The sequence below is a fragment of the Microcaecilia unicolor genome, chromosome 14, assembly GCF_901765095.1.
Source record: "Microcaecilia unicolor chromosome 14, aMicUni1.1, whole genome shotgun sequence".
Taxonomy (NCBI): Eukaryota; Metazoa; Chordata; class Amphibia; order Gymnophiona; family Siphonopidae; genus Microcaecilia; species Microcaecilia unicolor.
In genome coordinates this window covers 20,650,007-20,761,155 of record NC_044044.1, presented here as the reverse complement: position 1 = coordinate 20,761,155, position 111,149 = coordinate 20,650,007, and the positions used below count along the sequence as shown (strand labels likewise).

General features: G+C 46.6%; 5 protein-coding genes across 8 annotated transcripts in view; 2 read left to right on the top strand and 3 right to left on the bottom strand.

The window, feature by feature from the left end:
• Positions 1 to 3,647: 3,647 nt before the first annotated feature.
• On the bottom strand, positions 3,648 to 19,272 carry GPC2 (glypican 2). Its single transcript, XM_030187675.1, has 10 exons — positions 19,017 to 19,272; positions 17,559 to 17,717; positions 16,369 to 16,679; positions 15,575 to 15,655; positions 8,463 to 8,628; positions 8,169 to 8,299; positions 7,619 to 7,759; positions 5,448 to 5,584; positions 4,457 to 4,632; positions 3,648 to 4,228 (listed from the first exon to the last, which is right to left on the bottom strand). The coding sequence occupies exons 1-10, from the start codon at positions 19,177 to 19,179 to the stop codon at positions 4,002 to 4,004; spliced, it is 1,692 nt and encodes a 563-aa protein (XP_030043535.1). The 5' UTR covers positions 19,180 to 19,272; the 3' UTR covers positions 3,648 to 4,001.
• A 6,887-nt stretch (positions 19,273 to 26,159) lies between these two features.
• On the top strand, positions 26,160 to 73,239 carry STAG3 (stromal antigen 3). Of its 2 annotated transcripts, none has more exons than XM_030187197.1 (33): positions 26,160 to 26,344; positions 26,599 to 26,707; positions 26,838 to 26,981; positions 27,101 to 27,197; positions 27,323 to 27,399; positions 28,166 to 28,370; positions 28,457 to 28,608; positions 31,710 to 31,783; positions 32,266 to 32,389; positions 33,909 to 34,007; positions 34,114 to 34,193; positions 34,271 to 34,378; positions 35,873 to 35,978; positions 36,236 to 36,353; positions 41,991 to 42,094; positions 42,331 to 42,423; positions 42,536 to 42,625; positions 42,875 to 43,075; positions 44,677 to 44,747; positions 48,120 to 48,207; positions 48,515 to 48,595; positions 48,786 to 48,878; positions 49,120 to 49,282; positions 50,060 to 50,193; positions 50,651 to 50,752; positions 51,100 to 51,248; positions 52,185 to 52,313; positions 54,323 to 54,516; positions 54,690 to 54,894; positions 56,953 to 57,159; positions 57,624 to 57,711; positions 59,180 to 59,254; positions 73,162 to 73,239. In XM_030187197.1, the coding sequence occupies exons 1-33, from the start codon at positions 26,160 to 26,162 to the stop codon at positions 73,222 to 73,224; spliced, it is 4,008 nt and encodes a 1,335-aa protein (XP_030043057.1). In that variant the 3' UTR covers positions 73,225 to 73,239. The 2 variants fall into 2 exon arrangements, with proteins under 2 accessions (XP_030043057.1, XP_030043058.1); XM_030187198.1 differs by lacking the exon at positions 73,162 to 73,239 and adding an exon at positions 59,422 to 59,779.
• AP4M1 (adaptor related protein complex 4 subunit mu 1) lies at positions 62,669 to 84,695 on the bottom strand. 3 transcript variants are annotated; one of them, XM_030187202.1, is made up of 16 exons: positions 84,627 to 84,695; positions 83,901 to 83,964; positions 83,642 to 83,727; positions 83,355 to 83,461; positions 82,131 to 82,227; positions 75,484 to 75,594; positions 75,260 to 75,340; positions 74,914 to 74,976; positions 73,226 to 73,292; positions 71,397 to 71,450; positions 71,206 to 71,312; positions 69,171 to 69,262; positions 68,856 to 68,903; positions 67,370 to 67,420; positions 65,321 to 65,438; positions 62,669 to 63,180 (listed from the first exon to the last, which is right to left on the bottom strand). In XM_030187202.1, exons 2-16 carry the CDS (start codon positions 83,956 to 83,958, stop codon positions 62,989 to 62,991), a joined length of 1,332 nt encoding a protein of 443 aa, XP_030043062.1. In that variant the 5' UTR covers positions 83,959 to 83,964; positions 84,627 to 84,695; the 3' UTR covers positions 62,669 to 62,988. The 3 variants fall into 3 exon arrangements, with proteins under 3 accessions (XP_030043062.1, XP_030043059.1, XP_030043061.1); XM_030187199.1 differs by lacking the exon at positions 84,627 to 84,695 and adding an exon at positions 84,445 to 84,496; XM_030187201.1 differs by lacking the exon at positions 84,627 to 84,695 and adding an exon at positions 84,231 to 84,308.
• A 372-nt stretch (positions 84,696 to 85,067) lies between these two features.
• On the top strand, positions 85,068 to 107,108 carry MCM7 (minichromosome maintenance complex component 7). The gene is made up of 16 exons (XM_030186985.1): positions 85,068 to 85,098; positions 89,257 to 89,336; positions 89,647 to 89,811; positions 89,999 to 90,123; positions 90,216 to 90,396; positions 95,014 to 95,151; positions 95,628 to 95,777; positions 96,242 to 96,356; positions 96,473 to 96,604; positions 96,698 to 96,781; positions 97,390 to 97,601; positions 97,697 to 97,878; positions 97,963 to 98,046; positions 98,133 to 98,301; positions 106,283 to 106,392; positions 106,528 to 107,108. The coding sequence occupies exons 1-16, from the start codon at positions 85,068 to 85,070 to the stop codon at positions 106,733 to 106,735; spliced, it is 2,166 nt and encodes a 721-aa protein (XP_030042845.1). The 3' UTR covers positions 106,736 to 107,108.
• Positions 107,109 to 109,857: 2,749 nt separating this feature from the next.
• Positions 109,858 to 111,149, bottom strand: part of COPS6 (COP9 signalosome subunit 6) — a 14,519-nt gene continuing 13,227 nt past the window's right edge. The window contains exons 8-10 of the mRNA XM_030186986.1: positions 110,753 to 110,845; positions 110,574 to 110,674; positions 109,858 to 110,373 (exon numbers count right to left, since the gene is read on the bottom strand). Coding sequence (XP_030042846.1) covers positions 110,233 to 110,373; positions 110,574 to 110,674; positions 110,753 to 110,845 — 335 coding nt within the window. The 3' untranslated portion in view covers positions 109,858 to 110,232. The remainder of the gene's footprint in view (positions 110,374 to 110,573; positions 110,675 to 110,752; positions 110,846 to 111,149) is intronic.

Here is a 111,149-nt window from a genome sequence, read left to right as displayed (position 1 = left end):
TTCTAAGTTTCTCTATTCAGATGCTCAAGTTGGGTTTGACTGTTTAGCACAGGCTTCAGTGTAGGGTTTTCACCAGTGCCTTAGGTTAATTTTGGTTAAATAGAATATATTATGGTGTTCACTGTTAGCTATACCTAATTTTGGATTGAACGACTGTACTCTCGGGCTGTTCCTATGTAACTGTTGAAAATGCCAATATAAAAATCGTAAAATTCAAAAAAGATTCTTTTTTTTTTTTTAACAGAATTCTAAAAGAAGTACTCGTGTTAGTCCAGTCATGGTGTAACGAAACTGACAAAGGCAGGTAACACCTTATAAGCTCAAAACTGGCCCACTGCAGTCCCTTGAGGGCCTGGAGAGGTCTGGTCCCTCTTAAAATGCTTGACTGGAAGAGGAACTTAGGGATTGAGAAGACAAAAAAAAACGTCTGTTCGGGGGGGGGGGGGGGGAGAGGAAAATGAGAGACCAATAATGTTCTTCACAGCTGTAGCGAAAACGGGAAGCGCAAAGAGATTCATATTTGGAAAACAGAAGGAAGAAGTCTTCCACCGAACTTTCCGGAACACATGTCCATGCGTAGAGCACAGGTGGCTCAAAACAAAAAAAACCTTTGATGTCTATTGAAAACGTGATGTAGGCAGAACAGGTAGAGGACAGGCAGAATTATCTGGAAAGGTGGTGAGGGGAGTGAGAGGGTTAGATGACAAAAAGTCCAAAGCCAGGAGGTAAAAGCTTGATTCTTCTTCCAAGCCTTTAAGGGAAGAGGCAACTAACTGGCTAGTCACACACACACACACACACACACACACAAGGCTTAACACCAGTTTACCTGCTGTAGCAGGATTTGTTTTCCCACACGTAGCTGAAATAATTTTCCTGCACTTTTTCCGACTCCACAAGTAATTTTTCCCAAAGTAAATCACCCTTGTTATCTATCTAAACTCTTTGTTACTCTTATCTTATCTGTCTGCATGCGCCACCTCGCCTCTGTTTTCTCTAAAAATGTTTTATTGTGTATTGTGTTGACAGTGTAAATAGCACACTATGCCAGAATGGGTATTGCTACTTGAATATTTTACTGATATAATTGCTTACTGTCTTTGTCTTGGTTATTCTTGCTGTACAGCACCAGGTGAATCTCTTTAAAAAGGTAGTAAATATTATCCTAATAGACATGACATAAGACATAAGCATCGCCACACCGGGACAGACCAAAGGTCCATCTAGCCCAGCACCCTGTCTCCGACAGTGGCCAATCCAGGACACAATCACCTGAAAAGGTCCACGGAGCAAAGCATTTTGTACTGCTTGTCCCAGGAATAGTGGATTTTTCCCTACGTCCATTTAATAACATTCTATGGCCTTTTCCTTCAGGAAGCCGTCCAAACCTTTTTTAAACTCTGCTAAGCTAACTGCCTTAACCACATTCTCTGGCAACGAATTCCAGAGTCGAATTGCGCGCTGAGTAAAGAAAAATTTTCTCTTATTTGTTTTAAACTTACTGCACTCCAGCTTCATTGCATGCCCCCTTGTCCTAATATTTTTGGAAAGCGTAAAGAGACGTCCTCCTGAAGACTCGCAGCAATCAGATGATCTTCTTGCCCGTGCAGCGCCTTCACACAGAGGGGAGGCGCTGCGCAGGCCCGGTAAGGCGTAGGGGGGGTCCGGTGGAGGGGGGGAGCAGCGGCGACGACCTCAGGGGGGCAGGGCACAGGGGCGGAGGATGGCGGGAGGCGGAGCTGTGGGAGGAGAAAGAGTCAGGAAGGGAGGGGGGCCGGGGCTGCTAAATTTCCTGACAAGCGCCTTTGCCCCCTCCCACTCCTTTTTTTAATTTTTGGTTTGATTTTATATTTTAAGCAGGGGGAAGCGGGGAGCCACGTGTTTGTGTGGGCTATTTATATTTTCAAACGTGCCAGCTTGGATTTTTATGCTGCAGGGAGAAGCGGGGAGCAGTGTCTGTATGACAGCTCAGGCCTTAACGACAGGTCTGACTTCATGTTAAATATATCGCGGTAACTGATTCGGTGCAATCGTCGGTATGGTTAGTGCATTCCGAATTGTCTACATTATAATTGGAAGTGACTCGTTTGCATTCCGTTTTCGTTAGCTGCTAGCGTCGTCGGAAAATGGCCTTTAATGCATGCTAGGGTTGAAAAGTTCTTCGTTAAAGGGTCGTTAAAGTTTAGTGCATCTGGGCCTCAGTGAATCCAAGGATCCTTCTCTGCTGACATCTGCTGTGGGAATCTCAACAGTGCCCTGGCAGTCTCGGACTAGTCAGACCTGCTCGACTCAACCACTTGACTCTAGTTTCCATGCATCTCGGCTAACCTGTTTCTCCAGGAATCTTTCAAAGCCAAGGTGGGCGACGTTTCTCCACAAGGAAGTCCACAACTGCAAATCCCAGCAGGCACGAAGCCGACCTGCAAAGATGCACCTGAGAGATGGGAGGCCACACCAGCCGTGACCCAGAGATACTGTGGATCTCATGCCTCATGCATGCAGCTGCAGAATCGCACTAACATCCAGAAGTAAATCCAGAGGTGACAGCCTGCCCTCCTATAGTGAAACTACCTTATCAATTTTCAGTGGACAGTATGCACAGGCACTCTCCTCCCCCTTCCCCCCCCCTCAAAAAAAGTATCTGAATGAGAAATAAGCCTAGCTTAACCTGCCTTCCCCCCCCCCCCCCCCCCCCCCCCGAGAGAGGAGAAAGGGGACAGAGGCTCAGCGATCCTGGGAGAGAGATCCCCGCTCCTCCACAGCTCATAAACCCCTCAACCCTTCCATCTCCACAAAGCTGACACACAGAGGCAGATCAAAAGCAATAAATTAATTGGTTTATTGTATACCATATATTAAAAAAAATTCAGGGAGGCCAAACAGCCAGGTATCAAAAAATTAAAAAGGGGAAGGCAGTTGGGGGGGGAGGGAGGACACAGGCAGGTTCACAGGAGAGAGGTCAGACAACTTATATGATGATCCGTCCCAAGGAAGACCGAAATCCAGTCTCCATAACCAGGGACCACGATGAAGAGAGGGGGGGGGGGGGGGGAATAGGAAACTCCTGAATTAACACCCCCCCCCCCCCCCCCCCGATTAGGAAAGTGGTTAATGAAGGTCTGTGAGCCAAGAAAACTCTGCATAACCTTTGTAACACCAGGGAACTTTTTCTGGAGATAGCAGCAGCTTTTGAAAGCACACAGAAGAATGACCCCCTAAATCCTCCGCCCAGCCCCCATGACTGTGTTTTTGGAAGACACAAAAGGAGAGGAAAGAAAAGCCCCTCCCCCAATCCTTCATTTTCCACCACCAGAGCACAGCAAACGCACACATAGTCTCCCACACGGTGTCCCTTTGCTAACACTCAGATACCTGGATTCACTGGTACCGAAATACTTTACTGTTGCCCAGGGCCAAGGTGCTCTCAGCACAGGACGCTAGGTCCCCTCCTCAATATCCCTCTTTCAAAGATCCCTTCACTGCTCAGCTGCACCCCCCCCCCCTCCTTCCCAGCCCCTCATCCCTCAATCCCCCAAAAGTAATAATCCCAGTAATCATTCCCTATTTACCCCCCCTCCGGCCTGCACTTCCACTTTTTTCATAGCTCCCCCCCCCCCACTTGCTCCTTCAACCCCTCCATTCTTCACCTTAAAATCCTTCTCTAGTCCCTCAGCTGCACTCGTATCCTTCTTCACCCCTCAGAGACACTCCCTTGCCTGTCTGCTGCATTCCTCTCCCCCTCTCTGACAAAGGTGGGAGAACATCCCTTGTGGAAATTTTTTGGATTAAAAAAAAAAAAAGGATAAAAACATCTTCCACGAAGGGAAGAAACAAAAACTTTCAATGTTTTAGACTGATCATCAACTCCGTTGGAAAGACTGGCTTACGTCCATAGACCCTGCTGCTGGAAAAGGGTCCACTAGCTCACACGTGGGACCCTGTTAATGACGGGCCAGCTTGGGCGTGACAGTCAGTAGGTGTGTCTGAGACAGCTCCAGGTGTTACCGACAGTGCAGCACCAGGAGGAGTCCGGACAGCAGGAGCCAGGAGCTAGCCTGCCTGCTGGGCCCAGCGCTGTTCCGCCCACTCTGGTTCTGCTTGCTGCCCTTGCTGGGTCGGTCCTTCCGTGGAATGCGGCCCTCGCCTGGTCTAGAGCCAGTATTGGTTCCCGAAGGCCAGTCCTCACTGTACCTCTCGCCCCCACCGGATGCTCCGCTGCCGTCCTCAACTGAGGAAAGACAAAAAAAAGCAACCAATCATCAGCACTCAGACCCACCAATCACAGGCCAGTGATCTGCCCACCAGTGCTAACCCTGAGCCAGTTCTACCAATCGCAGGCCAATTATCCGCCCACCAACATTAATCCTGAGCCAGACCCACCAATTGTAGGGGCACAGAGCCAGAGGAATGCAGCTGTTTAGAGCTGTGCCTGGTGTCCAGGACAAGTAACACTCACAGGCATCCTGGAAATCCACATCATTGCCACTGAAGGCACCACGGAGCCGGTTGGTGGTTACTCTGAGCTGCATGATGAGTTGTCGCGTTCTCAGCTCTGGCCGGGCGATGTCAACCTCCACCTCTGGGTTGTTGATCTGATTTACCAAGCCATCCCTAGTCACATCTGGAAGGTACCTGAAGAGCAAGCAGGGAGCTGTATTATAATGCAGACCTAACTGCTAGTGCCCCCATATGGCATTCTTACTCCTCCTGAACTGTCATGTCTTCCTACCTCCTCATTTTAGCCTCTCTTTTCCTTACCATCTAAAGTCTGGCCACCTCCCCTCCTCCTCTGTGCTCCCTTACAGTTGAGATGGCTGTTTTCCTTCTTAGTTTATCCTCCTTCCCTCCACCAGCCTCCCTCCCAAAAGCTCTCCTCCAGCAACCTCTCCCCCTACCTTCCAGTCCAGACTATTCTTGCACCCATGGTCTCTCCTTCCTCTTTCTGTATCTTTCTCCCAGGCTTGACCAGCCGTCCTTCAAAGGCCTCTCCTTCACATCCACAGGCCTGGCCATCCCCCTTCCACAGTCTCTCCTCCACCATCTCCAACCATCCTGGCTCTGGCTAGCTGCCCTACCTCCCATAGTCTCCTCTCCCTCTGAACATCCATTGACCTCCCTGCCCCGGTTGCCCATCTGTCTGAGTCCGGCAGACCTCCCTCCCACAGTCTCCCCTCCCTCCAAGTCCCGGCTGACCTCCCTCCCACAGTCTCCCCTCCCTAAAGAGGAGTAGACTAATGGTTAGTGAAGTAGCCCGAGGACCAGGGAAATACCCACTGCAATTCCTTGTGACTCTGGGCAAGTCATTTAACCTTCCATTGCCCCAGATACAAAATAAATACTTGTATATAATATTGTAACCAGGGAAAGGTGGTATATCAAATCTCATCCCCTTTCCCTCTGAGTCCCGGCTGACCTCCCTCCCACAGTCTCCCCTCTCCAAGCCTCACCTCCCTCGGGCCTGCCCATTCCAGCACTTCTCTTCATTGGTCACATCTGCCGCCACCTTGTCATCACTGCAGAGCGTGTGGGGGAGCATCACCCAGAAACTCTTCATCAGCCTCAGTTTCTCCTTTACATCTTTCACCTGCAGAGACAGGAACAGAAACCACAGCTTATAACAGCAGTTCTCAACGCTCAGCCAGTCAGGTTTTCAGGTATCCACAATGAATATGCATGAGGCAGATTTGCATATGAGGGAAAAACCATCCAAAGGGTGCTTCAAGTGAAAATCCTGGGGGTCTGGATGGATGTAAACTTATCTACAGAGGCACAAGCATCTGCTCTGATTAAACTATCAGACTGGGAGCTAAGGGTAATTTGGCAGCTTCACCCATGTTTGTAATGATAGGGAAAGGGAAATGGGACTTGATATACTGCCTTTCTGCAACTACATTCAAAGTGGTTTACATATATTCAGGTACTTATTTGTACCAGGGACAATGGAGAGTTAAGTGACTTGCCCAGAGTCACAAGGAGCTGCAGTGGGAATTGAACTCAGTTCTCCAGGAACAAAGTCCACTAGGCTACTCCTCGCAGTGGCTCAAGCATGATGGACTCGCAGCTGGCATAAGCTCCTCTGAAGCAACTAGTTCAAAACATGGTGGCCAAGATGGCAACAGGAAAGAAGAGGCAAGATTGTATCAACCCATTCTTCTACCTTGTTGAGATGGTCAAGTGTTGGAGAAGAGAGTTGATACACTGTAAAACGCCAAATGCTCTCAGTGGCTAATCCATTAAGATGGAAAGCTTTACCTGAAATGATTTACAAGTGTGAAGCTGAAAACCTGTTGTTTTTTTTTAAAGGAAGGCCTGTCATGGGGTGGGTGAGTGAAAATAGCCAGTGAAATAGGTTAACATCACTGCAAGGTAAATTTATGGATTGTCTCAGGTCAATTGACAGAGATGATGCTTCAACTTCTATAGGCCAGAAGTCGACCGATATCACCAGCAGTCATACCCAAATATTTTTATTTATTGTAACATTTGTATCCCACATGATCCCAAACAGAGTTCAGGTTCAATGTGGCTGACAATCCCTAGAGGGCTCACAATCTTGGTTTTTGTACCTGAGGCAATAGAGGGTTAAGTGACTTGCCCAGGGTCACCAGGAGCTGCAGTAGGAATCGAACCCAGGTCTGCTGCACTAACCATTAGGCCACTCCTCCACTCAATGAATATTCCACTATATCTTTTTTGAGATGCAGCGACCAGAATTGAACACAATATTCGAGGTGCGGTCGCACCATGGAGCGATACAAAGGCATATGTTGATGTATTTTCTAAATGTATCCTTGAGCATGATTTTGAGCATCACTAAAAATGCCGACTCAGGATGGAGGTGGTTTAGACTGATCGTTACACCGTGACTCACATTCGTAGAAGCTGTTTACTCTCACAGTCAGGACCGTTGCAAGGTATCAGATGCCCCAGGCCAGTGATTCTCATACTTTTTTCTATGGTGGAACCCCTAAAATATTTTCAATACAAAGAACCCACTCACCCGCCTCCCCCCCTCCCATCCACAAGGAGCACCCTTTCTCCTAGAACCATACGTAGGCCACCCACCCGCCTCCTCGGCCTAACGTATAGTTGATGGGCAAGAACGAACCCCAGTCCCTCCTGCCCATACCGGCTCCACTGACAAAATGGCTGCCCAGACCTCCTGTGGCAGTTCCTTGGAACTCGGTTTGGGAATCACTGCCCTAGGCAAACCTTCAGCCTTGCACACCCTCTCTCCCCCCTCAGTTATCTATAAGGACCCTTGCCCCCCCACCCCCGCTGATTAAAACTCAAAAATCACGACTATCCCTGTCAACTGTAGATACGAACATCACACTTTAAAATATTCGGCTTTGTTTTGTATGTACATCTGTAATGAAGACACATTCCAAAAAAGCGCTGTTCACGGTGTTCTGAACTCCTTTTTGCCACTGTTTTTCAAGAACATTTCATCTGTTATAAGGGCAAATTAAAAAGGCTGAAAGGCTGTACTTATTACAAGGAATTTAAGTGCCTCATATCCACAGTCCCTGGACTCTCTCAGCAGCTAAGGGTGTACCCCAGTCATTCATTACAGAACCTCTCAAACCCTGACCTCCCAGAGATGAGCTGCACCCACCAGGCGGTCCAGGTTTGTCCCAGCGGCTGTGGTGGGTTTCTCATCAGGGGAGTAAGTCCTGAATCGTCGCTTTGTCTCATCCCGAGCTGCCCGTTTGGTGCGGCCAGGGGCTGGGCGGGGGTTTCCACAACCCTGAAAAACCTACAGCAAAAGAGAGAGGTCAGCTGCTAGAAACAGGAACAGACTTGAACAGAGAGGCCTACCCATCACACCAGAGAGAGAGAGAGAGAGAGACAGACATGAGAGGGAGAGAAAGAGAGAGAGAGGGAGACAGACAGGAGAGGGAGAGAAAGAGAGAGCGAGAGAGACAGACAGACAGGAGTGGGAGAGAAAGAGAAGAGACAGACACACAGACGGGAGAGAGAGAGAGAGACAGACAGAAGAGTGAGAGACAGACAGACAGACAGGAGAGGGAGAGAGAGAGAGAGAAACAGACAGACAGGAGAGAGAGAGAGAGAAACAGACAGACAGACAGGAGAGGGAGAGAGAGAAACAGACAGACAGCGATGCCATCACTTTTCAGCCGATCACCCCCTTCCCCATCCTTCACCTTGGTGGACATCTGTACACTGTTCTCCTGCAGGTACATGATACCCTCTGAAATTTTCACACCAATAGAGTCCGCGGCAAGTTCAAAATTAAAGGGACCCTCCAACCGCTCAGCAACTTGTACAAGAGCATCTGATGTAGGAGAAAAGAGACTTCAACAGTTACAGCTGTGAGTAAGTGGGGGGGGGGGGGGGGCTGAGGGGGGTTCCTGTGACTGACATTCACAGCTATGGGAAATTCCCTTGCCAAGCACACATGCTCCTCAATGCCCGCAGATGCAAGAGCCAGTACGCACCAATAAACTGGTTCCACTCCGAGTCCAGGTCAGCCTGGTTAGCGAGGCACCCTTTCATCACGTTCAGGCAGAAGCCATTGCAAGGTTTGAGACTTGGCATCCCGCGACACAAGGGGCAATAGGTCATTCTCATCACTGCCCGCAAGCACTCAGCAGAAGGGCTGATCTGTGACAGGCAGACACACAGAAGGTACCACTTAATACCTGCCACGGAGTGGCAGAGAGATCAACACAGAAAGGCAATAGCATTTGACAGTCAGGTTCTGGCATGGATTAAGCGAAACCATGTCCCACTGCATAAAACCACATCTAACCACAACGCAGTGACATGAGAGACCACACCCTGCCCACCCCCCCACCCCTGCACTATCATACCCAGACCACACCCCCTGTCACAAAACCACACCTCACTAAGAAACACTGAAACAGGGCTGGTGTGATATTTATCCAAGGCAGGAATCTAGGACTTCAGCTTCATGACCAGTTTTCCAGGATTAAGCATATTTCTTTGATCATAATGATGGGTTTTGGTCAACTGTGAATCACCGTGAAGGGAGATTTGGATTTTAGCTCACACCTTTCTTACTTGTAGCTCAAGGTGAATTACATTCAGATACAGTAGGTATTTTCCTGTTGCTAGGAGGCTTTAAGTTTGTACCTGAGGCAACAGAGAGTTCAGTAACTTGGCCAAGATCAAAAGAACTGCAGGATTAGAACCTGGTTTCTCTGGTTCTGGGTCCATTAGGCTATTCCTCCACTCCAATTTTGGTCGTATTTGCCACAGACAGACACTACACGGGTAACCCAGTCTCTGCATTTTTTCTTGGGGGGGGGGGGGGGGGGTTCTTTGCCTTTGTTTTTTTTTTTTTTTATTGAATTTCAGAATGAAACAGTTAAAACAAACATAATTAGCTCAGGATGACCTGTGGCTCTTCGATACAATGAAGCAGGGGCATAGCCAGACACCCAATTTTGGGTGGGTCTGGGCCCAAGATGGGTGGGCAGAAGAACCCTATCCCACAGGTGATTTCGTCTCTCCTTCTCTCGCCTGCATGCCACATGGTCTCTCAAACAGCCTCCCTCTCCCGCATACCTTTTAAACAGCAGATTTTCACCGGCAGCGAGCAGCAACTAATACACACTGCTCATGTTGGCCCCACAGCCTTCCCACTGATGCAACTTCCTGTTTCCGCACAGGCGGGAATACGCCAGAGGGAAGGCTGTGGGGTCAGTGCGAGCAGTACGTATCAGTCGCTGCTTGCTGCAGGCGAAGATCTGCTATTTACAAAGTATGCAGGAGGGGCAGATGTTTATTTCATTTATTTGTTACGTTTGTATCCCACATTTTCCCACCTCTTTGCAGGCTCAATGTGGCTTACATAGTACCGTAAACGGCGTTAACCGATTCCGGTATGAACAAATACAAGGTATAAGTTTTCAGCTGGTGGGACTTGGGGATCCCTGCCAGCCACATCATAGGTGTGCTGCTACTGGGTGGGCCCGAGTTCAAAGTGGTTGGGCCTGGGCCCACCCAGGGCTACGCCACTGCAATGAAGCGTATGTATGAAAAAGGATGTGACTTGTGCTGGTGCCAACGTGGCGAAAGGGGCAGTTTCCAACATATTTGGTGGTCTGTCCTAAAGGAATCCTGTTCAGAAGGAATAGATCCTCAGAAGCTTAGCGGAGATTGGGTGGCAGAGCTGGTGGGGAGAGGTGGGGCTAGTGATGGGCAGACTTCTACGGTCTGTGCCCTGAAAATGGCAGATACTTTTTTGTGTTACCTGGCCTTGATTTGTAACACATATGAGTTTATCTTGTTGGGCAGACTGGATGGACCGTGCAGGTCTTTCTCTGACGTCATCTACTATCTTAACTGATTACAAACTATGTATTCCTTAGGTACATAAGCACCGCCATACTGGGAAAAGACCAAGGGTCCATCAAGCCCAGCATGCTGTCTCCGACAGCGGCCAATCCAGACTTCAAGAACCAGGCAACCCCCCCCCCCCCCCCAAAAAAAAAAAAATTAATAATGTTCAATGGATTTTTTCCCTCAGGAATCTGCCCAAACCCCCTTTAAATTCCGTAAGGCCAGCTGCTGTCTTGATTAACAGCATTACGAAGGAACAGAATACTATAAAATTTACAAACATTTTGGTATGGTACATGGCAGAGGTGTAGCCAGCCCTCCGATTTGGGGAGGGGCCCTCAGATGGCCTGAGGGGGCAGAGTATTCACTCAACCCCCTCCCCCTGGAGTGTTAAAAACACCACCTTTGCTGGCGGGGATGCTGAAGTTCCGCCAGTCAAAGAAATTCCCTTCTGTGTCACTCCCCTCCTCCTCACACTGCTTTGGAAGTCGGCGGGGTGCCTCCAGCCCCTATTAGGCTACTACTACTACTATTTAGCATTTCTATAGCGCTACAAGGCATACGCAGCGCTGTACAAACATAGAAGAAAGACAGTCCCTGCTCAAAGAGCTTACAATCTAATAGACAAAAAAATAAATAAAGTAATCAAATCAATTAATGTGAACGGGAAGGAAGAGAGGAGGGTAGGTGGAGGCGAGTGGTTACAAGTGGTTACGAGTCAAAAGCAATGTTAAAGAGGTGGGTTTTCAGTCTAGATTTAAAGGTGGCCAAGGATGGGGCAAGACGTAGGGGCTCAGGAAGTTTATTCCAGGCGTAGGGTGCAGCGAGACAGAAGGCGCGAAGTCTGGAGTTGGCAGTAGTGGAGAAGGGAACAGATAAGAAGGATTTATCCATGGAGCGGAGTGCACGGGAAGGGGTGTAGGGAAGGACGAGTGTGGAGAGATACTGGGGAGCAGCAGAGTGAGTACATTTATAGGTTAGTAGAAGAAGTTTGAACAGGATGCGAAAACGGATAGGGAGCCAGTGAAGGGTCTTGAGGAGAGGGGTAGTATGAGTAAAGCGACCCTGGCGGAAGATGAGACGGGCAGCAGAGTTTTGAACTGACTGGAGAGGGGAGAGGTGACTAAGTGGGAGGCCAGCAAGAAGCAGATTGCAGTAGTCTAAACGAGAGGTGACAAGGGTGTGGATGAGGGTTTTGGTAGAGTGCTCGGAAAGAAAGGGGCGGATTTTACGGATGTTGTAAAGAAAGAAACGACAGGTCTTGGCGGTCTGCTGGATATGAGCAGAGAAGGAGAGAGAAGAGTCAAAGGCTGTTAGGTAATGTTAAGACGTATGACACGTGTTTAAATGTTTTCGTTAGTTGCCAGTTATCCAGAGAGTTAAGGTTAAGTTACTAAAATTAACTCATTGTGCTTACTAGAGTGGAGGTGTAACCTTGTGGTTAATGCAACGGACTTTGATCCTGGAGAACTGGGTTTGATTCCCACTACAGCTCCTTGCCCCTGGTACTTGTAAACTGCTCTGAATGCAGTTGCAAAAACCACTGAAAGGCAATATATCAAGCAGGGCTGTAGCTAGGTGGGGCCACAGGGGCATGGGCCTCGCAGATTTAGCCCTGGCTTCCCTGCTTTCACCCCCCCCCACCCCCGCCGTCAGGTACCTTTGCTGGTGGGGGTCCCCAACTCCCGCCAGCCAAAGTGCTCTTCAGCGCCGGTCTCCGGCGCGTTACTGATCTGGATTCTGTTTTTGTGAGTCTCGACGTCCTGCATGTAGGAACGTGCAGGACTTCAGGACTCACAGAAACAGAATCCAGATCAGCGAACGCGCTGGACTCGGAGGAGACCGGCTCTGAAGGGAACTTCGGCTGGCGGGAGTTGGGGACCCCCGCCAGCAAAGGTACCTGGCGGTGGCGGGTTGCCAGCAGTGGGGGGGGGGGGGGGTTGAAAGGGATGGGGGCTAAAATGTGCCCCCTCACCTTGGGCTCTGGACCCCCCTCCCGCCGAAGTCTGGCTACGCCCCTGATATCAAGTCGTCCCATTTCCCCTTCCCCTTATTAGTTGACAGCCAACTTATTTAAGATTCCATGGTGATGTCATATTTGCTTGGTCTGGTTTTAAAAATCATTACAGGATATTGCTGGTATTATCCTCTTTCAGTTCATCTATGCAGGAGTGGTTTAAAAACAGAAAGAGCTTTTTGTTGGCTTTTATATTCCTAAATGTAGAAGTTTAATGAAATTTTTGAGTCTAATTGTATGCACTCAGCCCTAGTAAATTAGCACAGGGCCAACTCAGAAACCTTGCTTTCAACATTAGATGATTCAGTTTTGGCCTCCTTTCCTACAATTTAGGAGGAATAAAAACATGAAATCATGGCTATTTACACAGGTCCATATTCCTAAGCACATGGTTTTCAGTTACAGGAGCAGCAGAGGACTGCTCCAAGATGTTTACATTGTAAGAGGGCACGCTGGAAATTTAAATCAGAACAGGAAGTTCGGGGTGAGGGGAGAATCTGGGATGAAAGGTTTGGTACGCCTTGGCATTTGAAGCAAGAGCAGTTTATGATCTCAGCAACCATGTGGATTGTTTTATGCTAGAACGAAAGTTATTTTGAGAACAACTTATCATCGTACTAATTCTATTTGACTGCTCAGGAAAATTAACTGTCTGTTATGGCAGATTTTAACCCAGACAGATATTTGACTGCAGGGCCGGCGCATCACAATAAGAGAAGTGAACATGGCAGCAGATACACGTATAGTTTAAGTCCCCGTCAGCTTTTGCCCGACTGAGTCACACATAAGGGTCAGTGAACTGCTCGGTTCAACCAGGGTTTCAGAGGAATGATTACGGGGGGGGGGGGGGCAAACCACATTTAACCCTCTGGTATTTACATAACCCTAAAAATGTAAACATTTGACTTTAGGAGCCCTCCTCCTTCACTGGCTGTAATCTTCTGAAATACTGTGCCTTTATGTGTATGGGCCCGCTACACAGGTGAGTTGCAAAATCTGACACTTGCACATACAAAATATGGGATTCTTCCTATATGAAGAGGAGAGTGGTAGCCGTGTTAGTCCACTCTTAAGGTTATCAATAGAAATCAAACAAAATAAAACATGGAAAAGAAAATAAGATGATACCTTTTTTATTGGACATAACTTAATACATTTCTTGATTAGGTTTCGAAGGTCGCACCTTCTTCCTCATGAGGAAAGGGAATTGGGACTTGATATACTGCCTTTCTGTGGTTTTTGCAACTACATTCAAAGCGGTTTACATATATTCAGGTACTATTTTGTACCAGGGGCAATTGAGGGTTAAGTGACTTGCCCAGAGTCACAAGGAGCTGCAGTGGGAATTGAACTCAGTTCCCCAGGATCAAAGTCCACTGCACTAACCACTAGGCCACTCCTCCACTCAAGAGGTTAGGGCTCTTCAGCCTGGAAAAGAGATGGGTGAGGGGGGGATATGATTGAGATCTACAAAATCCTGAGTGGTGTAGAACGGATAGAAGTGAATCGATTTTTCACTCAACAAGTACAAAGACCAAGGGACACTCGATGAAATTACATGGAAATACTTTTAAAACAAATAGGAGGAAATATTTTTCACTGAAAGAATAGTTAAGTTCTGGAACTTGTTGCCGGAGGATGTGGTAACAGTAGTTAGCATATCTTGGTTTAAAAAAGGTTTGGACAAGTTCCTGGAGGAAAAGTCCATAATCTGTTATTGAGATGGACATGGGGGAAGCCACTGCTTGCCCTGGGATTGGTAGCATGGAATGTTGCTACTGTTTGGGATTCTGGAATCTTGCTATTATTTGGGTTTCTGCCATGTACTTGTGACCTGGATTGGCCACTACTGGAAGCAGGACACTGGTGCTAGATGGACCATTGGTCTGACCCAGTATGGCTTTTCTTATGTTCTTATGATACCCAGTGATGCAACTTTTTCGTATACATATTTTTACAAAATGCTTGTGCCCACTGCACATTTAGGGACATGTATGTGTACTTCTCATGGACCTAAATGTATCTTATAAAAGGATCCATGTTCAGCGAGCTTTTTGTAATGTAGCCAGAAAAGTGTGAGCTTTCTGACCCGAATGTCCCTTTTCCACTCAAGACTTTCTGTGCACAGTAGGGCTTTGAGCATCCCACAAAATATCAAATCAATACAAGTGGTATCAATCAATTTATATTGCTAATGGCTCAAATCTTCAATATGCCTAAAACATATGGAGAATAAAAGATCTCAGAAAAACACCAACGCTAGTGTATAAACCTCAAAACCACTTGCAGCTCAGTTTCATCCAGTCACAGGTCCAAAAAAAAAAAACAACCCTCTGTATCCTAACAAATTTTGAAGAAACATAGCCACCAACACCTTGATCTTCATGAATCAAAGAAAAAAAAAAAAGATGAACTAAGGAAAATAAAAACAAGCCACCAAAATGTGATCACACACAATACAAGATAACACTTATCTGCAATCTTCAAACATACAGACTAAAGCTTCTCCTGCAACTTATATCCCATGTGGATGCAAGAGAGGTTTTAGTTTCCAAGTTTGGAGATAAGTGTTATTTTGTATTGAATATGATCTTGTTGGCTTGGCTTTTTTTTTTTATTTTGCTTTATCTTTTTGTTTTAGTTCATGAAGATGTATTTATTAAGGCTGTTTCTTCAAAGCTTGTTGGAATATGGAGTTTTTTTGACCTGTGAATGAATGAAGCTGACCCACCAGTGCCTTTGAGGATTTACAGTGTTATTGGTGCTTGAGGTCTTTCTTTTTTTTTTTTTTGTCCATGTTTTAGGCATATTGAGAATTTGAGCCATAACAATATATATCAACCGATGCAGCATGAATTATTTTGATATTTTGTGACTGAATAGCTGTCATTTTCTTTAATGTTTGGCAGTGGCTTTAAATGTGCCCTAAAATTTAACAGAAAGAGGGAATATGAGTATCTTATGATAAAGCTATTTCCATTCAGTATGTATAATCATTTAAGATAATCAATGTAGATATATTTAAAAAATAAAACATAGCAACATAACAGTAAGATCATTGCCCCCTCCAGACTGGTCTAACTTAAGTTTACTTTCCCTCTATGCACCCCCCCCCCCCCCCCATCTACAGTGCTGATGTGACAGAATTGCTTCCCTCCCTGCTACCTCACCAGATGCACCAGTCACCACTCTGAGATTTAGAGCTGCCATGGATCAACGCCCCACCTTGGTAGCTTTAGTTATGACATCACGTCCTGTGGCAAGACCCTGCATAAATGCTCGTGCTGCAATGAGTGCCCTGGTCACCTGGGAACAGAGGGGAGAGGGGAAACACAACATTACTGCATCAACACTAAGGTGGTAATTCTGTAAACTGGCACCTCCATTTTGGCAGGGAGTGCCAATTCTATAACGACATCAGGACGCCCTGATGCCGTTATAGAATAATCGAACAAGCCCGCATTGGTGCGCCAAAAAGAAGGCGTGCCCGCTTATGCCATGTGAATGGTAGGCATGGAGGGCATGCCTAGACCTGTCAATTTGGGCATCTGATAGTATTCTATAAGATGCGCATGTTGACGGATGACACTCCCACGTCCCGACCTTACTCCTTCCACTTGTATGCGCACTTTTCAATTCTGTGCTATGCCACTGCTGTGGCACCAATTTTGCATTTACGTACGTCAGACGTGCCTAAATGGAGATATACCTTATGTAGAATTTCCCTCCACAGCATTTGCCCTCCAGATTGTCACAGTCCTACAGACTTTTTGTAGAGACATGTCTGTCCTCCACTAGGGGAGAGAGGAGGACAACTGAGAATAACGTAGTATACCGTTATGTCAGCAACACAATAAAATTTACACACCACCCCCTTACAATGCTTTGCCGTCCTCAACAAGTCAGTGCAATGCTGCCCCCAGTATCTGAGGTCCTTTTTTTTTTTCATTATTATAGCAGTGTCCATTGCACAGGGGCATTGTGCATGTTCTCCCCACCCTCATTATCTTGGGGTTCACCTGTATCCTAAGCTTGCGTGGCACGTCTCCGAATGGCCGCAGCTGCTCCGCATGCTTGCTCACACACTCCAAGTATTCTTCAGGGAAGTAATACTGCGGGTTCAAGAGCCCAAAGATGCGCTCCAACAGACGGCCCCAGAAGTCCGCCAGCGCCTCCTCCAGGTGCACGCGCCCACCCTGGTAGTATCGGTGCAGCTCCCGGAAGAGCTCCTGGAAAAGCTGAGCATTCTGCATGTACAGTCTCCCGTACGTCTGCGTGAACATCTGGATCAGCAGCTTCTCCGACATGTGAATCAGTTCCCGGAAGAATTCTGGGGAGGGAGGGGCAGGGATGGAGACGAGGAGAGCGAGGGGAATAGTCCAGAGATGACAGAGAGGAAGGCAAGGCCCAGGAATAGAGAGAGAATGGTTAGAAAGAGGAAAGGGTAAAAGTGGTGAAGGGAGAGACTCACAACATGGAGAAGAACAAGTTAACACAGTGTAAAGCTGTTCCAAATCTTCTGACCTCTTTCATTTGAGCAGTGGCCGCTCCTCCCCTAACTCTAAATGCCCCTTTCGCAGGGTAAATACAAAGGGTATTGGATACTCTAGGTGAACCTTCAGCCTTGCACCCCTCCCCCCCCCCATTAACTTTCTGTGGCTGGCAGGATCTATTATTGTGATTTGACTGCCACTGCTCTTTGTCAGCCCCCACATAGCTGCTGTCCTAGGTGACTGACCACCTGGTCTGCCTGATGGTTACGCCAACCCTACTCTTTCGTACGGCATGACCCTGTTAGCGGCACATTAATAACTTCATCTTGCAATCAGAGCAGAAGCATTCACGTGGCAGCTAAGTCTATGAATTCTACTGCCTTCAGGGTCATAACCACTGACCTGTCTCAGGACCAGCTTTGAATGCCTACAAGGACATGAGAAGAGGCACAACCTCACCTCCCTGAAAACACCATGTCCTGTGCCCTCTTCTCGTGAGCCATGAGAGTCCTTTCATTATTTCAATTGCCGTATGCCCCCTCGACCAGTGGTGAAAAGTCCACTGATGTGGTGTGACTACCTTCTTCCCCAGTTAGTAGTGAAGGAATACTGTCTCACTGCTGTAGGATCACTTCTCCCCTCCCTCCCCTGCCCAGTCCCATTCTCACTCCTGTCCCTGCCTGCCTGCTGTCCCTTCCCCTCGGCTCCTGTCTTACCATCGAACTTGCGGTGCCGGGCGGTAAAGGTGCTGAGCAGGAAGGAGCTACTGTCCTCCACCAGGCTCTGGAACTCAGCCTGACTCTGTCGGCTCAGCCGCTGCTCCGTCTCGCTGGCGCAGCACGTATAGTCCTGGGGGCAGATGCGCAGGTGCTCACCTGGGGGAGAGAGGAGGAACGGGGTTACAATCGAGGGGGGAAGGAGTTATAGCTGCCCCCTCCCCAAGACAGTGGACACTGGTGCAGAAGGTTTGGGGGTGGTGCTGAGAGTATCCCACTCCCTCACAAAGGTTCTAAACCTGAACCCCCCTCCCCCGGATATCCCTTATGGTAACCAAAGCCCTTCACTGGGGGGGGGGGGGGGGGGCTGTGCTGTGGTGGCACAGAGAGAGTGCGGACAAGAGGGGGCTAAGGGATCATTCCATCATCTGTTCACAAACTGCATCCAAGTGTCCCAATGTAGAGAGGCAGAAATGACACAAAGAAACAAAGGAACAGTAGAGATCTTGAACAGGAAACCAGTACTCTGCAAAAACCCCGTGACCCCAAGAGCCCCCACTCTTACACCCCACAGTATTAGGGGTCCAGGAGCTGGGGTCATGGGTGAGACCAGTATTAAGGGGGTAGAGGACAATTTTCCAAAAAAAGCCTGGGCTTGTTGGGTTCTAGAGTCACACAGTACAGCTATGGCTGGTACAGTGACGTAGGGGTGAGCGCACATACCTGACAGAAAAATTGGGGGGGGGGGGGGAAGAGGGGAGGGCCATGTGCAGAAGTTTGGAGATAGCACTTGAGGTGCAGTACTAGTATTTAGGAATAATATTTAGAAGGGCAGTAGTTAGGGGTCAACAGCCTATAGGAGTGAGAGAGTATGGGGTACTCTTTAGCAGTAGGGGCAGTGCTTAACAGTAGGGTATTATATAAGGGAATGTGCAGTATGGAGGAGCATATTTAGGGGCGGGGCATTGTTTAGGGATAAGCACAGGGGAGCAGGTTTAGGGGTGGAGGATTGTTAGGGATAGCAGTGTATACAGAAATGGGAGAGTATGTTTAGAGATTGGGGGTGGTGCTTAGGGGGGGTTGGAGACTGTATATAGGTGGATGTCCGGGTATTGTTTAGGAATGGGGATACAAGTGCAGGGATAGCATTTAATGGCTGGGGACTATATGTAGGAGCAGCTTTAGTGATTGGGTGTATTGTTTAGGAGCAAGGAGCCTGTTTTAGAGGTCGGGGCATTGTTTCCTAGTGGGGATAGTAACAGGTTTAAGGGTTGGAGTTGCCTTTAGGATTGGGGGCAGTGTTTAGGGATCGGGCTATTGTTTAAAAGTGAGAGCAGAATACAAGAGACTGGAGTATTGTTTAGGACTAGGGGACGGGATACAGGCGCATGCCTAAGGATCGGGGGTATTGTGTAGGAGAGTGGAAGCGTGTTCTGGCCTCCGGGGCAGGGCACTTACCCGAGATGAGAGTGGGGGGCAGCAGGCTGAGGCTGAACCCCCGGGAGCTCAGGACGTGGCGGGTGTCGGCGCAGCTCCGGCCACGGCTCTCCGGAGAGGAGAAGTAGCGCTGGGGCAGCAGGAAGAGCAGGAGGACAGGGAGGGGGCGCAGCGGCAGGGCCATGCCCGGTCCCAGGTTCGGATCCAGCAGGCACCGGAGGCAGCTTAGCTGACTCGCACTCACACACACTGGGAGGCAGCGAGCGAGGAGCCGGCAGACAATGGGAGCCCGGAGCGGGGAGGGCGGCGTCCGCCGGGTCCTACTGCTAACACCACTCATCATGATATAAACAGTTTATTACACACCGCCCCCGCTCACTTTCTCATCTTGGGGATGGGAGTGAGATATCTGACTCATACTGTATACACATAGCGAGACCCCTCTGCACACGTACACACTCACTGATACCTACTCACCATCATTATGTAAATCTATATCCCAACAACTCACTGCTGGATAAAATCACAAGGGGGTGATTATATATTCAAATTATCACCTCCCCTCTATTCACGTGGCTAAAATTACAAGGGAAATATATATATACACACACACTGTCTGTTCCCCCCTCCTCTCGCTCCATGTGCTGAATAAAATCAGAAGGGTGCTGGATACGCACACGGACCCCCCCCCCCCCCCCTTCTGAGATTATATAAATACAGTCCCTCCCCGCCCCCCACCCCCAACAAGCGGCCAATATTGCAAGGGGAAAATAGACCACTTATGCTACACCCACCTCTCTCTCCCAATGCAGGGGACTATATGCACGCTAAGACCCCACTCCACTGTGCTAGATAAAATTTCAAGGGAAAGACTCCCTTGAAACTATATCCAGGACGGTGGGGTGTAATATTGGGCTTGGCCAGGGTTGGGAGGACTTGGGAGGGGAAAGATTTATATACACACTGGCATCCAATCAGCGCTTGATAATACGCTGGCTCCTCCCCAGACCTGGACAAATTCGAAGGCTAGAGCGGGACCTGTGAGCAGTCCCGCCCCTTGTACCATTTCATTGGTGAGAGGAGGAGAAGGGGCGGGGCGATTCCAGGCCCCGCTTGAGTGTGGCTCTCTGGGGTGAGGCCTGAGTGAGGAGGAGCTGAGTGGAAGCGCAGGTACAGCAGCGGCTGGGGAGAGGGAGAGACTTGTTTTGGATAGTGGAGTGGAGTGGGGGATTGCTTAAATCACTTGGCCCTCCATTATCCCAGGTACAAAATAAGTACCTGCCTATACTCTTTGATTGTAACCACAGAAAGGCAGTATATCAAATCCCATCCCTTATCCCTTCTAAGTGGGGTGGAGAGAAGTGGGGGGGGGCTGTTGAAGATGGGCAGTGGGGTGGAGAGAGGGGGGCTGTTGAAGATGGGCAGTGGGGTGGAGAGAAGGGGGGCTGTTGGGGAGGTGAAGTGGCTTGTGAATGATGGGGTGGAGAAAGGGGGGGCTGTTGAAGATGGGCAGTGGGGTGGAGAGAGGGGGGCTGTTGAAGATGGGCAGTGGGGTGGAGAGAAGGGGGGCTGTTGGGGAGGTGAAGTGGCTTGTGAATGATGGGGTGGAGAAAGGGGGGGCTGTTGAAGATGGGCAGTGGGGTGGAGAGAGGGGGGCTGTTGAAGATGGGCAGTGGGGTGGAGAGAAGGGGGGCTGTTGGGGAGGTGAAGTGGCTTGTGAATGATGGGGTGGAGAAGGGGGGGCTGTTGAAGATGGGCAGTGGGGTGGAGAGAGGGGGGCTGTTGAAGATGGGCAGTGGGGTGGAGAGAAGGGGGGCTGTTGGGGAGGTGAAGTGGCTTGTGAATGATGGGGTGGAGAAAGGGGGGGGCTGTTGAAGATGGGTAGTGGGGTGGAGAGAGGGGGGGCTCTTGGGGAGGTAAAGTGGCTTGTGAATGATGGGGTGGAGAAGGGGGGGCTGTTGGGGAGGTAAAGTGGCTTGTGAATGATGGGGTGGAGAAAGGGGGGGCTGTTGAAGATGGGTAGTGGGGTGGAGAGTAGGGGCTGTTGGGTAGGGAGAGGTGAAGTGGTTTCTGGATAGTGGGGAGGAGAGGGGGTTGTTTCTGGACTGGAGTGTAGAGAGAGGAAGCGAAAAGAAGTGGGACTGTAGCTATACAGTAGGAGGAAAGAGAGAGAAGGAGGGCTGATGGTGGCTAGTGTGGTAGGGAGTCTGTTGCAGGATAGGGTGGAGAAGGATTCTGTTTGGAGAAATAGAAAGAGGGGGCTGGGTAAGGGGTGGAGAGGAGCTGCCGAGGCTGCTGGGTGGGTGGTGGAGAGAGACTGTTGCTGGATAGTGGTAGTGAGGGGAGAGTACGGGGATATAGGCCATTGGGTTGGGGCTATGATGGGAGAGGGAAGTAGTATGTAAAAACATGGGTTTATTTATGTTCTACTCACTTAGTGCCAGATATAGCAGATATATTTTTTCCCTGTGTTGTCTATGGGAAAAATGCTTAGGAAATCAGGCCCACGGTATGTGGAGGCTTTATGTATCCCTGTGAATGTGAGCCTGTGTCTGATTGTTTAATGTTACTTACTGTTGAACAGGGCCTTATCCTTCAGCACCTGTCACCAAATACCCATGACTGGGGCATGTAGTGGCAAGCTGCCCCTTTCGGAGACGCCTTAACAAGTAGAAGGAAGGGGATCCCCTCTTCACTGGAGGATCTTCAGGTGGGAGCCCTCTGCTCTCAGATTAAAGGACCACAACCTTGCCCCCCCCCCCCTCATCTGGTCCACTGGGCCTCTTTGAAATGTTTGCACCAAGGCCCAGAATTTAGGGGAAAAGTTTGGGGTGTATATACACAATGACATGATTCTCACCCTTTCTCGCTGCTGGCTGTTATCGGGGGAGATGTAGCATCACTACTAGTGGTTTCCAGATGGAGTCACAGGGTTGTTTCCTCTCCCCCGGACAGACGACTCCGTGATCTGTGCCCTGTGGTGGTGGTCAATATGAGGCCTGTGAGCCAGTGAATTTTCACAGGCCCTGTTCCCTCCTCCTGTAAAACTGGAAACCCACTAAAAGTGATAACTGTCAATGACTGTCTGAGACCCTAAGTCCATGGGCTGGCTGCTGCCTCACCCACTCTGGATAACTGGGGGGGGGGGGGGGGGGGGGGGGGGGGGGGGAGAGCAGGAAGTGGATGAGGAAAGGATGTTTTGTTTTCATTATCATCATCTAGGATCCTGTAAATGTTTAAGTGTTCAAATAGTCATATCAGATAGAAGTCCTGGAACACTGATTTATCACTCTTGGCACCTCACCAGGGCTTCCCTTCTCGATCCCACTGTTAGAGGGGGTGCATATAGGCACATTACAAAAAAAAAACTGGTTGTCCCCCATTTCCCTCTTGCTGCTGAATCGGCAGATAGAAATGACGACATATGCACTCTGTCGTCTCTCTACATCCTACCTCAGTGCTGCGTATTCTCAGAGAAGATATTGTATGCATTATACCAAATGACAGCGGGGGTGGGGAGAGGGATGGATGGATGTGAAAGTGCTGGTCAGACTTTAGGATCTGTAAAGTGCTCAGGCAGTGTTCTCTCTCTCTCTCCCCCCTCCCCATCACCCCAGGAGACTGTAATGGCTTTTCTATGTACATCTGCTGTTAGAAGGGCAGCTGTAATTTATTCTGTCACTGAAGGCAGGAGGAGAACTTTTGCTGGGTAGTGGGGACAAGAGGATGGTGGAAGATGAGACCCAGCAAGACCCAGGGGACTTTTATGCAGACATCAGAACCATGCAACCGGGAGACAAATTAGTTCAGAAAATAAAGTGGATTTTACTTCCTTTAATAAGGGAGGGAAGTCATGAGAGGCAGAGCACAGGATAGGCTACAAGTGAGTGACCCGTTGTGAAATGAGTGATGGGTTTTTGGTGGTACTGTGAATGACACTTTAATGCTGTGACAGTGAGGGGTGAGTGACGCAGCAAGTGATGGCTTTTCAGCTTGTGGTACTGTGAGTGATTTGAAGGCTCGCTTTTTCTGTAACAAAAGTTCTTTTTCAGGCCCAACACACTGATTCAATTTGAAAAGCTTCACGTCGGAAGACTTTGAGATCCGTTCATTAAAAAGACTCCTGGTGCAGGCCTTTGGGCCGAAACACAGCGTTGTGTCGAGTCTTTGATCAATAAATCTTCCCAAGCATCAATATTGCCCTTCTTGTCTCTGGAGCCCGTGGTCCTTTGCCCACTATTCTCCTCTTTATTTGTTCACTCCTTTGGGACCATAGAGTTCTCCTCCTAGGCAGGTTTCTGCTGAAAAGAAATACTGAAAACACATTTCTTTGAAAAAGTCCTTCTCTGTTCAATTAGACCCTGGTGGCCTCTTCGGGATCCAGTAGCCGAGCAGTCTTCCTCTTCCATGCTCCCTTTTTTTTTCCTCCATTCCTTTAAAGTACATAAGTATCGCCATGCTGGGACAGACTAAGGGTCCATCGAGCCCAGCACCCTGTCACCGACAGCGGCCAAAAGAACAAGCAATTTGTCCCGCCCATCCTAGAAATACTGTATTATTCCCTCGTCCATTCAATAACATTCTATGGCTTTTTCCTCCAGGAAGCCGTCCAACCCTTTTATGAAGTCCGCTAAGCTAACCACCTTAACCACCTTTTCCGGCAGCGAATTCCAGAGTTTAACTACACGTTGAGTGAAGAAACATTTTGTCAGATTCGTTAAAAATTTTTTTTTTTTTACCACACTGCAGCTTCATCGCATACCCCCTTGTCCTAGTATTTTTGGAAAATGTAAACAGACCCGTTCCATTCCACTGATTATCTTATAGACCTCTATCATATCTCCCTTCAGCTGCCTTTTCTCCAAGCTGAAGAGCCCCAGCCTCTTCAGCATATCCTGATAGGGAAGCCGTCCCATCCTCTGTATCATCCTTGTCACCCTTCTCTGCACCTTTTCCAATTCCACTATGTCTTTTTTGAGGTGCGGCGACCAGAACTGAACACAATACTCGAGGTGCGGTCACACCATGGGCGATACAATGGCAGAATAATATCCTTATTTTTGTTTTCAATCCCTTTCCTAATGATACCCAACATTCTATTTGCTTTCCTAGCCACAGCAGCACATTGAGCAGAAGTTTTCAACATATCATCAACGACGACACCTAGATCTCTTTCTCGGTCCGTGACTCCCAACGCTGAACCTTGCATGACGTAGTTATAGTTTGGGTTCTTTGGTGTTCTTTTCCTGTTAATTTAAATAAACACTGTACATCGCTTTGTTATCTCTCTGAGGAAAAGTTATTAATCAAGTTTTAATAAATCAAAACTACTTGCATGACTGCCTTAAGATCAATGTGATTTAGAGCTGGCCAGGCTTGTTCGACCCACTGTAATTTACAACTAGGTTTTCTAACCACAGAGGTCATCTGCGTTTCCAGTGAAAACGCAGAATCGGCTACTGTCCTGAAACTGTGAACCTGACTTAGGACATTTATTGACCATTTTACTAAGCTTCGGTAAGCCCAACGCGGGCTTACCGCTTGCTATTTGGAAACTACTGCCGGGCTACCGCAGCAAATCATGGGTGTATATTTTGGGATGTCCTCTAAAGAAGGTCCATGACGTAGACGTGCTGTGTCACTCCGATGAGTCAACTTCCAAGACAGGGTTTGACTATAGAGCCTGGGAAGAGCAATGAAGATCTTCATTGGTGGGGAACTGAGGTGGAAAGCCCGGGTGGGTGCAAAGAATCTGTGGCTCTAGGGGAGCGAGAGGCGTAATCTGGGCTGGGCGTAAAGGATCCTTTTAGATGTGGAAGAGTGAAGATCGAAGGCTGGGATGGATACAGAAGATTCCCAGTAATGGGAAAGCAAAGAGCCAACCCTGAAACGGGCACAGATTAGTTCTCAGTAATGGAGCGGCAAAAGGTAAAGTTTAGGATGGGTACGAAGGATCCTTAATAATAGGAAAATGAGGGGTAAAGCCTGGGTCAGTGGTTGACAGAGCAAGGGGTAAAGCCCCCAACGCAAAAAGGTTTTTAAATAAACATCCAATGGGCCAGAAACGATGCATGTTGGGGGGCAGGCACTACGGCAGGGCTTCTGGAGGATCGCGATGGTGGCACCGGATTGGCGCATTGTTCTTCTTTTATGAATATGATTTTATGTAAACTGCTTTGAACAAACACTTTTTGTTGGTATATGTGGTATACGAGCATTAGATAATATTTAACCATCCTTCTGACCTCATGTGTGCACCTTTCGTTAAATTAGTCGCCTTATTTTCTAACTCCTCTTACTCTCTTACCTATCTCATAGGTTCCATCTTTGCTTTTACCCTTCACTATCAATTAAAATGTTCTATTACGTATTGTGTTGACATTGTAAGTAGTAACTATACCATACTTTGTTTTGTTATTGATTATTTTGACTGCTGTAATTGTTTATTGCTTATGTTTGATTTATTCTTACGGTACACCGCCTTCAAGAAGGCGGCAAATAAATCCTAATAAATACATTTAAATAAAGAAAAGACACTTCTCTACTGTATAACAAGGGAGAACGGGCAGAGACGGGATCAATTCTACCATTGTTCTGTACCAAAAAGAAAATTATTGTGTAAGTTTCCTTGAATGTCCTGAAATAAGTTATTGCCTTATATAATTTTTTTTTGGTTTAACTTTATATATTTCTTTACTTTTTTTTTTTAAATAATTCAATCTTTATTAAATTTAACATATAACAGCATGATAAAAGAAATATTGCCATATCAAACTTATCACTCTAGAAAACTGGCACAAAAAGAAGCCAAAAACAGACAGCAACAACAACAACATCCTCTCAACATAGCATCCATAATTCCCTAAATGTAGAGAAACAAATGTAGTGGCATAACAGGACCCTCAGAAGAAAATAAAAGAAAAACCCAGACCGTTCCAGATTAATGGACAGAAAGGTCTTTCAGTTAACCCTGTGGAAATCGTGAGGTAGGACGTTGTACGGTAGGAGCTGGTTGAACGTTCTAGAAGAGAGCTTGGTTCTTTGACACCGCATCTGATCTAGCAGATAGTGCTGGTGTTCAGTGTCTTGGGTCTGTGATTGATGTGCAGTGCTGACCGCCTCGTAACCAGCGTCTTTTGGATATCTACAGGAGAAAACGACAAGATGCCAACCCTAAGGTCCTCCCGCCTCACGAAGGAGGGCTCGTCGTCATCTCCCATGCGCTCGGAGCTGCCTGCGGCCTTCTTGCCAGAGGCTGGGTCCCACAGTGCTCCCGGGAGCTCCACGTCCTCCATCATCATGGGGGATGAAGTGGAGTTGCTCCTGGGCTCAGAATCGCCCGGCATCAAGTGAGTGTGGGTTTGACCTGCAAAATGCATTCGGGGGGGAGGACAGGAGTGGTGTTCGGTAATCCCCACAGAGCAGGAAGGGGGATATGAATTGAAGCTTCCATGAAAAGAGAGAAACGTTGCCGCAGTTACTATCGGTGAGATTTCCCCACAGTTTAGGAAACCAATGGGGGACCATTCTGGCCTCACTTGGGAACCCCAGATATCTGGGTGAGTTATTACCTCATTGCTGGTGACTTGTTCTGATTCTGTAGGTGTGGCAGCAATGGGAGTGAGTCCCAGTCTGACGTTGGCAGTGATTTTGAAGACACTTTAAAGAAAAGCACCAAGAGACCAGCGAAGATGGCGGAGAGGAGAGCCCCGGTAAGACACCTGCACAAATCTGTCCTCCATCCCTCTCTTTTCGTGGTTTTTGAGACTGCATCAGTCTCGCTTTGACCTTTTTTGCAGGGCCTTGTTCCAAGTATCGGAGCTTTTTTGTGCTTTGCTCTAGGCTCCCAAACGACCCCGAAAAGCAGAAGGAAAGGAGAGAAGCCGAAAAGGGCCGTCAAAAGTAGCCAGCATCACCCAGCCAGCCAGTGATCCAGGATTCAGCAACCTCTTTGAAGCGGTTAAAACGTCAAAGAGCTCCATGCAGGTGAGGGTATCACATCCGTAGACGTCTCTAATGTCCCAGTCTCAGAGTCATGCAGGTAACACAGGGTCTCTCCTCCCTTCTCCCTTTGACTCTTCCCTCCCCACACCTGTGGCTGACAGTCTCTTGTGGATGATTGGCTGGAGAGCTATAAAGTGGACCGGGAGGAGGGGCTTCTGGAGCTGATCAATTTCTTCCTCCGGTCCTGTGGATGCAGAGGTGAGAAGTCCAGCGTCTCTCCTGGGTCTCAGTCCCAGTGATTTGTTCTCTTGTATCTTTCTGTGGCCAGTGAGGCAGGGGCAACGGGAACACGAGTGGGTCTCATTTGCGTTTTTCCGTGGCAGGAGTGGTGACTCAGGAGATGCTGCAGAAGCTGCACAACGCCGAGATCATTCATAAGATGACAGAAGAGTTTGATGAGGTACTTGAGTCCTTCTGTATGTCTCACCACACAATAGTACTGCTGGGCCCCCATGATCCCCCTCTCTCCTCTCCTCAGCCTTTCTCTTCTCCCCTAGTTATTTGGAGTTAGCTGACACCTCTTTCAGTAGTAGCTCAAGATGAGTTAAGTTCAGATGCAGTAGGTTTTTTTTCCTGTCCGTAGAGGGCTCTGACAAAGGAGAGTTAAGTGATTTGCCCAAGATCACAAAGTAAGGCAGCAGGGTTTGAACCGGGCTTCCCTGGTGTCAGAACAGTGCTATAACCACTAGACTGCTCCCATAGCCACCGAGGGGAGGGGGCATGGGGGACAAAATTCCCCGGGCCGGGGTCTCTCTCTCCTTGGTCAGGACCTGAGTGACCACGGCCCGACAGGAGCAGGAGAGAGAAAACTCCGGCGCCCTGGCCGGGCCCCCCCTTGGAGGCTGGGGAGGACCCGGAGGAGCACCTCCAGTGCTGCTCTTCTGCCCAGCTGAGAGGAAAAGCAGCTGCAGGACCTGGGGCAGGCAATCGGTGGAAGAGCAGCGCTGGAGGAACACGTTTTCTGCTGGCGGGGCTTCGGGATAATTGGATTGTGTGTGGGGGGGGGGGGGGCGACAGCAATCCAGGGGCCGGAGGCTCTGCCCCGGGCCCGGTTCAGTCTCTCAGCAGCCCTGACTGCTCCTCCACTCTACCCTGTTATGAATATTTCATATTAGGCTCCACTTGTTCCTTCATGGACTTTCCCAGCTCTCTGTTTTCTGTGGCAGGACACACCCGACTACCCCCTGTCTATGAGCAGCCCGCCCTGGAAGAAGTTTCGTCAGAGCTTCTGTGAATTCATTGCGGCCCTGGTGCGACAGTGCCAGTACAACATTGTGTACGACGAGTTCCTGATGGACAACCTGGTCTCGTTGCTCACGGGGCTTTCCGACTCGCAGGTTCGAGCCTTCCGCCACACCAGCACCCTTGCAGGTAAGAAGCGTCACATACTCCCAGGAGGCAGACGAGGACAAGCACTGCCAGAAGCTTACGCTTCTTTTCCCGATCTCTCTGTGTAGCCATGAAACTGATGACGGCTCTGGTCGGCATCGCTTTGAACCTCAGTCTCTACAAGGACAATAACCAGAGGCAGTACGAAGCGGAGAGAAGCAAAGCGCTGGGGAAAAGAGCCACCGAGCGCCTGGAGGTGTTAATAGGCCAGCGCAGAGAGGTGAGGGAAGAGGGTGGTGGTGGGGGAAGGAGTGATGGAGGTACAAAATGGAGCAGGAGAGAAAAGAAAAGTGATGAGGTGGACCAGGAAGAGGGAAATAAGTGACGAGAGAGCAGAAGAAGGCAGGCTGGGGAGGGGGAGGGTTTAGAACATAGGAATAGCCATATTGGGTCAGACCGATTAGAAACAGGGTAGTAGGCTAGATGGACCAACACTGTCAGAATACCAAATATTCCAGGGATAAGTAGTGGCTTTCCTCCTGTCTGTCTTAAGAGCAGATTATGGACTTTTCCTCCAGGAACTTGTCCATAATCTGCTATTAAAATAGATTATGGACTTTTCCTCCAGGAACTTGTCCAAACCTTTTTTTTTAAACCCAGATACACTAACTGCTGTTATCACATCCTCCAGCATCGAGTTCTAGAATTTAACTATTTGTTGAGTGAAAAAATATTTCCTCCTGTTAAAAGTAATACCACGTAACTTCCTTCAGCGTCCCCTAGTCTTTGTGTTTTTTCTCAAAGAGCAAAAAAAAAATTTGATTTACGTTTAACCATTCTACACCACTCAGGATTTTGTAGACCATAATCATATCCCCCCTCAGCCGTCTCTTTCCAAGCTGAAGAGCCCTTACCTCTTTAGCCTTTCCTCGCATGAGAGGAGTTCCATCCCCTTCATCATTTTGGTCAACCTTCTTTGGACTTTTTATAATTCCGCTATATCTTTTTTGAGACAGGGCAACCAGAATTGCACCCAGTACTCAAGGTGAGGTTGTACCATGGAGCGGATACTGTGGCATTATAATAACCTTTGTTTTATTTTCTGTCGCAAAAATCCGAGGGAACGGTACAGTATAGGGGGGTGTAGTGCTTCAGTGTGCGAAGGAAGAGCGGGACTTGGGGGTGATTGTGTCTGATGACCTTAAAGCTTTCAAACAGGTAGAAAAAGCGACGGTCAAAGCCAGAAGGATGCTTGGGTGCATAAAGAGAGGCATGACCAGCAGGAAAAAGGAGGTGATAGTGCCGTTGTATAAGTCTCTGGTGAGGCCTCATTTGGAGTACTGCGTGCAGTTCTGGAGACCGCACCTACGGAAAGATCTAAACAGGATGGAGTCGGTCCAGAGGGCGGCTACGAAATTAGTAAGCGGTCTTGAATGCAAAAATGATAGGGACAGGCTTATGAACCTCAACATGTATACGCTGGGGGAAAGGACATGATAGAAACATTTAAATATCTCAAGGGCATTTATGTACAGGAAGAGAGCCTTTTTCAAATGAGGGAGAGCTCTGGAATGAGGGGGGGGGGGGCTTAGTAACCTAAAGTATTATTTCACAGAAAGGATGGTGGAGGCGTGGAATGGCCTCACGGTGGAGGTGGTGGAGTCGAGGACTGTTCCAGAATTTAAAAAGGCATGAGATAAGCATGTGGGATCGCTTAGGAACAGGAAGAATTAGGGGTTACAGAGGATGGGCAGACTGGATGGGTCATGTGGCCTTTATTTGCCGTCGTGTTTCTATGTCCCTTTCCTAATCATTCGTACCATTCTGTTTGCTTTTTTGGCCACTGAACACTTTTGGTACATTTACCCTGTCCACCACTGAGAAGCAGGATGAACAGTCCCACATGAGTGACATTATCACACCGCACCGCATACAGAGAATGTCAGCTTATGGGATGGATGACCTAGATCACTGGTTCTCAACCAGTGTGTCCCCAACAGGTGGGAGGTGTGTCACAAAAAATCTGCTGTAGACAGCAAGCCTGTGTTTCCTTTACAACCATCAGTGCCTGCAAGCTGAGAAGACCACAGATCTTGAGTATCAGGTTCTTGAAATCCCTGTAACTGGTCCCTATTTCTTCGTCCCCGCTACCTCCAATAATAACTGCTGCCTCCAGCCCCATCTGAAAATGTTGCAGGTCTTCTGCCCATGGATTCAGTTTGCTATATAGTCTCGAGTAGCACATTTGCAGGTTTTTGTGTTGTTTCACAGTATTTGGCAGTGGAGGGATTTTGCGTTGCTGTTACTGAGGTGACACTAGAATTTTAATATAGATTTTTGTTGTATGTCAAGTGAGAAATCTGGGGCTGATGTTTTGCATACATCTCTTTGATATGGGGTAGGCAAATTCATATGAAACGTATAGTTAAACCATGAAGTATTTAGACATGCTTTGTTCAGCTGTGAATTTTAGTGTTCGGTGTGTCGCGTTGTTATGGGATTTGTCATGTAACTATACGTCTTTGTGTTTTGTGAGTGTTTGTTCTGGGGCCTGTGACTGCAGCCCTTAGCACATCCTGTTCACTGTAGCCAGAAGCCTGAAAATGGTTTTATCTGCAAACTAGTACAAACCAGTTTTAGCTGTACATTTAAGAATAACTGTAGGTAAAACGTGGTAATGACCAGACACCAACTACCAAGGTGACTGTTGTTAGGTTTTGTGAGTTTACTAATGTTTGCGTGAGACATAGTTAGTCCTTTCCAAGGTTTGGTTCTTCCTTGCTCATGCTGACCAACCAGTATTAGATATATATTTTTTTTTTTTTGCATCGCTCAAGACTAACCAGTAAACCAAAAAAATATTTTTTGCATCGCTCAACACTCCTGAGGCAGGCCTGTGGCCGAAACACAGTACTGTGTCCAGTCTACAATAAAGTTTACTCCTTTATATACCATCATAGTGTCAGCGTCCTGAAGTCATTGGTCTATTTCCCACTTTGTTTTTCTGTATTACTAATGTTTGCTACAGATACCAGCTCCCGTTGTAGTGAGTAATAAAACCTCCCTTTTCCTGTCTTTTGGTCGCTGTCTGACTTTTTTTTTCTTCCTGAGAATAGCATAAGCCACGCAGCATTACAGCGTATATTAACGTTGTCTGTCAGGTGTGTCACAACAGAAGAAAGGTTGAGAACCATTGGCCTAGATTATACTTTTGCACACCCACAGTACACGCTGCACCAGCTGCTATCAGCAAAGCTAAGTTCATGCAGAGCAAAGATGTGATTTGAAGGGGAGGCGAGAGGGTGTGGGCCTGTTAATCTTGCTGTCCATGGGGAGCATCAGTTACAGGTGAGCAGCTTTGCTGTCTATATTTTGTTGTAGTTCCAGGAGCACCAAGAAGAGATTGAAAACATGATGAACACCTTGTTCAAGGGGGTTTTCGTACACCGCTACAGGTGAGTGAGACATAGCAGGGACTATCACTTCTCAGCCTGAGTGCCACAGAGTCTGGGGTAGATATTCAGAGGGTCGGGAGGGGATTTTCAGTGGCACTTAACCGGGAAGTGCCATTCAATAGATTCTTTGACCACTTTGGCACTGTTCGGTTAGTACTGGCTAATACAAAAAGCAGTCCAATCTTTGCCTGGTTAGGTATGCCGATATGGCATTGAATATCAGCCGGCACATGCATAACTTCCAGCTCTGCCAAGGACCCGGATATTCAAGCTGGGTCTAATTCAGCCCTTGGCTGTTGAAGGTTTTAAAATTGCTGGAATGAATATTTGCCCAGTCTGTACAAGGCTAAGAGGGCTGGGGAGAGAGAAGGAGGTCTTTGCATATTGGTATGATCGAAGGGGGCTAGGGAAGTTTTCGTCAGCATTTACTGATTCTCTGTGTGCGGAGGAGGAGTTCAGACTCTGTGGTTTGGGTTTTACAGAGACTCGATCCCAGAGATCCGAGCCCTTTGCATGGAGGAGATTGGCATATGGATGAAGAGCTATTCCGCCTCTTTCCTTAATGATAGCTACTTGAAGTACATTGGCTGGACTCTTCATGATAAGGTACAGACGGAGGAGTCATGCGACTTAGGGGGTGTGAGGGGAGGGCGAGAGAAACTCAAGAGCTCAAGCTTCACTACAAAGGGGCAGGGTTTGGGGTGGGGCCCAGGGCTGGTTTCTCGTATCCTTCCTTTGCAGGCCCCAGGGCATGTTTGATTCTCCACGGACAAGCGAGATCTGTCAGCAACATATGGGTGATGTCATGCGACGGCACCAAAACACAGACTTTGCTCTCCTAGAGTTCAGAAAAATCTAGACGGTTTTTCTGAGCACGTGTGAGATCTCCCACCTTCATGCCCTGCACTAGACCTCCAGCCTTTCAAGCTCTCCATTACAACATCTTGTTCTCACTTGTGGAGGAGTAACCTAGTGGTCAGTGCAGTGGACTTTGATCCCGGGGAACTGAGTTCGATTCCCACTGCAGCTCCTTGTGACTCTGGGCAAGTCACTTAACCCTCCATTGCCTCAGATACAAAATTAGATTGTGAGCCCCTGAGAGACAGAAAAATCCTTTAAATAATAATGTAAAAAAAAAAAAAAAGAAGTGTGATAGAGGTATATAAAATAATGAGTGGAGTGGAACAGGTGGATGTGAAACGTCTGTTCACACTTTCCAAAATGCTAGGACTAGGGGGCATGCGATGAAACTACAGTGTAAATTTAAAACAAATCGGAGAAAAGTTTTCTTCACCCAACGCGTAATTAAACTCTGGAATTCGTTGCCGGAGAATGTGGTGAAGGCAGTTAGCTTGGCAGAGTTTAAAAGGGGGTTAGACGGTTTCCTAAAGGACAAGTCCATAAACCTCTACTAAATGGACTTGGGAAAAATCCACAATTCCGGGAATAACATGTATAGAATGTTTGTACGTTTGGGAAGCTCGCCAGGTGCCCTTGGCCTGGATTGGCCGCTGTCGTGGACAGGATGCTGGGCTCGATGGACCCTTGGTCTTTTCCCAGTGTGGCATTACTTATGTACTTACGTACTTAAATTAGTAAGTCATTCAAATTTGAAGCCTGTGTCTCCTGCTGGTCTAAGCAATAGTGATGGATGAAGGTATGAAAAGACAACCAAGTTGACGCTCAACAAATTTTGCCTGTCCAAGTGTCTTGGAGATTGGCTATAGCTGTTGCTGTCTGTCTAAGCAGGTGGCCTTGTGCTTTATCCATAAGGCTATTCCTTACGCTAGCCGATGACAAAAGGATCGGTTCCCTGGGTTATTAGGATTGTGCCCATGCTCAGAAAAACCTAGGCTTTTCTAGGAGAGCAAAGTCCAAGATAATCAAGTTTATTGAAATGTAATATACCGCCCATCAAGCATTGTCTTCTGGGCGGTTTACATCAATAAAAGGGAATCAGAAAATACAATCACAAATAGAACATAAATAAAAGTAAGCTAAGGTGCAATAGCAACAAGACCAGATTTGATTCCCTAAGATGATGTAACCCATATGTGGCTGACTTGTCCTGCTGTCCACGGAGAACCCCTAGTACAGGTAAATAACCTTGCTGTCTTCTCTGCAGCACGGGGATGTTCGATTGAAGTGTCTGAAGAGCCTGCAGGGACTATACTGCCACAAGGAAATGGCAGCGAAGCTAGAACTTTTTACCGGGCGTTTTAAGGTGAGATTACTCCAGCCTACCTCTTGACCTGCAAGGAGACTGGTTGGGGAAGAAGTTGGCCACCATAACTGGAGTTTCATTCTGGGCACCTCCGCTCTTATCTTAGGACAGGATGGTTGCCATGGTGCTGGATAAAGAGAACGAGGTGTCCGTGGAAGCCGTTAAACTGCTGACGCTTATCCTGCAGTGAGTAGAAGGGGTGGGACAGGGCTCGTTTTTGCCCCTGGGCCCTCGGCCTGGATCTGATTTGGCTGTTTCCACAGGAACATGGAAGATGTGCTGAACACTGAGGACTGCGAGAACGTCTATCCCCTAGTATATGCCTCGAGCCGTGCTGTTGCCTCTGCTGCCGGAGAGTTCCTCTACCTAAAGTGAGTTCTCAGTATCTTCCTCCCCCCACCAGCCTTGCATTTGGAAAATTAAATTACGTTTTCTGAGTTTGTCCTTCTATGCTTGAGCTTGTTGTGTGGTCACCAAGTGCAGCTAAATGTTCATCGGTGCCATGGAGAAGTTTTAACAATTATTGGAGACTGTCTGAAGGAGTTCAGTGCCTCGATTTTCTCCCAGAGTGTTAAAAGCATTAGGGTTCCTTAGACAATGTGTGCAGGGGATGGGAGCCTGTGGGCATATGGTCTCCTGTCCTTTCCACATGGTTCAAAACAAGTCGGATGCATATGTTTATTCTCCCTCTTTCTGCCTTCATGTTCTACGGTCTGAGCTCATTGCTCCAATAGAACAGCTACACAGCCCAACTGTCTTGTCGTCGTCATCCTCCCTCCCTCCTATCTACCACAGAAGCTAAATGGCTCAGTCGTTTGCACACACATGTGACTTCCGTTTTCCCAGTGGCTGCATGCTGCACATCGCCCGTGTTGTTTTAAATTGCGTTTCTGCACTTTGAAGCCCAAGATCCTCCTTCTCCCTCTTCAATGGACAGAAATATCAGATTGGGGCCACAGGGCAGCACGATGTGGCAGAGGACAGTGGAGACGGGCACAGTTGCCCCTTTTGCCCCATCTTCCTTCTCATGTGCTGGCACTCGGAACTGATGGATGGGAAAACTGGTCCCGCATCATTACTGCTGCTGGTCATTTAACAATGCCTGCCTCTAGAAGGTAGCAGCCTTGTGCTTAGGCCGGGGGTGGGCAACCACGGTCCTTGAGGGCCTGTATTTTCAAGATTTCCCCAACGAATATGCATGAGCATAGGAGCCAAGTTTTCAAAATGATTACGAGTGCTAAATCCAATGGAAATTACTGTTCCCTGGACACACTGAAGGAGTTTTCTCAGTACGGGGGGTGGGGGGGGGGGTGCTGAAGCACCCACAAAGTTGGCACGTATGTGCATGAGATCTGTTTGCATACAATGGAAGTAGTTCATGCAGATCAATCTCGTTCGTATTCGTCATGGAAATCTTGAAAAACATGACTAGGTTGTGTCCCTCAAGCTGTGGTTGCCCACCCCTGGCTTAGGCTGACCTCATTTCCTGTATTAGAGAGGAAGGAAGTTGATTGGAGGGGGGGGTGGGGTGCTATGTGACTCATGTCATTTATATTCTCCGTCAACAAGTAGGATCGATGTAGCCACACTATCCGTGACGTCATCAGATTTTCTCAAACAGGGACCTTCTTTGCTCTGCCAAAGTTCAGAAACCCCTGGAAGAATTTCCTAGGCATGCGGGGTGGGGGGGGGGGGGGTCCCCTATCTGTCTACTCTGTTCTGACAGACTGAATATTTCCTTCTCAAGTTATTTAAAAAAAGAAAGAGAGAAAAATAAACTTTGTATTTACGTAATCCAAGGAGTGTGGCAAACGGAACATTAAAATTAATTACTTAAACTCAAATTTTGGCAATTATGACCATAGGCTGTTTGAATTGGATGGTAGAACAGCGGCAGGCAAGGAGAGGGGTCATCGCAGCCCTGGTGGGTCCTTTCATCGACTATTGGTGGCATTCTTTATCGAGAGTGAGGTAAGCAAGACAGATAGGGAAGAATCCCCACCTTATGTATGGGGAGTATAGTCCGTTGTAATATACCATGTTCTTCTTTCGCTATGCAGAAGGCATAAGAGGCAGTGAAAGAGGGACAAGGGTGTTGTATGTCCCCATATGTGTAAACCTGTCTCCCCTTTCACTGCTTGTGTGTCCCGTCCTGTTCTCCTGATACAATGAACCCATGTGTAGGTGTGTAATTGGCTCACAGTCCTTCCGTCTTTCCTGTTTCCCAGCTGCATGAGCATGCAGCCTACTTGGTGGACAGCCTGTGGGACTGGACAGGGCCACTTCTGAAGGACTGGGAGGGGATGACTGACCTCTTGTTGGAGGAAGCCACTGACGGACAGGAAGGTAAGTCAGGAATTGTAGAATCACTGTCTTTTCCTCTTTTCTTTACCCCATTCTCTCCTCTTCTGCCTCCCAAGAGATTCCCAACTCTTCTTTAAGAGAAGCATGGGCAGAGAGACACATGCTGGTAGCCTATTACTAAAGATTTTAAAGTAAGTGGGTGGTCCTGGGATTGGGGTTAAAGTGGTGGTGGGAGGGGGGGGAAATGGGTTAGTTGGTCAGCTGATGATCAGTACGAAGCACCTCCACTTAAGTGCCGAAATTTAGGAAACAAATGTCTGTTTTACCGAAAATGTGCTGAACTTGGCCAGATTTTGACTAGCCAAGTCGGGCAGTATGGTGCTTCTTTGAAAATTGACTCCTTGGTCACAACCAACACTCTGAAGTATTTGTCAATAAGCTAGTTGAGGACACACTGAATCTGGCATTGTACAGATTGTGGTGGAATCACTAGTGTAATGCTCGGGGTCGACCTGGTGTCTAGTGATTGACGCATATTATAGTTTAGTGTAAACACTAGATCCCCTACCTAACTGTACTGCCTGGAGTAAGGGTCTTAGTTATTAGAAGGGACAAGTTAAAGAAAATGAATGATTTTTAAAGGAAGCCTTGTTAGCAGTAGGGGATTCAGAGGAAGTCTGAGTCGGTATTCACAGTCAAAGGAAAGACTGATAGACCAAAAATAGTAGGGGAAGAAGACAAAGGAATTACAAGGTGGAGACTATGAAATCAGCACAGGAGTTTGGACACCATGTGACTTGATCTCACCAAGAACCGTATGCTGCTGAACCAGGAAGAAATAGCTACTCTTTTATTGAAATTTACATTTCTATAAACCAAGCATCCGCTTGTTCAGAAAATGCAGATGCGGAATGTCCTCCCAAACCACTTGAAAGCAATTAACGAAATAACAGACTTTCGCAAATCGTTGAAAACCTATCTATTCACCAAGGCTTACCACGAGAATCCATTAACTACAACACATCAACACCCCTCCCTCAATTTGATCGTCTTCTTTCTGCAACTGCTTGAGTAGATCGACTATTAGCCTTGTTGTTATTGATATCTTTGTACCACCAAATGTATCTCTGTTCCCTGAAATGGTGATGCCATTACAGGTTTTTGTAAGCCACGTTGAGCCTGCAAATAGGTGGGAAAATCTGGGATACAAGTGCAATAAATAAATAAATAAAATAAATAAGAGAAGAAAAAATTACACATCCAGTAAGAATAAATGTCACTTAACTCCAGTCCTCAATTTTAAGGGCAGACCAAGTAGAGGAACAAATTCCAAGAGAAAGAAAAAAGCTGGTAAACAATACCAAGCTCTAATACAGAAGATACTTCCTATTATGCGGCATCTTCTGCCCCATGTATGGGAGAAGAGGTCCTATTGCCTCTATAGTGCATTTTTTTCCAGCAAAAAAAGGTGTCGTACTCAAATGTCAGCCACCTTTCAGGGGTGGGGTGATCACTGAGGGACCCTCCCCACAATAGCCAGACCCCCTGCAACCAGTCACAGAATCCATGACAAGGCAGAATTGGTGTGTAGAGCCTGAGATCTTTCATTAAAACTTGGGGACCATGAGTCAATTTTAGCAGTTAATGGAAAAGGTGCCGGTACTCAGTACCCCCAAGTAGCCCCTCAAGAAAAGCCCTTCCTCTATCCATAATTCCTCTAGAAGAAACAAAAACAGAGAGCTGCTGAAAAAAAATTTTTAAACATATTTTTGTGATCTATACTTAATCACACATTTGCAGGGAAAAAAAACAACGCTCCCAATCGCAAAACTGCAGGTCTCAATAGAAGAAGTTGTTTCCTTTTCCTTTGTGCTTTATGTGAAACATCTGTGAATATACGAATTTTAAAATTCAAAAAGTTTTAATCTCTGTTTTTGAAATAAAGACTTAGAACCGTCTTTATCTGAAATTAAAGCAAAGGTAACCAAAAGAGGAGTGGCTGGTTAGGCCACCTCTGAATGTGAAGTTTCTAGTAAAGCTGAAACATAGAAATAACTTCTGAGCATCTCACAGAACAGTCTGGAAATTGTGAGTTATGTTTGTTGAGCAGCAGATGGAGACAAAGAGAAAAAAAAGTATTTCTTTGTGATTTGCTCCTAAAGGGATCATAAGGCCATGAACCACCAGTGCCTGTGATTTGTCAAGCCCTGCCATAGGTAATATTACTATTACATGCAGATGGTTTTACTGAACAAACTTATTTGAATTCTTTGAAATGACCAGTAGAATAATTCAGGGGGAGGGTGCAGCAGATATGGCTTATCCAGATTTCAGTAAAGTCTATGGTGCTGTTTTACATGGAAGACTGGTGAGCAATCTAATTATAAACTGGGAGAGATGTCAGTTGAGTGAAAGAGCAGTGGTCAACGGTCCATGCTGATGAAAGGAAAGTGACCAGTGGGGGTGCCACAAGGATCCATACTAGGTCCAGTTCTCTTCGTTGTCTATATCTTGCTTCTTAGGTTAAATTTATATTTCACCTTCCTTGAACAAAGTTCAATCCAATAAGTTTATGGCACACGTAATACAATAAAAGAAATAAAAACCTTTAAAAAAATCCAGTTCTCTATAGAATGATTCAGGTTATTAGAAATCTGTGTTAACAATTCAGAGAGCATTCTCATAAGCATACTGAGATATCTGGAAGTAATATACATATAAAGTGATGCTCGTTGAGCCACATCCTCCTCCTCCTCCTGCTGCCTGGTGTCAGATTGTTAATTTGAACCATGTGGCTGTACGGTGTCCCATGTGGTTCAAATTAGCAGCTGCTTTCTTCCCCCTTGCAGAGGATTATCAGATACAGAAAGCTGGGGTTATGTAGAACAGGAATGAGAGCAGTTGCTGCAGGGTGGAAAGATGATGACTATCAGTAGTGCTACTTATTTCTATAGGGCTACTAGACGTACATAGCACTGTACATAAAGAGACAGGCCCTGCTCTACAATGCTCATTATTCAGACTACTACTACTTATCATTTCTATAGCGCTACTAGACGTACGCAGCGCTGTACACTGGACATGAAGAGACAGTCCCTGCTCTACAGAGCTTACAATCTAATTAGGACAGACAAACAGGACAAATAAGGGATAAGGACAAAGAGTAGCAAGATTCCGGAATCCCAAAGACTACTATTTATTTCTGTAGTGCTAGAAGACGTACTCAGCGCTGTACACTGGACATGAAGAGACAGTCCGTGCTCGACAGAGCTTACAGTCTAATTAGGACAGACAAACAGGACAAATCAGGGATAAGGACAAAGAGTAGCAAGATTCTGTGCAGAATCCCAAAGAGTAGCAAGATTCCGGAATCCCACAGTAGCAAGATTCTGTGCGGAATCCCAAAGACTACTACTATTACTACTTATCATTTCTGTAGCGCTAGTAGATGTACGCAGCGCTGTACACTGGACATGAAGAGAAAGTCCCTGCTTGACAGAGCTTACAATCTAATTAGGACAGACAGGACAAATAAGGAATAAGGGAATTACTAAGGTGGAAATGATAAAACATGGGTACTGAACAAATGAGTAAGGGTTAGGAGTTAAAAGCAGCCTCAAAAAGGTGCGTTGTTAGACTAGATTTGAAGACGGCCAGAGATGGAGCTTGGCGTATCAACTTAAGGAGTCTGTTCAGTCGTGTGGCATAGCAAAATGGAAAAAATGAAGTCTGGAGTTGGCAATGGAGAAGGGTACAGATAGTGACTTACCTGATGAGGGAAAGATAAGACAGGAAAGTTAATGAGGAACTGTAGAATATGGGCACAGCCATGAGCCTTAAGACCAGGGCCTAAAAGAATAAACAGGTAACCAGCCTGTGTGACTTTAGAAACTTATGAGATGCTGAAGACACCCTTTGTTCTGGGAAAAGAGAAGTACCAAAAGGGTGCAGACATTTTAGAGAAAAAAGAAGTCATAAAAACCTCATAAACAAGATAACGTGGTTTAACAACCTAAGGGGAATAACATAAGGGAAATAGATCCTGGGAAAAAGAGAACTGTATGGACCTCTGTGGAAAGTACCCAGTAAAAGTGGAAAATAATTTGCAGAAGTAAATGAATTGTTAGCTTGTCAATTTTAGTATATAAGCAGCTTGATCAGAGTATTACTTTGGAGAAACGAGGGTGGCGAACACTTTTGGGTAGTAGTTCCATTCTCCCATTGAGAAAATCATTGATTGTATCTGTATGGTGTAGGTAGTAAAAATTACTTTTCTCAAACATGGCCTTCCTAGTCTTTTTATCATCCCAAATTGTAGGTGGCTGGTACATAGGAATTTGGGGTGGTGGTAAAAACACTAGACTAATTAAAAACAGAACTTTAGAATGAATGCATTTGTAGAGCAGTAAGAAAAGTTTGAACAGTACGTGGAAATAGATAGAAAACCAATGACGTGACTTGAGAAGAAGGGTTTGCAAGTGTAGGGACACTGACGGAAGATAAGTTATGCAGCAGAAATTTTGAACAAATAGAAGGGGAGAGAGATGGTTCAGTGGGTGAGCTGTGAGGAACAGGGTGCTGTGAGAGGTGAGGAGTATGGATGTGGGCTGTGGTAATGTGTTCAGAAAAGAAGGGACAGATTTTGGTGATGATATAGAGAAAGAAATGGCTGAGCGTTCTTTCTGGACAAGAGAGCAAGCTGAGGGGTTTTATGAGGGAAAAGGAAGAGAAAGCAGCTGCAGGGTTTTCCCTTTGCAGAATTTTGCATTGCGCAGTTAATTTCTTCGCATTCCTAAGTCTATCCTCATGTTCTCCCAACTTGGCAACAGGACAACTGGAGGCACCTCTGATTTTGCCGCCTTCTTCCCCGTCGTTCTTTCTTCAAAGAGCCATCAACTATTTCAATTCGGCACGCAACAAAGGGGCCAGTCGTGCTCCTTCGGCCACACGCTAGTGGCCAAGTGCCATGGAGATGGGGGTCCTTTTTTTTTTTTTTTTTTTAAAGATGCTTGCACAGTGAGTGACATCACCAACGGGCAACATTCATGCAGCAGGACCCTGGAATTAACTACTCCTTCCCCGTCACTCCTCTGTCAGCCCATTCGGTGCAATAGCTGGAATTCGGGTACGATTTCTCCCTTGATTTTCTAAACCTTTTTTAAATCCATCTTTCTTACCTGCCTTGACTGCTGCTGCTTGTAACAGATTCCACAGCTACAATAAGTGAAAAAGAAATGCTTTCTCTAGTTTATTTTAAATGTGCTGTTACTAAAAAAAGCATTTTGCATAGAGTGTGATATGGAAGGGGGGTCACCTTCTGAAGAACGTAAGGCCCTAAATGGCATGTGGGTAAATACGTTTTTCACTGAGAAGGTGGTGGATGCATGGAACAGACTTCCAGTTAATGTGTTTAAGAAATATCGGAATTCAAGCGTGCCTGGATAGATGCAAAGGGACACAGAAAACCACAAATGAAGTAGGATTTGTGAAAGCATGGGTAGGCAGGTGGAAATGGACAATCTGGGTGACCCTGCTCTATCTTCCCTGTTTTCCTGGAATAATTGCATCTTAGGAATAGCAATATACTGAAAGAAATGTGTTCTAAAGTGGCTGGAGGTCATAATAATTGTATGTTCTAGTACCAGGGAAAGATCCCTCTGTCTGCGTGTCTCTCTGCAGGTCTGGGGGATAGACAGGAGAGCGCGCTGACAGAGATTATGGTGGCCAGTATGAGGCAGGCAATTGAAGGTCACCCACCAGTTGGAAGAGTCGCTGGGAAAAAGGTACAAGTTCTACCCTTGAGGGAGGTGGCTGTGGTCTCCTTCGGTTCTGCTGGGCTGTTTACTCTCTCTGTTTTAGACTTTTCCCCTCTGTGGATCTACAGCATCATTGCTTTACAGTACTGTGGATGAGGAGAAGCTGTTTAGTCTTGGAAAAGGCAGGGGAGCAATGATGATTTGGGGGAGGGGGAGAGATTGTTACCTCTGTTTAATTCCTTCCATTTATCTGTATGGTCCAGGCATCCACCGCAAAGGAGAGGAAAGTGCAGACTGAAGACAAAATGAGGCTTACTCGGCATATGATCTTAGTGCTCCCACAGCTGTTAGGCAAAGTAAGGACTTCCTGCCCTTCCTTGGGGTGGGCGAGATAGTCCAGGGTCCTTTCTCCTGCAAATCTCCAGGACAGGTGATACACATAGAGCTGAACCTGGTTTTGCTGTCTAGTTTTCTGCAGATGCCGAGAAGGTGACTGCTCTGCTGCGAGTCCCCCATTTCCTGGAGCTGGAAACTTATTGCACAGGTCGCCTGGAGAAAGTAAGCAGACTGTATTCCAATAAAGACCTATTTTATTTTATTTTTTTGCACCAGTAGTATTTTATTGGGGTTTATCAGTTAAAACCTAACATCGGAAGCTCTAATTATATAGCATCTGATGTTAAACTTACATACTTCTGATCGCTTCATTTTGATTACAGTCTAAATAATGAGCCTAAGAAAACACACACAAAAATCAGACAAATGTCTTCTGTCTTTCTGGCACCCCATCCTGGCCTATCTCGGCAGTACCTAGACCTCCTGTTACGACAAGTCTGCGAGATTGTGGAGAAGCACACGGAGCTGGACGTGCTGGAGGCCTGTGCCCGGGTTCTCTACATCCTGTGTCGAGAAGAGCATGCCTTCTACAACCGTGCAGACATCGTCCGCAGTCAGCTTCTTGACCATCTGGTAGACAAGTTCCTGCAGGAAGTGGAGGAGTTAATGCAGGTATGCAGCAGGAGAGACTGAAGAAAAAATTATGCCTTACCTGATCATTTTCTTTCCTTTAGTCACAGTGGATGAATCCAGTGGGGTATGTCCATCTACCAACAGGTGGAGAAGTTTAAGTTGCCTAAGGTAGATGTTCCGGTGGCCTTACTGCCTAAAAAGACTACCCTTCCGATGGAAGGTGGCATAGCACTGAAGGATGTCCAAGATAGGAAGCTGGAATCATCTTTAAAACTGTCCTTTGAAGTTGTGGCTCTCTGTCTCCAGGCAACCGTTTTGCTGCTGTTATGCGGCTAGAGCCTGCCGTAGCTGGGTCCAGCAAGTGGCAGATGTCAACTCTGTTTCTGAGCCTCATGTGTCTTTTAGTTTCCTGCTATGGAGATGGGATTGGCATATCTGGCTGACTCTTTGTACGATCTTATCAGAGGTTCAGCCAAGCAGATGTCCTTGGCAGTTGCCACTAGACGCTTGTTACGGTCACCAGAGCATCCACCTTAGGCAACTTAAACTTTTCCAATTCCCCCTAAGAACAGGATAGAAGCAAGACGTCGCTTTCGTCAGTCTGAGACCTGAGTAGCCCATCGCGCAGAGATTAACTCCTGCATAGCCTCGTGGACCGGAGAAGCTTCTTTGTACTTGGCCATATTCAGATTAGATGAAGACGGTTTTTGTCAGGAGACAAAATATTCAGCACCTGCAGAGCTTTAGTGATTAAAGAGGGCAGTTCCTCCCTATGAAATACATGGACAGCCGTGGGATTAGCTGCCTCAACCTGCAAAATTTCACCTTCCTCCAGTTCCTCAGGTAAAACAGAAGGCTCAGAAGCCGTGGAAACACCCCCTACAGTGGGGTAGGCGAAGGAGGAGAGAACAATTCTGGCTCAGAAACCACATTCGTGGTCTCCTCTTGGAAAGGGGGTCTGATTAGCAGAGACTGAGAAGCATGAACAGACCTAGAACAGGAGCGAGACCTTTTTATAAGATATGCATAACAAAGACCCCTGTGAATAAGCTGGAGCCCCAGAATAAAGAGACAGGAGAGAGAGAGAGAGAACTGGACCCTGAAGAAGGAACGGGAGCATTCATCCAGAAGAACAGCATCACGGGAGTCCAAGATGGCTGTGGTTGCAGAGGGGAAGGGAGAGACCTGTTCAGAGTGCGGCAAAGTGTGGGGGGGGGGGAGGAAAGGGACCTGGCACCACCAGGTGTACCCCTAGATCAGGCACCAAGCAACCTAAACGCCCCCAAGCTCGACTGGACCAGGCAAACCTAGAACAGGAGCAATAGCTGAAGATGAGACCAGGAGCTTGCAAGGGCCTGTCTTCTGCCTGCTGGAAATAGAGAACTCGCTGATTAACCAAGGAGCATACTGTCCTATATGTGGCACTCTTCAGTGTTCTCTGTCTCCACCTGCTGGTAGATGAAACCCACAAGTCTCTGGATTTGCTACTGATGACGACAAGGAAGGAGAATATTCTGGGGACTGTGGGAAGAAAGAAGGAGGTGTACTGTCTGCGACCATACATCTTTAAACAGGAATACTGCTCTTGTGTGATTCTAATGTTTTGTTTCTGGGGGCTGGGGTGTTTTCAACTATTACAGACCAACGATCCAGATGAAGATGAGGTTTATAACACGTCTGCTAGCTTGAAGCGGATTTCTGTGTTGCACAAGTGAGTCACTCTGGGAAGCTGGGATTGGTGTTGACTGGGACAAAGCAGTGTTACCTAATGGATGAGGTGGTGGAGAGGTCAGTTTTCCAGTGCCCCCCTCTCCATGTTATATGTTTCTTGAAACTTCTTGAACTCTTTTTCCGTCTTTGTCTTGGGTATGCAGTAGAGAAGGGGCAGTAGGAAACTAAATAGGGCAACAAAAACAGAAAAATATTCCACTAGTACAATTTTAAACTATTCAGATAATACAACACAGTGAGTCCAGAATGCATGAGTTATGCCAGCCAGCCAGCAGATGGAGACAGAGACTAAGAGCACTGTGCAGCTACAGCTCACCGGTATTCTCAGTCTCAAGTACTTCATGCAGCTTAGGGTTTATCATTTTATCAATTTATTTATTTACTATCGTTACTTCTTATATAGCAAATCAGAATGGTTTACATCTTTAAAATATAAATGACATATAATCATATCTTAAAAATACAAATAAAAAAATACAACCGTATTCTAACATAAAAGAAATCCATTTATGATAGGACAGTTTTAACAAAACTTCCATACCAGAGAAAGCAAACCAATTACATATATCACTCATATATAGCACACTCAAATAATACCTTAACATAATATATTCCCTGTTCAAATAAACCATATTTCATTTCCTGAGTGGTTCTCCCCAAATAAATGACACTGAATTTCCCTTTATAAACAGCACTAGGTATCTAAAGCTATTTGAAAGAAATACGTTTTTAAAGCTTTACGAAAGAGCATCAATGATTCTTCTACCCTAATATATTTTGGGAGAGAATTCCACAATGATGGTGATAAGAAAAAGAAGGCTGAAGCTCGCGTTGATTCCCACCTCGCTCTTCTTGAAGGTGGTGGGATTACCAACCTATTATCAGTAAGTCAACGTAAAGTTCGTGACGGTGTGTATGGAATAGTTAAATTCGCAAGATATGATGGTGTGGATAGATATAACGCTTTGTATGTAAGGATGAGAACCTTAAAAGAAATTCTCAGGTGAATCAGAGTCCAATGTAGTTGACGTAATAAAGGCGTAGCCTTATCATACCTTGAAGCTCTACAAATTATACGAGCAGCTGTATTTTGAATAGTTTGTAAGCGTTTCAAGTTAAATTTTTGTAATGGCCGCATAGCAGATGTTACAATAATCGAGGCGTGTCATAATGTATGCATAGGCCAAAATACGCAATGAGTTATTATCTATTGTATTTATAATAGAGCGTAATTGCCTTAGATGATAAAAAGATTTTTTTTTACTACCGCTGATATCTGATCATTAAACGATAGAGCTGAATCTGTGATTACACCTAAAGTATTTGACAGATTGTACCGGGACAATTGGCCTGTCAAACAACGTAGGAATTAAAGTCGGTATTGAACTATGACCTGTTATCCAACAAGCTATTGTCTTTTTTCAGGATTTAGTAGTAGTTTATGCTCAAAAAGCCAGCTGGTTGGGATTGTGAATTTAATTATGGGCCCCCAATTGAACTTAGGTGGACAAAGAAGTATCTAGGGCATCAACACTTCGGGGATAACTGGAGGAGTCCAGGTCTGTCCCCTGCAGTGTCAGCCAGACAGTGTTTGAGTTGAATAGACTCCCTTTCTCTAAAAAAATAAATAAACAGAACAAACAGATAAAGAAATAGAAGAAAACGTTTTTGGTTAATTTGTAAGAAGGCCTTAAATGTCCTGATTTGAAGGCTGTGGAGGAGTTTTTATAGACAGAAGTAGAGGTTCACAGAGTTTCATTTTCGGCTTCAGTGCCGAAATTCCAATTCAGTGCATTTTTGGCTGAAACTGAAACCACCTCCTGACCAAAAGTACTGACTTCCTACCATCACTAGGCCCTTCTTGGGCCTACCTTAGAAGCCCTGGTGGTGTAGTAGCCTAACTGGGGCAGGAGTGATCCCCAGTCGCTCTTGCCCCTGCAGTCTCCACTGTCCGAATGACTGCCAAGACCTTCAGAGGCTTAGGGTTGCCGGACGAGAATAGAGGCTAATGGTCTATCAACTGATTGGAGACCTGAGTAATCAGGAGGGCGCAGGAGGCCTTTTAACCCTTGGTTTAGGGGAAGGCAGTCTGTCCAAATCTTCTCTGACAATGCTACAGGCAGTACAAAGAGTCAAGGAGTGGCCAGGGAAATTACCAGGCTATTTTGCTGGGAGAACAAATCTTCAAGGTGTGTTGGTGACATAACAGGAACCAAGAATGTGCAAGCGGATTTTTTGAGCAGACATGTTGGACCCAGTGGAATTATTAAGAGCGGCCTTTGCTATGTTCACAGGTGGGGGGTCTTTGTGATGGACTTGATGGCATCTGGTTGGAAAGGCAAAGTTTCTCAGTATCTCAGTTGAAGGAAAGAGCTGGGATTGTCAGACCTAGATGCTATACTTCAGAAGTGGCCTCAAGCAGACATGTTCTACATCTTTCCATGTTGCAGAGTATGGTGTCTTATCCTGGGTTGGTGATCCTTGTAGCACCGGATCAGCTGAGGTGTCTGTGGTATGCAGACATGATTCAGTTTTAGATAGAAGAGAACCTAAAACTGCCTTGAACGATGCAAGGTTCCACATTAGGAATTGCTCCCAGGGAAAAAAATTTAGTTTGTGTTCACTGCATGAAGTAGGCAGCTCTTTCAGTTTTCCCCAAGGTACCGTTTTAGTAGTCTGGAACCCTGAGTTCTCTTTTGTATCTTGGTATAGGGAATACTTCCTTTGGATAGTCAACATTGACTTTGTTACATGAATACTAGTGAGCTGTAGCTACATGGTGCCTCTTAGGCCTCTGTCTCCATCTGTTGGCTGACAGGCGTAACCCATGTGTTCTGGACTCATCTGGTTGGATGCAAGGAAAGAAAATTAGCTGGTCAGACCCAAATGTTTGCATAAGTTTGCTTGAAATGGGCTTTCAATCTTCAGGATATGGAAAAAGTTCTAATTTTTCATCTACTAAAGATGAAAAATGATGTTAGGAGGTTTGATCTATGATTGAATACCCGTGCAAAGCAAAGTTGTTATCTTGTTACATTAAATGGGGTTTGGAGGGTTTTTTTCCTCTCTTATGTTTTCTTGGTTATGTTTTTTCTGCCTGAATGAAATTTAAATTGTTGGTTTTATCTTTCCCTCTCTCTTCAAGGAAAGCTTTATTTCAGTCAGGGAAGGAATTTTCAGTGGTACCTTCCTTCCTTCCTATAACCATGTACGTAGAGCAGTTGTGCTTCAGCCCAGCTTGCCACATATCTGTGCCTTTTTTTTTTCTCCTTGTTGGGATATATCTGACTAGCTGTGGTTTTGCCATCGGGCCTCTGTGTGTTTGTCTCACTCACACTCTCTGTTATGGCAGTGCTCATGATATGACGAGATGGGAGCTCTTCGACCCCTGCTGCCGCCTCCTGAGAAAGGGGATCGACACAGGAGAGATCCCCAAACAAGTAACCCAGACACTTTCTGCTTCTCAAAACAAGTGGAAGAAGTAGTCACGAGGGGGGAAACTGGGCTGGGGCATAGAGAGATTGAGAGATTGCTGTTGGGATTGGGAAGGAGGAGGAATGGGAGGCATGGTTGTGGGGTTGAAGGGGACCAGGGGTCTGTGGCATGCGGGAGACATTGTGGTGGAGCAGGAGCATTTGTAGAACAGTGGTGGACAGCACGGGGTTGGGAGACGATGTGCTGAAACTGAAGGGGTTGCAGGACAATGGGACACGGTGGTGACGGCAGGTCTCTTCTTTGTGCGTGCAGATCATGATGCCAGCTCTCACATGTGCTTATTTCTTCATCCTGTGGAAATTGGCCCAAGTCTCCAGCTCCATGCCAAGCCAGGTAGGAGGGGAGAAGATCCTATCCAGAGAATACATTTAATACCATAAGATTGCTAATACGGAATAATATTACACTAGCAATTCTGCAGTCATCGTAGGTCCTGGGATCAAGACTAGAGCACCTCCCTTGATCCTTAAGTATGTTCTTGGTCCTATCTTACATTTCAGCCGTATCCTAATTTCCTTCCTAGGAGCAGCTCAGTGTCCTGAAGCAGCAACAGAACTCCTTTGCTGACCTATGCCAGAGCTGCCTGACTGATATGGACTTGGGAGTGAGGGAACAGGTGAGACATCCAGCAGATAGAGAACACATATCAGAAGGAACTGGAGATGGGAGCTGTGATTGCAAAGGGAAGGACAAGGGCAGTGCGTACAGTGGAACAGAAACAGGGGCTGTATGTGTTGGGAGAGTGTATTGGGAGTGGGATAGAGAGACTGCAGCCCCCTCATAGAATGTCAAAGGTGTGGTTGGGGGGAGAGGGGAGACTGACTGTTTCACAGATGTGTTGGATCTCGCCCTTATAGGCTTTTGTACTGCTGAGCGACTTGCTGGTGATTTTCAGTTACCAGATCACAAAGAGCGGCCGGGGCTTCCTGCTGAGCTTGGTGCTGAAGCCTGAACCACCACTGCAGGCTGAGCTTGCTAGCTTCCTCATGGATCATATCTTCATCGAGCTGCAAAATGACGGTACTGCTAAGGAGTAACAGGACAGGAGTCACAGAGTTATTCCAGTCCCTTGAATGAGACAGAATGTAGGATCACAGGGCCAATAAATATTTGAGCTCAAAGGTCCTCACTCTCCAGAAGCTCGGGGGCAGGGGTCGCAGTAGCAAGGTATGATGGGATGTCCATGGTTCTTAGGATGGTGTCTTGGTCTCATGTCCATCCACCAGAGACCTATATCTTTGTACTGAGCAGCACATTTTAGTTCGCTCGTGCACTGTGAAGGAGCCATCCTTGAGCAATGGTAGACCAAACGTTATTGCATGGTTTGCCTCTTGCCACAGTCACAGGTCTTAAGTCTGATAGAGAAACCCCCATTTTCCCTTATTAGCCCTAGACCAACTGGAGTATGAAGGTGAGTTTGGAGCTTCCAGGTGGTTCATTCCATCTTCATCTCTGCAGATGAGCTCCAACAGTTGTTCCGATACCCATTCTGATCCCAGCAGCAAGAATCTCCAGCCAAATCTCCTAGCAGATAGTCACAGCTGTTGTTTGAATTGCTTCTGTAGTCATGAGGAAGTTCCTGCATGACTCCAGGCATGTTTTGCCATGGTTTAACTGTACTTAGGGTGTCTGGTGTCCCCCGTTTGCCCTCTCCTCTGTGATTGGCTAGCCATGACTCTTTGAACAACTAGTAGCACCATTTCAGCAACTACATAACGCACTGTTGAGATTAGTTGACTTAGGAGTCCCTGGTTCTCGGAGTGATACGTTGAATATTTTTCACTTACTTCCTGGCAGGTGAGGAAGATGAGGTGATGAAAATTGAGGCACTGCACAAGAGAAGGAACTTGCTGGCTGGATACTGCAAACTCATTATATACAACATCCTAGACCTCAACTCTGCCACCGACATCTTCAAACACTATGTGAAAGTGAGGGCTGCCCTTCCAAGCAATATGTAACAGGGTGTGCTGGGGATAGGGTTACCATATTTTGTCACCCCCCCCCCCCCCTCCCCTTACCTTACTACTGCCCTGGTGGTCTAGTGACCTCTTCGGGGCAGGAAAGAGCCCCCTCTTCCCTGCCCCGAAGAGATCACTGGACCACCAGGGCAGTAGTAGGTAAGGGGAGGGGAGGCTAGCAATCTGCCTGTTTGTCCGGATGTCTGGACAAACGGGCAGATTGGCAAAACCCGGTTATGTCCTCAAAAAGAGGGCATGTCCGGGTAAATCCGGACATATGGTAACCCTAGCTGGGGAGGAGGGAGAGAAAACCACCCTACGTTTCCCTGGATGGCAAAGTAAAATAGAGGTCTGCAGCTACCGCACCTCATTCTGTGCCTCCAGCGCAGATGCATACCTCTCTAATCTGTGCATATTTCATTTCCAGTACTACAATGATTACGGTGACATCATTAAGGAGACTCTGAGTCGAGCAAGGCAGATCGATAAGGTGCAATGTGCCAGAACCCTGCTTCTCAGTCTGCAGCAGGTAAACCATGCATGTCTGCCATGCAAGGGTTACTTTTTGCCTGTTCTTGGAGCCTGGAACCTTAGCAGTGATGTCACAATTTGCTACTGGGGACTGGGACTTCAGCAGTGATGATTGTGATGTCACTTCCTGCTTCATCAGACTTGTATTACTTGATGTCACTTACTGTGTGGTTGCATCTGTTTGCTGCGATATGGGTTTTGTTTGTAATTCACTTCCTGTTTAATCATCATTCTGCAAAGGATGTAACATTTCAAATGATTCTACTTCCTGCCCGACTTCGGATGTGTGGTTGCTATATTGGCGATATCATTTACTGTCTTTACACTGCTTTTGTTCTTGGGCAGCTTTACTCTGAGCTGGAGCAGGACGTGGGTCCTTTTTCTGCCCGTACTGCACCGGAATTTATAGAGGTCAGAGACTTAGCCCGGCGCTTCTCTCTCATGTTTGGACCAGACCTGCTGAAGAGCCGTGAACCAGTTGTCATGTTGCACAAGTAAGAAGCATTCATGGCTGGACACTTAGGACACTGGATCTTGAGCACAATAAGAGAGTGAATGGGGCCTTATCTAGGGTTACCATAGTGTCCGGTTTTATTATTATTATTATTGGTTACATTTGTATCCCACATTTTCCCACATATTTGCAGGCTCAATGTGGCTTACATAATACCGTGAAGGCATTCGCCAAATTCGGTACGGGATAGGTACAAAATGTTGTATTGGGATAGGGAAGATAAGATTCAATCAAGTTGGGTTGAGGTAAAATTCATTAATGTCCAATACGATCTTTAATAGTGAAGTCTTGCAGGGTTGAGTCATTTAAGTCATTTTTGAGGACATGGCTGGACAACCGGGCGGGTTTTGTCAGCCTGCCCGTTTGTCCGAATTTATGGACAAACGGGCAGGCCTAGTGGAGTCCTATCCTAGTCCCCTCCCCTTACCTTACTCTACTGCCCTGGTGGTCTAGTGACCTCCTTCGGGGCAGGAAAGAGCCCCCTCTTTCCTGCCCAGAGTGCTGCCCTGCATACTGTTCCCCTTGCTGAGAGTCCCGGCGCAGGTTCAAAATGGCCGTGTCAACTCTCGGCGGCCATTTTGAATTGGCGCCGGGACCGTTGGCAAGGGGAACAGTATGCAGGGCAGCGCTCCGGGCAGGAAAGAGGGGGCTCTTTCCTGCCCCAAAGAGGTCACTAGACCACCAGGGCACTAGAGTAAGGGGAGGGGAGAATAAGACACACTTAAGGGGGGGTGGGGTTATAGGTGATGGGGGCGGGGCATGTGTCCTTTTTGGGGTGAGCAAATATGGTAACCCTAGGCCTTATCCTCTCCTAGCATCACACTAAAGGTTGCCAAATCTCCTGTATTAAAGCATGTGAGAGCTGTACACCACCATCCCATAAAAAGCAGACATCTTCCATTTTTGTATTTTACAGGGATGGCATAAAGTTTGCGTTCGGCATTGCAGCTCCTCGTGATCCTGAGGTAATTCCCCAGAACTTGGCTTTCCTGGATGTCCTTTGTGAATTCTCAGCCAAACTACTGAAACAGGACAAAAAGCTACTGTAAGTATACAGAGCACACAGCTTATTGAGGTAGGCAGTAAGGATGAGGTAGGAATGGGAAAGCTTGGAGTTGTGAACATAGGATTTTAGTCACAAAGGAACAGATGTAAGAGATTTTTTTTCCTTTAATCCTCCAGACTATTCCGGAACTTGCAGTTACGTCCATTGACCAGCAGGTGGAGATAGAAAAATACAGAACTGTGCTGTGTTCTATAAAACCTGTGTGCATCTCCAACAATTCAGTATTTACATGGCCAAAAATGCTGTGACCCATGTATGTCAAGGCGGGGTCTCACATTGCTCCCCTCTCTCTCCCTCCCATCTTACCTGTGGATCAAACATTGCTCCCTCTCTTTCTCCCTTCCCTCTAGCATTTCCCAAACCCAATCCCCCCCCCCCCCCCCACCCTTCCCATAGCCCACAGCTTCACACATTTCAACATTGGTCAGAACAGGCCACTTCCTTCCTTCTGGCTTTCAACTTTAATGTTATCTCAGGGTATATTCCCCACTTGAAATGGTAGCGTAATCTTAACTCCGATCCCGAAAAATAGTCACATTACTACTAATACTATTTAGCATTTCTATAGCACTACAAGGTGTACGCAGCGCTGCACAAACATAGAAGAAAGACAGTCCCTGCTTAAAGAGCTATGTAATAAAAGTGAGCCAAGTATAGGACAATCAAGCCATTGTGACATCACTGATGAGGTTGGCTCTTATTGGTGGCCTGAGGCATTATGACATCACAATATCACCTCTGATTACAAGAGACTACTACTACTACTACTATTTAGCATTTCTATAGCGCTACAAGGCGTACGCAGCGCTGCACAAACATAGAAAAAAGACAGTCCCTGCTTAAAGAGCTTACAATCTAATTAGTGTTAGTATTGTTTCCAGCTACAGATCTATTAGTCAATAAAGTTTCTTACCAAATTACCAAACTCTGGAACTCAAGATTACCCAAGTATATCAGACACTCAGTCAATTATGTGTCATTTAGAAGTTTACTTAAAACCCACTTTTTTAGATCTATGCTCAGCTAATATGAAAAAAAATAAATGTTGTATTCTTGTATTAATATTAATTGTCTTGTAATGCTTCTTCTTAATTTGTTATGTAAGCCACATTGAACCTCAGCTTTTCTTGGGAAAATGCTCAGCACAAACTTTCAACCAACCAGATCATATACAGATTTTAAACAATCACTACTAGTTATTTTTATCACTCCTCCGTCTTGATTGCCTACCTTCTACAAACCTCTTCTCTTTAATTTGAACACTGTACAAGCTCACCCTGACTTAAGAGTTCTTACCACACCAGGGACATATATAACACTGGTTCTGGAATAGTGGGAAGGATTAATGGTAAGAAAACAGACTAGTCCAGAACTTGGGGGGATGTTAAAAAGCAATCCTCGCCATAATGTGGCATCTTGCCTGGCTGCTATGTCTATTCTGTAATGCTTAGAAAAAGTACGAAGAGTACAAATATCAGACAGCAAAACTGAACTTGAATGAGCTCAAGAAGCTGCGGCTCATCTTGTGGAATGAGCCTTTAAAATTGAAGAGGGCTGATGACTCGCCAAAAGATAAGCCAACACTGTCGTTTCTTTTAGCCGGTTAGAAATTGTACGTTTAGGAACAGTCTGTACTGTCATTGACTTTCCAAACAAAACAAAAAAAAAAGATTGCAGCCAGTTGACTTAACTGAACCAGGAGTTGTTCTGTGAGACTAATCTAGAAGCTGCAGAGCACTCCACTTCCACCTGCTGGAGATAGAAAAATACTGAATTGTTGGAGCTGCATACAGGTCTTCTAGAGCACAGCACAATTCTGTATTCTCTGTCTCCACCTGCTGGTCAATGGACATAACCTGCAAGGTCTGGACTAATCTGGAGGACACTAAGAAAGTGAGAAATTGACTAGTAACATTTGTACAAGGCCATCTCTAACAGATGTGAATATTATCTTGAGAAGTGTCTAATTCTATTACTTCTCATTCCAGCCTCAGGTATCTGAAGACGTGCAGTGACCAACTCTCCCCAGACCAGCGAGATAAGGCCTGTACTTTGCTACAGGCATACCGCCGGTCCCTGGGTGCCGAGGAAGATACAGGTGTTTCTATTCTCAGTAAAGCTAGCAGTAGAGAGTCTGTGACTCATCCTGAGAAGAGGCCTGCCAAGAAGAGAAGGCTAGATAGTAGGAAAACATTTTTTTTTCTATGTCTCTGTGTGCTATTATTACATTCTTTCCCTTCTCTTTCTTCCTGCAGCCTGCACTTCCTATGTTCACTTTCACGTTTCCCTTCCTGCGTGCAGGAAAGGGTTTATGATGTTTCAGAAGCCCTGGTCGGGGTTTTTTTTTTTTTCCAGCCACTTCCCTGAGTGAAGACACGAGTTGGCTGAAGCATGATGAGAGTCTGCAGCTGAGCAGTCGATTAACTACCCCTCCCTTCACCTCCACTGTACTGAAGGAATCCAGGAAACAGGTGCCAAGAGAACAGAGTGTGCAGGAAGAAGAAGGGGAGGAGGAAGAACAGGAATCAGAGAAAGGGTCTGAATCAGAGTTTGCCCCCAGGTAATGTTCCAGGAGAGAGATGAAATGACCTAAGTATGGGGAAGCCCTCAAGACATGTTTAAACTAGAACATAAGATCTGCCATATTGGGTCAGATTAGTAGTCCATCGAGCCCAGCATCCTAAAAGATACAATCCTCCTTGTTCATACTTGTGGATTTCCAAAGTCTACCTGGCTAAAAATGGAGTATGGACTTCTACTCCAGGAAATTGTCCAACCCCTTTTTAAAACCATATCCTTGATCAACAAATTCCACAGCTTAATTGTGCATTGCATGAAAATAACTCTACGATGCCAGAGATCCCATGAAGATTTCTAACGATGAGCATCGGAACAGCCTAATATCAAAGGGCATGAAATTAAATGAGTCGGGGAAAGGAAAGTTGCTTACCTGTAAAGGGTGTTCTCCATAGACTGCAAGGGAATGCGGACACACTAGTTGATGACTTCACTGACAGAGCCAAGATGCCAAAGCTCTTCCCTAGCTTATACATCAGTACATAAGCACCGCCATACTGGGAAAGGACCAAGGGTCCATCAAGCCCAGCATCCTGTCTCCGACAGTGGCCAATCCAGGCTTCAAGAACCCGGCAAACCCCCCCCCCACCCAAAAATATTAATAATGTTCAATGGACTTTTCCCTCAGGAATCTGTCCAAACCCCCTTTAAATTCCATAAGGTCAGCTGCTGTCACTACATTCTCCGGCAACGAGTTCCAGAGTCCAACTACACGCTGACTAAAGAAATTCTTTCTCCTATTTGTTTTAAATCTACCATATTCTAGCTTCATCTTGTGTCCCCTGGTTTTGTTGTTGTTTGAAAGTGTAAACAAACGCTTCATCTGTCCGCTCTACTCCGCTCATTATCTTGTAGACTTCTATCATATCACCCCTCAGCCGCCTTTTCTCCAAGCTGAAGAGCCCTAACCTTCTCAGCCTTTCCTCATAGTGAAGTTGTTCCATTCCCTTTATCATTTTCGTCGCCCTTCTCTAATTCCTTTATATCTTTTTTGAGATGCGGTGACCAGAATTGGACACAATATTCTAGGTGCGGTCGCACCATGGAGCGATACAACGGCATTATAACTTTGAGCTTGGGTCAAGATGTAGTGTAGCTGGTGTCATAACTAATCTGCCTGCATCTCCCCTACTTGTCTGCGGAGAAAGCAACATTGCTTACCTGTAAGGGTGTTCTCCATAGACAGCAGGGGAAGGCAGCCACACTATCCCATCCAGCATCCCATGGACATTTCTTTTCTCCTTTTTCCACGTGTTTCAGCCGTCCGGTGGAGGAAGAGCTGGAGCTCTTGGCTTTGAGAGTGGTTCTTGTTCTCCATCCTTGTGGATCCTTAAGTCGCTGTAGACAGAGTGGTCTCGCTAAGAATCATAGACAGATTCTAAAGAATCATCAGTAGGAACAGAGGGTCTCAACAGGCATAGTGGAGCGAGTTGTGATAGGAAGTTGGGAGACAGAAGTGGGAGAAGCTTCCATAGCGAGAAAATCAGCTAAAGAATTATTTCCCTCTTGTACCCAAGAGCGAACATGCTGAGGTGCACGAACCCATCAAATAGCAGTGGGGAGGTCACGGGAGTGACGGTCAGCTAAAGCAGAAAGAATAAGATCCCATGTATGAGGAGAGTGAGTGGAAGGAACTACACAAGTAGCTGGGGCACTGTCGTGTGGGGGAAGGGAAACGGAAGGGTTGTATGTGTGTGTGTGTGTGTGGTTGTGAGTCCCGCTGATAGAGAGGGGAGAGCTGCTGCAGGCTGAGATGCGTAGATTAGCTTGACTGACCCAGCATGGGAAGCTCCATGTATGCTTGCGTTCAAACTTCTAGGGAGAGCTCTGACACGTTAACTCCATCGGTGACATCACCAACAAGTGTACCCAAGTCTTCCCTGCTTTTCTGTGGAGAATAAAAAAAGACAATGCAGTAACTGGGTCACTGTGAGAGAGGAGCTAAGACCTGGGCTGTAAAAAAAATGGTGGGTTTTATGGTTAAATATGACAGCTGCCTCTCGTGGCTTCGTTGATTTTGTTGCCCTGGCCTTTCTTCTAGTCCATCCTGGATTGGTTCCCACCGTCTGCGGGAAGATCGGAGGCTTCAGCCTGCTACACCTGTGGGCAAGTCTCACCGCCTGCAAGAAGATCGGAGGCTTCAGCCTGCCACACCAGCAGGTGACTCTCGCCGTCTGCCAGATTGGAGGCTTCAGTCCACGACATCAGCTGGCGGCTCTAGACAGAACATCAACAGTGAGCTACAGCGGTGCGTATGTTGAGAGCTTCACCAAGGCCTGACAGAGTGACTAGCACAAAGTCATAGGGGTTGATATGCAGCAGAACCTCGAGTAGGAACAGCTTCTACTCAGAAGGCCCACTAATATGGTCCATACCTAGATTTTCAGCCTCATTATCCCATTGGACTACCTTAGCGCTATCTAGCTAGTGCTAGGGAGGTCCAGTGCTGGAGTTGGGAAATACCTGACTAGCAGCGAAATTCAGGCAACCGTTATGCATGTACCAATCTGAATATCGCTGGTACCTAGATAAATACTGACAGTCACTTTAAACCTGGTTATTCCATTTCAGTATCCATGTATGGCCTGGCGCGGAATATGAGGTGATAAACAGCATTCAGCATTGTTTTTCAAACACTGGCCGCTGGGGGCTTAACATTGACTGGCATATAACGCTGCTTCGTGTCCACATTTTTTTTTCCAACACCTGTAGGCTGAGGTTGATGGAAGAAGAGGAGGAGGGCGATGAGGATGAACCAGTGATCAAAGAAAATGAATCAAGTGAAGAATCTGAGGACTCGGTAAGTTAAAAAAAAAAAAAAAAAAAAAAATACAGTCCCCTATTTCCTATTCCATGTGGACAGGAGAAGTCTAACTTATTTATAAATAGTCACAGAGCCTCATAGATCGGGCTTTGATTATGTAAAGTGACTTTGGCATGAGTATGGTATCACAGCAGGAACTGGATCAGTGCAGTAGCGTCTTTGCCAAGAAAAGATGTCATGGATTAGAAAAGATGATTGTGGGGCCCCGCTGGAGAGAGTAGACACATTAAAAGAGATTGCTGCATTGATGAGATTTCTAGAAGAAAATGTCATAGGAGTGTCACCTTGGCAGGGCCACCGAGGGGGGGGGGGGGGGGGGGGGGGGGGGGGCAAAATTCCCCAGGCCCGGGACTCCAAGGAGAGCCCAGCGCTGGGATCTCTCTCCCTCTTATGCTCCCAGGCCACTGGTGCCACAGTCCCCCGTCTCCACCTACCTACCCTCAGCTCCCTTCTGTCTGCCATCTGACCACCTTCATTTAAAAAAAAAAAAACAAAAAAAAAAAAAGTCAGCACACCACCTTCTGTGTGAAAGCGGCAGATCGCCGTGGCTGTACTTCCCTCACTGTGTCCCGCCCTCCTCTGATGTAACTTCCTACTTCCGCGAGGGCGGGCACAGTGAGGGAAGGCCCGCCCTCGGCAATCTGCCGCTTTCACACAGAAGGCGCTGCGCTGCCGATTGAGATTTTTTTTTTTTTTTTTTTTTAAATGAAGGTGGTCGGATGGCAGACGGGAAGGTAGGTGGAGACTGGGGACTGCGGTGCTGGTGGCCTGGGTGCGGGAGAGGGAGGCGACAGCAGTAGCGATTTGGGGGCAGGGGCGATCCTTGGGTGGGGGGGGCAGCTCAGTCTTTCGGTGGCCCTGCACCTTGGTGCCATGCTGCAGATGGAAGATCTCATAGGCATTGCAAGAATAATGTCGGAGAAAGTTTTGGAGTTTTAGATGTTGTCCTTCATGGAGCCCTTCCTCGTGATGTCTCAGCAGAAGGATGTCAGAAGTCAGTCGTTCTTAGTCTACACCTGCTGGATGCCAGATGATCACCCAATATAACATCAGAAACACTCCCCCAATTTGCGAGCAATAGGTCCAGTATGGCTCCGTTCACGTGAATTCCATTACCAACTGCTGGATCAGCTCTCCTTACTTTTAGATTACCCTACAAGAGGGATGCCCCAATCAACATCCAGTATACTGAAATCATCTATTAGTTGTAGTCCAGTCTGGACACCACCAAAGACGGAACAAGCAGTACCAAATTCTTAAGACTGCAAATATTTAATTGAAGTATTTACTATAAGTCCAAGCTCCGTCAAAAGTCTCCAACTCGGACTACCGCTGTGAACTTTTTGAATTACACTAAGAGAGAGAAAGAGGGTAGAGGAAGTCAGATAGGGGAGTTGATATGGTTGACCTTCACTCACCCAACTTGTTTCTGTTTCATTGGCAGATCATGGTCCGCAGACGGCAACTCCACCCGAAGCACCACCCAGACCTCTTTGACTCCGCCGCCCTGGGCAGTGATGTGAGTTAACAATGCCTTGTGGAATTCTAGGGGTAAGGAGATCCAGACCCGTTAGGTTGGGGGGCACTGTAGTGGGAAAGAGGGCGAGTGTTGGGGGGGGGGGGGGGGTAGGTAAACAGTTTGGATGGCCGCTTTGGACTGAAATGCTTCCTATCCCTATCCCTCAGGAGGACTTCGCAGACTAACAAAGGGTTAGGGTTGCAGGAGGAGGCCCTGCCTGCAGGTGGTGCTTCGTTTGAAAAAGAGGATTCAAAATGGAAAGAGAAGTCGTGCAATCCTTACCAATAAGAAATAAGTATCCACGACCACTGAGAAAGTTTACCCGAGTTGAACGTTCCAACCTGTTGCAGTGTTTTTTTTGCTTCGTTTTACTAAGGCCTCTATTAACTAATGTTTAGTGTGCGATGACGACGTTATCGCATGTTATCTGCTGCAGAGCCCGTTTATGCAACGAGCGTTGTGGCGATGTTGTTCTTGCAGTCAGAGGTGATAACTAGGGACCTTTGTGTTTTACACATCATTAGGTTATAAGGTAATTCTGTTGTTGAAATTTCAATAAAAATATGTAAAAAGTAAGAGAAAAAGAAAAGAGGATGAAGTTTTTAAATTAAAAAAAAACCAAAAACCCCACTCCCTGACCTCTGCCACTGAAGCTCAATCAGCAGGGGAAATAAATTTGCTACTGTCCCCAAGCGCAGTGGTTGTGGAGTCCATAAAACTTGGGCAAGACGGGGGACCCTACTACAGCAGAGCTTCTGAAACTGGGGGTTGAGACCCCAGTAGTCATAAAACCCACGTTTGGGATCACGACCAGGGGTGAGCCCCTCTATAGGTGCACCATTGTTCTGAACATCTGGGGGTGGGGAGTGACACAATTTTATTTGGTCATGGGGGGGGGGGGGGGTCACAGCCGGAAATCAAATCGACACTGTAATCTGTATACAGTGAAGACAGCACATGCAAAAAATCTCTCATGAATATTCATTGTGGGTATCCTGAAAACCTGACTGGCTGGGGTGCCTCCAGGACCAGGTTTGGGAACCACTGATTTGGTTTCAACATTTTTTTATTGATGCTATATCAAAAGAGGTACCAACAAACCCTCATAAACAAGGATAAACATAGTACAAAATCAAACCTGCCAGGGAAATACGGCGAATATATCTTATCATCAACAGTTTAACATTTTCCTTCCCGTCCATTCCCATAGTCCGCCCACCCCCTTCAACCCTTTAAACATCTAGTTGGAATGTTACACGTAACAACACTGTCGACCTCTTCAGTCTGTCCAAACGATCACATGGTCTGACAACAAAAAGACAGAATCAGTACAACCACCTCTGTCCTGCATTGCAGGAGATCCTTCAGCTGCGTAGCTCTGAGACCGAGCAGGAGACTTTGTTTCTTGTAGCCTCCTGTTCTCCAGCTAGACCATTATTGCGGATCAGCAATGTTCGAGATGATTCCCCAAAGAGCAAACAACATTTTCACTGGGACCATACAGCAAAATTTGACCCCGAATGGGGCCCCCACAATTCCCCCACCCTCAATGAGTCCCCCCCCCCCCCTCCTACTTCCCCCCTTGGGAACCACTGATTTAAACGTTACTAAATATTTCTTCCCTTCAGTTCCTTATAAAGAGCATTTTTAATCACTGCGTAGATACTGCACGAACGTTACGCCAGCCAAGTATAAACCCGTCGCATTCACTCCAGTAACCTCCCCAACTTTTCCATCCCACTTTTCAAGGCTAAAATCAGGTCACAAACAGACTGATGGACACAATCTCCCCATGTTATAAATAAGCCCCTGATAACATACAAAAAAAAAAAGGGGGGGGGGAAGCAGGCACCTCCAGCGGCAGCACGATTTTGGGGACCAGACCACAATAACAAAGTATTGCTTTAAATTTTGTTTGCGCTCCTGGTTTTCTGTTACTTTTCAAGGTCCCAGCTGCTGCTGACATTCGCAGATTTAAATGAACTCATCACACACACCCAAAACAGTAGACACCATTACTAAGTCTCTAATCCAGAGAAAAATGTTGTTAATTACAGCTTACTTCACTTACAGTTAAAGGCAACGGAAAAACACTTGAAAATAAAAGCACTTTCCTCTCGCTCAGGGGCTCTCAAGCCAGTCCTCGGGTCGCACCAATCAAGTCTGTTTTTTAAGAGATCCGCAACAAATATGCATGAGATCAATTTGCATGCATCAATCTTTGAATACAGAAATATTTCCTTGCATTACCCCTTCCCAAGTATACATAATTAGACCGTTAAGTCTGTCCCTATATGTTTTATGACAAAGTCCACTGTCCATTTTTAGTAGTGTTTCTGGACTGATTTCACCCTGTTTGGGATTTTACTGTCACCTGTTTGGTCACCTTAAAGATCATCAAATACAGTCAACCCCCCCCCCCAGGTCCTGCTCTTCTTTAATGCACAGAACTGCTACTGATCATTGCTATCGCACTAATAGATTACTCAGCTGTACACATTATATGTGGGTACTTTCCTCTATCCCGAGAAAGCTCACCATCTAAGTTTATTTTTTGTATCTGGGGCAATAAAGGGTTAAGTGACTTGCCCAGGGTCAGGAGGAGCTACAGTGGGATTCAAACCCAGGTTGCCAGGATCAAAGCCTGCTGCACTCACCTTCTTTACTGCACCGCTTCCTTGGGTTTTTGCAACCCAAATGCATGACCCCGCGTGTTTTGTTTTTTTATAGCATTACATCTTAGATGCCAACCTCCACCCAATCTCTCAAACTTAGCTAGATGCCTCTTAAAGTTCCTCCATCTTCCAGGGTGTTTACCCTGTTGCAGATTTTGGTATCACCCGTAAAAAAAAAAGGGCAAATTTTGACCAATAACCTTCCACCATAACACCGATAATGGCCTTAAATTTCAGAGTAAAGGCCGTTTACCAGTAAGTACCCTTCGGTGCTCCCGATAAATCAGTTTCCAACCCGTTCAGTCTCTTTACAGCCCTTCCCAGTGTTGCTATTCCTACCTCATCCCAGTCTGGGCAACAGACCGTGAGAGCTGCTGCTATTGTGAATCCTTTTTTCTGTAACGGATCCCAATTCTTGTCCTTTCAACAACAGCTCACTTAGGGCTGTTCTGCAAATTGACTTTAACGCTTTGTGGGGAAGGTTGTATTTGAATAGACTACGTTTAAATCAACAGCCCATTGGGTTGGGGCCATTGCAGTGAATGTTAAGGGTGATACCCAGAGAACGGCTGCAAGAGCGACGCCTGGTGTAGACCGACTGCTCCTACAAATAGGGAGTGGGGGGGGGGGGGGGAACCAGTTGTGGAAATAGCCCCAAATCTTTGCAAATGAAGGCCTCTGGGGCCAGGATCCAAGTACTGGTCTCACTTGAAAGAAACAAAAATGAAGACTTACTGGCTCATAAATAAATTCTTTGTTCAAGTAAAGCAGGGTACAGGGGTCACATGAGGAAGGTTCCAAAGTCAATAACCAACGTCAAAAAATCCAATGATCAGGTAGGGAACATTTCCCTTAATCTCCACCTTTTATTTTTCCTCAAAAGCCTTATGGCTCAAATGCTTCAGCCCTTTTCCCCTGAATATACGTCTGCATTAGTCCAGAGAGGAAATTTGACCCAGTGTGCCACCAGTCATCGGAGTCCTCCGTGAGAAGGACGTTCCATCTGATGCTTTCAGCATTTCTCTCCGTCTTCTGGGAGAAGGGGGGAGGGGAGCGTCATCAAATGCGGATGGTGTAGGAGTCGCTGTGTGTGACGTAGCGGACCCAGCGGTGTGGTGCTGATGGCTGTACGGTTGGGAATCTCAGAAAGCGGATCTGAAGTCCGGAGCAGGTATGCATGGGCAACTCGAAGGACATACTGACGGGTCCGGTCTCTAGAAGTGCCGCGCTCCCGAGGTGGGGGATCTCCAGCTGCAGAGAAGAAGGAACAAGAGAAAGCATAAGATCACATAGCTACAGGGAGAGGAATCAAAGTTTAGGTTAAATGTGTGAAATTATCCACCAAAGACACAGGTCTGAGATGGATAAATCACAGAGGAATTGTGGAGTCAAGGTAGAGTCGGGCTGGTAGGCTAGAGACCAGGACTAACAGAAAAATCGGGGCTGAATTATGGAGCACAGTGACTGTTCCCTGCTCTGCTTCAAGCTCATGCCCTCCTCTTCCCTGCAGCCTACCTGGAAGGGAAGGGCTGGAGCCAAACATTCTGCTGCTCTGAAATCTGAAAAGAAGGGTGTGAAACTACCCCCTCCCTCCCCCACACTAACCCCAGCTTTACCTCAGGGTTGAAAAGGGCCACCAAAGCCTCTAGTGGTAACACCTAGGTCTTGGTGGCCATTTTCAGCCTGGAAGGACACTGCTCTTGAACCACTAGACTCCCAGAGACCCCACCCCACACGTGGGGTCGGAGGGTGCTTGGGCAGCCTGTTGGTGAAGTGAGAGGGGGTGATTGTGCGGACCTAAACATTGGGACTTACAGCTGCCACTAGAGCGGGTGTAAATTCCCAATGTTGTGAAAATAGGGATATTTTAGCCCACTCCCTCTCCCCACCCTTGCGACAAACTAGCTCGGTACTTCCACTGAATCTTCAAGACAAATAATGGCCACGTATTTTCACGGGATTTACATGTGTGAATGATGTTTGTTTGTCCAGTAATTGTACGTCCCATGGGTACAGATTCAGCTGCAGAGCCTGCAAGTTAAATTTTTTTAATATATGCAGGAACAGTTTAGTGCAAATGACACTCACGGAGTGGTATGATAGTTCTGTTACTCCATTTTAAACATTAATAAAGGAGCTATCGCTTTTCTTTTTAAAAACCCATACAGTGTACACTGATGATGGCTGGAAGGTCCGAAGCCAAGTTTAAACCCATCACATTCACCCCAGTAACCGCCCCAGTTTTTCCAGGCAATCTGGTCACTGGTCTGTCCGCTAAAATGAGATCACAGCCGGATGGACACAATCTCCCTATGTTGTAAATCAACTGTTAATAACACCACCTTCAACTGTGGGATAATTTTTGGACCAGACCAATGCAAAAAGTATTGCTTTCAATTTCATTGTATTTTGTTTAACATTTAGCTCTCTGTTTGTGCAAAGAAAGCACATTTGATAGCGAACATACCTTGAACAATAACTCGGGGCTTCCTTCAAGACTGGGTAGGGAGGTGTGGTAGCCGTGTTAGTCCACTTTTAAAGGTAATCAATAGAAATAAAACACGGAAAAGAAAATAAGATGATACCTTTTTTATTGGACATAACTTAATACATTTCTTGATTAGCTTTCGAAGGTTTGACCTTCGTCAGATCGGAAATAAATGTTGGTAGATGACAGTATATATGAGTGAAACATCAAAGCATTTCGGTGAGAGTTGAACAGGATGGGGGTGGATAGGTGAGAGACAGGAAGAGTCGGGTGGATGAGGGACAGGGAGATATGCATGGAGACAGGGTTATTTCTGATCTGACAAAGAAGGGCAACCTTCGAAAGCTAATCAAGAAATGAATTAAGTTATGTCCAATAAAAAAGGTATCATTTTCTTGTCCATGTTTTATTTTATTTCTATTGATTACTTTCAAGACTGGGTAAAGCAAAGTTACTTTACCTGTACCATGTGTTCTCTGAGGACAGCAGACCAAGTATTTGGATGACTTCCCCCCATCTGTTGAGAATACAACGGCCTGCTTGTCCTCATAGAATGTCAGGTATTAAACCATATGCTTATAAAAACGAGACAGGTTAAACAATTCATAGCTTTGTCACTACCCTACACTAAAAAAAAAAAAAAGTTAATAAAAACGGAAAGAAACTAGCTTATAATTTTAACTCCTTATATGAAACACACAAAAGTTTAAAAGTGAGATCAATTGCAGGGCAACGTCCAATCAATAATTTACCAAATGATTTGCAACAAATAATGAGAGCCTTCGATCAGGCCAAAATCTTAATCATGTCAACATGCGCCGAATGGAGAAAAGGATCAACGGATCTGAATGGCTCTTAAATGAGCAGTATAAAACTGTAATTAAAAAAAAAAAAAATAAATACCTTGAAAAGGGCAGAGAGCTGGGAGCCACCAGCCATGCGAGGGATGACCCACTGCACAGATCTGGTGCTTGGCTGGAGTTCGGCCACCTGATCCGGGCTGCTCAGCTCTTGAGACAGACTTGAATCATAGAGAGAGAAAAATTAAAAGGGGAAATGGGACTTGATATACCGCCTTTGAGGGTTTTTTTTTTTTTTTTTTTTTTTTGCAACTACATTCAAAGCGGTTTACATCTATTTATTTAATACATTTATACCCCACATTTTCCCGCTAGTTGCAGGCTCAATGTGGCTTACACAAATCTGTAGGAAGGCTACAGAACAGAAAAGTACAATTAAACAGTGTAAAAGTAAGATAGTAAACATCATTTAAACAACAATACATAGAAGATAATAAAGATAATTAGTGTCATAAGTACATAAGTAGTGCCATACTGGGAAAGACCAAAGGTCCATCTAGCCCAGCATCCTGTCACCGACAGTGGCCAATCCAGGTCAAGGGCACCTGGCACGCTCCCCAAACGTAAAAACATTCCAGACAAGTTATACCTAAAAATGCGGAATTTTTCCAAGTCCATTTAATAGCGGTCTATGGACTTGTCCTTTAGGAATCTATCTAACCCCTTTTTAAACTCCGTCAAGCTAACCGCCCGTACCACGTTCTCCGGCAACGAATTCCAGAGTCTAATTACACGTTGGGTGAAGAAAAATTTTCTCCGATTCGTTTTAAATTTACCACACTGTAGCTTCAACTCATGCCCTCTAGTCCTAGTATTTTTGGATAGCGTGAACAGTCGCTTCACATCCACCCGATCTATTCCACTCATTATTTTATACACTTCTATCATATCTCCCCTCAGCCGTCTCTTCTCCAAGCTGAAAAGCCCTAGCCTTCTCAGCCTCTCTTCATAGGAAAGTCGTCCCATCCCCACTATCATTTTCGTCGCCCTTCGCTGTACCTTTCCAATTCTACTATATCTTTTTTGAGATACGGAGACCAGTACTGAACACAATACTCCAGGTGCGGTCGCACCATGGAGCGATACAACGGCATTATAACATCCGCACACCTGGACTCCATACCCTTCCTAATAACACCCAACATTCTATTCGCTTTCCTAGCCGCAGCAGCACACTGAGCATGAATCTTGTTGAACTGAGAGTTAATCAGAATTAGGTTGAACCTGGAGAATAAGCCTTCTTGAACAGGACGGACTTCAATAATTTTCTGAAATGTAAGTAGTTCTGGGTAGATTTAACTGATTTGGGTAGAGCATTCCACATTCGTGTGCCTATGAATGTAAAGTATTCAGGTACTTATTTTGTACCTTGGGCAATGGAGGGTTAAGTGACTTGCCCAGAGTCACAAGGAGCTGCAGTGGGAGTCAAACTCAGTTCCCCAGGATCAAAGTCCGCTCCACTAACCACTAGGCTACTCCTCCACTGGAGCTGATACTGTGATGTCATAATGCCTCATTCCACCAATGCCTGAGCCAACCTCATCAGTGATGTCACAATGGCTTGATTGCCCAATACTTGGCTCACTTCTGATATTGTGATGTCATAAGGGAAAGGGAAATGGGACTTGATATACCGCCTTTCTGAGGTTTTTGCAACTACATTCAAAGCGGTTTACATATATTCAGGTACTTATTTTGTACCAGGGGCAATGGAGGCTTAAGTGACTTGCCCAGAGTCACAAAGAGCTGCAGTGGGAGTCGAACTCAGTTCCCCAGGATCAAAGTCCGCTCCACTAACCACTAGGCTACTCCTCCACTCGGAAGGGGGTGTACACACCTGGGGGAGGATTGGTGCTGAAGACGTGGTATTATTATGACTTGCAGCTCTGCCCAACTTTCTTCAGCCCTGTCGGTGAGTTAAACTGCCCCCGTACAATCACTTTTCCGCCCCAGTAATGTCTGCAGCTCTTTTGTAAGGTATTAATTCTAAAATATTTTCTGGATACAGTTCCAGACCTGCCCTCACTCATGCGAGCACCGTTAGTGTAGGGCTGCCCCCCTGTTCACCGTCCAGCTGAAGAAACGTTCTCACCTGATCACGCCTTTGGGGACAGGAAGGTGAAGGTGCACATTTACAGCTTGGCTAGAAAAAAAAAAAAGAAATAAAGTTAAGGAATGTGGCTGTTGCTGCATGTATTATTAATAATAATATAACACGTAACATAGTAGATGACAGCAGAAAATGACCTGCACGGTCCATCCAGTCTGCCCAACAAGATAAACTCATATGTGCTACTTTTTGTGTATATCTTGATTTGTACCTGTGCTCTTCAGGGCACACACCGTATAAGTCTGCCCAGCATTATCCCCGCCTCCCAACCACCAGCCCCTCCTCCCACCACTGGCTCAGACCGTATAAGTCTGGCCAGCCCTATCCCTGCCTCCCAACCACCAGCTCTGGCACAGACTGTATAAGTCTGCCCAGCACTATCCCTGCCTCCCAACCACCAGCTCTGGCACAGACTGTATAAGTCTGCCCAGCACTATCCCTGCCTCCCAACCACCAGCCCCGCCTCCCACCACCGGCTCTGGCACAGACTGTATAAGTCTGCCCAGCACTATCCCCGCCTCCCACCACCAGCTCTGGCACAGACTGTACAAGTCTGCCCAGCACTATCCCTGCCTCCCAACCACCAGCCCCACCTCCCACCACCGGCTCTGGCACAGACTGTATAAGTCTGCCCAGCACTATCCCTGCCTCCCAACCACCAGCCCCGCCTCCCACCACCGGCTCTGGCACAGACCGTCTAATAAAACTTTATAACCCACTATACATGCATGACTATAAGCAGGGAACAAGCCGCATACAAAGTATAAAAGGGCAAAACAAAATTTATTTCTTTACTCGACAAACTAAAAGTTACTATATTACTCTAACAATACAGCAGTTTCGATTTGTGTAGTATAAAATAATATCATACATCAAGGGAACCAAAGCCCCAAAAGAATGATTTTTTTTAAAGCTTTTTTAAACTGGTCCATATTCTGTATTAAATGAATTTCAATGGACAGCGCATTCCATAATTGTGGACCTTTGAATATAAAAAATAGATCTGCATTCTTCCAAATAAACCTGGTAAAATGAAGGCACATCAAGTAGCTGTTTCTGAGATGATCTCAGAGAACGAGCAGGTTGATAGCATCTTGGAATGGCACTAAGAGTTGGTGAGATATTATTAGTTGCATTTTTATCCCACATTTTCCCACCTATTTGCAGGCTCAATGTGGCTTACATAGTACCGTGAGGTGATCGCCTTTACGGTATGACAAATACAGAGTGATATTATGGTATAATAAAGTGCATGTGTGACAGACACATAAAGGGAATATTACCATTTAAGATTTTAAAAACTGCGTGTTCCTTTGAAAACTTGGATTGTCAATGCTTTCAGCTGAAAATGGGGGGCTGTAGCTGTGTGCAGGGTAACAAAATCTGGCAACTGGCCACTGCATCTACCACCTCATGAACAAGCTCAGAAAAATATATAATATAGCGTCCTTCTGCTGGCTGTACTCACTTTTTGGGTGACAGGTCACACCTCAACTTCAGGTAAATTCTGAGCCGGCTAAAGAGGAGGGAAGGGGAAAGACGACATGAATGTTACGACCCCAGCAAAACGTCAGCATAACATAGCATTCCAGGTAGTTCACTGCACAAGACAGAGACCCTTGACCTGTGCTACAGCCTCCGACATCACTGGACTGTGAATGTCTGTCTTGGGAGGTTAACTCCTCCTGTCTCGGCTACATTCTCCAAAATCTCTCGAGATTCCTCTTCCTTCAACCCAACCCCTTGCTTGCCCAATGGTATGGGAAAGGCCTTTGCTACATACTTGCTGCCCGAATCCCTCTCAACTGTAGGAAAGAGATGGAACGGAAGTGCGGAGGGAATGTCATCCGAGACCTGATACTGCATGAGCGTCAACTGCAAGAGAACAGAATAAATCAGGTTTTGGAGATGACTCCTGTTGAATTGATACCGTGTACTAGATAGGATTTGTGTTCCCACACCTGCTAAAATTTTCAGGGCCCTGCTGCTTCTTTGTAACTGCACAACTTGGCCAGATTCTCTGTGTGTACACATACATATGCAATCATCTGCCATACCAAACACGGTTAGCTTAGCAGGGTTTAAAAAAGGTCTGGATGGCTTCCTAAAGGAAAAGTCCATAGACCATTATTAAATTGGCTTGGGGAAAATCCACTGCTATTTCTGGGATAAGCAGCATAAAATGTATTGAACTTCTTTGGGATCTTGCCAGGTATTTGTGACCTGGATTGGCCACTGTTGGAAACAGGATGCTAGGCTTAATGGGCCTTTGGTCTGTCCCAGTGTGGCAATACTTATGTACTCATGGCTGATGCCACAACAGTTGTGATTTGCTGTACTGTGAATGCAACATGTCTAGTAGCCTCACAAGTCCTCAGAAAAGGGAGCAATGTAAATGCCTGCCACTTCCCTGACTGACGGACGGCCTGGACATCTTGCAGTTAGCACAGCCGCAACAGTAACCAAAAAGGCATCGTTCTACTGGTAGTCCGTGTAGGTTATACTTCTTCATGATTCAATACTGCCATCACAAAACAGGCCAGGCGGCAGTTTACCACCATGCCAACCCCACAAAGACAACTGTATATAATGGAACATAATAACCACACCACCAGTAATTCATACAAAGCAGAATATGATTTTAACAGTGCAGTCCAGGCCTATGGCTTTGCGGAGGTGAACTTCAAACCACAGAGGGAAATGAGGGGCGAGTTCCAGAGTCACCCCAGAAAGTAGTACTACTAGGAATCATTTCTATAACACTGCTAGATGTACGTAGCACTATACACATTACGTGCAGGTACTTTCTCTGTCCCTAGTGTATATTCCTTCCTATGGTAGGCCTGTTACTAAGGCCTGTACTTTGCTCAGTTTGGTTCTCACAAGTTGGCCTAACAAGTTAGCATCTTTGTAACATACAGTGCTTTTCTCAGGACTGAGGAATGACACGTCAGTGATAACACTTGGCTGGAGCTGAGAACATGTTTTTTTTATATAATGTGGATATAACCTTGGGACGTGCTAAGAGACAGACTGACGATACACAGTGAGCCTAAGATGTCCAGAATGTTTCATTTGTGGGGAAAGATAGAGAGAGAGGATACAAGGGTATTGTTCTATGCCCTGTGACTAACTACACGCTGTGCACGCAGAACTGATAGCTAATTAGCCAATGGCCACCGACTGTCCACGTGAACCCACATCAGGAGAGAGTGATATAATACAGGAATATCCATATATGGCATACGCTACTTCCTGATTCTAGTTTAGGAGAAATCACATGATTTATGAGAAATGAAACTTACTAAGGCTATAAATGTAATGGTTGGGACAGTGTGAGCTGAGCAGTTTTTGTTATATAGTGATTGCATTTGGCTTTGCTGTCTGACAACCTGCTCCAGAGAGAGAACAATTATTTTGTATATTGGCTCTGTGAGATACCAATAAAGATAATTACTGGTTGTTGCCTAACTGAGTGAGTCTAAGTTTTCTCTCTTATTTTTCAGCCTATGAGGCTGAAGTGTTTCCCCTCCCTGTGGGGGCTAAGGGATTATGAAAACACACTAGAGGGCTCACAATCTAAGTTTTGTACCTGGGGCAATGGAGGATTAAGTGATTTAAACAGTTAGAGCTGGGAGCTGAAAACCTGGGTTCAATTCCTACTTCAGCTCTTTGTGACCCCCCCCAAGTACAAACCTTACGCTGCGAGCCCACTAGGGACATAAAAAGTGCCAATATCTGGTAAGTTGGTACCACAGAAAGGCAGTATATCAAATCCATGACTCTACCCTCCCTTCCAAGACGCTCCGCCCCCTCACCTCTCCCTGTGAGGGGTTAACCTTCAAAATCCGGTGACTTTCAAACTCATCTAGTTTCACCGACTCATGGAAGCGGCATTCATCGATCCTTACGGCTGCGCCATATCCTGAGGCGAGAAGATGAGAAAGGATGGGGAACAGACCTGTACCGGGCTGGGCACAACCTCAGCTGATGATGTGGTTTCACTCACCTCTCAGCTCAGACTTTCCGATGCACAGCTCTTCAGTGAGTCCGATGCGCATCTCTGTTTAGGCCAAGGAAGAGAGAGAAATGATTTTAGCCAGTCTGAAATACTGCTGCTAAACGCAATGCCCTGAGCACCTTGCTAAGTTTTGATATGGTGGGAAAATGAGACAACTTAAAATATTACACGTAGAACCTTGGGATCTCAGTCAGTTCCGCTTCATACCATCTCCAGAGACCAGAAACGGTTTTGTGAGATTTTCAAAGGGAACATACCCCTGAGAACTTTTTAAAATTTATTTTCTTATATACCACCTGAAAGCCCGGGGGGGGGGGGGGGGTTTCATGGGTTGCAGCCTACCACATCCTAGGCTGTACGTCAAATTCTTCTGTATTTCTCTGTTATTAATTAGTTTTTTTTCCTATCAAGATTTGTAGTTCCTCTCCATTTCAGTTAAAGGTAGTATAGTAAGCTGGGAATTAAATAAATACAGTGCGTATTCTTCTGTCACTGGAGGACTCACAGTCTGAGCCAATAGAGGGTTAAGTGACTTGCCCAAGATCACAAGGAGCACAGTGGGATTTGAACCAGGCTCTCCTGGGCCTCAGCCTGCTGCTCTAACCATTAAGCCAATTCCCCCTTCAATCACCTGTGTGCACAGGACACAGCACCTGAGGTCTGCAACCCCCTGGCACTCATTTTAGCTCTTCTTAACATCTTTTATGCGGAGGAGAAAGGGCCAGATCTATGTCCTACAGTGGTCCTAGAGGATCAGACTAAAGAATGACGCGGGGACAGGGACAGAGCCAAACTTTGTCCTTGTCTCATTTTCTGTTTTGAAGCCTGTTAATGAACTGGACTGTTATTTATGTCTGAGTGATGCCTACAAAGATATTTAGATTTTTTGGGGAAAACAAGCAAACATACTGGCCACAGCTAGCAAAATTTGCATGGGGGATCCTGTACATCCTGCTACCAGCACATCTTCTAAGAAGACAACTTCTATTCCAGGAAGGACTGTGGAAGACAGGAGAGCTAGATTGAATCCTGAGATTGTTGATGACTTCTTATTCATCTACAGATTAAATAAATTGTCACAGTGCTTCTTAGGGCATATTTCTTCCCTCTAGGGCATACAGAACGGGTTGTATTTTATACTCCTGGACATTTTAACAGTGTGAATTAGGATTCCTTGGTGTAGTAGAAATCACCTATTGATGGGGTTGGAAGGGTAGAGGTTGGTGGTGGGAAGGAGGGTTATTATAGCTCATTGTTATTATTGTTCTCTATTTGTAATTTATACACAACAGTTGCACAGCATATTGTTCCTTTTTATACTTTAATAAAAAGATTTAAATATAAAATCAATTGTTCGAGGCTTCTGTAGACGAGAACAGAACCCATGGGGATGGGGACATGTCCCCGTGTCATTCTCTAGATCAGACATCTATCCAAGCCACTGTTCCATCTTCAGAAAGGAAGAATAATCAGACACCTGTCCTTCTGGGCCGTCATGACAGACAGCCTCACGCTGTAAAGAACTGTTGCTCAAGCCAGTCTGGTTTTCAGGATATCCACACTGAATCTACATGAGATAGATTTGAAGTAAGCTCTTTGAGCAGGGACTGTCTATGGTGTACAGCGCTGTGTATGCCTTGTAGCGCTATAGAAATGATAAGTAGTAGTAATTCAAAAGAAGTACTGCATGCAAACGTATCTCAAGCACATTCAGGTGTGGATATCCTGAAAACCAAATCTGTTGGAATTCTAGAACCGGTTTGAGGAACGTGGGTTCAAAGGACATTTCCGCAGCACATGGAGGTTCTACAACTAACCAGGGCAGTTTTGGAAAAAGTTCTTGAGACGAAGCTCTCCCTGAATATCGGCTTTCATCAGTGAGCCCTGAGGAAGAAACAGGTGAGATATTAGTTTTGTTATCATAATGTTTTTTGATAGAATGGGAGGGTGGGGGTAAGGGAAGGAGGAAAAAAAATTGTAATAACTCTAATAGCATCAAGAAATAAAACATTTCTCAGGAGCCTCGTGCTAACCTATAACTTTTATCTTATCCTTGTGTGTCCTTCTGTCTGTCCTTCCCTTCTCCTTTTTGGTCCTGTCTGTTTGTCCTGATTTAGATTGTAAGCTCTTTTGAGCAGGGACTCTGTCTTCTTCATGTTCAGTTGTAAAGCGCTGCGTACGACTGGTAGCGCTATAGAAGTGATTTATAGTAGCAGTAACCTCCTATTGTATCTCAGCTTCTTGCCTGTGCACTCTCGACTATAAGCTCTGTATGAAGCAGGCTCCTATGTGCATCTGTACAGTGCTGGGTACTTTTCTGTCCCCTGTGCAGAAGCACCAAGCTGTAAACTGCTTATAGGGACTGCCACAAGTATGAAAGCACCCATGGCAGGCCCCAAGTATAGTGAGCTTGCCTGTTCCACCCCAAGACAAACGGAGGGTTAAGCGGCTTATCCAAGCATACAAGGAGCTGCTGTGGGATTAGAACCAGGGCCTTCTGGTTCCCAGTCCTGCTGCTCTAACCACTAGGCTGCGCACTTCGAGTAACGCTATAGAAATGATTCGTACTAATAGTGGAACACAAAGGCTTTGCATAGACTACAGCCATTTTCCATCCAAATGCTTGAGCGTGCCCAGAAGAAAAGGACAGCTGATGCCTGAAATGTCGTTAGTCTTAGATCAGGCTTCCCAAATATCTGTAAGGGACAGTGGGCCTCCAAACGTTATTATTGTTTTTTAATTCTATTTATTTTTTTTATTGATATTTGTGGTTTGTGTATGTCATACTCTGTACTAGCCTTTGAGCCCGTTAAAACGGGCTATTATAGGAAGGGGGTGTTGAAAGGCCCCCCCCCCCCCCCCCGAGCCGTCACCACCCACCTTCCACCCGGCCGGGCCCTCGCTCCGCTATTGAAACAGCGAGGGTCCGGGAACGCAGCACTGAGCTGCCGACGTCGGCCTTCGTTCTTCTTCTCTGCCTGTCCCGCCCTCGTGTGACGTAACGTCGTCGAGGGCGGGAGTCGGGACAGAGGCAGAGAAGAAGAAGGAAGGGCGATGTCGGCAGCTCAGCAGAGCTCAGTGCTGCGTTCCCGGACCCTCGCTGTTTCAATAGTGGAGCGAGGGCCCGACCGGGTAGAAGGTGGGTGGCGGCGGCGACTCTGGTGGGAGGAGCGTTAGACGGCGGTGTCTCTCCCTCAGAAATGCACAGTACAGACCCTCTCTGTTCCGCCTCCCGTCATCACGTATTGACGCGGGGGCGGGGCAGAGAAGGTCTCTACTGCGCATTTGCGAGTGAGTACGACACTCGCCTTTTATATATATTGATTGTTCGAATATTTTTACTGCTGTAATTGTCTATTGCTTATGTTTGACTTATTCTTGCTGTACACTGCCTTGAGTGAATTCCTTCAAAAAAGGCCGTAAATAAATCCTAATTAATAATAATGAGCTCTAGCCATTAGTGCCCCGCCCCACTCCTTTCCACAACCAACAGGAAGATACTTACATTGGATCCAATCACCACCATCAGCCTCTCGATCACATCCAGAAAAATCTCATTCTTCAGCCCCTGAAAAGAATGAAATGGGCATGGGGATCCGAACCTGATAAAGCTGGAGGTGCAAGAGCAGGTGTTTTCAGCCCAGTCCCTGAGACACACCAAGCCAGCCAGGTTTTCTGGATACCCACAATGACTATACACAAGACACATGTTCATGCACTGCCTCTACTGTATGCAAATCTATCTCATAGTCATTGTGGGTATCTTGAAATCCAGACTGGCTTGGTGTGTCCCAAGGATGGGGTTGAGAACACCTGTGCTAGAGAACGGTGGGGGCTGGGAGCTGTCATACCTGCTCATGACGGGAGGAAAGGACAGGCCGGCTAGCAGCGGTGCTGGGAGCCACTTTGCTCTGCTGAGTTTCAGCTCCAAACTAAATCATAAAAGGGAGGAAAACAGACAAGACCCTCAATACCAGAGAATGAATTTCTCCCAGACTCTCTGCCTTGCTTATAACTCTTGAGCCTCCCTCCCCCCAAACTAAGCCTCTGCCAACCCTTTGAACTCTAGGCTCACCAGCCCTACGCTGCTGAGGTCGAACAGGCTAAAAGGTTTGGTTATCACAGCTTCCGTCTGAATAAAGTTCTTCAAGATATCTGTGGATGTAGTCTGAATGTATCCGTAATCCTGTGCAACAGAAAAAGAAAGAGAGAGCATATGACAACCTCTGGACACTGCACATCTGGAGTTTTCCATGCACCTCATTGTTAATGGAAACCAAAAGTCCCTCACTTGCTTTATTCTTCAAGGCAGGTTCCATCAACACAAAATATCATCTCAAATCATAACACCCACCAAAATGAGGCAAAGGCTTGTCAGTCTGTCAGAAAAAAATTGAAAAATCTTTTTCACCACTGCTAAAGCGCTCCATTGTGGTGGACCTGGTGTAGCCGAAAAGCTGATAGAGAAAAGAAGGAGAATGAAGAGAAAATTCCAGTACTATGCGATGAGGGGAGATGCCACAGCCTCAGGAGATGAAACATGCTGTAATTCCTTACATATAAACCCAAACTGAGCCCAAGCACTACCACTCCCAAACTTACCACTTCTAGGCAAGATCACTAAAAATAAAACTGCACTATCAGATTCCTGCTGAACTCAAATAGCCTAAACCCCGTTCCAGTTGGGCTTCAGACCTTACATAAGTAATGCCAGACTGGGAAAAGACCAAGGGTCCATCGAGCCCAGCATCCTGTCCACGACAGCGGCCAATCCAGGCCAAGGGCACCTGGCGAGCTTCCCAAACGTACAAACATTCTATACAATCAAGCCATTGTGACATCACTAATGAGGTTGGCTCTTATTGGTGGAATGAGCCCTATGACATCACAATAGGTTAAATCACTGCTCTATGTAATAAAAGTGAGCCAAGTAGAGGACATAAGTACATAAGTAATGCCACACTGGGAAAAGACCAAGGGTCCATCGAGCCCAGCATCCTGTCCACGACAGCGGCCAATCCAGGCCAAGGGCACCTGGCAAGCTTCCCAAACGTACAAACATTCTATACATGTTATTCCTGGAATTGTGGATTTTTCCCAAGTCCATCTAGTAGTGGTTTATGGACTTGTTCTTTAGGAAACCATCTAACCCCTTTTTAAACTCTACTAAACTAACCGCCTTCACCACGTTCTCCGGCAACGAATTCCAGAGTTTAATTATGCGTTGGGTGAAGAAAAAGTTTCTCCGATTTGTTTTAAATTTACTACACTGTAGTTTCATCGCATGCCCCCTAGTCCTAGTATTTTTGGAAAGCGTGAACAGACGCTTCACATCCACCTGTTCCACTCCACTCATTATTTTATATACCTCTATCATGTCTTGTTTCTGAACAGGGATTATACTAATAAACAAAAGTGACAAACTAACTAGGCAACCCTGCTGATACTCCGACCCTTCAATGAGGTTTGACATTAACTATGAAATACAATTACTCGCCTAGATGACTTGCAGCTCAAGGCTTCATATTATCCTGATTAAAATCCTTCCTCCAGAATCTCTTGAGATCACCATCCTCTCCTGTGAAGCCCTGCGGGAATCTATCCTATCGCCCACTTTACTGAAGATCTACAAGGCCTAGGTAAACTCAAAGAGACTTTCATGGCACCTCCGACTCTCGTGCTGCCTGGACATCTACTGATCCTCTTGACCTAGAACCTGACAAAGCAATTGCCTACCTGGATATCTGGACGAGACCTCTGGTTGGCTACACCAAAACAAACCGGAGCTATATCTGACCACATATATGCAAAAATGAACCTGCCTACCTATATCCTGGGGTGATCGTTGAGAGGGTAGCATTACGTTTCAGCTACTGTTGTGGGATGTTTGTTAGACTCAAGTCCTAGAAGTATGTAAATCACCATTCCTTCAACAAAGACCATTGCCATCTTTGTTGCGATCATACAGACTTATGCATGACTGATATTGACTGATACTTGCTTACCAACCAACCTTTTTGAAGAAATTCACCCAGGGGAATGCACAACAAACAGGACACATTATGGTGTGTAATATGCTACTTACACTATCAACACAATACACATTAAAACATCTTAATAGACAGCAGAGGATGGACGTGGAGATGGGTTATATATAGAGAGAAGACAGAGTAACTGGAGTTAGACAGAGAATAAGGGGACTAACCAGGAAAACTGCATGTGAAACCAAGGCCTGCTACAGTATGTGCAGCTGCTAATAGTTAGTTGCTTCTTCCATTAAAGGTAGTATAAAATTAAACACCCAGCATGTAACATTTCCCAGCTTGGATCATAAGCTGTATTTTATTTTGATACTAGCCGTCGAGCCCGTCAAAACGGGCTACTATTGGAATGGGGGTTTTCCACGCCCCCCCCCCCCCCCCCCCGGAGTCGCCACCGCCACCAAGCCTCCACCCGGCCCGGGTCCTCTGTTCACTATTAATTCAACTTACATCACCCCAGCACGCAGATCAGCTGAGCTCCCGTCGGCCTGGCCTTCCTTCTCTGCCTGTGTCCCGCCCTCGTGAGACGTACCATCAGCGAGGGCGGGACACAGGCAGGGAAGGAAGGCCGACTGGAGCTCAGCTGATCTGCGTGCTGCGGCGATGTAAGTTGAATTAATTGCGATCAGAGGGCCCGGGCCGGGTGGAGGCGGCGGCGACTCGGGGGGGGGGGGGGTACCGGTGGCAGCGACCTCGGGGGGAGGGGAGCGCAGTTTCCCTCTCTGTCCCGCCCCTTCATCACGTATTGACGCGGGGGCGGGACAGAGAGGGAAGTCTCTACTGCGCATTTGCGAGTGAGTCGGTCACTCGCTGTTTATGTGTTTGATATATATAATACTATGTAACATTGTATACCATTTTATTTTATTTATTGCATTTGTACCCCAGATTATCCCACCTTTTTGCAGGCTCAATGTGGCTTACAGAGTAAGCTTATGATAAGGTCAGTACAGGATTTAAATACAGTTGATCATAAGTTGAGGTAAAAGAGGATTTGGATGGGCGGATGTTGGGTAGGTTGTGTGAGAAGTGTTTTAGGTGTGCTTGGGTGGTTTGGGGGATGATTTGTATCATTGAGGGTGACTTTTGTAAGCTTTGTTAAAGAGGTGAGTTTTCAGAGCTTTGCGGAAGCTGCTTAGATTGTTCATGGTTTTCAGGGCCTTGGGTAACACATTCCAAAACTGTGTGCTTTTGTATGCAAAGGTCGTAGCATAAGCCTGTTTGTATTTCATTCCTTTGCAGCTGTTCTCACTCATACAACTCTTAAAACACTTTTAAAAGGGATTTTTCTGCCACTGCTGCCCCCAGACTCAAAACACACGTCTGTCCAGCTCCCAGCTGACCAGCAAGCCAGGTCTCAGCTTGCTCAGCTGTTCTCCCAGAGTGATGATGTCACTTTAGAGGAGCCCCGTCAAGATGATTTGAACCCCCTATGGGGTTACACATGCATGAACTTAGGTGTACAAAGAGTTTGATGTCAACCCGTTGATAACCTGAAAGCACACCCAAATTCCCATATATGGTCACCAAGAAAAGGCAGCCACAGCAAAATGGGTTGATGTCACAATGGCTGGCAGCTATATAGGTGGGGCTCAGTGGACCTGACTCAGAAGCACCTGGATGGGGAGCCCAGGCAGACAGCAGGAGGAAGAGCCAGAGCAGCAGTCAGGTACAGTATACTGTACTTGCACATATAATCTTACTATACTTACTACAGGGAATTAGGGAGGGAGGGAGGAGGGAACGGAATGCAGAGAGAGAGAACTGAATGCAGAGAGAGAACTGAATGCAGACAGTCTGCAGAGGGAACTGAATGCAGAGAGAGAGAACTGAATGCAGAGAGAGAGAACTGAATGCAGACAGTCTGCAGAGGGAACTGAATGCAGACAGTCTGCAGAGAGTCTGCAGAGGGAACTGAATGCAGACAGTCTGCAGAGGGAGGTGGGGAGGAAGTACTAAGTACTGTAATATTATATATGCAAACCAAATCTTTTCTATTTCCAGCAGTGAGAAACCTGGAGGGACAGCATGGAGAGGAAGCCAGGAACACTACAGAGAATCCAGGAGCTGCAGCCAGGATGTCCTAACAGCTGGCAGACTTATCAAGGAGGAAACCACTTACCTGCGAGGAAAAATACAAAATAAAAACATTATTATACCTCATCCTTGGAACCTGTGTTTTATTTGTCATACTTGTGACATAACATTAAAGAATGTCTATTTCTAAGTTGGGGTGGGGGTGGGGGTGGGGGGGTTGAGCACCCTCTGCACCCTCCGCTCGCACCACCGTGTTCTCCTTTCTGGCTGTTGCCCTTTACTATTCTGGCTCTGAGCCGGAGAACCATTCCAGCAGCACGAAAAGGATCAAGGAAGACCAGGCGGCACAGAGCCCGAGCCTTAAACAAAAGGCCACACTGATCAAAATTCAGCATATTATTCAGATTTGTTCTGTAAGCTAAAAATATTTCTTATCCTACTTTAGCCCGTCACCCTGCTAGCAGATGGAGACAGGATTGTAATTTTTATGACATACTTAACCATCTCTGGCACCAGCAGATAGACCTCAAAAGTAGGATATCAAAGGAAACAAAGTTTATTTCAAGGAAAACTAATTTGTGCAGGAAGATTAGTATACTTTTCCTCTTGTTAATAAGGGAGAGTCAGCTGGCATATTATCCTTCTATGCCTTTCACCCAGCCAATCTCAATAGATTGAGAATACAGTGGCTACCTTACAAATATTTTCTGGAGAACGGTTCTCTCTGAACCAAAGGAAGTCTGCATCTTCATTAAATCACAGGGCCTCGTGAACTTAATAGATTTTCACGAGGCCCTGTGATTTAATGAAGATGCAGACTTCCTTTGGTTCAGAGAGAACCGTTCTCCAGAAAATATTTGTAAGGTAGCCACTGTATTCTCCTTATCATCCTTTGCTAAGCACCACAGATTACAGGTGCAGGCCAGGGAGGAGGCTGCCATCAGGGTAGGTTTGATGTTCTGTTAATATCAGTTTTGGAGACATGTCTTCAGGTTAGGTTCTGCACTCAAAAGCTTTACAGCGTACCAGTGACGGGGGGGGGGGGGGGGGGGGGGCTCCACAATTTGGATTTACCTCCCCAATGTCTGCTGAGTTGGCTAGCAGCTATCCCCAAGTCCCACTAGCAGAAGCTGTGACAATATTCACCGCCATGCTGCCTACCCTGCTTCCCCCTCCTTCGCGCACATGCTCAATTTCACTAAAACCGCGAATGCACACCAGGGCAGGAAAGCAGGGCCCTGAATCTCTCTACAGGAAGGCTTCTGGCGGGATTGGGAGACCCCCACTGACCCAGGTATGTGGGGTTGTTGCGGGGTGGGGGGGACTATGGCAGGGAAGCATTTTAATAGGAAAAAAAGGTGCTAGCAGTCTGCATGGGTTCCAATCTTCCCCCCTCCCCAATTTTAAAAAGAAAAATTTCCCATGGCTGTGAAGTAGCTCTTCTCCCATGACTTAGCTTCCACCAGACTTTTTCCCTTATGTGGATGTACTGCACCGGAGGCTAGAAAGCTGGCATACACAAGATTTCAAATAAATAAATTAATTAAGGCTGATATATAGGATTGCTCTGTCTATTTATTTACATTTGTACCCCGCACTTTCCCACTCAGAGCAGGTTCAATGCAGCTTAAATAGGAGTGGCCTAGTGGTTAGGGTGGTGGACTTTGGTCCTGGGGAACTGAGGAACTGAGTTTGATTCCCACTTCACGCACAGGCAGCTCCTTGTGACTCTGGGCAAGTCACTTAACCCTCCATTGCCCCATGTAAGCCGCATTGAGCCTGCCATGAGTGGGAAAGCGCGGGGTACAAATGTAACAAAAAAAACAAGGACTACAGAGTATTGATGAAGAAAAAAAAATAAGTATATCAGAATAATAAAAGAAATAAGTAGGTAGAGATGGGCAAGAGTGAAGGGAGTAGGAGAGGTATGTATGAGCAAGGGTAGGTGAGCATCGGAGGAGGGGTAGAGGAGGTGGAAGGGGGATGGGACATAGAATAAGCATAGTGAAATTAGGAGGGAGAAGTGGTCTAGGTCGTCATCTCTTGGATATGTGATGGGTAGATGGGTTCATAGGATTAATCTTGGTCATTTGGGGTGGGTTTTTAGTGATTTCCGGAAGGGTAGATAGTCACTGATTGATCGGATAGGTCCGGGGAGGGCATTCCAGAGTTGGCTGCCTAAGAAGGAGAAGTTGGATCCATAATAGGTTTTGTACTTGAGTCCTTTGCAATTGGGGTAATGTAGGTTGAGGTAAGTTCGTGAAGTTACAGACATGTTTCTGGTGGGAAGGTCAATCAGATTGAGCATATAGCCCGGAGATTCACCGTGGATAATCTTGTGGATTAATGTATGGACCTTGAAGTTTACTGCATCCTTTTGCCTTATTCAAGGGCCATTTTCAGCTGTGTTATCTCAATCCAGTCCTTGGGGTACACCTAGACAGACAGGGTTTCAAGATTCCCAAAATAAATATGCATCAGATCGATTTCCATTCAATGTAGGCAGTATATGCAAATCGATCTCATGCATATTCGTTATGGATATCCAGGCTGGATGCATCCCAAGGACTGGGTTGAGAACCCATTGTACATATCCACTTGCAAAACATGCCTTGAGCTTTATAGCTTAAACTCTCAAACCTACCACCATCTCATCCAGCAGCTCATAAATCAGAGCGAAGTTCAAGGAGACTGTCTTCTCGCTCAGGCTGCCACAGTAGTCACGAATCAGGGCCACAAGCCTGGGAAATGAGAGAAGCAGTCATAAAGGATGGAGAGGACTGACTTGGAAGCGTATTTTCAAAGCACTTAGACTTACAAAGTTACTTTGTAAGTTAAGTGCTTTGAAAATGAGCCTCATAGTAACATAGTTGATGATGGCAGATAAAGACCTGACCAGTCCATCCAGTCTGCCCAGTAAGATAAATTCATAGCACATGTTGCAATATAACATATACATTTTTGATCTGTCATTGCCATTTTCAGGGCACAGACTGCAGAAGTCTGCCTGGCACTGGACATACTCCTCAACTACTGGAGTTGCCGCTGAAGCTCACTCTAGCCCATCCAAATGTGTCTAACCATAAGCAAGGCACAGACCAGAGAAGCCAGGCCTTATTTCCCAATTACTAGAGTTACCGTCTAAGCACCGCTAAGTTTTGTTTTGCTTCCATTTTCTTTCCATATAGGAATCTTTTGTGTTTAGCCCACACACATTTTTGAATTCTGTTACCATTTTCATCTCCACCAACTCCCACAGGAGGGCATTCCAGGCATCCACCACCCTTTCCGTGAAAAAGTACTTCCTGATGTTATTCCAAAGTTGACCCCCCCCCCCCTGCAACTTCATTTCATGTCCTTTAGTTCTACTGCTTACCCTTCTCTGGAAAAGATTTGTTTTGCATATTACTACCTTTCAAATATTAAAATATCTGCCTCACATCACCCCTAGCTCAACTGAAGCTATGAACCTGTGACACAGAGAAAGGGAGTTGTAGCGATAGATCTGGAATTCAAAAACTGGAGAGTAAGCAAGAGAAAATAAGAACTACAACCATAGCAAATCTGGATTATATGAGCAGCAATAGGAAACCTATTGGACTTATGGGATCATTTTCAAAGCACTTTCAAAGTTCCATAGTGTAATTCTAAGTGCTTTGAAAATATGCCTCTTATTCTACTACCTGGCACGAGCCCGCATACAAGAACCTGAGCTCACTGCTACAGGAATCCATGCACAAAGGGTTCACACTCAGGGGTAGAGCATGAGAGTTACCATCCTCTCATTCCTGCAGCACGGATTCACACAATTATGATTATAAGCCAACTCTTGCAGAGGGCAAAGACCTCCTGAAAGGCACTTACTCACCTGTTCAGGAACTCAATGAGGGTGAAAGGAGAATCATTGAATGGAGTACATGCTACGAAGTAGAGGCCACTCTGCCGTACATGAACAAAGTGTAACTCTTCATGCATCTGCAATGGTGAATGGAGAAAGAGAAAATCTGTTCTGGGCAGAGGACATGGAAGGAATCTGACACACTGCAAGCACGAGAGTGGCATATACCGAGGGCATATACGAAGTACTGTAGAATGAAGAAATGGGAAGTCTACAAATTAATGTTAAAGACTTGTAAGAAACTTAAGCTGCAATACCATGACAACAGGCTCCTGATCAGCAGTGAGACTGGTTATTTTCTTATAAAACGCATCCACTAGGTCACGGCTCCCATCCCCTCGGTCTGAAACAGTGCAGGTTAAGGAATATTTCAGGCACAGCCCCAGATGCAATTTAATCCAGTCCCCATTTCCTGCATTCTGATGAGACCTTTATGCAGAAATCATTGAGGTTTTCAGGATATGAACTTCAAATAAAAGGCCTCCTTCATCTTTCCTTCCCATGACATAAGGATACAATCCTTGTAGATGAGGTGGTCTCCCTTAGCAGATAAAATGAAGATCTGGGAGATCATCCTGACCTGTAGAATAACATTATCTTATTGGTTATTCCAAGAAGAGGGAAAACTATTACACCTTTAATACACCTGTACTGATAATACAATGGCAATGGTCCTAACAGTCTTATCTTAGACTAATCTAGAAAGCCCCTCATGCACCATAATATCTATTTTAGGAATCCTATGAAAAGTTTACATTGAAAGTATTATAACCTATAAAGATCACCACTATGCACAGACATCACTGTCTAATTTTTCCATAGGAATGATACATACTATAACCGTACCTTAATGTAATTCTTACTGAACTATAAAGGCGTTGGCTCAATCCAAATTTTAAAAAAAAAAATCCCAAATGTAATGCTGGTGTACATAATATACAGTACACATGCATTTCCATCAAATGCACTTCTTAACTTTGGCAACACATGAAAAATTGTCATGCAAATAAAAGTTATCTGAATCTAAGCAATCTTAATGTAAGATACAACAATAACAAACCCATGAATGCAACAAGCAGCAGCACTAGCCTCATTTCCGCCCCCATTTGGCGTAACTTACAACGCAAACGTCACCGCGCCTTCCGCCCCCATTTGGCGTAACTTACAACGCAAACGTCATCGCGCCTGAAGCTGGCGCCGACATCTTGGAATAAGGCAAACGGGCAGACTGCGACGCCTCACCCGGGAATCAGGTACATAACGCTCCTGTATTTACCCCAGTCCTTCATTAACGTGGCTCTATGGGAAGCCTTCCAATGCCGCAGCTCCTTTTCTTCTGGGCAAGAAGTCAAGAGGCGAAGTCAACGGCGGCGTGCCCCAATCAAAGATGGCGTCGACGTGGTTCCGCGGCCCTTCTCTGACCCCTGCGGGCTTTCGATTGGTTACAGCGCCTCACGTGCTCTTGGGTTTTCGCGCGAACGCTGGGAGGGGTTCAGGAGAGGGCCTGCAAGCCGATTGGTTGCTTGGAGTCACGTGTTGCCTGCAGTTCGCGCCAGTTTTGGTTGGAAGGGAAAGGGATAGGGTTTACTGACTGTGCATCTAAGCTAGAACTGATCGTTGCTTTTCTGTTTCTTGTTTTCTCTGTCGTGATTGCACATACTTCCCGGGACACGCTGTGAAAATATGCCGCCTAGGGATTATGCAACTGAGAAAGGTAAGAGGCAATCAGAAACTGGGGTGATTAGCAATCAATGTGTAGGAACTAGAATTATTGGGATGGGACTATAGGTAGGTTTTTTTTTTAATATATATAGGGGAGTTATTCAGATGGATTTGCAAATGCTAGTATGCCACCTGGTACGAAGGTGAGTATGGAACTACAGGAACAGGCATGCATCAGGGTCTTCAGGCAGAGCTGCCAAGTGATCCATTCCATCAAGGAGACTTTGGCCTGCCTTGGTTTCAGACTTGCATCCCAAAGCAGTGTAATATTTGTAGTCCATGATTTTGTCTATTGAAATCAGGGCTGCGGGTACCACACTGCACCAGGATGAGGGTTGGCAGAAATTCCCTGGCTAAAATAATCATAACCCCCCCCCCCCCCCCCAGGTGGAATTGGTAGCTCTGCTGAGGGGGGAGGGGGAATACTGGGGGAAAACTCCACTAGCAAGTTTGGCAGGGAATCCCCCAAACCTGGCCTGATGGATCCCCAGGCAATCAGGCTTTCAGGATATCCACAATGATTGTGCATGAATTTCTGTTTTATCTACCTGTATGTTCCATCTTTGCTTGCACCCTATACTATTAAAATGTTTTACTGTGTTGATTTTGTAATGTAGCATATTATGCCATACTTTGTTCTTGGAATATTTTTACTGCTGTAATTGTCTGTTGCTTATGTTTGACTTATTTTTGCTGTACACCACCTTGAATGAATTCCTTCAAAAAGGCGATAAATAAATCCTAATAGATTGATGAAATAGGTTTGTATACCAAGTAGAACCGTGGAAATATTACTGATACTTTGTAAGAGATTGTGGAAGTATAGTTGACACTTTGTAAGGAATTACCTGGGATTGGTAATACGGAATATTGCTACTGTTTGGGTTTCTGCTGGGTGCTTGTGCCTGGATTGGCTACTGTTGGGAGGCAGGATGCTGGGCTGGATGGACTGTTGGTCTCACTCTGTGGCTATTCTTATCATCTTATGGATTGGTAATATGGAATATTGCTACTATTTGGGTTTCTGCCAGGTACTTGTGACCTGGATTGGCTACTGTTGGGAAACAGGATACTGGGCTAGATGGGCCATTGGTCTGACCCAGTATGGCTACTCTTATGTTCTTATGCAGCAGTAAAATCAGCTATTTAAATTAACTTTCTGTGGATAGAAGATTTTTATGCTCCAAGATTTCATCAACATTATACCACTAACTGGAGAGCAGGACTTTGTGTGAGATAAGGATGGTTTTTTTTTTTGTTACATTTGTACCCCGCGCTTTTCCACTCATGGCAGGCTCAATGCGGCTTACATGGGGCAATGGATTGTCATCAGCGAACCCTTTTTGGATTGGCTAGTTTAATACAAGACAACTGGAGAAAGTAAGTTTGTTCTCTACCAATGCTGAGCATGCACAAGGGGCAGGGTGGCAGAAGCGGCTCAGCGACACTTCTGGGAGGAGACGGTGGGGCTTGAGGATTCCCACCAGCCACTCCTACGAAGCACTGATTTTAGGTGGGCCCCGGCCCACCTGTGGCTACGCCACTGCGCAAAACATTAGACACGCCCATATATTTCTATGGGCATGTCTAGTGCTTAGCACACACTGATCATTAGCGCACACTAAAACCGCTAGTTCACCTTTTATTAAAAAAAACCCCTAAAATCATTTAAATTACTTTGGAAGCTGAAGTGCATTAGGACCCTTTTTTCAATTGATATTTTCAGATTACTTATCCAGTCCCTTGACCCAATTTGATTATTGTAATTCTATCTATGCAGGTGTAAAGAATGTATCTTAAGGAAACTGCAAACTGCCCAAAATACTGCAGCTAGATTTGTCATGCGTGTACCATGCTTTGAGAGGGCTACTCCTTTGCTGGTACATTTGCATTGGCTTCCAATTAGGGCTAGGATTGTATTCAAACTCTATGCGGTCATATTTCGATTTTTGTATGGTGTTGCCCCTTGTTACTTTGCCTTCTCGCAATTCAATCTTTGGGGCAAGAGACTACCTGCGTCTTCATTTTCCTACCTGTAAGAAAGTAGTTTGTATATTCAGCTACTTTTCCATACCAAGGTACTAAATGGTGAAATTCATTGCCAAAACAAATAAGATCCCAACATGATTATTTGGGGGGTTTTTAGTAAGTTTTTGAAATCTTCCTTTTCAAAAAAATGTCTTGTCAGTTGATCATGGTGCATAATCTCCACCTTCCATTTTTCCCATTATGCCTTATTATTGAATTTTTTATATATTTATAATTCTTTCCTTATTGATATATGTGGGTTTAAGTATTTTGTTTCATATTTGGCAATGACTTCTTTTTAGCTTGTTAGCCACATTGAACTTGAAAATTGTACCGGAAAATGTGGGGTATAAATGTTATAAAAATATTTAACACATACTCATTGGGGATATCTGGAAAACCTGACTAGCTGGGGTTTCCCCTGGACAGGTTTGGGAACTCCTGCTGTATAATTATAGTGGGGGCAGTGGGGCGGTCCACCCCGGGTACACACCGCTGGGGGGGAACAGGTTACTTCCTATTCCGAGGCAGAGAGAGCAGGGAACCAGCGGAGCCGACGCAGTGCCCAGCGACATGCTCTCAGGGCGGATCGGCCCTCCCGCCCGCTCCCCGCTTTCCTATGCCAGTAAGGGTGCGCTCTGGAGGGGGGGTGCGCTGTGCTGCACCAGGGGGGGGTGCGCAGCGGCGACCCGCCCCGGGTGTCAGCCGCCATCGCTACGGCACTGAGTAGGGGGAACTTCAGGCTGCACAGGATTGAGCATCAGCATACATCTTGGTAAGGGGGGAATGATGCCGGGATGGGTCTGTAGGTAGCAGCATGCATCTGAGTTTGAGGAGAAATCCAGGGATTGGACTGCAGATACCAGCATGGGTCTTAGGGAAGGAAGGGTACTGGGATCAGATTAGAGGAACCATAATGCGTAGGGATCTTGTAGGGCAGGATCTTAAGATGGGACTTACAGGTACCAACATGCATCAAGGTCTTGGGGGGGGGGGGGGGCGGCTGCAGATACTCTGGTAGTGCATGGTCCACCAAGGTACCTGCAATCCCACAACTATATAGTACGCCTCTCCAACAGATAGTTGCATGGGTTTGCAGGTAGCAACAGGCATAGAGGTCTGGGAGAGGACGTAATTGCCATGGGACTGCAGATGCAGGTCTTGACAGGAGGGATATATAGGGATGGGACAAGGTACTAGCATGCATCAGGGTCATCCGGGGCACAAGGATCTTTGGGTGGGGGAAGGAGTATGTATGCATCAGAGTCTTGGAGGGGGATGAAAGCATCTAGTATTATGCAGTGGTGGGGAGCGCGTGATCAGTTTTGATGTTTTATTCGGATGGCACTGCGCGGGGTTGCGCGGATCCCCTCTCTTTTATCTGTCTTCGTGGACTGCACCACTTGCGGGGAAACCCTATGGTGTCCGCTCCTGTCTGCAAGTCCTCGAAGACGGGACTGAGCTGTGGACCGTACCATTGTGCGATCGGGGGGGGGGGAGGTGTTGGTACTGTGGACGCTCTCTCTAGCGCGCGCGGTGACATCATGCGCTACGTGGCGTAGAGGTGTGCTCCGACCGTTGTTGTGTGTAGCCGTCCGCCGTCTCGTAGCACCACCAGGGTGAACGGGGGACGCTTCGGATCACCTGCGGAGGAGGCTTGGGTGCCGGGACAGTTGATGCGACGGATTCGCCGGGGCGGTGGAAATTCCAAGGAGCGGAGACGGCGCGAAAGCGCGCGGACTCTTTTGCGCGGAGGGCTCCGGTGGGGGGAGGGGGCGTCGTAGTGAGGCCGCGGCCATGTGCTGCTTTGTTTACAAAGAGAAGGGGAGAGAGAGAGAGAGAGACAAGAGAAGATCCGGGCGGGGGGGGGGGAGAAAAGAAAATGGAAGACCCGAGATCAGCATCAGTGTGGGGATATATAGGGGAACTGGGGTGATGGAGTGATCTGAAGGTTTTGCACTGTGGGGGGAGGGGAGGGGGGGCTGGAGCCCCTCCCCAGGAGTCAGGTTGCTTTATTTTTTCTTTGCATCTGATTGCCTAAATGCATTGGGGTCCCGGAAGGTGGGGGGGTGACATGTTTTCCTCTTTGCTGCTTTCCTGACTGAGCTCTCTGTTCTTGCAGAAAAGTGCAAAACCTTCCTGCAGGAGTTCTATAGGGATGATGAGTTTGGGAAGAAACACTTCAAGTATGGAAGCCAGCTGGTGAGTCATCTCCCTCCCTTCCCCTGATCTCATTTTCTTTTTAAGACAAAAAAAAAAAAAAAAAACCAGAAGAGTTACATTCGGGATTTCCCTGGCCCTAGTGAATGTGAGAAAATTAATTTTATTTTTATGTTGTGATCTGAATTAAAGATGGCCATGTTATTTGAGTAACAGGATATGGAGCTTTTACATGAATATATACATATATTTTTCATTCATATTGTTGAAAAAAGGGTGGTGATGTCACCACTGATTTGCTGTGCTAGCCTTGCTAATCTGTTGGTGTAATGCATCTAATTAAATTTCACAGGCTGCTCTTGCTCATCGAGAACAGGTAGCTTTGTACATTGACCTGGATGACGTGGCAGAAGAGGATCCTGAGCTTGTGGACTGTATCTGTGAGAACACCCGAAGGTACACCAGCCTATTTGCTGATGCTGTACAGGAGCTGCTGCCAGAATACAAGCAGAAAGAGGTGAGGCAGGGATGACCTTCCATGTTTTGCAGTTTCTATAGACAGCTGTGTGATAGAATGAGGCCACCCCCTCTCCCTCCTTCCTTGTCTCATGGACACCTTAGATCTCTCAACAGTGTCCGACCTGAGACTTTGCAAGGAGTACGGGAAGCTGCTGTCCCAGATAAATGTTTTCTCTCCACCACAGGTGGTAAACAAAGACTCGCTGGATGTGTATATTGAGCATCGTCTTATGATGGAGCAGCGTGTCCACGACCCTAACGAGATCCGTGACTCTAAGAACCAGTATCCCCCTGAGCTGATGAGGCGATTGTGAGTATTGTTTCTGGGGAGACGCTTTACAGTAACCTCCCAGTTCTCTTCAGTGCTAGAAAATAACTATTCTCTTCCTCTTCTCTCCACAGTGAGCTGTACTTCAAGGCCCCGAGCAGCAGTAAGAGCCGTGTGATCCGTGAAGTGAAAGCAGATTGCATTGGGAAGCTGGTGACTATCCGTGGGATAGTCACCCGTGTCACTGAGGTTAAGCCCATGATGGTGGTGGCAACTTACACCTGCGACCAATGTGGTGCTGAGACTTACCAGCCAGTAAGTTTCCGCCTGTGACTACTGCTAGGATCTACAAAGTGGAAAGTAGAGGGCTGTAGGAGATCACTGTAACCTTTTTTTGGAGCATGATCACATCATCCCTCCAGGCAGGCACAGATGAATGGGTTGTTCAGTCCTCCTAGAATCACTCTTTCCAGTCTCCAGCAGGTGTAGAAGTGGTGAGACTACGTTCTCATCCCATTGTAGGCCTGGGGAGTCATTTCTAGCATTTTGGTTATTGTTAAATAGGTAAAAAAAAAAAAAAAAGGAAGGTTACCTCTCAGTGCTGATCCTTTATATCTTGGTGGATTGAGAGGGGTCTCAACCTCGGGGGTGCTATACCCGGGTGGCCGAGACAGTTTCCCTACTTCTCCAGTTGTAGAGGTGCCTCAACTGCTTACTCTGTTTCTTCACGGACAACAGCTTTGAGAGAGCCTGTGGGCTCTACTCCATTTGTCTCCTGTGTCTGATGCATCAGGCCCTGATTTGCTTCTGCAGTTGGAGCTGGGGGAAGGTCCGTGGTTTGAGCAGCAGGTTGATGCTCCTGGGGGGGAGGGGGGGCCAGAGTGTATTTTGCACCTGATTTTTATTCTGGCAGTGTACCAGGCCTTTTGTCTCCATAAGGCTAGAGCTCAATGTGGGTTAGACCAGGGGGGATTCAGGCAGCAGGCCGCTTCTCAGAAGCACCATAGAGTTGTCCGTTCAGCAGGATTGTGTGGATGGTGATGGGACCGTTTCTTATGGGGAGACAAATTTGGCCAGGAGAAGATCTCCTGGATCAGGTAGGTTTGGAGGATAACTATGAGATGAATGGAGGACCTTTCAGGTAGGATTCCTCAGTGGTCTGCATTTTCCATCGTGATGAGCTTCAGGAGTTCGTTACAAACCAAAGTACCCCATAAGTACCTAGGTAGAGGATCATTGGCCAGAAGGCGTTTCTGAGATATGCTGTCAGCCGGGTAGATCTAGCCTGTCTTCTCGGGGTTGTTGTTTCCAGTGGACTCGGTCCTTTTGTGGGGGCCAAAGAAGTGGTTTTGACTCCGGGCTTCTTTGGGGGCCTCGAGAGCGTCCCAATGAATGTCCACTCACTGGTGCTGATCGGAGCAAGGTTACGGGATGTTTATCTGCAGTGGACCCAACTAATGTCGGATCAGTGGGTTCTGGAGGTCTTCCGAGAGGGTTACACCTTGGAGCTTGCCCAGCCTCTCTAGGATGCATTTCTGGAGTCTTCTTGATGGGCTCTGTGGAAGGCGCAGGCGTTTTGCCAGACTCTGCAGATGTTGGTTGACCTCCGGGCAGTGGTGCCACTTCTGTCCAACAAACTGAGCACCAGTCATCATGCCATCTACCTTGTGGTGCCCAAGAAGGGAGGAGTCCTTTTGCTCCATTTGGATCTCCAGAGGGTAAATCGGGCTCTCCATGAACCAACCTTCTGTATGGAGATGCGGTTGGTGATTGTTGCCGTTCAGCTAGACAAGTGCCTCATGTCTTTGGACCTCTGAGGCGTATCTCCATATTCCGATTTGACCCAAGCATCGGAGATAGCTTTTGTTTCACAGCTTGGAGGTAGCATTATTCATCTCTGAGCTCCTTTTGGCCTTGCCACGGCTCCTTGAACCTCTCCAAGGTCATAGTGGTGGTAGCGGTGGCCTTGTGACAGGAGAGAATCTGTTCATTCCTACCTGGATGATTGGTTGATTCGGGCAAAATCCCTCTAGGGGACTGCTATGAATCGGGTGATTCAGGTGTTACAGTCATTGGTCTGAGTCATCAACCTGGCCAAGAGTCATCTTGTTCCCTTTCTGTGACTGAAGTATCTGGAGTCAACCAGTCAACCTGGCCAAGACTCATCTTGTTCCTTCTCAGCGACTGCAGTTTCTGGGGGTTTGTTTTGACACGTGTCTGGTCCGGGTTTTCCTGACAGAGGCCAGAATTCAGAAGCTACAGCATCCGGTTCAGACGCTTTTGGGATTTCCTTGTTCACTGGCGTGAAATTGTCTTCAGATGCTTGGGTCCATAGCGGCGCCTTGGAGGTGGTTCAGTGGGCCAGAGCTCACATACGGCTGTTTTGGTGGCTGTTGTGTCGGCACATGATTTCGAAGCTATTGGCTTTCTCTTCTTTGCATTTTGGAGGTGGTGGTCTCCTTGTGCACGCTTTCTTCTGAAAGTGGTATCTGCATTAAATCTCAACCAAGCTGTGGAGCTTCCATCTTTTCACAGAGAGGATGAAGGAATTCAGTATTCTTCTTTGAAGCTTCTTATGTGTATCGTCCTCATTAGATATCTGGCAGTTGGAGACTACGGTTTCAGCTTATTGGCTTACAGGTAGGTGGGCTCCTCAGGCCTTGCATACTTATTCTGCGAGATGTGCAGAGACTACCTTATGGTCTCCGGCGGATATGTGCAAGTCAGTGATGTGGTCGACGCTGCTTCCCTTTGCCAAGCACTACAGGATGCATGTTGCAGCATGCTCGGGAGCCAGTTTTGGGGCTTCGGTCCTCAGGGCGGTGGTGCCAGGATCCCACCCACTCTAGGGATCCCACAGGCGGGGGGGGGGGGGGCCTCAACTGCTTCGCAAAGCAGTGATAGTCGATAAAAAGATTGTTTTAGGGGTTTGGATTGAAGCCGAATCTCCATCTTATTGAGCATGGAGGAACACGTTTCATTCTCTGATGTCATTGAGAAAACTGCAGCCAAATGATCTTTTAAGCACAGAAAAGTTTTTCTGTTCGAGACTATTATATTCAATCCTTGTCACCTAGGTCCTGCAGTGCGTTGATGAATACCCTCTGAATGCCTATTGGGTTCTTGATGTGGACTTTTTTTGTGTGTGGGGGGGGGGGTCCCCTCTTTCTTTTGTTTTGCTGATTCATGGTCACAGCTGTATGGCAGTGGGCCATAAGAACACAGACCCACTGTCTCCTTGCTAATGTTGAAGTTGGTTCAGGATGGGTTTAATTTGGAAAATCTCTGTTTTTTGTGAGTTTGCTTGTTTTATCTGCATTCTTGTAAAAAAAAAAAAAAGTTTAAACCTATTTGAATTTTAAACATTTCTTAGTGCTGTATTGCTGTCTGTCTCCGTAAAATGGATCTTTTGCAGAATTTAAATTGATTAAACATCCCCCAGGTTCTGAAATGGTGGAAAGCTACGTGATGGAAGGAAAAAGGTCTTGCCTGATCATTTTTTTTCCCCCATTAGTTCTTCTCACTATTCCAGAAGCTCGCCCGAGGTTTCTGAGATGTTTTAGTTGGTGCAGAGTAATGGGTCAAATAATGACCTGCATAGTGCTTCCTGCTTATCTCTTGTTCTTTACAAGTTGTCCAGAGATGAGCGAGGTCCACACATGTTCGCTCATCTGGTTAGTTGTTAGGTTAGCGAGTTGTTTAAGGTGGTTCTGTTTGTTCTGAGTTTCTCCTTACTGCATGTATACATAAATACTGAGGAGCTGGACTGGATGCCCAGAGAGAGGTCTCAGCTCAGTTTTCAGTTCTCTGTCTCCACCTGCTGGTTGATAGACACAACTATCCCACAGGTTCTGGAAAAGTGGGAAGGACGAATGGAAAGAAAATTATCGGGCAAGATCTAATTTCTTCATACCTGCTAATTTTTTTTTTCTTTTAGTCCCTCCAGACAGACACAGGACTCATGTCTTTGGAGCTCTGTGTTGTTTCTGCTGGTATGAATGGTCGGTCTCTGGTTCCGCAGTCAAGGCTGTGGAGTCTGGTTATTGCTGGTAGTTGCTTTTTCCCCCCTCGGATAGTTTAAAAAAAAAATGATTTTGGGGGACTGGTGTTCCAGCGGACTTAACTGTGGCAGGGGAGTTTTCAGTATGTAACCTGGCCAGCAGCTTTTGGTTCCCTGGGTTAGCCGATGAGCCTTTATTGCCGAGAGGGATAAGTACATAAGTAGTGCCATACTGGGAAAGACCAAAGGTCCATCTAGCCCAGCATCCTGTCACCGACAGTGGCCAATCCAGGTCAAGGGCACCTGGCACGCTCCCCAAACGTAAAAACATTCCAGACAAGTTATACCTAAAAATGCGGAATTTTTCCAAGTCCATTTAATAGTGGTCTATGGACTTGTCCTTTAGGAATCTATCTAACCCCTTTTTAAACTCCGTCAAGCTAACCGCCCGTACCACGTTCTCCGGCAACGAATTCCAGAGTCTAATTACACGTTGGGTGAAGAAAAATTTTCTCCGATTCGTTTTAAATTTACCACACTGTAGCTTCAACTCATGCCCTCTAGTCCTAGTATTTTTGGATAGCGTGAACAGTCACTTCACATCCACCCGATCCATTCCACTCATTATTTATACACTTCTATCATATCTCCCCTCAGCCGTCTCTTCTCCAAGCTGAAAAGCCCTAGCCTTCTCAGCCTCTCTTCATAGGAAAGTCGTCCCAGGATAACTGCTTGTTTTTGGCAGGGAGCTTCTGGTTGGCCATTTGGGGTCTGACTCTAGGTGGGCTGCACAGTTCACTTACAGGTAGTTCTCAGTCTCCACCTGCTAGTAGACGTGTATAACCCATTCGTCTGTGCCTGTCTGGAGGGACTAAAAGAGAAAATTCAGGTAAGACCTAATTTCTCCTTGCTGTTTCCCTTCCCCCTGACAGATTCAGTCTCCTACTTTCATGCCACTGATGATGTGTCCAAGCCGGGAATGCCAGACTAACCGCTCAGGAGGACGTCTCTACTTGCAGACCCGTGGCTCAAAGTTCGTTAAGTTCCAGGAGATCAAGGTCCAAGAACATGTGAGTAATGGGAGGGGGTGGGAGAGAGTAGAGAATGAAGTTTTTACTTGGTATAAGTCTACAACCCCAGGAATATATGAGGAATCAGGATATTCAGGGTTAAGTAGATTGGTATGTTGAACATGAGATTCTCTTTCAGAGTCAGCCTAGGAATATAAGAATATGCAAATCCATTCATATTACTGTGGTAATCCTTCAGGGTAAATGGCTATTAGAAAATTTACCATCCTTGCTGTTATCTGCTGATAACTTTATTTATGCAGCTATTTCCCGCCCCTGCCCCCCCCTCAAGCAATTGCCTAGTCTTGGCCAGCCCTGATCATTGGGTTGTAATGTGATCAGTTCTTCTCATACTCTTCTGACGGCATTGGGAAGAGGTGATTGTGACTCTGAATGGTGAAGATGGCTGATAGTTCTCTGTTAGGGAGGTGTCGAGGGGATTTTGTTTTGACTCTCCACGACTGGGTTCTTTACAGAGCGACCAAGTACCGGTGGGGAATATTCCACGCAGTATGACGGTGTTCGTGCGGGGTGAAAACACTCGCAGAGCACAGCCTGGGGACCACGTCAGCGTGACCGGTGTCTTCTTGCCCATGCTGAGGACAGGCTTTCGGCAGATGGTGCAGGTAAGGAGGAGGCGGGTGTTCACACTTGAACAGAACTAGATGATGGTTCAGCAAAGAACATCTCCTCAGGGGTGGAAAAAAAATAATTCCTTTCAAATCCAGTTTCAGAGTCTCCATGGTGTTTGCAGGTCTGTGTGTGTTCCCTTGGAAAACCTGTGATGGGGTAAAGCAGTGGAAAGGAAGTGCAGGGATTTCAAAAATGATATTCCCGCTCTTAACATTCTCTGGCCCATCCTGGCTCTGCCCTTTTAATTTCCCCTTGAGGCAAAATGCACTCAGTGTTGCATGCAGGAGGCCAGGGCCAGCTTCTAAAGGACCTTACTCTGTGGATAATCACCTGTTTATCCATAGTGAGTCTTTTCAAAAACAATTACCCCCTTAAAACAGTGCAGAGCAGACTGCTGTATTGGGATTTAAAAAATAAGATATGTGAGAAATTGAAGGTTCGCTGGCTTTCTTTCTAGGGGCTGCTATCGGAGACGTACCTTGAGGCTCACCGGATTGTGAAAATGAACAAAACCGAGGATGATGAGCTGGGGACAGAGGAGCTGAGCGAGGACGAGCTCAAGCAGATAACTGGTAAGCTTAGGGGGGGGGTCATAGCCATCCTATCCTCTGCTTATGAAGCGCATATTGGATGGGAGAAGGGCTCATTTCCTACAGTTTGCTCAGTACGAGTCTCTTTCTCCTTGCAGAAGAGGATTTCTACGAGAAGCTGGCCGCTTCCATTGCTCCAGAGATCTATGGTCATGAGGACGTGAAGAAAGGGCTGCTGTTACTCCTGGTAGGGGGGGTGGATCACTCTCCCAGGGGCATGAAGATCAGGGGTCAGTGCAAGGATCATTCCTTTGTGGCCTCAAGCTGCTTAAGGGGAGACGTGTTGTTGTAGTGTAACGTGTTCTTGTATTTCTTTGTTATAGGAAATATCAACATCTGTCTGATGGGAGACCCAGGAGTAGCCAAATCTCAGCTCCTGTCCTACATTGACCGGCTGGCCCCTCGCAGTAAGACCCTAGGTCTTTTTTTTTTTCTTGGGAGGGCAGGGTAGATGCAAGGGACCCACATTTCTTTAGATGGGAGAGGGAAGGAAAGGCTGGAGGTTTCCCAACATGCTTATTTGGCTGCTGGCTTTGTTCTTTCACTCATGTTCATGCTTCCTCAGCAACCCTCCAGACCGGTCAAGACGCTTGGGTTCTGCAGTAGCTATTTATTTAATGTTTGGTCATTGTCAGAGATGTTTCTTTGACTCTATTATGTTGCAGAATGGAGCGTTCTTGTGTTCCGTCTGCTTCAGCACACTGTTGATTTTGTCTGTTGGGTTCTTCCAGGTACAGGGGTTTGTTTTCAGCGTTCAGTGGGATGTTGAATTTTCTCTGCTTTGCTAGACGTATACTGGATATGAGTGGCTAGGCACAGGTTATACGTACAGAGTTACAAGTTAGTGTTCTCAGTCTCCCTCTGCTGGTAGGCGTGCATAATCCAAGCGTCTTGACCGGTCTAGAGGAAAGAAAATTAGCAGGTAAGGCCTAATTTCACCTTGCATGGACTTTCTTGGGGTGGGTGGGATTGATCAGTCTGTCTTATGCTGCCGCATTGCCGTCCTCTTCATCAGGCCAATACACAACAGGGCGAGGCTCCTCGGGCGTGGGGCTGACAGCCGCTGTGATGAAGGACCCAGTCACCGGTGAGATGACTCTGGAGGGCGGAGCCCTGGTTCTGGCAGACGAAGGGATTTGCTGCATTGATGAGTTTGATAAGATGATGGACACAGACAGAACAGCAATCCACGAGGTGATGGAACAGCAGACCATTTCCATTGCCAAGGTAGGGGCTGGGGCTCTGATGTACTCGTTCCAGTAAGTTGGCAGGTGTCCCAGCTGGCTTGTTCCTGCTTTGACCCTGTTGTGCTGTCTGCCCAGGCTGGTATCATGACCACACTGAATGCCCGCTGCTCCATCCTGGCTGCTGCCAATCCCGCCTACGGTCGCTACAACCCCAAGAAAACAGTGGAGCAGAATATCCAACTTCCTGCTGCCCTGCTATCACGCTTCGACCTCCTCTGGCTGATCCAGGACAGGCCCGATCGGGACAATGACCTCAGGTGATTATGAGCACGTCCAGCAAGTTGGGGATAGGCAGCGATCAGCCTCTTCATGGGACTCTAATGTATCCTTGCTGTTCACAGGCTCGCCCAGCACATTACCTACGTGCATCAGCACAGTCGGCAGCCCCCCTCCCAGTTCCAGGCACTGGATATGAAGCTCATGAGGTGAGGGAGAGGTCTACACCTTGACGACACATGGGTTTGTATCTCCTCGTGATGCTCCTTCACTTTCTATATTTCTTTCTCTGCAGACGTTACATCAGCATGTGTAAGCAGAAGCAGCCTTCTATCCCAGAATCACTGGCTGATTATCTCACCGCCGCGTACGTAGAGATGAGGAAGGAAGCCCGAACCAACAAGGACACAACCTACACCTCAGCCAGGACCTTGCTTGCTATCCTCCGCCTCTCCACTGCTCTAGTACGTTCTCTTCACAGCGACCCGTCTCTCCGCCCACCTTCTGTTCACTGCCCTGGTACCTACTCCTTCTTCACCCCCCACTTACCAAAAGATCTTTCTCACCATTCTGTGCCTTTTTACTCTGGTACATTCCTATCACTTTTCCCTCTTTGTTCCTTTTTTGCTCCTTTACAGCTTTGGTAAGCAACTTTCCTCTGCCTGTCCACCATCATGTCATATACCCACCTCCACGTAACCTTTGTACTCATTTGTTTATATTGCTCATATGACCCTGCTGTTCTATCCTGTGGTACGGAGTGTTCCTGTTGCACTCTTCTCTTTACTTACCATCTTTTTCTGTTACCCTGGTACAGGGGTGACCCAAGGCAGGGATGAGATGCTGTTCCTGCCTGTGTTTGCCTTATTTTCTTTTCCAAAAGCTGGCAGCGATTCCCATAGGCTGCCCTGCCACAGTTCTGCTGGCACTGGCCGCTGTACTGCTTCCAGCCTCTGAGGAGACTGAAGTTGTTAAGAGGCGGGCCATAGGGAGAAGAGGCCATTGCCGCCTTTTGGAAAAGAAAAAAAATAAAGGTAAACGAGAGGAAGAGGGCTGAGGAGAGAAGGGGAGAGTTGCCACCCGTGGGCCCCGGTCTCAGTTGGCCTAATGGTAGGGTCACTACTGCCCTGGTATGCATTCTTCCTCCACCATGGTGTGTATCTATCCCTACAATGACTTTGTTCTCCATTCTCTGCTGCCATAGAAAATATACTCCTTTCCACCAGTCTGCTAATGGCTTTTTCCTTAGTGTCCCTCCGAACCGGTCCAGGAACTGACTGATGGGTTATTCACTCCTTCCAGCAGGTGGAGACTGAGCAAACTCTGACTCTAGAGAGCCAATAAGAGCCCTGGCCATCTAGCCCTAGATTCAGTATTCTCAGTCTCCAGCAGGTGGAAGGAGGTGAGCCCTTCAGTCTCTTCTTGAACTTTTTTATTTCTTCCCTTTTCTAACTTGCTTGTTGTTTGTGTTCGCTTTTTTTTTCTGTGCCCCGGAGTGTTTTGGTTTCTATTGACCGAGTGCGGTGTACATTTCAGTCAGCCTTGGGGTTGTTACACAAAACAAAACATTCCTCCTTTGCCTCCCCAGCGATTTCCACTGTAATTTGGGCTAGGCAGTGCTCAATCTCTCCGGCGGGAAGTATTGCAGCTCTAGGAGAGGCAGCCGTGTTTTAAAAGAAAAAAAACAAAGGTCCAGGGGGTTATGTTTGCCAGGTTAGCCTCTCCAAATCCTATGGACTGGCAGTAGAGCCTGGGGCAGAACCTGTGGAAGGAGGAGGTACTGAGCTGCACATAGCCTGTTTCCTTTCTCGGCTCCAGCAGCGCTAAAGTGCATACAGTGCAAGTAGCTGTTGACTTTGCTACTGCATTGTGGGTACTTGCAGCCCTGTAGTGCCAATTTCAGCACATGGCTTCTCTTCCTCCATCCATACACATCATCCCATTTGTCCCCCTTTAGGAGGCCAACTTCTACCTGACTCGAGAGCTGGAGACAGGAAGGGGATGGACCCTTCCTGCTTGCCCCTAGCAGTGCGGACAGGCGTTCTTCTCTATCTTGGAATGAAAGTCCAACGGGCTCCAAAGTGCTATTCGTGCAGGTAGTGTGAAAACTTACTCTACTGCAAAAGCAGCACTTAAAGAGCCCCCAAGGACACGAGCAGCGTTGGAACCGTTGGCATGGTGCTCTCCAAGACAAGGCACTCTTCAGCCCCAAGGATGCTGGAGTTGCGTTTACTTAGATGTAAGATGATCCTGGTCCCTTTAAGAATGCTGACGTGCTCAGGATGCTAGTATCTCTTGTTAAGAGATGTAACAGGTCGTAGGAAGCTGGGATCTCCCTGCCCTTGCTCGTGCAGATGAAGTGACTGGGATTGCTTACTGGAGGAATTCAGGGTCATACGTGCTCTCTTGTTCCGGCTAGAGCATTTACTTGGGGTTAGTTGAGGGAGAGGACACAGGGATAATCCATCCATGTTTTGGTGCTGGTTCCGGTCCGTTTTGCAGGGTCAGCATTCAGTCTGGATCATGTTCTGCTGTGCAAACCCATGCAAAACTGATCGTAGCTAACATAATAACCTCCTGCCTGGCCTCCTTGTCTCTTATCGGTTACCTGGAGAATGGTAGATTTGTCCTTTGATGTGAAGAGTGAGTATTACATAGAACAGAGCTGGGATGGAAGAGGGGATAAATATGTATGAAGATTTCTGCACTTTTGTTCAGTTAATGATTTGCTTGTATTTATATTTGGAAATGTGGGGGAAGAGGTGTTACTAGTTCTTTTTTCTGGGGTTGCAAATCCAGTGCATGAACTTGTGCCAGGATGTTTGTGTAAGATTAGGCTGAGCGAAGGGGTGAGATATTGCATGAGCTCGCTGACGGGAGCAGGGAGAGCTCTGCCAGCTGAGGCACATGGCTTAGGTAAACTGACATGCTCAAATTTCCTGTATGCTAGGGAAGAGAGAATTATTAGGATTTACCACGTTTTTAAAAGAATTCACTCAAGGCAATGTACAGCAAGAAGAAGTCAAATTTCCATAGCGTCCCACAGATCAATCCAAAGACTTGAGGGTTATGTCCCTCTGCCAGCAGGTGGAGATAGAGAGAACCTCAGAAGTCCTCTCTATGTGGTCATGTGCAGCCACCTAAACCTCCGTTTCCTGTCTAGCAGTTGGAGGGTCATATCCTGCAGCTCTGCAGTGATAGGCTCGTGGCCCGTCCCCCAGGCCGAGTTGAGCATTTCTTGGGCTTCAGGTCTCCCTGCATGGTGAGAACGGTACAACTGGTGGTACCAGGTCCTTCCCTATTCTCCCCCCCACAGTGCTTGCCTGGTGTGTTGCTGAGGGCTCTGCTGTTCTGCCTCCAGCCAACTTGGGGCGGGAAAAAAAAATCTGTTCTTGCAGTGTCTTTTACAAAAAAAAAAAAACTCCATTTCGGAGAGCAGTGAGCATGTGTGACGGGGTTTCGGTGTGACCGGGCTGTGCGCGTCATGGCAGTGCCTTCTGAGACAGTGAAGTACTGCTCCTGTTGTAGGAGCCAGAGAGCAGAGTCGGGGTCTTGTGCTGCATGCGTTCCTGCAAAGGTCCCCCTGCCATCAGTCAGCAGGGGAGTGTATTGGAAGCATTGGAGGGTGGGCATCTCCAGCCTTTTGTCTTCATGCCCTTCAGCGGACATTTTCTTAAATTCCCCACTTGTGTCAGTGGGAACTGAAGCGCTGATGAAGGGGAATCTTACTTGGTGGGAGCCTCCACCATCCTGTTTCATGCCCTTTGGCAAGTGCCATTTTTCCCGTCTTCTGCACACGGCGGTGCTTGTGACAGTGCAGGCAGAGGGCACACAGGCTGGGAATGTTCCCGCTTCAGAACTTTCTTGACCTTGATCGTGGTGCTGACAGGGATTTGGGCATCGAGGATATCCCCCTCTCACCTGCTCTGGATCATCAGGGAGCCCTGGCCCTCCTGCTGCCACTGTTCCTAAACGGCAGTGGGTGGAGATCCTTTGGCACCTGGAGGAGGCCTCCTTTGTCTCTGTGGATGAGGACCGGTTTTCTTGCGGGTGCCGACTGGCCCTGTCACTCTCTAGAAGAGGGGGAGTTGACCCTACGGTGGCGCAGCTGTTTTGCAAGGAGGAGCACCTTCCCTCATTATTCAGACTCTAGAAGCCTTAGACATCTAACCTCTGGATTCTTCAACTGTAGCCTCTACCGCTCCATTGATTTTATGTCTGACCAAGCAGCCACCCAGAACATTTCATATTCATGAAGCTATGAAAGTCCTCACTGCGGCGCAATGGGACACGCTGGATTGGGGGCTAAGGGTGGCGAGAGCTATGTCTCTCCTTTATCTGCTACCGGCAGGAGAATTGGAGTCCTTATATATCTGCCCATGGTGGATTCCTTAATTATGGCGGTCACTAAAAAGACCACCTTGACAGTGGAGGCTGACATGACCCTGAAGCATCCCTAGGATCGGAAGTTGGAGACTTCTCTTAAAATGCCCTTGGAGGTGGTGGCCCTGTGCCTGCAGGCGTCCGTATGCGGGTTGTAGGTGGCCCGGGCATGCCTTTCTTGGGTGCAGAAGGTGGATGTGGCGGAGGAACTGGTCAACTGTTTACCCCTCTCTTGAGGCTGGTTTCGCCTATTTGGTGGATCTTCTGTATGACCTCCTCCAGGCTTTGGCTAAGGAGGTTTTGTGGCGGTTACAGCTCGCTATTAGCTTTGGCTGCGACATTGGGCGGCTGATACAGTGTCCAAGTCTCGCCTGGCACGGTACCGTTCAGAGGTAAACCGCTTTTTGGGGACAACCTGGAGAAAACCAAGGAAGACCTAGAGGACGCTAAAGGATGGAGTTTGCCCACGCATAAGCCCAAGCCCGGCTTTCATGTGGTGTGGGAAGCCCAGGATGTTCTGACACTTTTAGGAAGCCTCGTTTCCAGCCAAAAGAGATTTTTTTTTTTTGGGGGGGGGGGGGGGGGTGTCGTTCAGGTGGCCCTTCCACTCGATCCACAGCTGCTGCAAGAGCCCAATGATGGGGCCCTGGTCCATCCCCCGATGATGATTTGGGGGAGAGGGGGGCACGGCTGTCCCACTTTCTGGGGGAATAGGCCAGGGTTACTTCAGATGAATGGGTCTTGGGAGGTTATCTGAGATGGATACAAACTGGAATTCATCCGACCGCTAGTGGAGTTTTTCATAGAGTTAACTTACAAGACCAAGATGACAGCAGTCAGAGAGACTCTCGTGACCTTGATCAGCTTTGGCCTCCTCGTCAGCGCTTTCTCTGCTTTGCGGTGCTGGGTCAGCATTTTCAGTTTCGGGCCATGCCCTTTGGCCTGGCAACGGCGCACAGGTTCTTTTCCAAGGTTAGGGTGGTGGTTGCAGCATTCCTCTGCAGACCTTCGAATCCTGATGTGCAGTAGTGTGCCTCTCAGCATTGTCAGCATCGGTGTCGGCCATCCTCGCTTTAATTTTTTTTGCAGGATTGCCTGGATAAGTGTTTGTTTGTCTTGGAGTCCTTTGAAGGTTCAGGTGGCGGGTTTGGCCTGTTTTAGAGGGCGCCTTCAAGTGTCCTTTCTGGTGTCCCGTCCAGACATTGTACGCTTTCTGCAACGAGTGAACCACCTGTGTCCATCGTGTCTTCCAGTGTTTCCTGCATGGAACCTTAATCTGGTCATTCAATCATTCCAGTATCCTTGTTTTGAGCCTTTGGATTGTTTGTCCTTGAAAGATCTTATCTATTTGGTTCACTTGTATCCCCCATTTTCCCAGCTTATGCAGGCTCAATGTGGCTAACAAAGTTACTAGAAAATTACATAATACAACAGGATAAAATTATTCCAGAAAAAAGTGACAAATACAAGTACAGAAGCAGCAGAAAAAGAGAATCTTATGCTGAAGGCGGTGTTTTTGGTGGCCATCGCGTAGGCAAAGAGGGTCTCGGAGCTGCAGGCCTTATCCCTTTCTCCACCGAAGCTGGGCTGTCTGTTCGAACGGTTCCCTCCTTCTTGCCTAAGGTGGTCTCGTGTTTTCATCTGAATCTGCAACTATTCCAGCGTTTCGTAGGGAGAATTATTCGGCTGAATACCGGGCATTGCAGTGCCTGGATGTGCAGCATGTTCTTCTCCACTATCTGGAGGTCACTAATGACTTTCACCATTCAGATCATTTTTTGTCCTCTTTGCTGGACTCAAGAAGGGGGATCTGGCCTCCAATGCCACAGTGGCCCGCTGGCTGCAGGAGGCTATTTCTTCAGCGTACATCTCGTGAGGGAAAGGTCCACCGTTGAAAGTGTGGGTCCATTCCACTAGAGTGCAAGTGACTTCGGCAACCACCTTCCACTTGGTCTCTTTGGAGATTTGGCAGCCGGCAACTTGGTTGTCGGTGCATACCTTTTTTTAAGCATTATTGATTAGACATGGCGGCACGAGGGGATACCGCATTTGGGGCTGGCGGCTGGGGTGTCAAGTATTCCGCCCTACTTGAGGACTCATAAAGTCTCGGGATTGATCTGTGGGACGCTATGAAAGGTAAAATTAGTTCTTACCTGGTAATTTCCTTTCCATTAGTCCCAGCAGATGGGAAGTAAAATTAGTTCTTACCTGGTAATTTTCTTTCCATTAGTACCAGCAGATCAAGCTAGAGGCCCGCCCTGTGTTATTTGTTTCTCAGTGTGTTTTTTGATCTGTTAAATTTATGCATTTGCAGCTTTCAGTTACTGTTGTACTGCCAGACCCACGTGGAAAGGATCTCATTCTTCACTATGAGCTGCATGTATTTCCTCCCGCGGTGGCAATTTGAAGGACTTGTAAGAGTTGTATGGGGGCAGGAGAGTTTTGGTATCTTGTTTGCTTGTTCACGCTGCTTTGGTAGCGACAATACTGAGGCTTAGGTGGCTGCACATGACCACATAGTGAACCTCAGACGTTCTCTCTATTGCCAACCGCTGGATTGATCTGTTGGGACTAATGGAATGAAAATTATCAGGTAAGAACTTAATTTTACAGTAAGCAATAGTAAAAATATGGCATGGTATGCTATATTACAATGTCAACACAAACAGTATGGAGTAAAACATTTTAATAGACAGCATAGGGTGTAAGCAAAGATGGAACATTGTAGATACTCCCCTTATTTTTAACTAACTTAAAGGAAGTGACACAGGTCAGAAAGGTGCTTGAATATTATCTCAGCTAGGGAAGGTGTGGATCAATACGTGTAGTGTTACTCCTTGTGTGTGACTAGCAATTTGGTTACTTCTTCCATTAAAAGCTTGTGTAAAGCGCAAAACTATGGCATGTTGTCTCTGTCAGTGACATCACCAACTACTGTGCCTACATCTCCCCTGCTTGCTTTTGGAGAAGAGGCGTTTACTAGTTCTAGCTGGGATGTTACCAATATTTTCTGGGACTTGAGAAGTCCAGTGCACCAACTTGTTCCAGTACAGTTCAAACTCCTCTTATTGACCTATAAGTGCATTCAGTCTGCAGCTCCTCAGTACCTCTCCCTACATTCCTCCCCAGGAACTCCGTTCACTGGGTAAATCTCTCTTATCTGTACCCTTCTCCTCCATTGCTAACTCCAGACTCCGTTCCTTTTATCTTGCTGCACCATATGCCTGGAATAGACTTCCTGAGCCAGTATGTCAAGTGCCAACTCTGGCCATCTTCAAATCTAAGCTAAAAGCTCACCATTTTGATGCTGCTTTTAACTCCTAACCCTTATTTTATCATCCTCACTTTAATATTCCCTTAGCTCGTTTGTCCTAATTAGATTGTAAGCTCTGTTGAGCAGGGACTGTCGCTTCATGTTCAAGTGTACAGCGCTGTGTACGTCTAGTAGCACTATAGAAATTATAAGTAGTAGTAGTCGTCTTTGGGATTCTGCACAGAATCTTGCTACTGTGGGATTCCGGAATCTTGCTACTGTGGGATTCCGGAATCTTCATACTCTTTGGGATTCCACACAGAATCTTGCTACTCTTTGGGATTCTGCTTGGAATCTTGCTACTCTTTGTCTTTATCCCTTACTTGTCCTGTTTGTCTGTCCTAATTAGATTGTAAGCTCTGTCGAGCAGGGACTGTCTCTTCATGTTCAAGTGTACAGCGCTGCGTACGTCTAGTACCACTATAGAAATTATAAGTAGTAGTAGTCGTCTTTGGGATTCTGCACAGAATCTTGCTACTGTGGGATTCCGGAATCTTGCTACTCTTTGTCCTTATCCCTTATTTGTCCTGTTTGTCCTAATTAGATTGTAAGCTCTGTTGAGCAGGGACTGTCTCTTCATGTTCAAGTGTACAGCGCTGCGTACGTCTAGTAACGCTTTAGAAATTAGTAGGATGGGGGGAGGCTACTGATTGTGTGAGATTTACCGTAGGTTTAGACATCTGGGAAGAGGTGAGGGTTTTTTTTTTCATGAGCCGCTGGCATTTTCTGACCTGTATTTTTCTATACAGGCACGGCTGCGCCTCGTGGACACAGTTGAGAAGGAAGATGTAAATGAGGCTATGAGGTTGATGGAGATGTCAAAGGATTCACTGCTCGGGGACAAAGGGCAGCTGACCAGGTAATTCTAGGAGATACCCTGCACAAGCTGGAGAAATGTGAAAGGGGTATCTGGAAATCCCCTTTTGCTTCAGGGTTTTATCATTCATTATGCACTTAACGTGGTTTCATTCTCCCCCCTTCTCTGACTTTGCAGGACCCAGCGACCCGTGGATGTTATTTTTGCCACAGTTCGTGAGATGGCACCAGAGAAGGGAATACGCAGTGTGAAATTGACAGAGGCTGAGCAGCGCTGTATCTCAAAGGGCTTCACACCAGCACAATTTGAAGCGGCACTGGAGGAGTACGAGGAGCTGAATGTCTGGCAGGTGAACCAGGCCCGCACAAAAATCACCTTCATCTGATGATGAGATGGTTGAAAACCAGAACTTTGGACACATTGCTTCTATTATCTCCTGTATGTTGCCTCAGATCTGGGACTGAAGAGTGACCCACCTGCCCTGCAACTGTTCTGTAGCATATGCCTAGGCCTCTAAGGATAGAGAGGGGGGAACAGTTATGGGCTGTGGTGGGGTGGAAGCTTGCTGCACTGGCCGCCTCCTTGGCGAAGCTGTTTTATTGTCCTTTAGTATGAATAAAAGTTGTCAATTCCAGGACAAAGGTTTGTGCTACTGTGGATGTGTGATGAGGGGAGAACCACCTTATCAGTGCTAGTTTTGGTCTTATGTACCTAAACATAAGCAGTGCCATACTGGGACAGACTGAAGGTCCATCAAGCCCAGTATCCTGTTGGACAACAGTGGCCAATGTAGGTCACAATTACCTGGCAAGGTCCCAAAATTCCCAAGTCCATCTTAATCATGGCTTATGGACTTTTTATCCAAACCTCTTAAAACTGGCTAAGCTAAATGCTTCTACCACATTCTCCGGCAACAAATTCCAGAGTTTAATTACATGGTGTGTGAAGAAAATTTCTCTCTGGTTTCTTTAATATTCCTACATAGTAGCTTCCTTGAATGCTCCCTCCCCCAGTCCTAGTATTTTTGGAAAGAGTAAAGAAGTGATTCTCCACTCCACCCATTATTTTATAGACCTCTAGCGTGTCTCCCCTCAGCTGCCTCGTCTCTTCAAGCTGAAGCGCCTTAGCCACTTCAGCCTTTCCTCATAGGAAAGTTGTCCCGTCCCCTTTATCATTTTCATCGCCTTTCTTTGTACCTTTTCTGAGATGCGAATTGCACATTGTAGTCGAGGTGCAGTTGCACTATGGAGCAATAAAAAGGCATTATAGAATGCGAGACCCGAGGCAGCACGGCTTCACTAGGGGCAGGTCGTGTCAGAGGAATCAGACTGTCGTCTGCGACTGGGTGACCAAACAGTTGGATGTGGGAGGGGTGCTTGATGTTGGTATACTTGGATTTCAGCACAGTTCTGCACAGGCGACTGATAAGTAAATTGAGTGCCCTCGGTGCGGGACCTAGAGTAACTGATTGGGTAAACAATTGGTGGAATGGTAGGCGACAGAGGGTGGTGGTAAATGGAGCTTGCTCCGAAGAAAAAGATATCAGTGGAGTACCGCAGGGATCGGTCCTGGGGCCGGCTCTTTTTTAATGTCTTTGTGAGCGATCTTGCGGAAGGGCTGTTTGGTAAGATTTGTCTTTTTGCGGATAAATACTAAACTCTGCAACAGGGTGGAGACCCTGGAGGGTGTGAATGACACGAAGGACCTAGCGAAGCTAGAGGAATGGACCGATATTTGGCAACTAAGGTTTAAATCCCCCAAAATGCAGGGTCATGCACTTGGGTCGCAAAAATCCGAGGGAACGGTACAGTATAGGGGGTGTAGTGCTTCAGTGTGCAAAGGAAGAGAGGGACTTGGGGGTGATTGTGTCTGACGACCACAAAGCTTTCAAACAGGTAGAAAAAGCGACGGCCAAAGCCAGAAGGATGCTTGGGTGCATAGAGAGAGGCATGACCATCAGGAAAAAGGAGGTGATAGTGCTGTTGTACAAGTCTCAGGTGAGGCCCCATTTGGAGTACTGCGTGCAGTTCTGGAGACTGCACCTACGGAAAGATATAAACAGGATGGAGTCGGTCCAGAGGGCGGCTACGAAATTAGTAAGTGGTCTTGAATGCAAAAATTATAGGATCAGGCTTATGAACCTCAACATGTATACGCTAGGAGACATGAGCGACCTGCTGCTACCTGCAGCGCTTCCACACGGAGGTGAGAGGCGCTCTCATGTCAGTGCAGGGGGCCCGGCCCGGAGGGGGGAGGGAGCGGCGGTGAGGAGGGTAGCTGGACATGGGGAAAGAGCAGGGCTGCTGGACATGGGAGTTCAGGGGAGAGAGCAGGGTTGGGGGGGGAGGGAGGCCAAGGGAAAGAGGATGGCTGCACCGGGGGGGGGGGGGGGGGAAGGGGAGAGAGCAGGGTTGCTGGACATGGATCGGGGGAGGGCAGGGGAGAGATGAGGTTTGCTGGACATGGATGGATGGAGGTGAGAATTATTACATTTTGCAAAACACAAATCTCGTCCGTTTTAACAGGCTTAATGGCTAGTGTCTGGATAAATCAGAGTGGTCATGGCTAGTGCTGCTAAATATTTGTTCAGATAAGACACCAGCAGTGGTTTTGGTTTCAACAATCCTCAGCTACGATAATCAATTTAGACAGACTGTGCACTTCAACACAAACACAAGAGTTCTGCAGTTACAAAGCAAATGCTTTTCAACTGGATTATACTGTATATACTACCTTATTACAGTCCAGTAAGCTAGACTTTGCAAGGCTGGGAAAAAGCTTAACAGATCAAAGTTGTGGCAACTTCATTGGCAGGGCTGCCAAGCATCCATCCGTCTCTTCCCACGACTGCCTAGACAAACTGTCAGAAAGTGGCAGTGTATTTGGTCAAGCTTTATTGCAAACGTATTTTATTTAATTAAAACTGCCACACAACAAACTTCAGAATGTTAAAAACCAACAGAGAGAGAAGTGCATATCCCAGAGAGTCGTCCCCCCCCCCCCCCTACCTGTGTGACTGACTCATCCCACTTGACCTGAAAAAGTGAAGTTGCTTATCTCTAATGGGAGCTCTCAATAGATAGCAGGATAAATCAACCAGGCACACTGGCCTCTGTCCTACCAGTGCTGTCTACAACTTTTGAAGACTTAGGGAAGGGATGAGGCAGGAACGCCTGTGCATGCCTGGCAAAATTTCTACCTCTTTTTAGGCTCAAGAGAGCTGGGTCTGTTTGGTGCCATCAAAGGATAATCACTTATGTAGGAGTTATTCAAACTATGGAAAAAGGAAATTATATAAACCACTAACCTGGTTATTACCTAACAGCAGTATATCAAGCTCTGAAACTGTAGTATAAAATTTTTTTTTTTTTTTTTTTGGGGGGGGGGGGGAAGGGGGGACCTTACATAGAATTTATCCTGCTGTCTACAGGGAACTTCTCTCCCCCACTGTGGGAAGCAATTGTGCTGTACTCTTCCAGCAAGTTAAACACAGTTGCTGCTATGGGCTTCTGCTATTTCCATTTATTCAACATCTTCCACATTCACATAGAAAGTGCACGGGGAGCTGAAGCCACACTGTTATTATATGTCAGCAAACAGACTATTGTCCAGCTCATAAAAGGGTGAGCAGGGGAAACCTGAGCCCTGTAGGCAGAAGGAGAACTTATCAGACCGGTTGTCCCCCCAACCCAGATCGGTGCAGGAGGAGAAAGAAGACATGGTCCAGCGCTTGCTCGTAATCCAACTCTTCGTCCAAATGCAGCGATCACTGTCCGAACCCCAGCTCCAGCTCTTGAAATCTTCGCCGCCCGCTTGCCACAGCCAGCAGAGCATCTGCCTCTCCGTAAACGTGAGGAAAACTACACCACGGCGCTACGCCCGTCAGAAGAAAAGTCCACGCATTCGCCGGCCAACTCCTTGCCGGTCATACAGGATGTTAAACTTGTTCACAAAGTGGTTCATAGTGTTGCAGGTTTTGGTGATAGTTCCAAGGTAAGCCATAAGTCCCACGTCATTACATTGCTGTACCCAAGAGAAGGGAGAGGATTAGTGAAACGGAAGCCAGGAATGTAGGAAAAGCTGGTCATCAAGTTACGAGCTACAGGTCTCCTCCACTCATTTCACTGCTGTACAAAATAGTGGGGGGGGGGGGGTAGAGAAAGAGACTAATCTCAACTACAAGGCTGGGTGACTGCACAAGTATTTGGAAAGAGCTTACTTACATCATAGAAGTCTGTTTTGAATTTGTCTGTACTCAGCACAGGAAGGCAATGACAGAGGGCGTAGGCTTCCCGCAGGATCTCATGGTTAAATGGTATTTTACCTGGGGAGAGAGAACAGATTAGGCCTGTGAGTGCAAAGGGGGCTGGGGTGGTACTGGGGGAAGGGGGGCACAATTTACCTTCTTCAGAGGCTCTCACATACTCCAAAATGAGTTTGACACGGCTGTGCAGCATCTTGATGGCACTGTGCTGGGCGATGAGATGTTCCGCCACTAAAGAAGAAACAGGGAACCCACAGAACAGTAAGGGAACGCTTAACAGGAGGAGAAAACACACAGCAGAGAAGTGGATAAGCACAGGGTCAACAAGAAAATCAGAGGAGCTTTCTTCGTAGACAGGACAGTATAGCTATAATGTATGGCGATGTCAACCGAAGGGTCCCGAGTGTTGGAGCTCTCCTCTAGCTCAAGAAAAGCCTTTAAGGCTTCCTTCAGCATGTGCAACATTCCTGTGCATGGCAAGACTCCTCCTCTCAGTAAATACCTGAGCCATGTTTGCCATCCTCTAGAGGGGGAA

Coding starts and splice junctions, on each gene's coding strand:
- GPC2 (XM_030187675.1), bottom strand. CDS start 19,179: ATGGCCCTGCCGCTGCGCCCCCTCCCTGTCCTCCTGCTCTTCCTGCTG. Junction 16,680..17,558: donor CCGGCACCGCAAGTTCGATG/GTAAGACAGGAG, acceptor CTCCCTCCCCAG/AATTCTTCCGGGAACTGATT. Junction 4,229..4,456: donor TGTGGATTTCCAGGATGCCT/GTGAGTGTTACT, acceptor GTCTTTCCTCAG/TTGAGGACGGCAGCGGAGCA.
- STAG3 (XM_030187197.1), top strand. CDS start 26,160: ATGCCAACCCTAAGGTCCTCCCGCCTCACGAAGGAGGGCTCGTCGTCA. Junction 54,895..56,952: donor GAATCAGAGTTTGCCCCCAG/GTAATGTTCCAG, acceptor CCTTTCTTCTAG/TCCATCCTGGATTGGTTCCC. Junction 59,255..73,161: donor CCGCCGCCCTGGGCAGTGAT/GTGAGTTAACAA, acceptor TTGGAATTCTAG/AACCGGTTTGAGGAACGTGG.
- MCM7 (XM_030186985.1), top strand. CDS start 85,068: ATGCCGCCTAGGGATTATGCAACTGAGAAAG. Junction 96,605..96,697: donor CAGGGGCATGAAGATCAGGG/GTCAGTGCAAGG, acceptor TCTTTGTTATAG/GAAATATCAACATCTGTCTG. Junction 97,602..97,696: donor AGACCATTTCCATTGCCAAG/GTAGGGGCTGGG, acceptor CTGTCTGCCCAG/GCTGGTATCATGACCACACT.
- AP4M1 (XM_030187202.1), bottom strand. CDS start 83,958: ATGATCTCCCAGATCTTCATTTTATCTGCTAAGGGAGACCACCTCATC. Junction 83,728..83,900: donor CCACCTCATCTACAAGGATT/GTATCCTTATGT, acceptor GCACTGTTTCAG/ACCGAGGGGATGGGAGCCGT. Junction 65,439..67,369: donor GTCCCCAAAGGCGTGATCAG/GTGAGAACGTTT, acceptor CTATGATTCAAG/TCTGTCTCAAGAGCTGAGCA.